We start from the raw sequence: 144,179 nt of genomic DNA, 5'->3' as shown, positions 1-144,179 counted from the left end.
CAAACATGCACTGCTCTGAACAACTGAAATGAAAGTAATCAGTGTCCACATGGCAGGGAAAGGCTACACGTTTTCAGCTTGTGGGTTCTACAGAAATTACAGTTCAGAGGAATTGTAGAAGAAGACCAAGAGTACTCTCAGTGAGTACTGTTCATATGCTGATAAGAAAGGTGTATGAGCAGCTCCATATTAATGCTTCTAGATTTAGAATGGCATGTCATAAAAACTGTCCCAATACTTTTGTCCTACAAAACTACATTTCATGAAATGTACATTACCTGGTGTCACTCAACTAATACATTGCACAGATGTACAATGAAAAATATATATAATGTTTAAATGTTTCGGAAAATATTAAAAGTTCCATTTTAACCATGTTCATGAAAAAAATATTTTTGTATTTTTATGCAGCACACTATGTCAAACAAACACACTTTGGCTGCTCTCTGAGCCCTTGAGAAGAAGATTGTGTATGTGAATCAGTAACTATGCATGGCATGTGTGTGTGTCTACAGACTGCATAGGAGGAAGGCCACCTCACTGCAGTCTCTGTCACACACATACACACATGCACACACACAGCATTTTCAAAGTCCTTGGCCCCTCGCTGTATTGTGTTTCTCCCACCAACAGTTGCCCTGGAAACCAGCCTTAGCTTACCTCAGGCAGGTATTTCCCAGAGGGCCAAGGGGCAGACAGACTGGATGTGAATTAGACTGGTGAGTTTCAGTCGTAGCAACAAGGCTTTAGAGGCTTTAGTGGAGGGTCACACATGCAGAAACATAAGCGTCTCATTCATTCAGGCCTAAATTAGACTGAGAGGAATGAGGCTCTTTTAAGACATTAATCCTCTTCATCAATAGAAATGCTCTTTGGCTGGCACACTTTCTGACATGGTCTGCACATTCCTGACCCTGATTCTCTAGTGCTCCCCCACACTGCTGACGGCCACACCACTGCCGACAAGCTCCTATGCTTCACAAACAGACACTCTCAAAAATACAGAATAAAAACTACGGCACTGACGAATCCTCAAATATTGTGATTTACAACTCCAAAGGGAAGCCGTCTTCATATATTTTCTCATATGACACATATGTCATTCTTTATATCTATATCTATCTATCTATATCTATACACACACAAAGAAAATGTTGTTTATTTGGCTAGTTTCTTTGAACTGATCATTTTCTGATGCAGAATGAGTCACAAGTTGAAATATTTGGGGGAATTTATGAAACACAGGGTCAAAATTATACATGCACCCACTTAGATTATTAACTCAGGGGTGTTTTTAACTTGTCAAAGCCAAGGCCTTTTAACTTCCTGTTAGTGATCAGGATGAACTACAGCTGGTAGCTTCTCTGTGCCAACATGAAAAGGGTTTGTTTGACAGCACTCATTGAATTGACCAACACACAGTACAATGGGAAAGTCCAATATATATATATATATACAAAACTTTGTTTTGTTTTTACCTTCAGACCTAACATGTCCACAGTACACAGATATGTGTCTAACACAATAGAAAACTGTGTAAATTCTCAAATAACTATTTGCCAAACCATCCAGGCGGCCTAAATTGAGAAACTATATTTTTCTTGGCATAGTTGAGTACTGAGTTCAGTACATGAAAGTGACAAACTGTGAACCTCATACTCTACATACTCTGCAAACCTCATACTCTGTACATTGTCTGTTCATTCAAAATAAATCAGCAGAACCAAAACAGAGCTGGAAAACGAGCAAATTCCAAAATTCCAAAACTGTTACATCACAGTTTTGACCCAAAATTGACATAAACCCCAGCCTCAAGATATACTATATTCCAATATAATTATTATTATAAGTATCCATATAATGATCATGAGTAAGTATGTATGTATGTTTGACTGTAATGTACACTGTTTTTACATTGCACTTCATAGATAAGCTAGCTTGGGCACAGAAAGTCACTAGTTCTATTCTCAGGACTGGCATCTATGACCGAGGTGCCCTAAAGCAAACCCCCAATTGCTCCCCAGGTGGCTGTTCACTGCAGCAGATTCATGGGTGTAGAATTTCCACTTAGACAACAGGCTTGCAGTCTGTGTAAAACAAATAGATGGAGTATAGGCTCCTGTTTTTGTAATCTCTGTTAGCCTCAGAGTTGTAAAAACTGAATTAGCAACCTTTAGCCATAAAACACCACAAGGACACCAAACATGTCTTGGCTTCCTTGAATATGAGTGCAACTTTGTGTCCAGCATGACTCAGATGCCAAAACTAGGTGACTCAGACAGGCCTGTGTAAAGAGGGTCCAGAGGTGAGCCAGTAGCTGAGCAGGTGAGCATGCACTGGGGAGTGACGGCACTGCTCAGATGCTCTTGGCCTGCCTTTTTAAAGTCCCCACAGTGGAAGGCTTAACTGGCCTCACACAGGTCCAGCTTTGTGTGTCTCCCACAAAGACCACACTGTTCATCTCCCTTTACGAGGCTGGCAGCCCCAGAATAACACCTTTGTGACATGCTGAGCTGTCCTGCCGTCCTGTAGAAGAGTGGGTGAAGGACAGAGGAAGAGGAGGTCGGACACACAAGAGACACAGAGTTGCATAGAGTTACTTAAACTACAAACTACAGGCCAAATGAAAAGAAGAAAGAAGTGACTATAATTATAATTATTGGTGGCTGTGATGCACTCGAGAGGTTTCTATGGGAGTCTTCACTCTCTTGGTTGGTAACAGTCTCATGCTTAAACATATACAGCAAACAGTCCTGCACAGAAATCTTTGACATCTGAGAAAATGATCTGTAAAGCCACTTACACTGTAAGGACAAAAGTATTGGGACACTTGCTCATTCATTGTGTCTTCTGAAATCAAGGGGATTAAAAAGTTTATTATTATCTCTACTGTCCAGGGAAGGGGGCTTTGATGACCACCACCCCACCTCATCCCCAACTCATTCCAAATGTATTGGACAGGGCACCAACCATCATACACAGAACCCATACTGGGGGGCTTCATACCCCTCTAGCCCACACCTGGGATTAGGCAGGGTGCCAATAGGCTCATGTTTATCTGCTCCAGTCCTATTCTATGGGGAGTACTTCTCTACAGAGACTAGTCAAGCTGTGTGTGTGTGTGCATTTGCACATCTGTGTCAGCAACGGGTGCAACCTCAAGTAGCTGAATGCATACCTTAGAAGGGGTGTCCACAAACATTTGGACATATAGCTAATGTATCTGGGCAGTACGTATTCGTTTGTTCAAAAACAATGCATGTGAGTGCTTAGGTTAACCATTTCCAGAGCTCTCCTTCAGGAAGCTCAGCATTTACCGCTCCCACCCACTTACAGTGAGTGAGTGGCACTCAGGCAAGTGTGTTGATGTACAGTAAGCAGTAATTGCTCTGCAGCTTCCTGTGGTGTGAAGCCATTGTGTGTAATGGTAAATCGCTAGGTACAACAAAACCTCCCCCCGCAGGGATACTGCAGAGGCAACCAGGCAAACATGGACAGGGAGCCATGTGAACGGGCCAATTAAGAGCCAACAAAGAACATGAGAGTGCGTCCTAATGGGAACTGATGTATTCCCTGTGAAAATCAGCTTGGAACAGCAACTTTTGAAAAGCAGCGGGTTAATCATTATGGCAGGAATTAGGATGCTTCACTGCTGGTTTTAATAAAAGAATACAGGGTTTATATTAAATAAGTACAAACATATTCCAAACATCAGATTAACTCCTTGTTATAATCTTTTCTAGCCCGAACCACACAGGTAATAGATCAAGAAAGGTCAAAAAGGTCAAAAAGGTGCATTATTTTGAGGCACTCAGACTTTTTTACTGAAAGAAAGCAATAACTCCATATCTACTGCTACTGCTCATGTAACCTCTTAGCACACAAATCTATAGAGCCCCTGTTCATACTAACTGTAGCCACTTGAACATCGAGGCCAGTGCATTTTAAATTGGTCCCTTGGTGCGAGAGTGCCGAGTTGTGAGGGGAAGCCCACATGGTTTAATGTGGTTCAACACTCTAAGCAAAAAGGGTTCTAGGACTAAATGCTCTAATTCTCTAATTCTTTTAAGTAACCACATACAACAGGCTTTCCATCATTTTACCATCATTTAATGATTATGCATTCACATGGACTGGTCCCAGAATGGAAAACTGTATTTTTTTACTTGCCGTAGTTGAATAATGAGAGTTCGGTACATGGAAGCGACATACCAAGAACCTCAAACACTGTTGTCTCTTCGCTAAAAAAATTATGACAGAACCAAAACTGAGCTGTAATTCCAAAACCCCAAAACTGTTACGTAACCGTCTTTATTATATTTACTCATTATATTTATGTCCCCAAAATTTGGTCAGTTTTCTGAGTCAGTTTTCTGAGACCACCAGATCACCACCAGACTCTAGGAGGTTGCTATGCGAACCAGGCCTGACGACCATGGCTTTTCCTTTGTCTATATGACAATTACTGGAGAAAACATGGAGAGCACAACATCTCTGAAAAATGAAGCAACCACAGGTCTAGCACCTCTGCTGGCTGGTTGCAGTATGATGTGTAGCTCCGCCCATCCCCATTTGTTTCAATGACAAAACAGCCCATTTTCCAGCTCATTTTTCTCTACTCTAAGCTGTAGTTCCATCTCCAACGTCTTGTTCCAACAGTAAGTTTTCCCTGTGCTACTACTGACACATTTTTTATTATTATTTTTTATTTTTTATTCTATATCACAAGATGGCGGGGTTAAACATAGAAATAAAGTGATTACCAGCTTTAGCTGGAAGAGACCCACAGTCTCATCCGTGCAGACAACATGGCGGACAGTTTTGGCTTTATTTCTATAGAACGAAAGGAAATGGAACCACAGCCACAGCGTTTTCTGCAGTCATTGACGTCTGCAGAAGGGGAGCTCACATTTGACAAATAATGTAGAAAAAGCCAAGGAAGACAAATATTAGCTGACCGGCTTTTACCATGTCTTCTCTCCATAATCTGCTCCCTCGAAAAAAACTCACCTCAGACTAGAGCTTACCAAACATCCGAACAGGTCCTCAAAAGTGCCACACGAGAATGCCAAACCCAGAGAAGTGAGTGGGTGCTAGGCGGGTGCCAGGCTAAAAGCTAACAGGTTACAATCTCCTCAGCTAGCTAATTCCCTCTGCACTGATATGACGGTAAGAGGGCAGCAACACTATCTGGCAAAAAATTTCAATGTTCTTGTTACAGTGCTTAAAACAAAACGATGCTATGCTAATCTATGCTATACTACGTGGCTCCTACTACGTGAGCCGTCACACTGCCGTAACCCCAAATAGTAAAAGCAGAGCCCACCATAACATGGAAATTCTGCGTGTTTCAGTCTTAAGCAAAATAACAGGGCTGTTAATATGTAACAATCCTTGAAGAATCAAACCTAAGGGTGTCTGCAATTTACATCTAATAAGTACCACAGAAAATAAGCGTGGGTTATATGATGTCCTCTAGTCATGTTCACACAAGCTGGCTTACGAGAATAACGTCTCAGTTTCGTAGTCAAATGCAGTCGGCTTGATCTGCCTGCTGAAATTCAAATGTCGACCGCAGGGCTTTATTTAATCAGGTCAGAGCGTTTGCTGTATTCCTATAGTAGCTGTGAATTCACCAGCACTGCAAAATACTTCAGTAATGCCCCCTCAGCAAGGTACTTATTTAGAAAGATCAGAATTTTACTCAAGTTGAAGGTTTTGTGCTGGTCAGCATTTAAGAGACTATTCTTTATGTTTAGTCTTATTTCTGCTCTAGAAGAACAAGTCCTTCTAATTTCCATAGGCACCGGACTATGTATTTATACACACTATGTGTATTTAAATTGCACACACACACACACATACACACACACACAGCTTGTCTAGTCCCTGTAGAGAAGTACTCCCCATATAATAGGACTCTCTCGAGCAGATAAACATGAACCTTTTGGCACCATGCTGCCTGTGTGTCAGGTGTGGGCTAGAGGGGTATAATATAAAGCCCCCCAGCATTGAGCTGTGGAGCAGTGGAAGAACTGGGAAAGAGTTGGGGATGAAGTGGGGTGGTGATCATCCAACATCCTGATCTCACTAATGATCTTGTCTGCTGTTTGAATGAGGCAGAATACCAAACTGTAGCTCATTTACATACATCACTCATGCGGGGCAGTGGTGGCTGAGTGGTTAGAGCTCCAGGCTATTGATGACAGAGATGTGGGTTCAATACCCAGGCTCTGCCAAAATACTCCAAACTGAAGGTGAAATTCTGGTTTTAAAAGCATTTTAAATCACTGATAAAATCTGATAAAAACCTGAGTACATAGAGTAGTTTGTAGCGTTCGGCTCAGAAATGCACAAAACCTTGGATGTTCGGCTTATTCTGGCTACTGCGCTTCCACAGATCTCCACATCGAGGGTGGCTTCCCCTACTAGCAGGTCGACCCTCCTCCACAGGAGGTCTTTATGTTGAGGGGTGGTACAGATGCTGTAAACAGACGCCATGTTGATTGTTACGAGAACTCCCATTCATATTTCAACCAGTTAAAATTCATTTGAAATAAAATTAACCCAAACAGAACTGCAACTGGACCTTAATAAATATAAATAACTAAATAAAAAAATTATATTCAATTAAATTCAAGTATATTCAGTTCCATTCAATTCATTTCAATTCGATTTGATTCAATTCCATTCAATTGATTCAATTTAATTCAATTCAATTCAATTCAGTTCAGTTCAGTTCAGTTCAGTTCAGTTTAGTTTAGTTTAGTTCAGTTCAGTTCAGTTCAGTTTAGTTTAGTTTAGTTTAGTTCAATTCAATTCAATTAAATTTAATTTAATTCAAACAAAACAAAACAAAACAAAACAAAACAAAACAAAACAAAAATTAACTATATTAAAATAAAATAAGATAAAATAAAATACAATTTAATAAAATTAAATTCAATGCAAATAATTAAACAAAACAAAAAAATAAAATAAAATATAATAAAATAAAAATAAAATAGGGTATGGGCCTTTCAACCTAATTACTTTCATATACTTTGTAGAAGTAGAATTATGATATGGATTCACTCAATATCCACTTTTTCCCACCTGTAACAACACAGATGCAAAAGGGTGTGTATTTGTGTATGTTTGTGTATGCGTCTGTATTTACATAAAACACACAAGTGCATGTGTTTACATGGTACACAAACCAGCATGGTTCAACAGTGCCCCGTTTGTCCGACACATTGTAAACGCTTGCGGCGCTTGACAGCAGTTCCTGATTTCGGAGGGCAGGTATTAGGCGGACATTTGACGTAAACAGACTTGTTTACCCCGACAACATGAGGTTGCCTTTCAGCCTCCTGCTATTCTGGTTTCTCTGTTGACCCACGCACTAAAACCCTGACATTGGGACGCTAAAAAAGGTGCAGTCGCCACCACAAGGTCATGGGCATGGTGGTCAAACACATGTGTAGCCAACATGTAACAAAGGCTGCTAAGCACATGCTCCTCCTGTCTTAGTGGCCTGGAACAAAACAGGGAGGTCTTTGTGTTGCTGTTGGTTTGTGGGTGACCATCTTAATGGTGTGAATGTGTTTGTCAACAACAGCTGAAGGGTTCAGCTTGAGTTCAGCTCCTGGGACACTTTGATGTAAGACCAAAAAAACAAACACAAGCGTATATTCTGTCGTCACACACCAACTGCTGTCCCGGAGATTTATCACTCAAACGATAGAGGCCCTCAAACATCCACTTCACTCTGGATGCTTAATGCTGCCCCATACATGTGTTCATCGTCAGAAAGACAACCTGCATCCCTTCCTCATAATCACGTCATGCATTATCTGTCCAAAAGTATCCAGACACCACTATTAATTAGTGATCTCAGCTGCATCCATTGCTGACACAGGCTTGAGGGGTACAAAGCCCCCCGAGCATTGGGTTGTGGGAAGGGAAACTATGTTCTCTGGAATGCCAGACCTCCACTCAGATGCTCAAAGCGATGTTCTAACATCTAGCGTAAAGACGTCCTACAAGAGTGGAGGCTGTTAATGCAGCAAATTCTCTATTAATACCTCTGATTTCAGGGTAAACGTTGGACACAACATTGACAAAAGTATTTGGACACCTGCTCATTCATCGTTTCTTCAGAAATCAAGGATATTAAAAATTAAATAAAAAATAGTTTATCCTGCTTTTGTTGGAGTAACTGTCTCTACTGTCCAGGAAAGGCTTTCTACTAGCTTTAGGGGCATTGCTGTGAGGATTTGATCAACCCCAACTCATCCTAACTCATCCCAAAAGTATTAGATGGAGCACCACCACCATTCCAGAGAACACAGTTCCTCAACTGCTCAATGCTGGGGGGCTTTATACCCCTCTAGCCCACGCCGGTATTAGGTAGCATGGTGCCAATTTGTTAATGTTTTTCTCCTTTATGGAGTCCTATTCTGTTGGCAGTCCTTCTCTATAGAGACTAGATAAGCATTTGCACATCTGTGTCAGCAATGGATGCAACTTAAAGTAGCAGAATGCATTCATTAGAAGGGGAGGCCACAAAGATTTTGACATATATAGTATCATGGATGTATACTCTTCTGTCTTTATTCCACAATATGTGAAGGAGAGCTTTTCCCAGTTCAGACAGACTGAGCTCTGCAAATGTTCAGAAATTCACCTTTCCTTCCTGCATCAGTGCTGTCATGGTTTACTAGCTAGTCTTGTTTTGATGCAGTCATATCAGCTTACATGGAAAGTTCTAAAATAACGCCCATAGCTATTTGTATTGGCTCCCAGAGGCTGCAGATATGAAGTATCTTGGCTGTGAGTGTGGAGGGGTTGGAGTTTGCTGAGGGGCCCAGCAGGTAGAGAGCTGCATGAAAAGGAGTGACTGTTTTATGATCAGGTTCTGCTGCCGTGCAGGTAAAGCCTCAGTGCACTGCTTCTGCTGCAGGGGCTGAACTGTGCTGGGCATGTTTCTGGTGGTTGGTTTGAGAAAAAAAACATTTTCCAGTAATGTTTTATTTTTTAATATTTTTTGTTGCTGTTCTTTGCATTCTGTAAATTATTTTAGGTGGAATAGACCAATAAACACTTTGGAAAGCAACATTTTAAGTGCAATTATTTACATTAACAGTTTTCTTACAACAGGAATAATATGATTACTAACATAGTGATTGTTCTGTAATAAGAAGTCCATCTTTGTGCCAGTCCAATTAAAATGATTATTTTATTTGATATTATATTACTATTATTATTATAATTATATATTATAATTATAATTTAAAATATATTACTATATTTTATTTATTTTGAAAATTTATAAAATTATAATACGAGTTATATTTAAGCCTCGCACCGCAACTGGATTACACCCCCTACCCTCTACACTGAGAATGTTTGCACATGTGCAGTGCAAACTGAGCAGGGGATACTGATTGGGTAGCCCGCAGCAATCTGTGATGCCCACAGATGATCACAAAACCATAAAGAGCTAGCGAGGGTGGTCCCATGTAAGATTAGCTTACGTTAGCTAGGCAGCCAGACACCTGCTCCTCTTACTGTTATAGCTATGTATAGTGGGGAAAAAAGTATTTAGTCAGTCACCAATTGTGCAAGTTCTCCCACTTAAGAAGATGAGAGAGGCCTGTAATTGACATCATAGGTAGATCTCAACTATGAGAGACAAAATGAGAAAAAAAAATTCAGAAAATCACATTGTCTGATTTTTAAAGAATTTATTTGCAAATAATGGTGGAAAATAAGCAATATTTCTGGCTGTCACAGACCTGTAACTTCTTCTTTAAGAGGCTTCTCTGTCCTCCACTCATTACCTGTATTAATGGCACCTGTTTGAACTCGTTAACAGTATAAAAGACACCTGCCCACAACCTCAAACAGTCACACTCCAAACTCCACTATGGTGAAGACCAAAGAGCTGTCGAAGGACACCAGAAACAAAATTGTAGACCTGCACCAGGCTGGGAAGACTGAATCTGCAATAGGCAAGCAGCTTGGTGTGAAGAAATCTACTGTGGGAGCAATAATCAGAAAATGGGAGACCTACAAGACCACTGCTAATCTCCCTCGATCAGGGGCTCCATGCAAGATCTCAGCCCGTGGGGTCAAAATGATCACAAGAACGGTGAGCAAAAATCCCAGATCCACACGGGGGGACCTAGTGAATGACCTGCAGAAAGCTAGGACCAACGTTACAAAGGCTACCGTCAGTAACACACTACGCCGCCAGGGACTCAGATCTTGCAGTGCCAGACGTGTTCCCCTGCTTAAGCCAGTACATATCCGGGCACGTCTGAAGTTTGCTAGAGAGCATTTGGATGTTCCAGAAGAGTATTGGGAGAATGTCTTATGGTCAGATGAAACCAAAGTAGAACTGTTTGGTACAAACACAACTTGTGAGGAGAGTGAATGCTGAGTTGCATCCAAAGAACACCATACCAACTGTGAAGCATGGGGGTGGCAACATCATGCTTTGAGGCTGTTTCTCTGCAAAGGGACTAGGACGCCCTTTACTCTCTCTGCTCTCTGGGCACCGCAATAATGGCTGCCCATCGCACTGGGCATGTGATCAGTAGTGTGTATGTGCTCACTGCATGGATGGGTTAAAGGCGGAGGACAAATTCCATCTGTGTCCAACACTAATGGTGAATATATTAAAGTGGGTACAGGTACTATCCAGGTATAAACGCATGTTACTGCCGGTTGTAAACAGACCTCTGCCTGGTTAAAGGGTATATAGGTGGTATATAGAACCCTTTAAGTTCCACTGCTCCACAGTGGGGGGCTTCATACCTAATCTATCGACAATGCCTTTCTATGGATAAGCTATGTATCTGCAACGGGTGCACCTTAAAGTAATGACTAATTACAACAAATGTCTGGATACTTTTGGACGTGTAACTAACTGCATATATATATATATATACAGTGTTATTCGTACTACAGGGCCGTATTCAGATTGCTGGAGGAGCTGAAGTGTTGCATAATGCCTCTGCTAAAGGTGGGAAAGGGTGAAGAGGAACTGTAATATTTCCCTAACACCCTCCCACTGATTTCACCTACTGCACATACCATCCTTGATGACCACACTGAGGGACTGTAGTCTATGAAAGGTCTACTGTGTTAATGATGAAGGATTTACATGTCAGATCTTGCGGATCCACAAGTTTATTGCAGGCCTGCCAGTGAAGAGCTTATTATATTACCTATAGTTTCAGCTTCCTCATTTTACCAGAAGGGCTGAACATTTGATCCGCGGGCAGGACAGACACACAGAGCTGGAGAGCTGGCCTCTGCTGCTGAAGGTTATCACGGGAACAGTCTGGAAACACTGCTGTCTCGTCACGTTGGGCTCCAGGCCAGCTCAGAGTCAGGCTGCTGTCTATTGTGAGCTGCTCACGGCTGTTTAAAGGGGTATTTGTTTAAAGCAATCCTCCTGTTTTTACAGCTAAATTCTCCTCTTCTACTGAGCTGTGAAAAAATGCCATCTGAGCAAAGAGTATTTGGGGTTGTTCTGGATGCATGAATAGAAAGTACACTATACGTCCAAATGTTTGTGGACACCCCTTCTAATGTATGCAAATGCACACACACAGAGCCTGTCCTGTCCCTGTAGAGTAGTACTGCCAGCAGAATAGGATTGCATTGAACTGTGGAGCAGTGGTACTGTGTTCTCGGGAATGATGGATGGTGCTTCATTCAATACTTTTCGGATGAGGTGGGGTGGTGATCATCCAATGCAATGCTCCAATGCAGGCACCTGATCTAGTAGAAAGCCTTTCATGGACAGTACAGAGTTACTCCGCCAAAAGCAGCATAAACCCTTTTTTATACCCTTGATTTCAGAAGAAACAATGAATTAGCAGGTGTCCAAATACTTTTGTCAATATAGTGTATGTGACTTTGTGGGGGGCAAAAAATGCTCAGATGACATTTAACAAGACTATTTGCAACTCTGATATATTGCCTCAGGATGAAACATGCTGATTTTCCTTTCTACAGTGGGTTCATGGAAGAAAAAGATAAGGTCTGCTTTTATTGTCTGGTTTACTGACGATGGCGCTCAGAACTGACAAATTATCATAACATAGTTTTAACACAAGGAAAAATACTGTAATAATTCCTGAATCTTACTGCATAGTACTGCTGCAACGTACTGATAGCAAGCTATTGAGATTGTAGATGGTTAGGTGGATAGCTTTTAGCCTTGCCCCCACTTGCTTTCCCGGGTTTGGCTTTCTCAAGTCTTACTGGTGAAAGCGTTTTCCCCTTCAGATGGTTTAGCTCTAGACTGGTTCAGCTGATGTAGTCTAGTTTGTTGTTGAGGAAGCAGATGATGGAGAAAAGGGATGATACAGCTAGGGTCGGCTAGTGTTGGCTTTCAGCCCAGCATGGCGACCTATTTGCTCCTCCTGGCTTTCGCTTTGAGAGACACTGCCAGAGGAAAAGCTGCAGTCACAAGGCTTGGGCAAGGTAGCAACCCGTATTACCAGGACTAGCCGAGTCTGAAGGTGAGGTGCTGCTCTCCAGTATCAACAACACCATAACCTCCTAAAGTCACTGTTGCATTTTAACGTTTGGCCAGCTTGAGCTTGAGCCAGCAGGCTGGGGATATGTGAATTTTGGGAGTGTGAAAATAACGAGTTACTGTTTAGGAACTGGCCCGTTTTCCAGCCTGGTTTTGGTTCTGCTGGATTTTCTTTGTGACAACAGTATTTGAGGTTCACAAAATGTCACTCCCATGTACCAAACTTTCATCATACAAGTAAGCTAAACAATAGTTTAGAAATTCTAGGGCTTCTTTAACCGTTATCTTCTGAGAACATCCAGAGGTGTGTTCCATTTTAAGAGGCGTGGTCCATTTTAACTAAGCATTTCCACACTGCCCATACTAAAATGGATTATAGAGGATAAGGCGATGACTAACTTGTTTCACACCGGGTAATGACACAAAGTGACTAAAGTATGAAGCTTTTTTCTAGTCATGTGTTTTGTTGCTTATTACTGGATAAGAATACAGATAAGAGTAGATTAAACAGTAGAAAGTACATCCACACACAGCTGGAGAGTTGGCCTCTGCTGCTGAAGGTCATCACAGAACAGTCTGGAAACACAGTAGCTTTGTCAAATCAGGCTCCAGGCCAGCTCACAGTCAGGTTCACACTTAAATCATGGCAGTTTTAACGATTAAAAACTAAAAGATTAAATAATAGATGCAGGTTCCTATTTGTGCAGATCTTTAAATGGTTCTTTGGGTGTTAGTTTAGCTATTTCCAGCGCTATCCTGGAGGAAGCCCAGTATTTCCAGTCTTCACCCAAAACATAGTTTATTTAATTAATTCTTTGTTAAACTGAATCAGGTGCTGAACTGAACAAATCCATACTTTTTTGCTATGCAAAATGGGCATGACTGGGGGCTGGACTACAGAACTGGGCTGTGACCGAAATAGATCCCATCGGTAGAAGGTACTGCACTCTTTAATTCATAAAAAGAGCTGCAGGTTTTGACCTCCAGTGTCCAAACAAACACAAAGCCTTCAGTTTAACCTCAGATAGTTGTGATGTAATGGCTGTTTGTCCTGGAACTTACTGGCTATGATGATGTGAGCAGAGCCCTAAGGTGAGACTTATCTACGCTGGATATGGAAATGTGATGGGCTGCAGCTACGGGCGGGCGGGAATTTTCCACTTGCGATCTTATCCTCGTCACCAGGTCAACGCCTTTACTGTTCACACAACCCCGACTATGAGCTTAACCACAGAAGTAGAACACTAAATGTAATGAAGCTGAATTCTGAGATGATAATAATGAGATATTTATTTTGTAAATAATAAATCAATCAGTCCAGTTCATCAGCTGACTTACAAAGTAGCAGACGCGTACATGAGCATGAGTGGATGTGTTTAGGTGGATGTGAAAGGTGATTGGATATGAAAAATGTGTTGCAACACTGAACACACTTTAACTTTACAATGACGTAGAAAGAAGAGAAATGGAATTACATTAACAGGCACTCTCTATTAAACAGCAGTAGGACAGTGCTTTCTCTACGGAAATGATTGCTGCTGCAAGCCAGCTCAAACGAGCACAATTTCAGGCTTGTGCATGCATACATGCGCTTTTACTATAACCTAAATGTTGCTGTTTAACAACAGCAAGAGGCAACCGGTCTCTTAACAGCACTGGCTGAGGGCATCTGGTAACACACAGATTGATACACAAGCAGTATCAAAGCCAAGGTCCACTTGATTCCATCATTTCTCTGTGGTAAATGTAAATGTACAGGATTGCAGTGGCTCACGCAACCATTAGATACTGCATGAGCATCGTCCATGTCCCGTGTCCAGCTGCAGGTCATGTCTCGTCTTGTCTGATTTGGTGTGCGTGTTGATTTTTCTGTTCAGTGACATTGTGGGCTTTAAGGGAAATCCCGGCACTGTCGCTTTAATAGGCAAAACGGGCACCCAGGCACTCCAAGATTAAGGCTATAAATCTCCCCGGGATGAGAAACCATCCATGGGCAAAGTAGAACCATTAGGAAAGTTTGTTGAGGAAAAGTATCAAAGCAGGAGGAAGTGGCTAGCCCGACCACTGCTGTTTCCAGGGCAGTCCATTACCCTAAACAGAGAATTAGGAGAAAACAGTTATGATGGTCTGAACTGATAAGCATAAAGCAACTGTGCACAATTCTGTTAAAACTAAAATAAAAGGAAAAATTATCAAATTTAATACATATTTTGAAACTGAATTACATTTAATTAAATTAAAATTAAACAAAAATATTAACAGAAACACTTTCATGCCTGGCTGAATCAGAAACGTAAGCCCTTTTGTTAGATTGTTAGTCAGAAGCAGGGCACAAAATCCAAGCCCGAACCAACTCATACCAACAAGTTTCAGACTCGACATGACTACTAATTCTGAATCCCAAACTCGACCCGAACCTGCTACTACCAACGCAGCGAGAGAGGTTGCACGAAAGTGTGACCAACATGTATAGAGAGAGAGCTAGCAACAGAGAGAAAGAGACAGAAAACGTGAGGACGGGAAATGTATGTAGCCACAATCCTTCACGTTAAAACCTACCAAAGCCTTTACATAAAAAAACAAAAAAAAAAAAAACTACCTGAGCCTGACCCCAGAAAAATGCTGTAAGTGCAAAAACGTGGCCTGAAGGTGGCAGATCTTAGTTGTGGGTACTGTTCGGACAGTTTTCTGGACTTCCAGTGCATGCTGTCAATTTTGTCGCAGGTTGTTGCAATGTTTATGACCAAATCACAAGTTACAAGAGCTCTGCGGGATCAAGTTTAATTTGGGCCACAGAGAATATTAGTAATTTTTTTTTTCTCAAAATCACAATTTGAAAAAGTGCAATATGAATTATATGCCACGTTATTCATCGCTGTTTTCAGCTCCAAGTATCACAAAGCTCAAGAATTGGCAGTGTGGCTCAGGTTTGAATGCCTGAAGGCCTAAAGCCATGAATTCAACATTTTGCATTGTTCAGTCTTAAGGGAGGTTAATTCTACTGTTTGTCTGGTGAGTAAAAAATGATAATCTTTTTAGGTGGGGAACATACAGCCCATAAAAACCTGCTGTTGTATGATGGATTTGGACTGGACCAAATCACAGAGATACTCTGTAATAATTACACGATCTTTAACATCTTGTCCAAACAGAACTTCAGTGGTGTGCTACACACACACAGATACACATAAACACAGTGTTGTTCCGGATCCAGCACATCTCACTCAACCTCACAAACAGCTTGTTAATTATGCCTCCAATCAGACATGTTTAAACAGGAGAACATTATGACCGAGGTTCTTTATCATCTCTAGTTTTTCACCACTTGTAGAGCTGGAGCCTGCAGGTCTGACTATTTCGGTGGCTGTGTACTAAAGTTTACTTGTACACCCTTAAAAATAAAAGGTTCCCTCAAGCATGAATCTCAAAGGATGCTTCTTTTAGAAACAGCTTTTGTAAAATGAAATTTGTGAGCAGGAAAAACTCCATGTGCTGTACATAATGTAAGGGTTCTATGCCAATTGATTGTATTTTTCTAGAACCATATGTTCATGCCAAGAACACCTGAGGAACCTTTTCTTTTATAAGTATATTTTAAAGCATGCAGTAAATCAGACCCCACCTGTGTGTGTGATTTTGTCTTGATCCTTGAGGCCAGAAAAACAGCTATTTACAGTACCAGTCAAACATTTGGACACACCTAGTTGAGTGTAAGCTGATCATCATAGTAAAGGCATCAGATCCAAATGCTAGGGTGACCATATAGTCGTTTTCAAAAAAGAGGACACTGGGGGGACACAGGTATCTGCCGTATTTAGGATGTCGTGGTTGGGGAGGGAGGTTCAAGCAGTTGTATGTTGAACAGAAAGGAGGTTATCGGGTCATAAAATGGGTAAATGTGTATGTATTTATGTATATTAACATGCTGTAACTGCATGGTTTGAGAAGCACCCCCTTCTTCCCCCCGATGATCAGCTCAAATTAAACCAGGTGTGTCCAACTATTTCACTGGTACTATATGCACAGGGAAAACTGATCTGAGAAAGTGGAGCATTAAGCCTTATAGAATTGTGAGGTGTGAATGCCCCCCAGATGACAGCACCATCAAATTATGAACCAATTTGGGTTGGGTTTCCTTTCACCCGACTTGTGATCAGTTCTCTCTGTTTAAGTGAAGGTCTTCTGCTTTCTTAAAGCATATAAAACTGGCCCTGGATCAGTCATCAAGGACAATAAATCACACCAAAAAAGCAGACAAGAGGACAGTGAACCAAGTGCATTCCAGGAATAGAACCTGATCCTGCAAGAGTGAGGGACAAGGTGTAGAACGAGTGAAGAAGGAGAGAGGGGGAGAGGGTGAAGATGCCCTTCAGAAAGTAGAGATAGCAAAGACTGAACACAGATCAGACAAACCGCATTCCTCAATAGATGAGAACATATGAGAAGGTGCAAGAGAAAGATCACGATGAAAGGAGAGGTAGATCCTTCAAGTCGAGGGAACTTCTGGAAAACGATGGTTCTGCTTTGCGATCTCCAAAGCATGGGGAAAGTATAAAGAGGCTTGAGTCTCACTTGCACATCTGTCAGTGTATGAATTTATGAGTGAATAGTCTAGTGTACTGGTGATACTCACATGTTTATACATGCGTATTTGCGTATGTGAACATTGGCAGTCAAAAAGAATTTCTCAGATCTAATATTTTTTTTTACTCCCAAACATAATGCCAACAAAAGTATTAGGACACTATTAAACTATTAAACTGCAATCCTAAACAATTAAAATAATTTATCCTGCTTTTGTTGGAGTAACAATCTCTACTCTCCAGGGAAGAAGGCTTTCTACTAGATTTTGGTGGAATATTGCTGTGAGGATTTAAGTGTATTCAGCGACAAGAGGGTTAGTGAGGTCAGGATGTTGAATGATCACCACCCTACCTCATCCACCATGCCTGAACTCCACCATACCATAATTCCAGACAACACATGCTGGGGGGTTTATACCCCTCTAACCCACGCAAACTTAGTAGCTGAATGAATGAATGAATGCATTTATCAGAAGACATGGCCACAAATATTCGGACATATATAAGTGTATACAGCGATTCCAATATTTTCTAGAAAAGAAATACCTGATGAATGGGTCTAGTCACAATTGTGTTTGTGCTCTCCAAAGTAAACACAAAGCTGAATTTCACTTGCAAACTTGTCTGTATGTACGTAAAAGCAATGAGTCTTGTTTTTGATCTTGAGGCAGATAATTTGTCAGATTCCTGTTGTGTACACCACACTGTGTAAATTACTACCGACAGTCATTTGTTATGGTGAACAGACAGCCTGTTTTGAGGTTGCTACTCCTGCCGTAGGTGAGCCTACTCTACTAGTTTCCAGGCTGGTTCTATTTCTAACTAATAAAACTAACAAACTAACTAACCTGACATTTCTTCATCCGAGTACTGATTCTTTTTGACTGCGAGAGAACACTGATCGAACCATACAAACTCGAAGAACCGTGTTTAAGCCAAGATGAACAAAACTGTGACAATGCGGAGTGAGGCCCAAAGAAAAGCGGACTTCAGAGATGATGACAATGAGCAGAGATGACAGATGAAGATGATGAGAGATGAAAGAGAGAAGAAGCGGTCAGGCAGCGTACGTTGGTGGCACGATTCTGTCCGTGGGGCGAGTCTTCAGGCCGCGTTGAGGGACTGCTACTGCTGCTGCCGCTCTGGGTGTTGGGGGAGCTGAGTGTGGCTCGCGGGATCACCGTATCATACGACACGTCCATCTGCTGCTGGGGCCATGAAGCATGAAACGGGGAAATAGGGGTTTGAAAGACGCAGTGCTGAGTCCTCACACCCGGGCACAAATATTTACAAACAAAGAGGTCAGCTGGAGATTTTATGACAAGGCTTTTGCATATAATCACTGGTAGAGAGCAACTAAACTATATAAAAGCCCAACAACATTGAGGAGTGTGCACACATCTCACCATGTTTGTGCGTCTGCATAGGCAAAACATCAACTATAAAAAATAAGAAAAGTATGTACTCACACTTCCTATTCCCTTGGTAATGAGGGCAAGCTCAGTGGGCTGGTACACAGAGCTGCGGATCTGACCGTTGTAGTTGCTGTACGGAGACACTGGCTTATTACCTGCCAAAAATAAAAAGAAGAAAGGAGAAAAACATGAGAATGTGAGAATCTACAAAAACAAACAGCAGAATTAAGAGGTTTAACAGTCTGGACTGGTTTAGAGATGAGGTTTCCAGTCCCCATGATGAGTTTGGTTGACTTTTTTTTTGCTGGGAGTCAAAGACAGCAAACCACATTCGCCATTAGTGTTGGACATGGATGGTTAAGAGTCTTGCTCAAGTGCTTAACAGTGGCAGCTTAGCAAACCCTAGTGTCAATTCCACAACCGCATCGAAGCACCAAGAGTATCAAACTGTTGACTGGTCAAACACAATCGACACAGGGTACTGGAACATTCAGCTCCTCATTTGTTGCTGCTGCCACTGTCCGTGTTTGCAGTATTGGTAAAGGTTAAAAGCAGAAAGTAAAAAAAATATTAAATCAAATCCAATTTTGTAAGAAATCAAATATGAAATACCACAGAATTGCTTGAATCACAACACAAACAAAAGGTTTCATAAAGTTTGATTCCAAACTACACAGCGTTTGGTTTACCATCAAATATTCCTGAACTGTCCTGCATTTTGATCATATTTCTTATGGAGTTTAGAAATCTGGTCTATAAATTATGACTTTTTATTTAAATATTAAAAACATAGTTTTCCAGAAAGTCAAGCAAATGCAGTACAGAATACTCTGCAAATATATAAAATATTAAAGCTACAGTGATCAGAGAAATGCAGAATTGCAGCTGCCCACCCACTGAAGTTTAGGGTTAAAGTATGGGTGGGTAAATATGACAGTATTTTATTGTATTGTGATAGATTTTGTTATTATGATATACAATATACTTTTCTGAGCAGATCATGGATATCCCCAGAGCTTGAAGAACCAGTCTCCAACCGCACATTTCATTACAATTAGAAGCTATTTTTCCGCATGAAAAACAAGGTGTAAACACCCCCATGACACAATGTGATTAGATTACAATCCGATCACTCAAACCACTTTCGGAGGCGATCAGAGACGGATCTCGTCCATATTTAACACAAGTTTAAACTGAATGCGTTTTCTGTGATCGGATTCCCTCAGACAAGCGGAAACACGTCTGTCGAAAAAACGTTAATGAGTCATCTTGACTTCTTTCTCCTTCTTGCTCCATCTCCTTCACACTTTCTTGCTGTGTGTGTTTGTTCGGGTGTGGTTTAAATAGTCTGTCACATTTTCTGATGGAGCCGATACAGAATGGGAGAACCCGCTATTTTTCTACTGTTTTGTAGAACCCTCTCTAGTCCTCCAAGCTGTTCCCAGTCTCCTGGAGCAGGACAATTCTGATGGGAAACTGCTATTTACAGCGAGTAAAACTGAAATGATGTACGTGTTGGTGAAAGTTTTACACAGGAAGGTAAAATCGGATCTCATCTGGTCACTCTGGGGACGCATTTCAAAGATGAGTGTAAACAGAATCCAGTCAAAGTAGATCCAGATACTGTCCAGATACAAAACACATGCTAATGCCAGGTGTAAACAGACCCAGAGTGTAATAGGTCCTGTTTAACTGGATGAAGTGCAGCAGCTTTTCAAAATCTGCCACTACTGATGCATTTTGACTGTGCGTCAAATTATTACATTTACATTGAAGGCATTTAGCAGATGCTCTTCTCCAGAGCGACATAAAAAAGTGCTGCACCATTTACTCCAAAATATCCGTAGCTAGTGTGTATCGGCTAGAATCCAGGAGATCCCTCTTAGCTTAGACGTGACTAAATACAGAAGTCAGTATGGAGACCACAATACTACACTTCGCCCAAGCACTCTTGAAAGAGGTGGGTCTTCAGTCTGTGCTTGAAGTCCGCGAGCAAATCTGCCGTTCGGACACCCAGGGGAAGTTCGTTCCACCACTTTTTTCTGTGCCAGGACAAAAACAAGCCTGGATGCATGAATAGTCTTGTGAAATTGTCGCTACCTATGGTCATATAACTTATTAACTATTTATTTAGTTAATATTTATTAACTATTTGTAATGTATTATAATTGCCCACCCCTAGGTTACAGCGGACAAAACATTATGACATAATTTCTGACAATAGATTTAAGAGATGTGAATCATCTGGGACAATCAGGGACAGGGACAAAAACAAAAAAACCCACATCTTACAGTTATTTAAGTTTTAAGGTGAAAAACATGCCGGTCAAAGTACTATGATTCAGAAAAGTCCAGAAACTGCATTTAAGTAAAAGTCTCCCAGCATGTCGTAGTCATCTGCAGTATCTGCTGCTCCAAACAGCAGCTGGATGTTGAGTAAGCCACATCCCCAAATTTTCTGGATAACTGTGTGACATCTGCCATGCCAGTCTTTCCTCAAAGCAAATCGCTGCTCCCAAGCCAACAGCGCTGTGTGGATCTTCTGACACACCTGCTTCAAATGTATCAAATGGGTTTAGAAGCCGCAGCGGTGGGGAGCCTGAGAGGTGCGAGACAAGCCCTAGAGTAAACATGAGAAAGACTGGTGGGAGCTGCGGGGGGGTTAATGTGGGGAGAGATGTCATCTTCCTCTGTGAAATACCTGACTTTCCTGATACTGTTGCCACACCTCAGTCTCCATGGAGATGTCCTAGTGTAAACAGCGGAGAGTCAGAGTCTCTTCTGAGAAACAGATTGGAGCAGAGTGTGGCTGTATTTACTCATGTTACGATGGGCTGGGTCTGCATACACAATGTCCTTCGCTGACTAATGAGGCACAGTTATTTCACCTTGATCCATTTTATTTCCCCACACCCTGCATTAGCCAACGAGGAGGAGGAGAAAATGGAAAAATCCCATTTCTCAGTCTTCAAAGCGTGGCTTTTCTATTCTCTAAATCACAATGGCTTAGCAAACACTAAAAAAGACTGTTGTTATGGGGAGCTATGGATAGGCCATTCATCTGATGCTCCCAGTTTAACATTTCTAATGAATAAAGAGCAAATATTAGCCTTAGAATATTAGCACAATGTCTCAGTCCATAGCTAAATGGACAAGGAGAGAGAGAGTGAGAGAGAACGAAAGAGAGTAAGAGAGCACAATCGAGCACAACAAAAAAAAAAGGACAGAGGTTTGGTATCACTAGAACAATGTGTTCTACCGATTCCCGCCTTTCTGCAGCACAGATCTGCGACTGCACTCAAACACCAGCATATCAAATTCAGTAGAGTAAGCAGCAGGCGTCTGCGAAATTCTCCACCGTTTTCTGCATGTTCGGCTTCTGCATCCCATGTTCTTTTAAAGGACCCGTACTTCTCATTTTTCTTGTTTTTTCACCTTGAGCAGCATTTAATGAGGTTTGTGTGGGACTGTGCACCAAAAACATGGTAATTCATCAGTCATAATTCATTTTTGCAAGACCTTTTACCAAAGCAGTCTTCATTTAGAATGAACAGGCTGTTTACTGTGCCCTTACTGAAGAATGCAGCAAAAACACAGTCTGGTAGCAGGTTGGGTGTTCTTCTAATAGAGTATGACTTTACACTAAAAAATCTTTTAAAGTTTAATTCATGACGTGGCATCAGTGCGTCAGACAGTAGACCCGGCTTTTAAAACAGTTAACCTGCCATCAATGTGCTCTGTGAACTGTTTTGCATTTGTCTTTAAATGAAAAAAACACAAACTAGGAAAGCTAGAAGCTAGAAAACTAGCCTTGGCACACTACTCCGCACATCAGTGTTTCACGGCATTGCGCGAGTCTGCTGGCCGAAAGAGGGGACACCAAAAGCGGTAAGAGAGGAGGCAGGAGCACGGCAAGCGAGCCGGTGTACGCACTAGGCTAATGGCTAACTCTAGCTATTAGTGTGGTCATTACCAACCCTTTACTGAGTTGAAATGTGCAGAGCTGTAACTGAAGCATCCTTCCGTTAAATGGCATGCCCATGATTACGTCATGTCTTCCAGAACACAGAAGGAGGTGGGACTAAAAGGCCGCAAAACGGAATAAAGCCTTCTTAACTTTCAATGGAAGTCAATGTAAAATGTTTTGTATAATTTCTATTGGTCTGTTCTTCATTAAAATGTGCAAAGAACACAAGAAGTTCAGATTCACATGATGTAAAATGGAGATACAAGGCTTTTACATGACAGCGATTACCTGTACCTTTTCTGACTGACTGCTTTGTATGGTGCCTCATTCAAAAAGTTGAACGCTTCTTACAACCTCAGTGGGAATGAGAGGAGCAAAACTGCTGTTGGATTTACATAAATGCATCACAAACACAGCAATATTAAGAACAGGCTGTTTTGCATTTTTTTAGATGGTTTTTAGATGGGCTGTATGGACTAGGAAATAAATCGTAGACTTTAAAACAATATTTGCTTCCTACATAAATCTCCAATTTAAAAAAAAATATGAGAAAATGCTGATTTTTTCTTAAAATGAGCCCGTTCCAGCCCTGTAATCCAACCACACCAATTCTATCAGTTCTAACTTCTACTCATCAGTTATCAGACAAAGAAATTCAATAGTTTGTACTTTCTGGAAAATGATCAAAATGGAGACATACAAGAGCTGGCAAAGAAGACAATGAAAAAATAAAAATACCTGTGTTGGGTTCATCCATGGAGAAGGCCTTATTCTCCATAAAGATATTCTGAGGGCTCTGCTCTTTCAGGATGTTTTCGTAACCGACTCCACGACTGGGGTACAGGTCCTCTCCAAACCCAGATTCTGCCTCATCCTCCTCCGTCAGAAAGCACACCTCCGGTATTGTGAAGAGCAGCACAAACACCCAAGCGTTGGCCACCAGCGCTATAGCCAAGGTAGGGTCGTCCCATGTTGGGTTTTTGTATTTGGTGTTCCCGTAGGTGTACATGACAATCCAAGCCACCCAGATACCAGCAGACAGCAGCCCTATAAGCATGATGAAGATGGCATCCTTGTGCCAACGCTTGTGCTTGCCTCCTAGTACCGGAACGGACGCCACGATGACGGCCAGCAGCAGGTTCATCACGTAGATCAAAGCCATGACAAAGTCCTGGTTGGCGATGTTGCATGGCACGGCTGTGGCAGTACTGTTAACGGGGATAATAATGGCATTTATGGGGTAGCGCACTATAGTGATTATCAGCCATTCCGTGTTGATTATCACCTCCACCAGCCAGAAAGCCAAAGCTCCTAGACACAGCACCCATCCGCTGGGTCCAGAGTCCCTCCTGGATAGCAGGTTGAGGTTCACCGCCTTCATCAGGAGGCAGGAGAAGCAGCCAGCAAACAGCACCCCAAACAAAAAGCGGCGCGAGGCACACGTGGCGAAGTCTTTCCCCACGATGAAGGCGAAGGTCAGGCCAAAAAGGCCCAGAGTAAAGATCAGAAAGAAGGTGTCCAGCCCCACCGAACTGCGCCTCTTTCTGTCCGACACGAACGGCAGGCTGGCCAGGAGCACCATCAGGAGGATCAGACAGGCCAGCACTCCGGCGGAGGCAAACGCTTCTAAAACGATGCCCCAGACCGCGCTGAGGTCACATAAGTTGAAGTAGAGAGAGCTCACGTTTGAGCCGCAACCCTGTGGGGCTGCGCTGACAGCTGCCGAGCCAAAAAGAGAGAAAACTGGGACCGCCAGGGGAAGGGGAAGGGTGCGGAATCTCTGGATGAGGCGATCCATCTTTGAGCACTCCTGTAACGAGAAATATTAAAAAGATTAGATTGAAAATCAGACTAAGAAGAAGAGGCAGGAGCTGCAACTGGGCTTTATGAAGAACAAACAGGTGAGTGTGCCGCACGTCATCTTTACAGCGGAATCAACTAACACACCCAGGGTGGGAGAGCCGAAGTTAACGAAACCACAGCAATGATATCACTGCCATTAAAACGCTACAAGCTTGTACATGCTCCAAAGAGTTTCCCTCCCAGATGCGTCTGTGATGCTTCTGTGTGTGTGTGTGTTTAGGAACAGCCTGAAGGTCTCACTCCAAGAGCGAAGGCTGGTCACTGAAAAAAAGAAGGAATTTCTAATCTTGGAACTGATCCCACCTCTCCCCACAACTCTGTCAATCATTCATCATCATGTGACTTCTGAACAATATTTACTTATTTCAACACAGGTTTCGATGCATTCAGGACTAATGAGTGGACAGGTGCTGAGTCAAAAGCACAATAAAAGGGTAAAAGCATTGAGAGCGGTTTTAGAAACGTTTTTCAACCTTTTAAAGGGGCTGAACACAGAGACACACCCACCTTTTTACAGAAGGCTATTCATTCTGCAGCTATTTCGGTCACATTAAAGACATTTATGTAAATTGTTCTGACTATAAAATCAACCGAAAAAACTTCTATTGATGTGCCTTTTATGGGCAACATTTCCCAATGAGTCTAACATCCAGTTACGCTTACGGTCCTCAGTTTAGGGGAACAATTGAGGGAGTGGAAACTAGGAGTGGCAAAAATCTAACATCACAATTAGGTTTGCAACGGTATGAGATTTTCACAGCATGATAACCGTCTCAGAAAATATCACAGTATACAGTATTTCACAATGCTTCTTGTTCTTGTTCTTCTTATTATTCTACACCTGACCTTTGAATGAATAAAAACAAAAGCTATAAAGTTAAAAATAAGATAAAAAAGCTGCATATGAGGTGAAGGTCTTTTAGCTATTTTATTTCCAGCTAATGATTATTTTTTATTATGGATTAATCTGCTAATTATTTTCTCCATTAATCAATCAATCATTTGTTTTTGTTTTTTTTAACTCTGAAATCAGCAACAAATTAGTGGGTTTCTTGGTTTGGTCGATTTTATTTGTCCACAACCAGTATTAGGCAAATGTACATAATATAGTGATAGTGATAACCATCAGTTTTCAAACCACGGTACACCTAACAACAGTGCATCACTGCAACCCTAATCCTGCAACCCCTTTTGGTTATCTTTAGTATTTCCCACATTTAAGAAATACAAAAATGTAATTATTAGTATAATGATTCTGGGACATTGCCAATTTGGTAGTAAGCCATAATGGCACGCATCCACATTATATATGCATTATATTCATTTCAATGGGGCTGCCACATGCGTCCAGTGCATGGCAGGTTGCGTCGTGTCGAGAGTAGCCTCGCTGTACAACGACAAAGTTCAGCAGGTTTCAACTTCATGCAAACGAATACAGATGCAGTGCTGTGACTAGCCAATCAGGCAGGAGTAGGTTGGTACGGCATATGAGTGTCAAGCATCTTTAAGACAAGAAGGACAAGCTGATAACGTCAGTATCTGGATTTTTCCAGAATTAATTCAAGACAGTGTTTCCTCTACATACGGGTCGCCGCTGCGCCACAACAGTCCGCACAGCATTTGTACAGTACTACTAAATTATAGCCATATGGAGTCTATAGAAAGTGTCATTGGATGCCATGCAAATAGAAAAGTTAAGTAGAAATAATAAAAGCCTTTAAGTAAAAATATTCAGTTCAGAAAAGCATACTGAGACATAACGAGATGCAATTCATCAATACAGTAAGTGGATGGTGTAGCGTAGTAGCCAACACCACCCTCCTTCCTGTGGCAGACTTTGGTTCGAATCCATGGTCAAGCAAGCAATCATTAAGCATCCTCGGGTAAGACCCTTAACACTAAATTTACCCACCCATGTACCATAATGCAAATGTCAGTGGCACTGGATAAGTGCGTCAGTCAAATGCCATAAATGTAAATGTAATTATATTGCTCACCCTAGTGGAGCCTGATCCTAAACCAACCCCAAGCAGGCAGTGGACTCTGTTCAGAGGCTCAATAGCTATTTAGTTACCCACCCAGTTAATGATAAGTCAATGCATCTTGCATCTTTGGAGCTGTGTGAGAACCTCACATTCTGTCAACAATCAGTTACGAGCAGGCCTGAGAAAAAGCACGACAGTCGAATAACGAGGCCCCAAAACAAAGAGTCAGTCAGCACCTCAGGGTCATTCACCTGCTGCTATACCGAAACCAAACAGTGTGAGAGGTTCACACAGATGCCACAGCACTGTTCGGAATGAACGTCAGGCCGGGCCTAACACCGTGATCGGAATCCACGTAGATGACAATGTACCTCTTCTGCTCTTTACAAACATATGCAAATCAGTTTGCTTCATTACAGCTGTAACGCTCACCTTTGCCTATTTATTCAAAACATTTTCCTCACTGTGCCTCCCATAACTCTGCATACAGCACACAGTCAGAAACACAGCACACCAAACATGGGGTCTGCATTCACAAGAACATTAACAGGCACTTCAGGGAAGTTCAGAAGGTAAAATATGGGAGGTTAACAATACACTTGGGGCATATTCACACCTACAGTTCATTTGCTCTGGTCTGAATCAGTTAACGAGTTTGCAAACTTTGAGCGTTTTCCCCTTGGTTTGGTTCAGTTTCACACGGTGTTCTGGACTCCTGCAGATTTCTGTGCAATTCAACATTAAGCAACAGCAGAAATGGCATCAGTTCATAGCTGTAGTGATTATCTAGGCCCTGGGAGCCGTTCCTGGGAGCAAAGTTGAGGAGTACACCTGTTAGTGGGTTGGACCAAGGTCAGATAATTTTTGCTTGGGACCGGAATAAGACCTCCTTTTCTCATGAGTTGTGGTGTGGCTGTTTTGGTCCGTATCAGAGTGTGAAAATGAAAGGTCTGGTTCTAAAACGTTCTAAAAAAAAGAGACTAGAGCTCTGAGGCAGAAGGAGTGTGGTGTATGGCATGACCCTGTTGGAGTGGGTTAATAGGTACATGTAGCTTGAAAATGTTGCTGTCCCATTCTGCGACTACATTAGATATAATAGTAAGTACATAATGAATACAGCTACGCACATTTACCCTAATAAAGTATAAGAAGATTGTTTGTCTCCAAACCCAATACACTTTGCGGTACACCCCTCCCCATGTTTCTTGGGCTCCTGAATTAGGAGGTTCTTCATAAGTGTCAATAAAAAATATTGCAACACTGTCCACTGAACAGACATCACAAAACTCGCAACCTTAACGAAACACTCCAAACAAACCAAAAAGCTTTGTCAAATGCGGTGGTTAAACTGCTTTGGCTATTTTATGCTATAGTTTGAGTAGCTAGTGGTAAAGAGTCGCGGTAGACTTACTTTTCGACACTGGCTGTGAGACTCAACTGACGCAACTTGCACTAATTTCCCCCTCTTACTTGCCACTTCTCACACATTTTTAACAACCCCTCATTGCCCTCCAAAACAACATCCAGATGAATTTGACTACTGATAAAGTTACCTGCATCTGCCATCCCAAATTTTACTGAACGAACACAAGGGCAACGACTCTCCAAGTACGCAAGGGGAGTGGAATTACGTTCCTCGCGGACCATGGTGCAACACAGCGCTACACAAGACTACAAACAATTAAGAAATATGATTATTACCAAAAACAATAGCCAAACACAATAATTATGAAGGGTAGACAGACAGACGCTACCACTACCCTCACACACCTGTACTTAAGGCTGGGCGATATGGTGACAATACTAGATCATGATATTTAAAGACATTTTCACAATACACAATATTTATCACGATACAAAACCATCAGCAGTGACAGATTCTTTCAAAAAATACTACTCAGATACTCTCCTGTACTGATTACAGTTTTTTAGTCAACATCTGCTGCACTTCATTTAATTAAACTTCATCTAATTATATTAGACGTACACACACAATTACAGGAAACAGAGCCCCTTAAATGTAACACTGTGCAATATTTTTCCATTTCCCATCATGTGCAATTAAGGGTCAGTGTGCAATTATCAGTCAAAAAATAAAATCATTTTTAATAGTTTTTGACTTTTTATTTATTTATATAGTATATATGCGCTGCTAATTTATCTGCTTTTGGTAACTACGTGTCTTGCTATCCCTTTGCTGCTGTGACACTGTGAATTTGCCCACTGTGGGACTAAAAGGACTGTCTTATCTTATTGTTTGTAATGAAACCTGCAGTTCACCACTGTTCTTTAAGCACTAACAATATCCTCAATATGCCAAGAAAAGCTTACTGTGTATCACAATAGCAACATTTATCATGATACAATAATACATCATCATATAGCCCAGCTCTACCAGTACCCCAGCCAACTCGGTAGACATTGGCAGCACCTAATTCCATTATGCAGGGCACTGAAACATTGTGTGCATGACAGGTCATGATAGCGGCAATTTACATAAACGCAGTTCATTGCACCTCTGAGCTGGAGAAACTGTCCCAGTTCCTGATACAGGCATCATACTGAAGGATAACCTCGGAGGTCTGTTGTCTTGTATGACGTCCCCTCAACAAAAGAATGTGTGCACTTCTCAAATAATAGCTTCTTTAAAGATCTCATTGCCTAAGAAGACCTGTCATTAATGATGAAGTGTCATCTCTGAAGTGAAGCAGCTTTTAGTATTAAGGTTTTTTAGGGTTTAGTTGTTATGCTCCATGCGGCAAAAATGGTTGTTCTTAAATCAGGGCATAATTATTACTTACTGAGATGTGGCTTTTATGCATTATTTATTTCTTGATGCAATTTTTATTAGAATTTCTGTTTATTTGAATTTACATAGTGTTGACTGTTCTTGTTGTATTGTACTTTTATTGTTATTGTTATTGTATTAATGTCTGAAGCACTATGAACTGCCCTGGGAGAGAATAGTGCTCTAGAAATATAAATAAACTCGAAACATGAAGCTCTATGAGATCATTCTAGACTGTTCCTCCAAATCAAAGCCCCACAGTACAGCATTTTCAGACCTAAACTCATGTAAAATGTTGCTTTCGGTCATCTAGACCGCTGTTCCACTTTCATTTAAAGGTTTGAGTTAAACAAAACGTACAAAATGTTCATATTTTCACGTTAATCCAACTAATCAGCTCACTAACAAATCCTCTTCAGGAAAGTGCGTGTGTTCGAGCAGGGAAAACACTCAAATGTGCAAGACAGGGAAACACCAAGAACTAGATTATAGATTATAAGGCTATAAACAGATTGTTGCAATTGATATTTTATATTTATTTAATATTTTAAATACTAAGTTTTGGAAATTAGTTTATAAAACACTCTTCACATGGTTTAAAGTCTTAAAATGTATAGTTTTATTTTCTATAAGCGTATCAGAGCACACTTAAACATTTTACTCTTATAAAAACTCAAATAAAGTCAAAATCAAACAGGAAAACTGCTGATTTCTGAAGAATGTTGTCAAATCGTATTTAAAATCATCTTTCAGGTTTATATAATGGTCTATATCTTTTAAAATGCTTAAATACAACAAAAAAAAACAAACCCAAAGATTTGCTATTATTGTACTGAGGCTCTCTGATTGTCTCTGAAGTCTCATGCGTGACAGACGGACCAATAGACCAATCACAGCACAAGTTTAGCGAGCGGAGCCAATAGGATTGGAGCGGAGGCGGGTCCTCTAGAAATCTGAGCACACCCGCACAGGTGAACAGCCAGCACTACTTTATTAAACGTTTATTATTAAAAGCAAAACACCGGTATCTTATTTATTTATTAAAACAACACTGAATTAAGGAGTGCATCGTTAGGGTGATCGTTCAGCACTTCACTAGCGCTAGTGCTGAGCCTCTTCTCCCAAAAGTGAGGAAAATGCGTTAATTAACAAGCAGACTGAAGAGTACACGATCACACTGCTCTGCTGAAATGTCACTGAACTTACTCGTTGCTTGCTTCTGGCTGTGTGGTGAATTAGCAAGCGCGCTATCTCTGTCCCCGTCCGGTCAGCATTTGCCTGTCGGTTTCCAATCAGCGCATGAAAATATGCTCGACATCGCGACGCCAAGTTGTGCTGAAAAGTCTCTGAACTGCGACCTGAACACTGTCTGTGCTCCAAAAGGAGAGTTTAAGGAGCAGGCGGGGTGACAAAGCTGCCAAATCGCTGCGATATTGAGGAGCAGGGCTGAACAGTCGACTTCTGAGTTGCTACTGAGGAGGAGCGAGCTGTGACTGCAGCTCTCTCTCTCTCTCTCTCTCTCTCTCTCTCTCTCTCTCTCTATCTCTCTATCTCTCTCTCTCTCTCTCTCCCTCTCTCTCTATCTCTCTCTCTCTCTCTCACTCTCTCTCTATCTCTCTCCCTCTCTCTCTCTCTCTCTCTCACACTCTCTATCTATCTCTCTCTCTCTCTCTCTCTCTCCCTCTCTCTCTCTCTCTCTCTCTCTCTCTCTCTCTCACACTCTCTATCTCTCTCTCTCTCTCTCTCTCTCACTCTCTCCCTCTCTCTCTCTATCTCTCTCTCTCTCTCCCTCTCTCTCTCTCCTTCTCTCTCTCTATCTCTCTCTCTGTCTCTGTCTCTCTCCCTCTCTCTCTCTATCTCTCTCTCTCTCTCTCTCTCTCTCTATCTCTCTCTCTCACTCTCTCTCTCTCTCTCTCTCTCTCTCTCTCTCTCTCTCTATCTCTCCCTCTCACTCTCTCTCTCTCTCTCTCTCTCTGTCTCTCTCTCTCTCTGTCTCTCTCTCTATCTCTCTCTCTCTCTCTCTCTCTCTCCATCTTTCTCTCTCTCTCTCTGTCTCTCTCTCTCTCTCCCACTCTCTCTCTCTCTCTCTGTCTCTCTCTCTCTCTCTCTCCCACTCTCTCTCTCTCTCTCTCTCTCTCTCTCTCTCTCTCTCGCTGGGATGAGCAGCGTGTTGTGTGTGGTGGTCCAGGGGTCCAGCTAGCTAAATATGATCGATATTACTGAGTTATTTTGCATTAGGGCAACATTAAAATGAGGTTCTGCATCTGAATCGACAGTTTACGATCCACGAGCTTCTTCTTGTCATCTGAGCTCCGAAAAACAACAAGCATTTTTTTTTTTTTACCATTAGTGATGGACATAGAGGGTATTTGGCCTCCAGCCGTGCAGTGAACACACACACATACACACTAGTGATCTGTGATAGCCAACCCATAATTCTGAATGCAGTAAGTAGTTGGATCTAGTGTCTACAGGAGGGTTGCTCTCCAGCAACAAAACCTTCAAGGAGAGCTGCTCATATGCTGGTAAGAAAGGCAAATCAATCAAATCAACCAGCAAGAAAACCTTAGCTGAGAGGGTGGTGCACCCTTCCACTGTGCAGTGATGCTCGCATAAATATGAACTTTACATGAGTCATACGAGGCTTTCTTTACTGTAACCTTTTCACAGAATGTAGTGTTTATGAAACCTTGCCAACTGTGAAGACTTAGGGTAAAATACCAGCAACTCCTGGATGCAGATGTCCAGTTACGACAGATGGCTTCTGCAACAGAATCATGGATCTGGAGAGACACAAACTAAAGCTTGTTTGGAATGGCCCAAAGTTTCATCTCAAATGTTGGCCCTAAACAAACTGTACAGCAAAGCAACCCAAAAATATCTCAGAACTCGAGGCCTTCTGTAAAACAAACTGCAAAACTACTAGAAATGAAATCTCTAGTGTTCTTCAGCCAATCACCAGCTGCCACCTGTGTTAAAAAGTCCTCTAATCACACGTTTTTTCGCTGTTTTCAGAAGTGACGTCACGTCTCTATCTCCTTCCTTCCCACCGCCACCAGCACCATCCCGACGGATGCCCAGGGGTAGGCTCTGCATCCTGCCTCTATTTTCAGGCAGGATCTGTGAAAGACCTGATGGTGCAGGACCTGGGCTGATGACAGGGCCTACGCCAAAGACAATGACAGCTCTAACTTGTTGACAATTGTTCCACCTCATTAATTGTAATGAATTAAAAATAAATTCACGACTTACTGCCTCATGTCTTTAGCGTTTTCTGGTAGAACTGAAAGAACTGAAATAATAAAAGAACTGAAATAAAAGAACTGAAATAATAAAGTGAAATAATAAAGTGTGGCCTATGCTAAACCTTACAGAGTCAGGACATAACTAAAGGATAGTTATGTTCTGACTCTGTAAGGTTTAGCATAGGCCACACTTTATTATTTCACATTATTATTTCACATTATGAAAGATAGAGTGACTGTGCATTTGCTGGATTTTCTGAAAATATATTGATTATGTTTGATTAACTACAGATGCCATGTTCGGTACTTCTTAATTTAAAAATGTGTAATTTCAACTATTAAACTTCTATTAAACAGCTATTCTTTCAGGCATTCCTTTATTTTTCTTGTTTGGTTAAAAGTAAACATCCAGAGGGTATTGGCAGAACGTTTAGAGTCTAAAATCCCCTGTATATATATATATATATATATATATATAGAGAGAGAGAGAGACAATAATGTATCTCCAAAATCACAACTTTACAGGGGAAGAAAAAAACCCCTCTTAACTGTCAATGGAAGTCAATGTAAACATATTTTGGAGCATTTCTATTGGTCAGTTTGTCATACCATGAATCCATCAGGACACAACACACAGTTAACCATTTAACACATAGTGCTTATCACACACTATGGTGCATTACTCAGTAACTACAGGGACGTCTGTACAAACTGGTGGGACTCTTCTTTGGTAATAGAGGTTTGCATTATTAGATGGGTAGTGGTGGCTCAGTGGTTAGAGCGCCGGGCTACCGATAACAGGGTTCGATTCCCGGGCTCGGCAAGCTGCCACTGTTGGACCCTTGAGCAAGGCCCTTTACCCTCTCTGCTCCCCGGGCGCTGGAGTTGGCTGCCCACCACTCTGGTTGTGTGTGTACTCACTGCCTCTAGTTCACCAGTGTGTGTGTGTGTGTGTGTGTGTGTGTGTGTCCACTGTACAGTGACAAATACCTTTATTTCCGCTTCTAGCCAGTCAGCAGACCCTAGGCTGTTTAAGGGGTTAAACAGCTGAAGGTGACAGTGCTGATGCGCTGTTTTCCACTGTGCCTATAGGTGTGCTGACATTCTGCTGATATGAAGGATGATATGAAGATAACAAATCAGGTGTCCTGGTAACCCTCTTGCTGCGGCAGTGATCCTCAATGCACAATAATATTGAATTTTTAAGGAACCAGGCTTTGAATGGAGTTGTTTTGTGATGTAGTGGAGTGTCCCGTTTGCATGCAGTGTGCTGTAATTCTGCTGAAAAGGATGTTATCAAGGAAACTAATCTGCTTCCTCGCCACTGTGGTGTTTCTCCATCATTGTTCACAGTAAAACTCACCACACAGTCCTTTTTTGGGGGGAAATTAGGCCTTGTTCCTGTCCGTGATACATGTAGTTAAGAGCCCTGTTCTTCTGAAATGATTACATAAAGCAAACAGTTAGGTATTGCAGGAATTAAGTACACAGTATGTCCAAAAGTATCCAGACACCCTTTCTAATTCCTGAATTCACTTCAGTCCACAAGGTACACCCACTGCTGACAAAGGCATTCAGCTGCACACTCAGCATTTACAGTATAATCTCTGTAGAAAGGTGCTGTCAATACAGTGAGACTAGTGGGATATAAAGCCCCCCATCTCCCCCAAGCCCCCCTGTGTGTATTCTCCCTGGAGTGCAGGAGCTCCATCCAATACCTTTGGGATGAGGTGAAGTGACAGAACTAATCATCCATCTTCAGCACCTGACCTCACTAAGGCAATCAAATCCTGACAGCACATGTTTTTAGCATCTTATCCAGAGAAAGTAGAGGCTTTAACTGCACCAAAAAGCCTGGATTTCAGATGAATGGCTGAATGAACAGGTGTCTGTTTTTAGGCAGGTTTGACCTGCAATATAAATGAGTTTGAGGCGCTACCTGGTGGTGAATAGAAGCAGCGCAGTTCTTGGAGCCAAATGCTTCACCCACTTTGTTTGTATTGGATAAATATAGACAGTTTATCTCTTAAATATTAGACGTCAGGCAACTTTCGGACTCCTCGACACTTTGCAAAAGCCTTCCCACGCAGTATTTTATTTCATTCGTCATGAATCTTTGAAGCAGTGTGTTTTGAGAATGATAAGTTTGTCATTTTCACAAAATAATGTTTGAAATGTTTGACTCGCATTAAATTTCAGTTTATTTTCTTGGGAATATTTTCCAGGCATATAAATGGGGGAATATAAATCTACGTCAGGCGACTGAAGTTCTACGTCCCAGTTAAATAGCCACAGTTATTCATGGGCAACCTTCCAAACATTCCTAAATATTCCCAAACATTCAGGGTCAGATCTCTATTACTCAGGTTAAAGTAGCACTTGAGGATTAGCAGCCAAGCGTTGCTTTGCTGGACAGAGACTAAGCTTAGTCCTAAGCTACATTTTCTCCTCAATAGGGAGAATTGGTTTAGAACGCTGTATAGTCCAGGAAGGATTAGGCTCGGGAAACCTAGACTCCGGACTGGACACTGGTTTAAAACCAATGTAGGATTTTCACTCTGGACTTAGTCTGTGAGGAGGCTGGTGTGCTCTCCCTGAGGCCTTTCCTGAGCAGGTTTCTTTGGCATACTGTACTTCCAGAAAACTAGTATTTCACAGCAGATGAATTGGCTTTGCTAATTTACCCCTAGGTGTGAATGATTGCTTGTGTGTGGTACCCTGCAAGGGACTGGTGCCCTGTCCAGGGGGTGTTCCTTCCTTGTGCCCTATCATTCCGAGTAGGCTCCGGACCCATCCTGACCTGGAAGAAAAGAAAAAGAAGATGGATGGATGTTAAAGGTGCACGTATTTGTCACCGTACAGTGTGCACTGTACAGCGAAATGGGTCCTCCGCATTTAACCCATCTGTGGTAGTGAACACACACTCACACACACACACACACACACTAGTGAGCTAGGGGCAGTGAGTACACACACACCCAGAGCGGTGGGCAGCCAACTCCAGCGCCCAGGGAGCAGAGAGGGTAAAGGGCCTTGCTCAAGAGCCCAACAGTGGCAGCTTGCCCACAACCCTGTTATCGATAACCCGGCGCTGAGCCACCACTGCCCCTATGTTAAAGTGAGACTTAATAGTTTAGTTTAAATAGTTTAAACCCCTGGTCACATCTCCTGTAGTACTTTCTTATACATCCCCTTGCTTTAAAGGGCAATCCCACAAATGTTTCTAAATTCCAGCTAAGTTAGTGATCCAGAGCGACTTACAAAAGTGCTTCACTGTTTACTCAGAAAATACCCATACCTAGTTTGAATCCAGAAGATACCACTTAGCTTAGAAACTACAGAATTCAAAAGTCAGTATGGAGACCATAGTATTTGACGACACTTCGCCCAAGTACTCCTGGAAGAGGAGTTTGAAAATCATCAGAGAAACCCTGAAGAACATCCAACCAAATCTGGAAAATCTGACTGAAACTGAAAAATTAGGAATTTTCCTCGGCGAAGGCAAAACAGTGACATCATCACATAAACTCCACCCACCCTAATAAAACTACGATAAATAAGAATGTATATAAATATTGCTAGCTATTATTATTTTACAGCTGTAATGAGAATGAATGAAAGCTTATTAAATGTGAATGTTTATTAAAGTTTAAATTAAATTAATAAAAGTTTAATAAAAGTTTATTCAATTATTTACAGTAATACTTCTTTATTAATAGCTGATTATTTTATTTTCATTGTTAATTTTATTCTTGAATATATATTCAGGTGTCATTTTGTGTGCTTTGACAATATTGTTGATGAGATAGTCAGTCCAATAAAGCCAACCTGAATTGAATTGACTCTCAAAGACTGGCAGGTCAAGCTTAGCCGTACTTGAAGCTGGAAGGGCTCTCTGTACTGATCAGCTTTTGACCACTGCCATCAAGTACGGAGTGCTGTGTAGGCATTTGCCTAGGAATGTCCTGCATGTGTATCACCACCAATAATACCAAAAGCTTATCTCATAACTACAGGACAAGAGCTTCTCTTAGAACTACACTATATGTCCAAATGTTTGTAGACACCCATTTAGATACATTTATGGCATTTATCTGATGCTCTTATCCAGAGCGACTTACAAGGTTACTCGTATTACAGAGGTGGGTCAGTGTAGTGTTAGGAGTCTTGCCCAAGGACTCTTATTGGTGTGGCGCAGCATAGTCACCCAGACCGGGAATTGAACCCCAGTCTCCCACATGGTGTAGGAGCTTACTGGCAGGTAGAGGTGTTATCTGTTGCACCACACCAACCACACCCCTTGTAATGAATGAACTCAGCTACTGTAAGGCGCACCTGTTGCTGATACAAATGTGCAAATGCAAACACACTCACGCCGAGCTTGTCTATTTCCTTTAGAGAAAAACTGCCAATAGAATAGGACTCTCTGTAGCAGATAAAGACGAACTTATTGTCACAATGACTAAAGCCAGGTGTGGGCTAGAGGGGTATAAAGCCCTCCAGCATTGAGCTGTGGAACAGTGGAACTGTGTTGTCTGGAATGATGGATGATGCTCTATCCAATACTTTTGGGATGAGATGGAAAGTTGGGGATTAGGCGGGACGTTGATTACACAACATCCTGACTTCACTAACTGTTTTGTCGCTGGATACAGTCAAATCCTCACAGCTGCTTCTCCAAATGCTTCTCCAAAATCTAGTAGAACAGTTGAGACAGTTACTCCACCAAAAGCAGAACAAACTCTTTATTTTAAAACCCTGGATTTGGGAAGAAACAATGAATGAGCAGGTGTCCCAATACTTTTGTCCTTGTAGTGTAGTTCCTGTCCATTTTAGCCCACAGAGGTCGTTAAGGGGTTAACAAGGGGTCATTATGTGTGATGTGTGATGTATGTGTGATAAATGACAAGTGTGGGGTGAGACTAAAGCTAAATGCGTGAAACTCACTGTCAGTGTGTGAAAGTTGCCAGCCTCGAGTTTGGCACCTAAATTAGAGTAATGTGATGTTTCGGTGCTTGGTGCCGGGTGTGAGAAATGTCTGTATGTATTCTCTGCTTGGAATGAAACAAAAGGGTAACAGAAAATAAATCAACAGAGAAAAGTTACATAAAAAATAAACAGTTTTTATATAACTTTTCAAGACAACAAAAATATGAATATGAATAGAGCCTCAAAAATATGAATAAAATTATATTGGCAAATGAAGTCATGCTTAAATCTGATCTAAATATTTATTATTATTCATACTATTATAAGAATCTTTGAAAAAATGTATGCTATTCATAGTCATTTTATTGAGTTGTTTTATCTATTGAGATTATCCTAATTTATTGGCAAAAATTACATTTTTATGTACTTATTGTTTTTATTTAGTTTTTTTTTTTACAAGAAATATGTTTCAAACAAGCAACACTGTCTATCCAGTGAAATAAGCCATTTTCTGTAGAAGAAATTACTGAAAGCTATTAAAAACTATATAAAAATGATCTAATACAATTATCACAACTATCTTAGAATTTAAAATATTACATTCACTATATGGACAGAAGTATTGGGACACCTGCTCATTCACTGTTCCTTCTAAAACCAAGGGCAATAAAAAAGAATGCATCTTGCAATTGTAACTGATTGTACTGTCCAGGGAAGACTTTCTATTGGATTTTGGAGAACTGCTGTGAGGATTTAATTGCATTCAGCAAGAAAAGGCCCTGTTAGAGAGTCATCCCAAGTAGACTGGATGGAGCAACACCATCATTCCAGAGAACACAGTTCTTCCACTGCTCCACAGCTCAATGCTGGGAGCCTTTATACCCCTCTAGCCCACACCTGGCATTAGGCGGCATGGTGCCAATAGGTTCATGTTTATCTGCTATTCTAGTCCTATTCTATTGGCAATACTTCTCTACATTTTTGTTTGAATGATATTTTTAGCATGAAATGAAACATCAGCATGCAGGCCACGCTTTATTCCTCACAGATAAAGCATCATGCAGGAGCCACATGCCCTTTGCAACGGGTCATTTTCCAATGTGGCGGATGTGTGTTTAAACATTATGCTACAGAGAAACGACTGAGTAAAGTGCATAAGACTGGAACTGGCTCATTGCACAAATGCGGAGTGAACACACCATACTGAAGCTGGATGAGTCTTTTTTTTTCATTAAGGTCATTTTTTTCATCTACAAGATAGATTTCCCAAAGTCAAATCCCACTTTAAACAACAGTTCAGGTGGAACATACACCATCAGCCATAACATTAGTACCACCCACCTCATACTGAGTAGGCTGTCCTTGTGCCACCACAACATATCCAACCATTTGCGGCATAGACTCCAGAAGACCTCTGAAGGCATCCTGTGGTATCTGGCACCACAATGTTAGCAGCAGATCCTTTAAGTCCTGTAAGTTGTGAGGTGGTGGGGCCTCCATGGATCTCACCTATGAGCCTTAGGTGCCCAGGACCATGTCACTGGTTCGGCGATTGTTTATCCTTAGAGCGCTTTTGGTAGGGACTGAGTACTGCATACCAGAACAAACCACACATCACCTGCCTGATGTTTTGGGGATGTTCTGACCCAGTCGTCTAGACATCACAGTTCGGTTCTTGTTAAAATGGCTCAGATTCTTATGCTTGTCCATTTCTCCTGCTTTTAACACCATCACCTTCAAGAACTGACTGTTCACTTACTGCCTAATATATTCACCCCTGACAGATGGAGCCACTGTAGATGAAGATTATCTATGTGTTTCACTTTAACTGTGGTCAGTGGTGCTAATCTTATGGCTGATCAGTGTATAATCATTATTAGTAATAATAACAGTAATAACAATACCAATAACACGACCACCAACAGTAATAACAGCAGTCGACCTGAACTTTCTAAGGTCATATTAGTAACTCACAGCAGTTATGGCCTACTGATCTCAACACACTCAGCAGGACCAGTGATCTTCTTACCTTTTGCTATTGTGTGTGACGTTGTGAGTACGTGTGAATTATCACACACACACTGCTCAAACAGAGAACAAGGGTAGAGGACATGTACTTTACTGCTGTATTGAGAGTGATGAATTAGCAAATAATCATATTTACTGAATGTACATACAGTTGATCAACTACGCTCTTAAAAAAGGTTCTCCAAGGGTTCCTTAGTGAAGGCGATTTTCTGTATAGGACCCTGAGTAGCCAAAGACAGATCATTCAAAGAACATTTGGAAGCTTACCTGATGTTCGTCTTTTTGCCTGGTTAAAAAGTTCCTCAGTCTGATGAAAAAACCTTTACCTGGGTTTCATCTTTAGCTTGTAAGGTAGGCTGGTTTTTAAATATACTTAATAAATATATAGAACTAGATTCTGCTAATACTCTTGTCTTTGGGTTAACATAGAAGCTTGGTGCTCATTCATGGATTGAGGTGCTGATTCAGGTGTAGATTCAGGTGTAGTTTCAGGTCAGCTAAAAGTATGAATTGCAGAGGAGGGGCCAACAGCCTCAATTCTTGATAAATCAGGTGTGTGCACGTCTGTAGCGGGGTGTAAGACCTTCTGACTCCTCACTAACTTTAACTTGTACTGTATTTAAAGAAAGATCTTTGCAATTCCTGACCACACTTCTGACAGCAGCTGGAGGTGCAGACACTGAAGCAGACACCGCAATTCCAGTAACCTCATTTCTCCACCCCTTAGTTCTAATACCAAGATGATGGTGACTGGGGGACTCTGGAATTGCCAGTCTGCAGTGCAGAAGGTAAATGTAAAAAAAAAATATATAGTCCAAAAAAGGGTTCCACTATTGTTACAAATAAGAGAACCGTTTTCAGAACTATGTAGAACCCTTTTTATGTACAGTATAAGACATGTCTGGTGTCACAGCTTGCTTCTTTAAGTTTACACTGGAGCTACAATTTAATAAAGCCAACAGAGCCTCCACAATGTTATTGGGAAATGAAGTCACCTCAAGTCTGGTCTAAATATCTATTATTACAAACTCATAAAGAGAGCCGGCTCTGTCCTGGGGTGCTTCTTAGACCCAGTGCAGGTGGTGGGAGACAGGAGGATGACAACCAAGCTGGCATCCATGCTGGAGAACAGCTCCCATCCCATGCATGAGACTCTGGCAGCACTGGGCAGCTCCTTTAGCGACAGGCTGCTTCACCCCAAGTGTGTGAAGGAGCGGTATCGCAGGTCCTTTTTTCCTGCTGCCGTCAGACTGCACAACCAACACTGCTCCCAGCGGACCACATACACACACACTTAACTACACACACATGTTCATGTTCAGGGAATACTATGTGCAGTATCCCCCCCCCCCCATGTGCAATTAAGAGTCTTTTGCTGTAGATAATATTGTTTATTGCTTTTTTAATTCTTATTTATATTGTGTACATAGTGTAAATTATTTATCTAAATTTTTGTAACTGAGTGTCCTGCTATCCCTTTCTGCTGTTACACTGTGAATTTCCCCACTGCGGGACTAATAAAGGACTATCTTATCTTATCTTATCTTATCTTATTTATAATATTACAAGAAGTTTTGGAAACAAAATGTAATTTATTACAATTTTTAAAATGTATTTTAATTTAATCGTCAAAAATGTATTATTTCAATATTTAATCTAAAAATGTAGAAAGTTAAATAATATTTTTAAAATATTACAACAAGCTTAACATTTAAAATATTACATACATTATATGGACAAAAGTATTGAGACACCTGTTCAGTCATGGTTGCTTCCAAAAGCAAAGGTATTAAAAAAGAGTGTATCCTGCATTTGTTGAAGTAACTATCTCTACTGTCCAGGGAAGGGCTTTCTATTGGTTTCAGAGCATTGCTGTAAGGATCTGATTGCATTCAGCAAGAAAAGTTCCCTGTTAGAGAGGTCATCACAAACAGGTTGAATGGAGCACCATCATTCCGAAGAATGCAGCTCTACTGCTCCACAGCTCAATGCTGGGAGGCTCTATACTCCTCTAGCCCATGACTGGCATTAGGCACAGTGCCAATAGGTTCATGGTTATCTGCTCCAGAGAGTCCTATTCTACTGGCAGTGCTTATCTACAGGGACTAGACAAGCAGTGTGTGTGTGCATTTGCACATTTGGGTCAGCAATGGGGGCAGATTAAAGTAGCTGAATACATTTATTAGAGGGGGTGTCCACAAACATTTGGACATATAGTGTATGTTCACTTGTTACCAAGGTTATTTTACTACTGTGAGCTGCTGCTGCTCTATGCTAATGTACTTTTGTCCATGTCTATAGAGAACACTGTCTCATACAGTGTCAGGAGCCACATAAGCCAGTCTATCAGACATTACTGACCAACCTGATGTGATTTGAGTGGAGGGTCTGAGGGTTCAGGCCTGTGGTTTGAACAGTGCTAATTGGAGGTTATCAGTTTCCATCAGCTGTCAGCTTCATTAGCCTCACAGCTCCATCAAACATGTCCGATTGACTACATTTTCGGCAAGGAGAATAAATTCATTAGTAAGGTAGGTGTGATAAGGCTGGCTGAGTGACTGCCAATCAAGCCTTTTAGTGACCTCCTTCCTGCAGCTGTGTGTGCGTGTGAGAGCTTGTGAGGAAAGGCCAGTCTGAGACGGTGTGATGGCTGTATTGTGTAAAATATTTAGACCCTCCCTCGCCCCCTCTCCCCTCACTGCATTCATTAGGAGCTCAGTGATTGATGTGCTCTCTTCCCTGCTGTCTGTGTTTGCTGTACAGCGGGAGGTGTCTTCAAAGAGACAACGTGTGATAACATCAGCCTGACCAGAGAACAAGAGAAAGAGAGAGGAATAGGACCTGCTTGGGTACTGAGAGTTCATAAGGAGAGGTCACTCATGGGGCACAAGCTGTTGCTAAGCAAAGCTCACAGGTGAAGAAGTGGACAGACGCACGTAGCACTGATTTCACTTCAAATCTTCATCAACGTGAAATATGTCGTCACTGTCACACAAAAACTGATTTTAGAACGTGGCCCTGACACTGCAAACCAGCACAGCTGCTCCAAACAAGGCTGAGGTTATTTTCCATTCCACCTTAAATGGTGCAGAACTCACAGGAGGCCGAATATAACTGCAGCGTTTTTTTAAGGTGGAAATTCAGCTTCAAGCTCATAGCATAAAGCTAAAACTCTGCTTTAAAATAGCACATCAGTTACATGGCTAACACACGCCTAACATTAGCAGCTAGCATGAAGCTGAAATTCCACCTTAAAAAGCACCGCAGTGCGAGATACAGAACTTTTTTTGCTGTTTATTTCTTTAAAATTATATTTTAAAAAATCTAAAAACATATTTTACATCAGTCTGATCCAGTGAATACACAAATCAAAGTCATACCATTTCACCATCTTATTAAAATATGCAAAGAACATCTATAATAAAACTATAGCTGGTCTGATCTGGGGTGCAAAGCCCTGGCCTGCTGATTCTCCACACAGTTCTACAGATGGCGTACTGTGGATGGACCGTTACAGAGAGCCAGAACTCACTGGTGAAAGGGTTAATAGCTAATCTAAGCTAAGTTAGCATTTAAGACAATCTTTTATGTCTTTTACAACACCAGCACTGCTAATGACGCAGGGGGTTGTTGTTTGTGTTGCCATGGTGATGACAACGTTCTGTGATCATTCTGTGATCAATTATTACTAAATTATTGGGAACGTACATCATTAAGACTGATAAATAGCTGCTATAAGAATTACTACAATATTCTTGAGTACAGGAGTACATCCTCTCACGCATGCCTTGTCTTAGTCCGGCAGCAGCCGTAAAACCATAGCAGATATGACATACATTACCATGCATGCAGACTCTAAATCAGGCCGAATCAGACTTTTAGAAAGGTTTAGGTTTAACTGAGTTTAAATAAAAAATATTATAAAATAATAATAATCATAATATTAAAAAAGGCTGTCCAGGTTATTATTTAAGCCACTGGTGTTGACTTATACATCTCTAACATACACTACATGTTCAAATGTTTGTGGACACCCATACAGCTACCCTGTGAAGAATTATTGCCAATAAAATAGGACTTACTGGGGCAGATAAACATGAACCTACATGCTGCCTAATGCCAGGCGTGTGCTAGAGGGGTATACAGCCCCCCAGCATTGAGCTGTGGAGCAGTGGTACTGTGTTCTCTGGAATGATGGATGGTGCTCCATCCAGTGCTTCTGGGATAAGTTGGAGAGTTGGGGGCGATGAGGTGGGGTGGTGATCGTCCTGCATCCTGACCTCACTAACGACCTGCCATCCCTCAAAATCCACTTCCCCTGGGTGTCCGAACGGCAGAGTCGCTCACTGTCTTCAAACGCAGACTAAAGACCCACCTCTTCCGAAAATACTTGGACGAATAGCAGAGTGGTCTCCTTATTGACTTGTATTTAGTAGTGTCTTAACTTAGAGGTATCTTTAAACCATTAGCCTATTCAAACTAGCTGAGGTTTTTCTTAAGTAAATATCAAAGCACTTTTGTAAGTCGCTCTGGATAAGAGCATCTGCTAAATGCCTTAAATGTAAATGTAAATGTAAATGTAACGCTCTTGCTGCTCTATAAAATGAAGCACTCAGATCAAAGCTCCAAAATCTAGTAGAAAGCCTTCTTCCCTGGGCAGTAGAGACAGTTACTCCTATAAAAGCAGGATAAAATCTTCTTCGAATGCCTTTGATTTCAGAAGAAACAGTGAATGAGCAGGCGTCCCAATACTTTTGACAATATAGTGTAACATGCAAATGAGAGACGTTTTCACAGGCCGTGTTTATGACTGTGCAATTATGTTATCTTACATCACAGTTCATCTGGTGGTGTGTTTTAGGAATCGGATACACTGTAAGATCCCACTGACATAAATTACACAAGACTAATTTTATATATTAATTAGTAAAACTAAAGAAATGAACTTCAGACACCAAACATTTCTTGACGGACATTATCTGGGAATACACTTCTTCAAGCAGGCTAATTTGTCAGAAAACAAGTAAATCAATTGAATCTAATTAAAGTAGTTTGTCATTGGTGATAAAGTCAAGGTCCTGTCATTGATCATTCCTGTCTTCTTCCACTCCTCTCTCTTCCTCTATCAGTTGTAAGATTGACTTTTGCCTTGATGGTTATCAGTAGAAGTCTTAATGAAATGACGGCGACAGGGACATTTTGCTGCGCTTCTTCAGTTATTGAACAGTTTTCTTTAACGTAAGAGTGGTGCTCGTGTTTACTCTGCGTTCACACCAGTCTGCCGTATGCAGCTTTTATGACATTACAGCATTGACTCTATCCAACGTTAGCATGACCTGTTTTGTCAGTGATCTTAATGGCTTCCATCTGATGGAAAATCTGTGTGTGTGTATGCTGAGGGTCACCATGACTGTTGGTGTGTTCAGAGGCGAATATAGAGTGTTTGCACAGTGGGGCCTTCACTCCTGACGGTCCTGAACACATCCCCCCACTGAAAGCCTCATCGAGTCCTGTTTCACCATGAATAAACAACAGGGCTGGCAGATGCAGTTTGCTTACAGGGGGAAAAACGCCGGATCATCTCTCTGTGCTCCACTAACCATGTTCTCAAAAGGCCTGATGTTGTGTAATTTAACCCTGCAAAATACACCATGACTGGGGATTTACTGGTCCAGGATATATACCATACTATACTATACTATATATGTGTATAATATATACACATATATAGTATAATGTATATAATATACATCAGTCAGCCGTAAGATTAATACCACTTCCATGGTCTACACTCATTGTCCATTATATCAGCTCCACTTACCGTATAGGAGCACTGTGTAGTTCTAGACTGTATCTATATCTATCTGTTTCTCACAGGACTAACCACCACAGAGCAGGTATTATTTGGGAGGTTCTCAGCACTGCAGTGACACTAACTGACATGGTGGTGGGGTGTTAGTAGTGTGTGTTGTGCTGCTGGTGGTACGAGTGGATCAGACACAGCAGTGCTGCTAGAGTTTTTAAACCCTCCACATCACTGCTGCACTGAGAATAGTCCACCAATCAAAAATATCCAGCCAACAGCGTCCTGTGACCAGCATCCTGTGACCAATCATGAAGGTTTGCTACACAAACTGTGCAGCAACAGATGATCTTCTGCCCCTGACTTTACATCTACAAGGTGGACCAACAAGGTAGGAGTGTCTAATAGAGTGGACAGTGAGGCACAGTGTTTATGAACTCCAGCAGCACTGCTGCGTCTGATCCACTCGTACCACCAGCACAACACACACACTAACACACTCTCCACCACCATGTCAGACAGTGTCACTGCACTGCTGAGAAAGGACCCACCACCCAAATAATACCTGTGGTGGTCTGTGGTGGTCAGTCCTGTGGGGTCCTGAGCATTGAAGAACAGGGTAAAAGGAGGCTAATAACAGAGTATGCAGAGAAACAGATGGATACAGTCTGGAATTATGGAACAAAGTGCTCCTATATGGTGGGGTATATAATATGATATATATATTATATTCTTCATAAGATATATTTTTGACTTGTTGCTATGCTTAAACAGGCCAGTAATTCTGGTTTACGACTGAGCAAATGTGTTATCTAACATCATAGTCCATCTGGTCCACTGTGAGATTATAATGCAATTTAAACAATGCTAATGTGTGGGACATACTTCAGACACCAAACATGGCATGGCTAATTGACTGTATTGTGGGATAAGGAGGAAATAGTATTGTTAAATCAGTTACCTCAGGTTTTTAGCTAGAAATACACTTCTTTAGACAGGCTAATTAGTCTAATTCCAGCAGTTGGTTATTGGCGATAAAGTTAATGTGTACATAACATAATAGAATATTTTATATGCTGGTGTTGAATTATGAGTCTTTAACATCATCTGTAACTAAGGGACATTTCATGGAAAAAGGCTGGTAATCATAATTTCTGACTGAGCAAATATGTTATATATCATTATAGTCTATCTCTGTGTTAATGAATCTGGACAATTGTGAGATCATTTATATATAATATAATATAATATAATATAATATAATGTGTTAATCTACAGAATTGTGTATACTGTATTTCTACCTGTTTTATTTATTTATTTATTTTAAAATGGATTTAACTGATATAATCGACACAACAGAAAAAGCTTGGTATCCTGGCCTAGTCATGTCACTGCAAGGAGGTGCTCAGCTACTGGGAACAACAGTTTGGAATGAGATGGGAATTCCTCATGCAATCATTTGCCTAAAGAAGGAGAAAGTCAAAGGAAAGAATGTGAAAAAGCAGCAGTTTCAGAAACTGCTCAAACTCAAAAGACGATGCTGTAAAGATACAGGGAAATGGGAACCCTGACAACCACGCAAGATCTGGTAGACCAGCAAAACTGCATCATTAGATAAACAGCACTTAAACAGAGATGTTATTGATGAGGAGACCGGCCACTGGACCTGGAACGAACCTTCAGTTTCAAGTGTTTTGGTCTCTCCTCATTCACAGAGATAGAAGCCTGGTCTCGTATGACTGGAGATATCTGGCGTGTTTACACTTGTCAGCTTTGGCTAGATTAAAAAGGAGCCCTGGTGCGATTGCTCTGTTAGTGCGGTTCGTTAGAGTAAGTGTGAACGAGTTCGACCTCTGGTGCACACCAAACAACTGAGCCAAGACTGTCTGAGCAGGTGTCAGCCCTGTATCAACCCTGTGTCAACTCGCTCCACACAAACCAACAAATATTAAAACCAGGCTAAGTGAATTCACACATAACAAATTCAAACTCTGGTTCAGTTACAGCCTTTTATGGAAAGTGTTAATAAGACAATTCTCACGATGAACCGAAACATGTCTGTGCTTGTGACAAATAAATACTGTATGCTGAGGTATTAACATCCCCTCTGAGGACAGAGTAATAAACAGCGACGAGACTGTAGACAAACCACAAACTGCTCTGAAGTGAAGTACATGACTAGCAAGAGAGGAAAAAAGGATGATTGGCAGCTGTCCATCAACACAGTGCTCTTTGAGACCAAGAAAAGGTGCTGTTGTTATGACAACAGGTGGGAAGTAGGCTTAGAGTCTGTTTGCGCTCATCATTTGCATTTGTAAGACATGGGAGAGTCGGAAATGGCTGAATCAGATTTTGAAGAGATCAGAGCCTGGTTTCCAATTAGCATTAAAGAGGCGGTCATATTAATGGACAGAGAGAGTGTTTGATGTGACACTTGCTGGGTGATTGTTTTGGCTGTACAGCTCTTCTAGGATACCAGACTCTGATCATCTATAGCAGTGAAATACTACAACTCAAGACCTGCCCACTGTTACAGGTTGTGGGTTAAAGAAATAGTAAAGTGTAAAAAATGTAATTTACAAATCTTTTCCCCTTACCCCAAATATAACTGGCTATCTGGACATATCTGGACATATCTGGACATATCTGGACATTTCTGGATGATTCTTCAGTTTTACACTGCAGCTTTAAGTCTAATGTGGCTAACAATTACTGAGAGTACTGATAAGCACCAAAGACTGTAGAAAACATGGACACTGTGGTTCTGTTCCCTTCTATTCTGTAGAAATTAAGCCAAAACTGTCCGTTGTGTTGTCAAATTGCAACCAGAGGGACCAGAGGTGACGCTAGACTCACCTACTCATTAGGTAGACCCGCCCCCTTCTTCCAGACCAAGCATGTCTCAGACCGCCCTTATTGACCGAGCTAATATGCTCTTGTGGGGCTCACATGGGTGGAAGGCAGGCTAGGTAGTGGGCCCCATCATTACAGCCCACCTAAATCTCACATTAAGGTGCCATCTAAGTCCCATGTGCAGTGTACAACCCAGATGGGGCCCATTTGTAACCCTGGTGGCACCTTGGTGGTTATTCATATGTAGGACAAACATGGAGTCCATGGACAAAACCTTCTGGTTAACAGTTGGGCTAACCATACAGGCCCCACACGGGCATGGCATGTTATCTGTGTAAGCTTAAAACATATGGGGATGGGTGGACCTATATACCATACTGCAACCGGCCAGCCGAGGCACTAGACCTGCGGCTGCTTCACTTTTGAGAGACGTTGCACTGTCCATGTTTTCTACAGTCATGGTTTGCACCAATTTGCATTTTCCAAACTAAATGCCTAAATAATCACATAATTGTCTCAAACCTTGCTGAGTTGTTAAGACATCTCAGACCTAATAGTGGACAAAAGTTTGTTGCATAGCCAAAAGCATTAGTAGTAGCATCCCCTTTGAATCATTTTGTCTGACTTTTGTCTATTTTAGAAAATACAATGATGTCAGCTATAAGATCCACATGCCACGTGCACATGCCAGTTCCTGTGCACAGCTGATATGTAGAGGTGGTAGAAGACCAGTGTGGTCAACTAGGCCCATGGCCCAAAAACACAAAGACACCAAGCACTATGGCCATAGTTTTAGCTCTGGCTTTAGCAATGCAACATATGTTTGTCCATCTTTAACAGATAACCTAGGAGCCTAGGAAGATATATTTGATAAGTCTGCTGCATTCATGTAAACTGAGAACTCTCATCTTAGACTTTGAGACTTTTTACAGCATACAGACTCAACAGTCCACCCAAGAGCTTAAAACATGCTATAGCTTTCTGTTTCCGGGGTGCCGCTGTGCTGACATGATACACTACAAGGTACAATACGGACGAAAAGTATTGGGACACATGTTTGTTCATTATTTCTTACAAAATCAGGGGTATTGAAATTGTTTAAACTATTGTTGCTACTTTTGTTGGAGTAACTACCTCTACTGCCCAGGGAAGACCTTCTACGAGATTGTGGAGCATTGCTGTGAGGATTTGACTGCATTCAGCGATGAGAGTTAGTGAGGTGGATGATCACCACTCCACCTCATCTCCAACTCCCCAACTCACCCCAGAAGTATTGGATGGAGCACCATCATTCTAGAGATCCACATGACCTCAATGCTGGGGGTCTTGTTACCCCTCTAGCATATGCCTGGCATAAGGCATGGTGCCAATATTTTCATGTTTATCTATTCTATTGACAGTACTTCTCTACAGGGATTAGACAAGCTGTGTACATTTGCACATCAGCAATGGGTGCAACTTAAAGAAGAAGGGGTATTCACTCTTGCGAAACCTGACTTTCCGAGTGGGAATTACAAGCTGGAGGGCTGTTCAAATTTATTTTTCATATTTTTCAAGTTGGAAAATTCCCAGTTCCTAGTTGGTCATGAATGCAGCATAAGCTTCCATGCTAACAAGCTTCTTGGAAGCTACAATAGCCTTGTAGATCCAGTGTAATGCTGAATATCTTGGCTGACTGACTACATCTGGGGTAAGGAGATTTTCATTTGTGCTGTTCTTTTGAGGACAGTCCCAATACCTCAGTAAGCAAGATAAGAGGTAGAAGAGCTGTCTGTAGTTCCCATTCCCAAGTCCAGGCCAGGAATTGGAGCTATGCAATGATATCTGCACTAAGAGCTGATAGTGGAGTTGCGTCTCTGTGAAAACGCTTGGCGCCACTTGACAGAGAGGAGTTGGAAGTGTTGGCGGAGGCGTGCCGGTGGTTGAAGGATCTTGGGGGGTGCAGAGGTGCCCCCCTCAGTAGTAGCACATCCTTCACAGCCCCTCTGAAGGGCTTGCTGACAAAACAGTAGAGAAAGAAGTTCACTGCGGTGTTTAGCATGGCCAGCATGTTAGCCAGGTCGTAGGCTAAATGCACCCGCCAGTCCCTGTGAACAGATGACACGTAAAGGTGGTAGAGGACTACAGCTGTCCGTGGGGCCCACAACACTGTGAACACAGAGGTGACCGCCAACAGCATGGCTGTGGTTTTTCCCAGCCTGCCTGTCACTGTCCGCTGCTGCCTGCTCTCCTCCTGGCACCTTTGCTCACGCTGGCGCCTCCGTAGTCGCAGAACGATTAGGGAGTTTAGCACCAGGAAGACGCTGCATGGCAAGAAGTAGATAATGGTCACGTGAGTCCAGATGAGGGCAGAGTCCAGGGCATCAGGGGGCCTGCTGACCCTCCACACATCTGACCACCAGAAGAAGGGCACACCCGATGCAAGCGCCAGTGTCAGGACGACGGTGATAATGCGGCGCGCCCGGGCTGGGTAACTAATCTGCCGATGGAGTAACGGATGGCACAGGGCGACGTAACGGTCGACCGTCAGTGGAACAGTGGCCCAGATAGACGCATGATTGGCGGCAAACTCCAGGGCACTGACAGAGCGTAACAGTACCACAGGAACATCACGGTGGAACACAGCGGTCTCCAACAGGAAGCCCACAAAGATGATGAAGAGTTGGCTGAGGATGTCTGAGCCAGTCAAGGCAAGCAGGTAGACATACAGGGCTTTCTGGGTGCGGGCGGCCAAGCGGGACAGGGCTACCAGTGTCAGGATGTTGACTAGGAGAGAAGAATGAGAAGAATGGCTTAGAATGAATGAACTACTACTACCAGAGTCACCAGCATCAGCATGTTAACTAGAGCTGTGTTTTGGAGTCCTGCTACTCCAGCTTGGTCATACTGGTTGACAAGCTTGGTCATGCTAGCCAGCCAGCTTGGTCAAAGGGTTCGAGCAGCTCGGTCATGACTCAAGCTCTAGCCTGACCAAACTCACCAACCAGCTTGCCATTCTGGACAAGAATTAAGCAGCTTGCTTTCCAGCATAGGATACATTTTTGGCCTGGATGGCCATCTTTTTTTTGAACATCAAGGACCAACCTAAACCATCTAACCACCTAAACCATTTTTCCACTTTATTAGAACCCCTTTGAGAACATTGAGGTTTCTTTACTTGATTACATATTGATTGGCAGGTAGATTGATTAATGTCCTCATCCTCATTGTGCTCCACATTGTGTCTGATTAGTTGATTAGTTGCTGGTTTCAGATTTTTATAGTTACCTGCAATAACAGATCTCCTTTCTAATTCTGCCTATTCATCAGTGATGCTTACCTGGAACTCCCACACACAAGAGCGTACTATAGTAGATGACGGGGATGTAGCCAAGCACACACTCTGATTTTTGGTACTCGTCCGTTCTTTCATCCTCTTCATGGTGGCTGGGCACCGTGCCATTATGCCAGCTGAGCATGGCCCTTGAGATCCTCCTGTGCCAAGACAGACATTTGGTTAGTATACATAGGTGAACTATGACTTTATATTCTTGAATGATCCATCAAACCTTTTTCTCCGCTTAAAACAGCTGTGGAAGTGGTCCTCATACCCCCATACCGAATCCAGGTGTTTCTGAATTAGCTGTATTAAGTGGTGTATTATCAGGGATAAGCCTTAGGGTGAGGTGTAGGTTAGGTTTAGGTTTAGTAAGTTAAGTTTAGGTTAGGTTAGAATTTGGTTTAGGTGTAGTAGGTTAAGTTTAGGTTAGGTTAAGGTTAGAATTTGGTTTAGGTGTAGTAGGTTAAGTTTAGGTTAGGTTAAGGTTAGAATTTGGTTTAGGTGTAGTAGGTTAAGTGTGGGTTAGGTTAAGGTTAAAATTAGGTTTAGGTGTAGTAGGTTAAGTTTAGGTTAGGTTAAGGTTAGAATTTGGTTTAGGTGTAGTAGGTTAAGTGTGGGTTAGGTTAAGGTTAAAATTAGGTTTAGGTGTAGTAGGTTAAGTGTGGGTTAGGTTAAGGTTAAAATTAGGTTTAGGTGTAGTAGGTTAAGTGTGGGTTAGGTTAAGGTTAAAATTAGGTTTAGGTGTAGTAGGTTAAGTGTGGATTAGGTTAAGGTTAAAATTAGGTTTAGGTGTAGTAGGTTAAGTGTGGGTTAGGTTAAGGTTAAAATTAGGTTTAGGTGTAGTAGGTTAAGTGTGGGTTAGGTTAAGGTTAAAATTAGGTTTAGGTGTAGTAGGTTAAGTGTGGGTTAGGTTAAGGTTAAAATTAGGTTTAGGTGTAGTAGGTTAAGTGTGGGTTAGGTTAAGGTTAAAATTAGGTTTAGGTGTAGTAGGTTAAGTGTGGGTTAGGTTAAGGTTAAAATTAGGTTTAGGTGTAGTAGGTTAAGTGTGGGTTAGGTTACGGTTAAAATTAGGTTTAGGTGTAGTAGGTTAAGTTTAGGTTAGGTTAAGGTTAGGTTAAAGTTGGAAAATGGTTTATATGTAATAGGTTATGTTAGGTTTAGGTCTAGGTTTAGGTGTAGTAGGTTAAGTTTAGATTAAGGTTGAAGTGTAGGTTAGGTTCAGTTTAGGTTAAGGTGTTGGTTAGAATTAGGTTTAGGTGTAGTAGGTTAAGTTTAGATTGAGGTTAAGGTGTGGGTTAGGTTAAAGTTAGAATAAGGGTTAGATGTAATAGGTTATGTTAGGTTTAGGTTTAGGTGTAGTAGGTTAAGTTTAGATTGAGGTTGAGGTGTGGGTTAGGTTAAAGTTAGAATAAGGGTTAGATGTAATAGGTTATGTTAGGTTTAGGTGTAGGTGTAGTAGGTTAGGTTTAGTTGTATGTTAAGGTGTAGTTCAGGTTAAATTTAGGTTAGAATTAGGTTTAACTAGGGTTTAACTGGGTTAAGTTTGGGTTTAGTTGGTTACGTTTAGGTTTATTCCCATATGAACAAATTACTCTTCAGACCCAACTATACCACAATAATCTTAAGCCAAAAAAAAGGGAAAAAAACACCACAGGAGTGGCCAAACAACAAGGTGAATATTCTGCAGAGGCAGAACAAGTAAAGTCCAGATCCAATAGAGAATCAGAGTTTTTTTCAGGAGGCACCAGCGTGTTGAGTCTGCGGATTCTAAGCAGTTCTGCGTTTTCCGTCATTACATAACACACAGCAGAATTTCTCACAGTCTGGCTGAGCTTGGATTCTGTCCGAGAGAGTGTGTGATCACAAACCAAGCACTGTTCTGATCTGTACATTTTAAAGCAGAGTAATGAAACAAAACCAGTGATTTATGAAGTGCAGTATTAATTGGAAGCAGTAGATCTACCAGCAGAAGCAGCTGTGTTTTTACATCAGGCCCCAGTGACTACGTGCCACATGAAGAACAGAGTAAAAAGCAGAGTGGAAAAAATCTAATGGCTTTAAAATGGCCATGTCTTTATACAAGGCCATGATGTTAATGTCAGAAGAGAGCTTGACCTGGCAAGGGACCATCGACCACTCAGAGACGAGATTATGGCAGCAGATGAGCTCAGAGGACCTGGAACTGTTCTTTTGTTGTACTTATCTCATCTCTCTCTCGTTCTCTCTGTCTGCCTCAGTCTCTCTCTTGCTGCACACGTAGCCTAGATTTCACCTTAGTTGCCTCCTCCTGCCCTGTAGGGTATAGACGTCATACATTGAAAATGATTGTTTGCTTTCAGCACTTGACCCAGTAAAGAATAACAGCTCTAAATGATACCCTGCCTTCTGTCATCTCATTTAAGCGCTGAAGAAAATCTGGTGCTGCGAATGGCCTCCCCACCGCAAAGCCTTATTGATAAGGTCATATTGCACTTCTCTGAGCCAGGCTAACACCATGCAGTGCTGGGTAAGGGTCAGTGATTACAACGCAGATGAGGAGTCATTAAAACTGAACTGGACCAAATAGAAAGGCAATTCATTCTCCACTACTGACACAAAGACAATATCTCACCAGGATTTATGGCCAGGAACATAAGTGAATGCTAGAGGAGAGCAGCAGGAGAATTGAGCTGTATTTTAGCTTAGGTGGGCAGATTCACATGGAGGAGCAGAAATGGACAGAGCAGCATTGACCCTTCTGCTGTCACCTTATAATTGCTGTTGTAATTGGGCCCTGCAGGCCTGGGTAGGCGAAGGTTACGTGTGATTCCACTGTGGTTAAACTGAATCACCTCCCAGTTCTCAACACCAGGGAAGTGTAAATGACCTGCAAATGAAAACAGGAATTGGACATTGAAGCTTTGAGGGATGGCATTTTCCCATTCTGGCTTCAAGGGAAATGTGATTTACAGACCTCAGACCTTGAATAGTCATGAGAGCGGCCATCAAATCACTGACCAGTGTCCAGAGTGGACCAGTCTGGCTTGTTTAGACGTTCTATAAAGAAGAACAGAAAGTTAACTGTGGTGGTGTTGGTTAATCACAAATATGTAATTATTGTCTCAGGAACATGCATCCCTTTATGAGTGTGTTGGCTACCATACCTATAAATCAAGGCTCTAGAGAACATGACATTTCAGTTGAAGTCTAGCATAAATGCAAAAACCCTTAGCTTCCTGGGGTCCACTGTAAACTGCTTTTATGTCTGTTATGAATCTTAAAATAATAAAATATGGGACTAATAGATGGAAACTCTTAAAATGGTAAGAATGTCACATTCTGCTGTGGTTATGATTAGGGTTGGGGCTATGGTTAGGATTTAGGTTATGTTTAGGTTATGGTTAAGGTAAGGTTAGTGTTAGGTTAAGGGTTAGGTTATGATTCCATTATGGGATACACCTCATATTCATTGAATTCAGGTGTTTCATTCAGTCCCTTTGCCACTGGTGTTTAGGATCCACAGCAATCAAAGCCAAAAGTGTCAGACAAAGTAAAGTTACAGAGCGGAAGTCAGGGCAGAGTGCTCAGCTCAGTGCATAGTGCCGAAAAGTCTCCAACGCTCTTCTGACCCAATACCTGCAGCACTCCTAACCTGCTGCTGTTAGAGCTGCAAATGGGGGACCAATTGTTTATTAATGCTTTTGGATTTAGAACAGGATGTCAAGGGGATAAGGCTCTTGTTGGGTCTAATGTTTGGTGTCCCAATACTTTTGTCCATATAGTGCATCTAGGATATAACAGAAACAACTCAATGGCGTGGCTCAATGTTGTATTTAAATTACGCTAATGGCTTCACTAAGGATATGTATTGCACACACAAGACTATGTAGGATGCATTTGCCTTTAGCATGTCATTGGAGCTCAGAGTGTGGCCCACAGTCTGTGACGGACAAGAAAGATGTTTTCTTAAAGTTCATCAGTTCACATGTGGAGCCCCAGGCCCGAGGGCATCCACGCAGCTATTTAAACAGGAAAGCAGCATCTGAAACATGGGAAAACCAGTTCAAAGAAAGTCTTTCTACTGTAGATGTTCAGCTGTGGCCGATTTTGGATATTCCTTTGGGAGCCACTCAAATTCCACACAATGCTGGAGCATGTATCATTTATGCCGCTCTGTAAAGCCTGCAATGGCATCAAAGCCTCACGCTGCCACCATTGACAATACACTGGAAAAGGATATCAACCGGTATGAATAACATCTTGTCTCAAATTGCTTGACGCGCCGTTTACGCCGTTTCAGGTCGTGAGCAAGCACTGCTATTGTACTGAGCAGAATAGACTTATCTGTCGACCACCGTGTCGGGTGTGATTAGGCCGTTTGGGACGAGGCCAGAAGGAGCCTGAAATGAACTCTATCTTTAGTCCTTCTGCTCTCAATTATTCATGCTGGGACAGAACACCTGAAACAATAGCCATGCTCAAGGGCAATGGCATAACTATACTGTCCCATCAATACATGCAAGGTAAAGGAAAACAGCAAAGTTCACTGATTTCAGTGAGGAGAAAGAGAGCGACAGATAGGGTGAGTGAGTGAGATAGGGTTCTGATTTGGGCTGCTCTGCAAACCCACACAGGTTCTAGACAGTACTTTCCGAAAGTCCAAATATAGATGCAAATTAACATAAATACAGAAAGAAATTACTAGAAGCTATACCCTAAGCACAATGAACTTTCTTTGAACTCTGTTTGGTCCATTTTTTAAAAGATGTTTCACCTAGAACATTCTTCAAAAGGTGATCCACCTGAAGAACCTTTTAGCCATACAAAGTACCATGGATGGTTCTATATAGTACTGAAATAGTGTTCTTTTACTTTCTTTGAATCATGTTTGGTCCATTTCTAAAAGGTTCCTCCCAAAGCAAAGAACAATTTAAGAAGGTAAAGAACCATAGAGCCACAAAAAGCAAAATGGATCTGCAAAAAGGGGTTCTAACTAATACTGTCCAGTCTCCATGGTTTCTGAGGTTCCATGTAGAACCAACTGCAAAAGGTTTCCACCAATGCAAATAACCCTTAAAACCATCAACACACCATAAAACTACACTCTAAGCAAAAGGGGTTCCTTATCGAACTGTCAAGGACTTATCTGACGTTCTTTGAACCACGTCTGGTCCAAATTTAATAGGTACCATATATAACATTTATCGAAAGGTGTTCCACCAGAGGAACCCATCATCCATACAAAGTACCATGGAGCTACACTCTAAGCAAAAATGGTTCTATACAGTGCTGAAAGGGTTCTTTAAAGCATGTTTGGTCTAATGTAGAACCATCTACAAAAGGTTTCCCACCAATGTTAAGACATATAGGGAAACTCTCTTAGGGGTTAAAAAAACTGACAAGTGGTTCTTTGACATTCTTTGAATGCTGCATGGTCCATGGTACAAAGGATCTATATAGAACTATCCACAGAAGGTTTCACACCAACACAAAGAACCTTTCAATCAGAAAAAGAGCCACAGAGCTACACTTTAAGCAGAAGCAGTCTTTATAGAACTGACACGGGCTAATCTGACTTTCTTTGAACCATGTCTGGCCCATTTTTAAAGGTACCATATAGAACATTCATCAAAAGGTTTTCCACCAGAGGAACCCATCATTCATAGAAAGTACCATGGAACTACACTCTAAGCAAAAATGGTTCTATATAGCACTGAACGTCTATTCTTTTACTTTCTATGAACCATGTTTGGTCGAATGTCTAAAGGGTTCCATGTAGGAGCATCTACAAATGGTAGAACCACAGAGTTACACTCTAATCCTGTTTTGTCAATTATATAAGGTTATATATATTGAACCATGTCTAAAGTAAACACCAATTTACCAGTCAAAGAACCAAAATGGTTCTAAAAAAAAGGGGCCATTTGACTTTCTTCAAACTGTGTTTTAAAGAATATTTAAAAGGTTCCATATTGAACCATCTACCTAATGTTTCCCACCAAAGTAAACCATTTAACCAGGTAAAGCACCATAGAGCCACACTCTATGCAAGTAATAATGAAAAGGGGTTCTTTGACTTTTTTAGAACACTGTTTAGTCCATTTTTTTAAAGATTTAATATAAACCCATCTAGAAGAGGTTTTATACCAATGCAAGAAACTCGTTATCCAGGCAAAAAACTTGTACATCCAAAGGCTTATTTGAGTTGACAGTGCTTTTTTTCTGAGAACAATTACATTTCACAAAGACCCTTGAAGAACCTTTTGTTAAAGCAAAGAACAAACATTTAGTTCCAGATTTTATTTTATGTCAAAAAACATTGCATGGATTTGTGAAGCTCTATCAGCAGCAGAACCTGATTTTACCTCAATGAAGCACTGATTAGCCAAACCAGCTGTTGGATGAAAACTACAGATAACACTGGGCTTCCTTAACGGCAGGTTTTAAGAAATTGCTTAGGGAATATAAAATATAAATATATATATAAAATATAAAAAACAATTCATCAACAGCTTTTTTTCTGAAGGCCTCAAAGAGCTCTTTGGATCTGACCATGGTGGCGATCTTCACCACTCACTTCAACTCAATCAGGAGCAAACAAGGCAGCATGTCTGAGGTTTAAATAAGACTCTGGCTCCAGCAGAATCCTCTCTAACCATGTTCTGATCATCTGCAGCTGATGTTCTACACCTGGTTCTAATTTTAGTCATTTTAAGCATTAATGAATGTGGGGGTCTTCTAACTAATGTGGTGGTCATTTCACATTTGACATATTTCTTCAGTTGTATGTGTTTAACTATATTATGTGTCCGACTTTTTACATGTGACTGTATTTGTGTTTTCTGAGCAAATGCATTTAAGGGTCATTTTCATTTGCCTAAAAGTTGTCCAGTCAAGGGGGAAGATTTCCGAGAAGCTCAGCACAAACACCTAAAGATGAAGAAGTGAAATTTCCCAACTTCCCAAAAGGTGACCTATGGATTTCCTGCCGTCCTTTAACAGGCCATTAAGACAACATAACACAGGAGACGGACACTAGGCGTCCAATGGCTGTCTGATTTTCAGCACAAATCACTTCAGTGAAGTCTGTGTGTTTTGAAAGCCTTTTGGTTGGAGGATAAAAATAAAGGGGCAGAGGGGAGCATGTGTATAAATCAACCACCAGAACTAAAAACCCTCATCGTGTTAACCCTCACATTTCATCCGGTTAACCCTTACGCTTGCATTCGTTTCAGATCAAGTTTAAATGTCAGAAAAACAAGCAGTAGTCAAGGAGGAGAAAATAAACACAGATTGATGTTTACATATAAACCAATTGTCCCAATGACCCAAAGAGGCTGTTTCCATCTCTTTCACAACAGTCTTCCACACTCTACACTACACTCAGTTTTTCAAGGGTTCTTTAATAAAGGCAGCTCAGAAAGTCATTTAGATGTTTAAACGGTTCTTTGCCTGGTTGATGTGTTCTTCACATTTATGGTTTTAAGTACCAAACTATTTAAAAGCATTCATATAAGGCTCCATATAGAACCCTCTTGAAGAGGTTCTTCACCAATACCAAGAAAGGATCACCCTTACCCTTTACCGATTTCCCTAGTAAACAAGAAAAGAACCATGGAGCTACCATGGAGGAAAGGGGGTTCTATATAGTACAGAAAAGATGTGACTGGCTTTTTACTTTGTTAGTTTTCCACTAATGCAAAAAACCCACAGAGCTACACTAAAAGCTCTCAAAGTTCTATATATAAAAAAAGGAGTTATTTGACCTTCTTTGTTTGGTCCATTTCAAAAAGGTTCCACATAGAACCATCTACAAAAATGTTTCCCACCAATGCTAAGAACAATTTTAGCAGGCAAAGTAACAGCCAAAATGTTCTATATATCACTGAAAAAGGGTATTTGATTATTGTTCAACATTGTTTTCATTAGGAAAATCTAGAAAAGGTTTGCCACTAATGCAAAGAACCCTAACCATTAAAAAAAAGTCAAATAACAATGGAGGTACACTCAGTTGGAACAGGCAAAGTACCATGGTGCTACATTCTAAGCCAAAAGGGCTCTATATAGTACTGAAATAAAGTGTCTTTGGTGATCAATTTTTGAAAGGTTCCATATAGAACCATATACACAAGGTTTTTTACCAATGCAAAGAACCATTTAATAACGTAGATGACCATAAAGCTACTCTCTACGCAAAGGGGTTTTATATAGTACAGAAAAGGGGTTCCACCAATTTACAAAATGTTTTCCACCAATGCCAAGAACATTTTATCCAGATAAAGGACCATGATGTTACACTCTAAGCCAAAATGGTTCTAAATAGTACTAAAAATGCTATCTTTGAACCCTGTTCGGTCCATTTTCAAAAGGTTCCATAAAGAACCATCTAGAAAAAGGTTTGCAAAGCAATGCAAAGAACCTTTTAACCAGGCAAAGAACTTTGGAGCTAGAGTTTAAGTATATATATATATAATATATGTAGTACTGAAAAGGTTCTTTCACTATCTCTGAACCTTGTTTAGTCCATTTAAAAGGTTCCATATATAACAAGCTACACAAAGTTGCTTTAAACAGACAAGAAACCATGGAGCTACTTTCTAATGAAAAAAAGGGTTCTAAACAGTACAGAAAAACATGGTCTTTGGCTATCTTTGAACCCTGTTTGGTCCATTTTAAAAGGTTCCATATAGAACCACCTACAAAAGGATTTTCATCCAATGTAAAGAACCCTTTAAAGAGGCAAAGAACCTTAGAGCTATACTCTAAGCATTTACAAAGGTTCTCCACTAATGCAAAGAACCTTCTAACCAGACAAACAACCATGGAACTACACTCTAAGCTAAAAGGGTCTTTGGCTATCTTTGAACCCTGTTGGTCCATTTGTAAAAGGTTTTACATAGAACCAACTACAAAAGGTTTCCCACCAATGCAAAGAACTCTAAGGCTAAGTACCATGGTGCTAACCTTTACACCAAAAGGGTTCTACATAGCACCATCTTAAAAGCATCTAAGCATGGACCAATACTAGAGCTCTGCCTCTGCAAATCTGGACTTCTCCTGCTAAAGTCCATGGTTAACATCACTCTCAGCTCCTTTATTAGCACCTGATACTTTACCCTGAGTGCCTCAGAGTCAAATATTTAAGGAGACATCATTGTCCAACTTGTCAAAAGCAGAATAAAATGATGCACAATTAACGAATGTGTCCTTGTAAAATAAATAGTCCTGCCAGCAAGGACAAATATTTGAATAGACAGTCTGTCGACAAGCTAAAAGGACTGATGCACACTCTGAGCAAAAAGGCTTCCTTGACTTGTAACAATAGTGGGACCTTTGCTACATAAAATGTTAAAAACCAGTGACACAGGGGCTTCCATAAATACAACAAACCATTTCACCAAGCAACAAAAACACATTGCTGCACAGTTCTCTATAGAACCCTTGAATAGAGAGAGGCGCTCCTACCCTCAGGGCTGGATGCTGGTCCCCATCTGCGGGCTTGGCCGGGCCAGGCCGTTCCTTTGCTGGGTTCCAGAGCCCTATCGCCCGATTCCCAGCCTAGGAGTCCTGCAGGAGGAAGAGGAGGAAGAAGAGAGGGCCAAAAAGCAGAGGAACTCAAACAGCAGGAACATCACTGCAGCCGGCCAGCCAGAGAGTGAAAGGGGAGAGGAGAGGGCGAGGGAGCTGAGGGGAGAAGAGAGAGAGAGAGAGAGAGAGAGAGAGAGAGAGAGAGAGAGAGAGAGATGTGTTCAGAGAGGTGAGAACAAGTCAAGCTGATTTCCATGGAAAACAGGGGCTAAAGGAAGGACAATCTGGAAGAAAAGCAAGAAAAAGAAACAGACATTAAAAAGACAAGGAATATTAGAGGTGTTGGAGGTTCATACACGCTCACAAAAGATTCTTCAGGGATTCTTTTGAAAAAGCAACGGTTTTATTTGGCTATATAGGATCTCTATAACTATACCTGTATATAAACACACCAATATAACTCAAAGAACCATCTGAATACTTAAACGTCTCTTTGCCTGGTTAAATGTATTTTTTGTAGTTGGTTGGTCTTAAATGAACATTGAAACAGGGTTCTACATAGCATAGTAGAAAGAACCCTTTTAGCTCAGATTATAAACATGATAAACATGACTGTGTGAGTGTGGCTTTTGAGTGTTTAACATATTAACATATAGCACTATATGTAGCAGTGATTCTTCATATACATGGTATACCTATTGTAGATGGTTCTTAATAGAAAATTAGATCATAGAAAAGATTCTATATTGCACCAAAAAGAACCCTTTTGCTTGGAGTATAAACATTGTACACATGACTGTAGTCTGAGTCATGTTTGGTTAAAAATTAATAATAATAATTAAAAAAACATATATATATATATAAAAGGGTAATTTATCTCTCTCTCTCTCTTTATATATATATATATATATATAAGATATATATATATATATATATATATATATATATATATATATAAGAGTTTAATTAATTTAGAGCATTTCTATTGGTCCAGAATCCAGAATCATTTACATAGTGTACAGAGCAGATATAACCAAATATCTGAATGATCTCACAATGAAATGGGTCTATGTGGTTACTGGTGCAGTATGACACACTGATATTGCACTATGCCATTGTATAGATAATCACAGGAGACTTAATGCACAGACATGTCCAGGATTAAGCCTCATTTTTTAATGAGATGTATGTATGTACCCTCCGTCCCACCCACCCACCCACAACAGTGACTATCCGTGATTGATTATTGGTCACATGTATTAACAAAAATCAGCGCTAATGCCAGGCTGCCAGATACAATATTATGGAATATGCTTATATGCTTATATATGGATGGACAAAAGTATTGGGACACCTGCTCATTCATTGTTTCTTCTGAAATCAAGGGAAGTAAAAAGGGTATATCCTGCTTTTGTTGGAGTAACTGTCTCGACTGTCCAGACAAGGTCTCTACGACATTTTGGAACATTGCTTTGAGAATTCGATTGCATACAGCGACAAGAGCATTTGTGAGGGTTTTGTCAGGATGTTGGATTATCACCACCACACAATATGAATAGCTTCATATTTCTGCAATTCTCCTCTACAGGACTAGACAAGATGTGTGTGTGTGTGTGCATTCACACATCTGTGTCAGCAATGGGTGCAACCTAAAGTAGAAGGGGTGTCTACAAACATTTGGACATATAGTATATATATACAATCTTCTGTGCGAACATGTGCACAAGACAGAAAAGGCAGCTGATTGGTTCTGCCAGACCACAAGGGGCACTAGCCCTGCAGCCCACGAGCAGGTTAAAGTGCCATAGATCATACTGTACCATCCTGTGATTAGCCACATAAGCAAGTCTAACATAAAATTGTTAACAACTCAACAGGCAACAACTCACATTTGAGGTGTGTTCAACACTAAAAATGCTCATTTCTGATAGCAAACATGGCTACATTTGGGATAATTGCGCTAATTCGATTTTTCACCCAACCTGTCCTGTCGTTATTTATGGAGCACTTCACAGGGGTTAATTTGGCACTTGGGATTTGAGTGTCTGAACTCCTTCAGGCTGTGAGCTGAATGTAAATTGGACTAAATATAGCCAATGTATGTATGTGTGCTCTCATTACAACAGGACCTACACCAGGGAGAAATTACACAAGCTTACACAAACCAGGGAAGCACAGTTGCAGCAATCAACTGCTGAAAGGAAACAAAGTTTATTTAGTGAGAGCAAATCTGTCCTTCTCTAAAAACATCTCCCGCACGTGAGGAACCAGGAAAAAAAACTCAAATTAGTGTAGTGTAAGCTCTTAAGAGCAGTTCCTTTCACAACTTACCGTTCGTACCATTATATCACCCTATAGATTTGTCACGTCACACTCCAGCAGACTGGAGTATGTAGCCTTGCATGAAGATTTTTTGGGGGGAGGTGGGGTGCACTATTGGGCTCTGTGGCGCGGCCTAAGCTTTTGACCTTTGTTTTTCTTACATCACCTTTACTTTTATACTTTAAGTAGTTTTGAAACCAGTACTTTTACACTTTTACTGGAGTAAAAAGCTTAAGTTGATACTTCAGCTTCTATAAAAGTCTTTTAAACCCTAGTATCTCCACTTCTACCTGAGTAATGAATGGGAATACTTTTGGCACCATTGCAAATACACGCAAATATACCGATTTTAAATATATGATATATAGGAATGGCTCTAATCTGAGTCTCCTAATGGCCAATACCAATCCGGTCCGATCTTTGTGTTTCTATGAACAATACAGCCACACACCTCACGTAAGACACTACCTAATACACCAGAGTAAACACCAGTAAAATCAGCATTTTAGTAACAGTTTCTCTTTTGTTTGGAGCAACTTTTAAAATGACTGTTTTAAACTCTATAGTGTTTAATATTGTACCGTCCAGTCAGAATGACTTACCTGACCATTCAGCTCCCAGTTCCTTTAGAGCCTCTTCCTCTGTTCTGAAAGGAGTATGATTCTCATGCTGGTAAAATAGAGCAATTCCACCAAAGTTTAGTATCTATCAAGGCGTACTGAAATATATATGATATACTGTGTATGACAAATTGGCCTTTGGACTATATATTTCAGCTGTAAATATATTTAAATAAAAACAACAACATATATTTAACAGTGAATAGATAAAGAATTGTCACTGTCACACAAAAATCTCAAATCCTCAATATGGAAACTTTACAGGGGAACTGTTACTGTTCCTTTCACTTTCAAAGTATAAAATACATGAACTATGTACTATAACTGATGTCTTATACATACACATACATTGCTCTGTACCACTCACCAGAGTCATCGTTCCCCTCTGGCACCACTGTTTTGCGGATGGGAGGCACTCCATGTGTGAGAAGTCCATTATCAGTACACCTTCTCTACAGCAGCTCTAGAACATCCCACAAAGTTAGGGGTTTCTGAGAGGGATTTAGCTGTCACTGTCAGAATATTATGACAATCCTTGGTTCGGGACTTCACAGATACCACGTGACAGGATTTGTAGGTATAAATAAGCGAGCACACCAGTCAGTTGTAGCAGACTGCAAAATGATCATCATGGGCAAAAATTTGACCGATATCCAAAAGGGCATGATAATAGGGTGGAAGCATCTCGGAAACCGCTAACAGCATAGCAGTGGTGCCACACAGGCCATTAATTCCAGACAGGAACAACAACAACTGGGGTACAGTGGTACAGAGCAATCAACACGCCACTGTGGACCACTTATCCTCTATAATAAACACATGCCTTAACTTAATAGAGTCCATCCCAACTACTCACTAGTGTAATCCGAGCCAAGGGTGGTTATGTCCACTATTAGATAGGTGGTCATATTATTCTGATATGACTGTGTGTGTGTGTATATGTATCACAAATTGGACACCTATGCTGTTATATATATACAGCGGGGAAAGGAAGGAGGTTTGCACTCAAAATCTCACAATACATGGCCCCATTCATTCTTTCATGTACACGGACCAGTCGTCCTAGTCCCTTTGCAGAGGAACAGCCCCAAAGCATGATGTTGCCACCCCCATGCTTTACAGTTGGTATGGTGTTCTTTGGATGCAACTCAGCATTCACTCTCCTCCAAACACAAACGAGTTGAGGTCTACCTATGATGTCAATTATAAGCCTCTCTCATCTTTTTAAGTGGGAGAACTTGCACAATTGGTGACTGACTAAATACTTTTTTCCCCCACTGTATTTATATATATATATATATATATATATATATATATATATATATATATATATATAATGCAAATGAAAGATGATGAGGTTGATTGTAAACTGCCTTAAATCCTTATCCTCTCATAGTCATCTCCTTCTTTCCTCTGATGGCTGATCTGTAAGTGCTAGTTTGATAAACCGGCTCTGAGCTGGCCTTCCTCCACACCAGATGCTCAGCCAGGCGGCAAAGACTTCCCATCATACAACATAATTCGTACCATTAATCACAGCTCCTGGGTGGAAGGATATCACTGTGTGCTTTCAGATGTATGTGAATGTGTGTGTGTGAAGCAGTGAAACAGACCTCTGGCATATTCATAGCCAGCTCCCATAGCCACAGCTTCAGTCCACAGCTTCCGGCCTTTATTAGCCAATCCCTGAACTGACCACGATTCTTTTGTGAATTCACAGCACCAGGGAAACAGGTGGATGTTGAACATCAAGCTGCTATACTCATTCCTGCACTACACCATGTTTACATATGTGATGCTGTTCACAACACCAGACTACACTCAGCATACACTCCTTCACTTCCTGTACTCTTCCATTTACACACACAACACGTCGCTGGAGTGTATATTTATTTCCTTTATTTATTCGTATAGTAACATATGCCTGGCCCCCACTACAGGATAATCGGCGTGGTTTTGAGGCCGATTTACTTTTCCCCCACCAGTAGCAAAAGGTCTCCTGACTTCAGGGTGATCGTAAATGATGACCCTCCCAGATTATCCCGCAGTGTGTGGTACCTATAATCCGATCTTTAGTCCTCTGATCTTCTCCCAGAGCAGTCGGGTCGCACCAAATGTGAATCGTAAATATATGAAAAGTATGAAAATACGAAAAGTATTTACGACTCAGTATCCTGTAGTACGGACACAGATTCTCTTGTGGAAAACTCATGCCTGACAGACTGTCAACCAATGAGATCCAAGCCGAATTCGTCAGAGTGTGCGAAGAAGGTTAAAAGCATGGCGGCTAAATACATCATTTTATTAGCCTTTTCTGAGCAGAAAGCGCTCAGCACTAGCATAGCGATGGTTGCGCTGTTACCCGCCATGTTTATTTACATACAGTTTAAAGAAAATCCCAGCTGCCCTCACAATGTAACAGTTTGCGAGAAGCTCCCGTGAGGTTTCCAGGCATCGGTAGGGCGTAAATAATTTTAAGTGTGTGGCGTTTCATTGGTGGGCAGATGGTGAAGTGTGGGGACTTTGATGTCTGAGAAATGACGCACTATGTCACTCTTACGTTTTCAACATCGGTTAGGATTTTAAAAACCCTGTAGCGTGAGCCAGGCATTAGCTTGCTCCTTAATCATCCAGACTTCATGCACAGATTTGTATATTTGGTTTATATATATATATATATATATATATATATATACGGCAACGTTTAGGGGAAATGGCCAAACCGGGAATGGAACCAACATCTGCTCAAATTAAAGGCACTTGGATTTGAAAGCGATCCATTCAAAGAACCAATGGTCCATGTGCATCGCTGTGTAGCCAGGAACGTCCAGCAAACAGAGGCTCAAATCCCACTTGTAGAGGATAAACCTCATATCTCACAGCATGAGTAAATGCTCTTAGCAGAGTTTTTGACTGTTCTCTGGCACTGGCCTCAGGTTTGCTTGCTTTCCTTTTTACTTGAACTTAGCATGTCGCTAAATTCCCAACTATGGTGGGCTTATTTTTCCCCACCTGTTTTCAGAGTGTTACATCACCAAACAGTGAGTTCCCACATGTTTCGGTGCCTGGATTCCAATATTGCAGCACTTCATGTGCTTCTCTTTTCTTTGGCTTTCAGCAGTCTGTAAAAGGAGAGTTCAGAAATCCTGCTAAATCTCGGCAAGTCCACTCCCTGTGATGTCACATGCATAGACAAGACATGAGACATGAGAGGGTTATTGTCTATGCACCCTGTCTCGTGTCTTGTCTATTGTCCTTGTACTACTGTCTCAATGTCCTTACCTATTACTCCACCGGAGACTTAGCATAACAGTGTTTAATCGTACTGTCCAACCCTGTATTAGTATAAAGACGATGAGCCCTCACCTTTATCTGGCTTTTCCTCATGTTAGCATTAGTATTTTTCTCATAGTAGCCAGTTGATTCAAGGTCTGTAGACAAACGCACAAATTTCCACATCTTCCTTGAAAGAGCACCCCAACTATGACTCTCAAGCAAAGTCCAAACATTTCATCTCCAAACAAAAGAGACGCCTGACTGTTTCTGGATCACCAAACATTTATTCCATGGTTCTCTTCCTGACCCGGACACATTTTTGCCCACTGCAATCATGCATTCTGTTCACTTTATTTATGGAAGGGAAGTGTCTTTGGCCGTCTTTCCTCATAAGCCAGCCAAACTCTGTCATGCTAAGCTTATAAATCATGCAGGGCTTTTATTCCTCGGTTAGAAGCCGAGCTGCTGCAACTTTTGTGACTGTCAGATTACTAAGAATTTTTAATATGGTCTCAGCCGAGAAGTCTAACGTGTCCTACCCATTTTCTCCCCAATCTGGATCGGCAGTTACCCAGCCCAACCATATTCTCCCCCTATCACATGCAATGCTCCCAATACTATTGAGGGTGAAGACCAACACAAGCCCCCTCCGAAACCCAGAGGTACGCTGACCGGGCCTGCAGACGCCAGTGTTGGAGTGATGTGGGGAGAGAGCGCCATATACCCACCCTGGAGAGTGCAAGACTAATTGTGCTCTATCGGGGCCCCGGCTGCCAATGGCCAGCAGCGTGACCGGGATTTGAACCAGCGATCCTCTGGTCATAGTGACAGCCGCTTATTTCGCACATGAACCACAGATTAATGGCCAAAGTTTAACCATAAAAGTGTGGAATACGGTTTACAATAATAACCCCCTTAGTCTGGACGCAGAGCTGCAGTGGAAACACACAGACTGGGCAAGCAACCAGTCACCTGAACGGAGTGTACGGTCGGTAAACACTGAGCCGCAAGAGCCATAAGACAGCACATCGAGGTGGGAGTGGGAGTCTGATATGGACACGGTTAAGTCAACCTCAGAACCACGAATCGGAACCTCTACACATTGGTGCACCCTGCACGTCTGCCATAGCACTCCACAGAGCTCAGCGGTGATGCTGGGTGTGTTTAGGGAAGGGCAGCAGCCTCAGCCACTGATTACAACACAACCGGAAGCCGCTTAACGCTGCTGTTCACGCTCCTGCATTAATGTGGGATTGACCATTTCAAAATAAAAGTCACCAATACACATGCCCAAACAGACCATGTGACTTATACAAAGTAACAGACCATGTCAAAATAAAAGATATATAAACAAACTGACCATGTTAAAAGAAGTCATTTATACAAACATATAGATGTCAAGAAAAGTTATACATACAAATAAACAAAATAAAAAAGAGAAAAACCAGGAATCTGGAAAAAAAATATCTAAAAGGATAAACCGAAGTGTAGATTATATAAAGTACTGATTAATATCAAGAGTCAAATAAAAATATAATAAATCAATAACATAATAAAACATTATAATTCAATTAATATCTAGAATTGTTTTAAATTGTTACTCTGCATATACAATTACATGATATTGTTTTATTAATCAGTTAATTGGGAAATTACAGGGCGCTGTCTGTCAAATAATAAACAGATGATGTGTTGTTCTTTACCATCAAGCTCTTTCAGACAAAAAAAACACATCTTCTAAATCATATCTGCAAAAGAAAGAGGGCATATCAATGCCATAGTGGGTCCACTACCATATCTGCTTTCTGAAAACGCTGCTCAGTGTGAAAAGTACAGGATAAATAAAAACAGATACCCTTACATTTAAATGTACAAGTGACTCGACAAGGGCAGATTTTCCATTCAAATTATTTCACTTCTAATGGTAAAATGTAAAAAGATAAATTGAATATCCGTGTCCATGCTGACATGGCTGTGTTACACAATTATTGAATATTTTCAGGAGCACATTCTTGCTGCGATTCTTCTGTTTTACCACAAACCCAAAGTGTTCAACTGGATTTAGATCCAGGACTGGAAAGGCACCTGAAGAACAGTGAACTCATGTCATGTTTATTAACCCAGTTGGAGACTTTTGCTTTGTGACATGGTGCATCATCCTGCTGGAACTAGCCGTTACAAAATGGGCAAATTGTGGTCATGAAAGGATTCACATGGTCAGCAACAACACCCAAACAGGCTGTGGCATTTATGTGATGATTGATTGGTGTTAACGAGTCCAAAGTGTGCCAAGGAACATTATCCACACCATTACATCACCTGCACCAGCCTGGACTGTTGACACAAAGCAGGTTGGGTACGTGGATTCATGCTGTTGACACCATATTCTCACCTTATCTCCTGTGTGCCTCAGCAGAAAATTAGATTCATAATTTTTTTTCAGTCTCTTTGTGATGAAAATGCTAGGAGATCAGCGGCTCTGGAAATACTCAAACCAGTCCACCTGGCATTAGCCATTATGGCACGATCAAAATCAAATCATCAAATCTGCTAGAGAGATATCCAGAGATGCTAAATTCCCTCCTGTTGGCTGTGCTGAAGCCCAATGAAGATTACCTGACAAATTACCTGAAACTACAGGCCCTTATCTGCATTGATTAGACAGATAGACAGGCAGATCAATAGACAGACAGACAGATAGATAGCTAGCTAGATAGACAGATAGCTAGATAGACAGATAGCTAGATAGATATATAGATAGATAGATAGATAGATAGACAGACAGACAGACAGACAGACAGACAGGCAGGCAGGCAGGCAGGCAGGCAGGCAGGCAGGCAGGCAGACAGAGACAGACAGACAGACAGACAGACAGACAGATAGATAGATAGATAGACAGACAGACAGACAGACAGACAGGCAGGCAGGCAGGCAGGCAGGCAGACAGACAGACAGACAGACAGACAGATAGATAGATAGATAGATAGATAGATATACAAAAAGTTTTGAGTGGTGGAGACAAACCTATGAGGTTTTTGCAGTTGTTTTCACAGCCATTATCTATCACACACCTCTTGTCAGGCTCTATACAGCCAGTGTGTGTGTGTGTGTGTGTGTGTGTGTGAAACAGTGTGTTAATCAGCCCTCAGTTTGTTTGTCACCAATCATTCTGACCTCCATGACACCTCCACCATCCTCTTCTCCCTCTCGTATCATTTCTATGTGAACGTGTGACTCAGTCGTGCTTTCTTTGGGCTGGATGTAATTTACACACTTCCTTTTCACTGCAACACGTACCTCCCAGCAAACTAACCCTTCTCTTGAGTCCTCTCTCTGTGCCGTGTAATGAAGCTGATTCATTAGAGCTGAGTTCAGGGAGTTCAGCCTGGGTTGAGGGAGCTCGGCTCTGAAGCCAATACAGTTGCAGAGACCCTGATCCATGATGGTGTCTCATGGGACGGAGAGCTCACCGCTTTAGCTGTTATGGGTCAATGAAGGCGAGTGAGCTTCCTTATGTGAGTTTCTCTTTCAATTACAATTGCTGTCCACTTTATTAGACACTCCTACATTGTAGCTCCACCTTGCTAATGTTCAGTTAGAGACTTAGGTAGCTCATTGGTTGATGCACAGTGCATCTTCTAGCCCTTCTTCAGTGATTAGATATGGCCCACAGAACTGGCCTTGGCTGGATGGTTTGGGTAGTGGACCCACTAGTGGACTCTTAAGCTAAGCGTGATACTGATGTGTGAAAACCAATGGCAATGTCATTGCTGTGCATGGCTGGTGGAGAATGGGCCACCAATCAAATAATATCTGGACAACAATTAAGAATGGTTAGAGTGTACAGCAACAGATGAGCTACAGCTTGTACAGTAACCTATACGTTACCTGAAGCTTAGAAGGTGATCAAGGTAGCTGTTTCTGATAAAGCAGAGAGTGGGCATATAAGACTGTGGATGAAACTTTCAGTAAAGCCTAAAAACTACATGTTGGAACATCGCTGTAAGAATTTGATGGCATTAGTGGGGTCGGGTACTTATGCTGGACGATTAGTTCTACCCTAAAGGTATTGGATGGAGCACCATCTCTCCAGAGAGCGAAGTTCCACTGCTCTACAGCCCAATGCTGGGCAATGGATGCACCTTAGTGTAGCTGAAGAGCTTCCTGGATTGCAGCTGAAGCTCAAAGAACAGTGAGTTAGAGCTGAAACTTAGCCCTGTTTTCTTTTTCAGAAGGCGTAGTAGGCCTTCTCCTCAGGCTGACGTTTCCGAATGTATACCTGTTGTACCAAGCTCCTGGGCTGGCAGCACCTGAACTAAGTGCAGAAATAATTGCCAGTGCAAACTCTTACAGAAAGCAGCTCTGAGCAGAGCCTTTCTTCCATGTGAATGCGCTCGTTTCTAAAGAGGCACAATGTGATTAATGTTCATTCGAGTTTGAGGTTATTAATGCAGATTTCATTAGCAAGCATTCATCAGAGGCATAAAAGAGAAAGGAAGAGAAAGACAGAGAGTTAACAGAAGTCAGGTAATTGAGAGAGGAGGTGAAAGGAGATGAACCACAGACAGATGACAGGATAGGAGTACAGAGGGTACAGTGGAGGAAATCATTATGATGAGATTTAATCTTCTGACTTAAGAGAGCACTGCCCTCTTGTGGACTGAAAAAGTATTGTTACATTTGGAGAACGCTACTAATACTACTGCTACTGCCAAGGATGTAACTTTGGACTGAATACTGGGGGCCTGAACAAGGCCTTCAAAGGTGGTCTCGCCCAGGGAGAAAAATTATAGCAGGCCAGCGTTGGACCACCAGTGGCAAGGCTGGACACCAGAGGTGCAGCGTCTTTTTGCTCATAGTTTTGCAGGCGATCCACTAGCATACTTTTCCACGCACCACATAATTTAATTTTTCTTTCCATATTTATTAACCCACCCCTTCATCTTTTATTTACTTTAATTTTAAGTTATTTATCTTAATTAATTGTTCAAAATTGAAGACTGTAATACAAAAGGGTTCAACATAAAAAAACAACAGTAGACCAGCAGTGGCTTATGTCCCATATGTACTATATGCACCAGTTCGCCAAAACATTATAGAATACATTGAGAAAACACGCTGCCAAAACAGCTCCGTCCCCTAAATCATAGACTTTGGGTGCGCTCTGAGGGTGCCCTGTGGTATCTGACACCAAGACCATACAGCAAATCCTTTAATTCCTGTAAGTTGTGAGGTGGAGATCCCAGATCAGCAGATCAGACGTGTTGTTCGGATTGAGATCTGGGGAATGTTTTGAGGTCAGGGCAACACCTTGTTCCTCATACCATTTCTGAATAAGGTATACAAATAGGAAGGGCGCATCACTGGAGAATACCATTGCCATGAAGGGGCGTAACTGGTCCATGATCCAATGAAAAATGATAACTGATTTCTATTAGAATGTATAGGGTATTGTAAATGAAAATGTGTCCTTGAATTGAACTTGAGTGCGCACACATAAATGGGCGTGTGCATACACTGGCACATACTTGAAAACACAGAGGCACATGTATACACATGCAGACACACACACTGTCTCACACACACACACACACACACACACGAAAGCTCTATGTGATTACACAAGAGCACCCTGCACACTCATGAACACATACACATATATCAACACAAACTGTGAACATTTTTTTTCATAATTTAATTTAATAATTATTAGAATATTCTACTCTATATGTATTGACAATGTTCTTTTTTATGCATTTAGACAAATATATCATACTACTGATTAGCTAATGCTATTTTACCCAATTGAAACTATGGGTTTTCTAAAGTAAACAAAATGTAACCTTTGATGCAGGAAGTCCACAACAGTCCACATTTTTCCTCCAAGGAAAAAAAGCACAGACTTCCTATTGATTAAACTTTTATAAAATTATTATTATTGGCTAATCAGACAGTATTTTCTGTACTGTGTATTTTGTAAAATGAAGGTATTTTTATTGGTATCCAAAAGTCACATGATCATGTTTACTGCCATCTGTAGTTCTGGACTGATTATGTACTATTTAAGGGGGAATAAATATGAATAAAACAATGATTAAGTAAAGGTTTAGTAAAGGTTTAAGAAATGCTCCTCTGATAGACTTGATTTAAAATTCAGTTTGGATTATTATATTATATTATTATATTTTGTATTCTGTGATTAATCCTGATACTCTACCCCCAGAGCTTAACAGTAGCATCACTACAGTCTGTAAAGATAGTAATCTACGGAAGGAGGTTTGGCCCAAACTTGGTAAAATGATTCATTTGTGTTAAACAATGTTAACACGTTAAAGTATGCGGGTTAATTGTGTGCGTTAATGCATTAAAGTTGACAGCACTAGTTTGAATTTATGTCCACAGTAGTAAACGCCATGCATGACAGGTGTATGTCTAGCTTTTAATCACCAAGATCTCCTTGTTAACAGTGTGAGTGGGTGAGTGAGTGAGTAGGTGAGTAGGTGAGTGAGTGGGTGGTTGAGTGAGTGAGTGAGTGAGTGAGTGGGTGAGTGGGTGAGTGAGTGGGTGAGTGAGTGGGTGAGTGAGTGAGTGAGTGGGTGAGTGAGTGGGTGAGTGAGTGGGTGAGTGAGTGGGTGAGTGAGTGAGTGAGTGAGTGAGTGAGTGGGTGAGTGAGTGGGTGAGTGAGTGAGTGAGTGAGTGAGTGAGTGGGTGAGTAAGTGGGTGAGTGAGTGAGTGAGTGAGTGAGTGAGTGAGTGAGTGGGTGAGTAAGTGGGTGAGTGAGTGGGTGAGTGAGTGAGTGAGTGGGTGAGTGAGTGGGTGAGTGAGTGGGTGAGTGAGTGAGTGAGTGAGTGAGTGAGTGAGTGAGTGGGTGAGTGGGTGGTTGAGTGAGTGAGTGAGTGAGTGAGTGAGTGGGTGAGTGAGTGAGTGAGTGAGTGAGTGAGTGAGTGAGTGAGTGGGTGAGTAAGTGAGTGAGTGAGTGAGTGGGTGAGTAAGTGGGTGAGTGAGTGAGTGAGTGAGTGAGTGAGTGGGTGAGTAAGTGGGTGAGTGAGTGGGTGAGTGAGTGAGTGAGTGAGTGGGTGAGTGGGTGGTTGAGTGAGTGAGTGAGTGAGTGGGTGAGTGAGTGAGTGAGTGAGTGAGTGGGTGAGTGAGTGGGTGAGTGAGTGGGTGAGTGAGTGAGTGAGTGAGTGGGTGAGTAAGTGGGTGAGTGAGTGAGTGAGTGAGTGAGTGAGTGAGTGAGTGAGTGAGTGGGTGAGTGAGTGAGTGAGTGAGTGAGTGGGTGAGTGAGTGGGTGAGTGAGTGGGTGAGTGAGTGAGTGAGTGAGTGGGTGAGTAAGTGGGTGAGTGAGTGGGTGAGTGGGTGAGTGAGTGAGTGACTAAATTACTCGAGACATTCTGGGTTACCGTTTCACATGCTCAAAGACATCAGTCAATACCATCACATGCAGATCAGGGTTGTCCACTCAATACTGACCGAGGCAGTTGATCTACTCCTAAATATAATCATGCTGATCAATCAATCCTGATTTCACACTTAGTGCACTATATAAAACCCTCCTCAGAACGAGGCAATAAAACACGGTCGGTCAAAAGACAATTCTTTTGCGATGATGTAAACAAAAACATCATCTCCAAAACCACATACTGAAATATCCCAGTCCCGTGCTGGTGTGGATATGTAGGACATGTCCGTGCGTGGCCATGATTGATGCCCTATTTTGTTTAGTGTAATTAAAATGCCCTCTTGCCTGGAGCTCTCTTACTGCTTCACCAGCTCTGGTCACTGAAATCTCCAAAGTTACTATGACAACACACATGACCCAGTCACACTGACTTATACTTTAGCCACTGTCCACCATGGCAAAGCCGTCGGTACTGAATGAACATGATATAGTAAGTTATATTGTTTTTGGTTAATGTTTGAACTTACACAATGCAATTATGTAATAATAACAATAATACAATTGTCATTATTAAAATTATTAAGGTAAATATAATTTTTCAGTGTGTAAGAACATGGGAACTGAAAAGCTGGAGTATTGCCACCGGCCTTAACAAAACATACAAAGAAATCTACATTTACATTTACATTTACGGCATTTAGCTGACGCTCTCATCCAGAGCGACTTACAAGGAAAACGTATATTATTTTCTCAATTAACTTCTTAAAACACTTCTCAAATATTCACCTAAGAAAGTCTTATTTTTTTTATTTTCTTAAGACATTCTTCATTGTTTTCCTATGTAGATGTTCATAAATGACCCAAAACCCATACATTTTTTTTTTATTATTCAGTAAATCTGTGCAAAATAGAGGAAAACAGAAGAAGAATGTAGAATTCCTGTAAACAGGAGCCAGGAGTGATAATGGAGGAAACCATAAACCATAAGGAATCGAATCCTCACTGGATAATTTGAACTGTAAAACTGTAAGAACTGTAGCTGTACATCAGACAGTCAGTATTGTCCTAATGTACACAACTAACAGTACCGTAAGCACAATTTCCACTTTTGATCTTGTTAAATTACACATTGGGTGATTCTTCTCAGACAAATACCTTAACTAGGGATATCCAATCTAGGCATTTTTAATGGATCAGGTATTGGCTATTTAAATCCCAATCAAGTTCCAATTTTTGGTTTTAACTACAGTGTTCAGAGCGCCAACTGGTGTCCTCAAACCATTAACTGACATTACTGACCAGAAGGTAAATAAAAGAGTTGAGAGTCTGCAGTGTGGAGCTATTTTACAGTGGAACATGAAAATAGACCATAATATCGGACCCTTTATAAAACTCACTGAAAAGCTCTGTTTTACCAGCGGGAGAACCGGCGCTCGCATTTCTCTGTTTATTAACCAGCACTAAAGAGCCCATTCAGAACCGAGTGTAATAGAAACCCAAATCACACACAGCACATTCACCCACTATAAACCAGTTATTATGAACCAGTTACTTCACACCAGTAGACCAACAGTCCAGAGCGTTTACCACAACACACACACAGGAAGTGACCTGAAACTGATACTAAAAATAAAGGGATTTCACTGAACGGATTAATCAGCAGCTGATCTGATCTAAACTAAGTGGTTGTATTATTTATACAAACACAAAGATCAGATCAGACCAGATCAGCATTGGCCAATGCTTAGAATTAAGAGACTCAGATTTGATGGGGGGATCAAAATAATTTGATCCAGACATTCCTAATCTTAACATATAATTTTCTCAGATGTCTTTTAAGCTTTTTGCACAGCACTGTATTCACAGTTTTGTCAAGTGACCAGCTTTGAAATTTGATCTGCACTTTTGAAGCATGAGGCATTCTGGATGTTCATTATATTATAATGTCATTCTTGATGTTCTACAGCTTTCTCAGTCAGTTTATAATCAATTACAAATATGGCAGGTATGATGTGAGCGTATGGCATATGAATAAAACAATATCAAAGCCTGGACCTTTGTGTGGAACTGGGTTTGGTGGCCACGTCAGCTGCGAGGGACTTCGCCTGCCAATTAAAACCAAATCAATGCTCATATATTCACACCATTGACAAGTTCTAGTGCAGCGCACAGGCTGTCGACTAATCCACTCAAATCAGTCTGTTCAGATTAGGATCAGCAGTGTGTCTGAAAGAGGCCATGAGGATCCTCCTCAAGTAAATGATTTACCTTACAGGGAGCATTTTCTCCCTCTCTCTAACACACACACACACACACAGTATATTTGTGCTGTTGCCTCGTGACACAGCCAAGGTCCTGCCTGTCTCCGACTCAGCACATTTCTCTGATCCTTTGGTTGGCAGTAAACAAGTGACATAACCGCTGTGTCTAGAGAGAGTGTGTCTAAAGAAAGGAATTAAAGAGATACTTCATCAGGTCAGCAGCCAAGACATGTTTACTGTATGAGGTTTTTCTTTTGACTTCTCTGTTTTTGCTCTGGAGTTAACACGTAATGCAAGCTTAAAACCTGCAATTAACATGATGCAAACTGCACACCTAAATCTGTACATGCTTGCCTCAAACCATGTTAAATTGTTGTTAAGTGATCTCTTAAAGCCTTGCTTATGTGGTTTCTGACACTGAATGAGGCCCTGTAATCTAATAAAGGGTAACAAACACTCACCTGACAGGCACTGTTGGGATGTATGTTCACATCATACTGGTTCTCTAGCATGATGCATGGAAATATTATAATATTGTAATAGCATCATAACACAGTTTGACATGTGTAGTAATGGATGTCTGATATATAGGAAGCATCACTGCATCAAAATGCCAATTTTATTAATGTCCCACACACTTTTTTTTCAGATAATAGAAAAAATATTTTCTAAGACCATTTTGTGTTTACTTGAATGAACACCCCTATATTAAATTTTGTCTCAATATACTTTAAAGCAGAAGATTTTACTTATCTATTTTTTTTTGTTATATAAGAAACCCAATCTATGTTTAGAGATTTGCATTTGAATTCAGAATATAAATACATTTCCATATTTAAAAATATGGAAAGGCTGATCTGATCTCATGCTATTACCATAACATGTCATTGCAGCAACATGCCATTATCATGTTAGCCATTGCCACATCATGTTATTACCACATAATGTTCATACCACATGTCATTACCACTGATGTCATAACTGCAACACTCTGCTGCAGTCAAAACTGCCTGCAGCTGCAGAAACGCCCACAAATCTAAAGATGAATGAAAACAATTCAGGCTTCAACACGGTTGCAGCCACTGGTTTTGTGTATGTCTGTACTTTAAGCTGTTTTTTGAGGTAAGCGTGTTGTTTTATTCATGCAGTGTACACAATGCTAATTGCTGGGGTATACGCATCCACTGCTTGTTACTTACATTAGCCTTGCAGCTCCAGTGCAAACACAATGCAGCAAACACCAAACATGTCCTAAGCAGTCGACTTTATTCACAATAAGGGAAAACTGTGTAACTTTGGCAATATGCCACACTATCGCCTTACACACAGCAAGCTTCGGGAAGAAGATATCAGTTGTGTTTGGTCATTCTGTGTGGACAGCACTGGCTAATAAGTGTAATAAGACTCCAGCTTTCCACTTGAGCCAGTGAATGTACGGTATGAAAATAGCATATTGAGGGACAGCATGTGTAGTGTGAGTTCACCTGTCTTCTCTGACTGGCTGAAAGCATAGCCAGACAAGACACTTGCATGCAGCGTTCTTTAGTGGACAGGATTAAAAAGGAGAAATGAGGGGGTATCGGCCTGGCATTAGTCGAGCGTTCACTCCTGTTTGGAAGCACGTCTCTAAATTATAATTACTGCTACTTCTAAAATAATGTATACATAGTTTGGATTCAAATATTATAAAGTTGACAACTTGCCTTGCTTTCTCTGAGTGGATTAGATGGCCCTCCCTCTCCCCCTTGACTCCCATGCTAGTCCTTGTGGGCTTCTGTTGGCTGATGTAATAGAAGTGGCGGTTAGTGTTCTCCTCCAAGCCTGACTACTACCCATAGGAGGGCAGGAGGGAACAGGAGAGAGGATTTTCCTTTAGGAACACACTCACCCTCAGTGTGATGATGAGCTAGTCATGCTGACTTCATTTGCCAAGTGACTGCAAACATCTGAATGGTAGTGTGGATACTGCAGTTATCTATTTGCCACATTTGTGACACAATAAAAAAAATTATTATAACTTAATTTTGCCATTGAACAGCCATGTCAGTCATCTATAGCTCTGTTCATCATTTGTTTGAAACCTGTGAAGTTGTAGAACCATAATACAGTGTTTCTGCCACTGCAAAATTCCTGCTGCCCACCATTGCTTCAAAATTTTATGAAATTCCATAAAATCGCGATTACACAACTCCTTAATTTGAAATGACAGATACAGGAAGGCAACCCACGCTTCCTATTTCTACACACCCAACAAGAGGGAGGGAGACATAAAGAAGACAGGGAGAGGAGAAAGAAATTAAACTAGCTAGAGAAGAAAATTAATTTGCAATGTAACGCAAAGCCCATCACACACCAAACACGCTGTGCTGCGCTGCATTGAACAATGTATAGCCATTATTTGCAACTGAGGCACACACACTGGCGCCGGTGTTGTTGAGTTGTGCTACCCCGTCGAAGCATGCTACCATAATGTATATATATATGGGTAAAGCTGCCTAAGTAAACCAGTAGGTAGGATTTTCAGAAAATAAAGCATCATAATAGAGAACACTCCCGTCTGAAGTATTGGAAAGATATTTGGATAGCATTAATAACTATATCAGGGTAAATATGAGGTAAATGAGGTGATAAAAAATCTTTTTTTTTCATTTTAATCGCAGTTAACACTCAAGTAAATATTAATAGTGAGCTCAGATTGTTGGATTGCAATTATGATGCACCCGAGAAAAACAGAATTATCATGGAAAAAAACACGAAAACATTCAGAATGGTGGATCCCCGCATGTGCAGAGCTGCTAAGTGGGACATATCAATGGGTAACACAAATGGACAGAAAATCCTAGAGGAAACATTGTATTAGAATTATTTTATACGGTCCTGTGCGAAGGTGTTACATGTATTTTTTAAGTGTGAATAAGTTCACATACTCTACAGAGACACAATTCTTTTTTGATTTATTAACTTCTTTTTGTCAATAAATAGGAATTGTGTCTAAAATGAGCAGGGAGACCTTTTTTGTCCTTTTACTTAATGGATTTATTTTCACATTCAACAGAATGTGTCATTTCACCAAACTTTTGCATAAGACTGTACCATACATGAATATGATTGAAAACGCTAATTCCATAGATTTTGAATGGTAGTGTAAGTACCAATCAATACTCTATAGCAAAGTGACATGCTTTCATGCATGCAAACTTACCCCCCCCCCCCCCCCGCCCAACAAACACACACATACAGAGCAGCAGCTGAGGCCTCTCCAAATCAATGTCACGCGACATTGAAGGTGGAAAAGTCAAAATCAAAGCTGTCACCATGGTAACACCCCCCCACCCCCCCACCTCGCATCCGCTAATCAATGGGACTTCAGTGCGGATGGGACCAACCAACCAACCCAGAAGAACCACTAACCTACATAGCAGGCAGAACACACTGTACCCCAGGGAGCAAAGAGAGAGAGAGGGAGAGCTGGACGAAGACGACGAGAAGAGGAGGAGGACGACCAGAGCAAACATTAAACGAGCAAGTAGGAGCGAGAGACTGGGGAAAGAGAGAAGGAGCTGAAAAGTAGGAGAGAGAGAGAGAGAGAGAGAGAGAGAGAGAGAGAAAGAGAGAGAGAGAGAGAGAGAGAGAGGAAGTGAACTCTGCAGATCTGCTGCAGAACAGCAACATCAGGATGACCTGTGTGTTGTACCTGCTGCTGACCATCTGGCTCCACATCAGGCCCCTAAGTGGAGGTAAGGTGACCTCGTCTGGGCACGGTGACAGGAGTGGCTGGGCTTCAGCGGCTGGAAGTGTTCAGGCTTGGCAGGGAGTAAGGAAGAAATGAGTTTCCAGAAATGTTAAGCTTGACCGGGGGTCAACGGGGGCAGCACAGAGCAGAGAAAGAAGCTTTTATATCTATGTGAGGGAACAGTCCAGAAAAGCTCAAAAAATGTTCTGTAGAGTACTGAACAAGGGTTCTTTGGACCTCTTCTTTGTCAAGTCTCTGTAGAGAAGCACTGCCAATAGAATAGGACTCTCTGAAGCAGATAAGACTGAACCTATTGGCACCATGCCCAATTGGGGGGGTGGGGGGTTTGTTAGAAATCCCCCCAGCATTGAGCTGTGGAGTAGTGGTACTGTGTTCTCTGAAATGATGGGTGCCATTATCATGTTTTCACTGAATACCTTTGGGATGAGTTGGGGATGAGGTGAGGTGGTGGTCATTCAACATCCTGACTTCACTAAAACTCTTGTTGCTAGATGCAATCAAATCCTCACAGCAATGCTCAAAATCCTTCCCTGGGTAGTAGAGACAGTTACTCCAACAAATGAAAGGAAAAGCTCTATTTTTAATACGCTTGATTTCAGAAGAAACACTGAATAAGCAGGTGTCCCAATACTTTTGTCCATATAGTGCATCTACAAGCATGCAAAAGTCAGAGTTCATTGAGCAACTTCACATCAATACACTGTCTTGTGATTCATGTTATTTCCTGGCTGCTGATGCTTCATTTATGTTTCACGTAACTGGTTCATGATCATGTGGCTGTTAGTAACTAGGAAATCGCAACTAGGCCAAAAGATATGGTTTATTCACATGGGTGTGTGTGACCAAACACACACACACACACACACTTACATATACTACCTAAATGTCTACCAATCCTAATAATAAAAAAAAGTCTAGCAGCTTCTCTCAGTGGGGTTTTGACATGTTCATTGCAATGCCAGGACTTTGAAATCTGATACACGGCGGAGGGAGGATGTCCATCGAGCTGCTCAGATTGTGCGGGGATGTTTACTCAAGCTTGTTTTCAGAGAGAAGGGGAAGTGCTGGGGTAACCACACTTCAATTTTAACAATGAAAAAGAGGAACAGCGTATCGTGTCCACATTACAGCCCACACACACACCTGCTCATCCAGCGATTCTTCTAAAAATCCAAGGGTATTCATTGGGAGTTTGCGCTCCCTTTGTGCTACAGGGACAGGCTCTGTTCTCCTGGGAAGCTCTTACAATACATGTTGGAACATTGCTGTGCAGATCTGACTGCATTAGTGAGGTTAGGTACTGAGGCTGGATGATTGCTAGCAGTTCTGGATCACAAATGCCACTCCATTCCAAAGGTATTGGGTGAAGCTGCAACAATCCAGAGAACACAGTTCCACTGCTCCACAGCCCAATGTCTGGCATTGGGCATGGTGACCTTGGGCTCCTGTGCTCGTCTCCAGAGCCTCCCATTCTTATAGGCAATGCTTTTCTACAGAGATTACACATGCTGTGTGTGAACAACTGAACATTAAATGGTTCTTTTCCTGGTTAAATGGTTCCTCAGGGCCTTTAATGGTGGTTTTATGTAGCATCAAAAGGGTTGCAATACTGTAGTCCAAGAACCCTTTTAAAAAAATAAAGGTTCTGCAAAGGATGAGTGATGCCATAGAAGAACCATTTATGTAACTATAAAAATATTTTTGCATAAGAGATTTGTGTGTAAATGATGTACATATTTGAATTGAGGAAGTTCGGTTAGCATGTGAACATATACTAAATGTGACAAAAGTATTGGGACACCTGCTCATTGATTGTTTCTTCCGAAATCAAGGATGAAGAGTTTATCCTGCTATTGTTAGAGTAACTGTCTCTACTGTCCAGGGAAGAAGGCTTTCTACTAGATTTTGGAGTGAGCACTGCTGCAAGGATTTGATTGCATTCAACGACAAGAACGTCAGTGAGGTCAGGAAGTTGGATGATCTCCCCAACTCATCCCAAAAATATCAAACGGAGCACTACCATCATTCCAGAGAACACAGTTCCACTGCTCCACAGCTCAATGCTGGGGGCTTTATACCCCTCTAGGCCATGCCTGGCATTAGGAATGGGGCCAGTAAGTTCATGTGTATCTGCTCCAGACAGTCCTATTCTATTGGCAGTACTTCTCTACAAGGACTAGACAAGCTGTGCATTTACACATCTGTGTCAGTAATGTGCGCAGTCTAAAGTAGCTAAATGTGTTCATTAAAAGGGGTGTCCACAAACATTTGGACGTATGGTGTATGCCAACATACTTGCAGATGTTGACTCTCAGTGCCTCTCTGCTCACCCTCTTTATAGGCCTGGTGAAGCTGGAGGGAGAGCTGGAGAACAGCGCTGTGATCAGCCACTCGCAGGGTTTGATGGGCCGCCTGGAGACCCTCCTGCTGCAGGGGAACAGCAGTGACGTCTCTCTGCGCGTGGAGACAGCGGATGGGGATGAGGTAAAGCTGTTCCAGGCCCACTCTCTGGTTCTGTCCCTGCAGAGCCCCACGCTAAGCCAGATGCTGCAGAACCGCAACAGCAGCACACTGGTCCTGCAGGAGAGCGCAGACTGTGTGGCCGTCTTCGAGAAGTTCATCAGGTAGGGAGGACTTTCCAGATGAGTCTAGGAGAGCAGAGGACGGACGACATATTTTAAGTGTTACAGTTAAGATCTGGGGCAGTGCTTTCCAGTCCTGTCCATTTTCAGAACTGGTTTTACAGCCCAAGATAGGTATCACAAGAAATCAGGTTTTACTGTAGCTCAGATTGGGAAATGAAAAATCCATTAAATTAAACTAAATAAATATATATTATATTATATTAAATATTTTAAAAAATATATATTTTATTTTATAATCAATTCAGTTACTGGATTTTTAAATGTTGGTTTGTTGAATTTTAACCATTTTACCCTCTCAGTTTGGTTCTGTCAATTAACCCACCTGTTTGTAGCTCGGCCTAAAACACTAAAAGGGTAAAGACCTAACACACGTCTCCTCTGATACGTGCAAAGCCAGCCACCACCTCTTTTCAAACTGCCGTCAATGCAGCGCCGCCAGGCAGCCGCCACGCTCAGAGAAAAGCGTCCACCCAGCTCCACCACACCAACCAACAGATGCCTGTACAGACCAACACCGCTTTGAGAGCGACGAGGGGAGAGAGCACCATCTACTCACTCAAAGAGAGCACAGCTGCTAATAGCACAGCGCCATGGCTCCAGATTCAAAGTCGCGACCACCCCAGGCCATAGTGGCAGCGCATTAGACCACTGAGCCACTCAGATTTTTGTATATTTGTATTTTGTATAATGTATTTTAATATTTTCAGTGCTCATCATTGGTCAGTTTCTGACCACAAAGGCACTGTTGGCTACTTTGGGCTAGCAGACTATTTTGAAATATATAAAATATATGGATATATCAAGCACATAAAAGTATATGAATTTAGTAATCAGTGATCCTAAATCAGCGGTCCTAAATTTAGCATCTTTATGAGCAGTTTCACTTCACACTAATATGACTATGATTGGTTGTTTTAATAAAATGACCAAATAACTGAATTCAACCTGGTCTTTGAGATTTGTAACCTGTGCTTTGAGGTTCTGAATGAAAATGTAAAGATCAGAAAGTGTGTTTTTCTTTAGAAAATGTACATTTTTAATTCTATGAAAAATTATTAAAATCCTTTGGTGGGACAGGACCAGTACAGAGTAACTACTGAGTATTAATTACTTCTGCATGCAAAATCTTACAGAGGGAAACACACAATATGTCCCCCTAGCGGTCAGTGGCAGAACAGCAGCCCCTCTAGCAAGAGGCACTATAGGACATGAGATCAATCAAACTGCTGTTTGTCAGATCTATTGACTTTTGCTTCCCATATGCAAAATGAGCAGTGTAGATCAACATATATATATATATATACTGTTCTAATGTATTGCTCCAGTGTGCTTAGGTGCCTAAAAGCTCTGAACAGCACTGAATTTGTATAGATAAATTGTTTTGTCCAAATGTTTGTGGACACCCCTTCTAATGACACACATGTGCAAATGGACACACACACAGCTTGCCTTGTGTGCTTGAGAAGCATTGCCAATAGAATAGGACTCTCTGAAGCAGATAAACATGAACCTTATTTGCATGGTTATAAAGGCCCCAGATTTGAGCTGTGGAGCAGTGGATCTGTGTTCTCTGGAATGATGGTCATCTAATACTTCTGAATGCAATCAAATCGTTGCACTGAACTCCAAAATCTATTAGAAAGTCATCTTCCCTGGAAAGTAGAACCAGTTGCTCCAACAAAAGCAGGATGAACTTTTTTAATACCCTTGATTTTGGAAGGTGTCCCAACACTTTTGTCGATATAGTGTATATTTGCATTAAATACATACAGGCCCGGTTCCTATCACCGACAGTGAGTCACTAGGTTTCTCAGCAGTGCACCATTTCACATCAAACCACTCTGAAAGACTTTGTTTAGATCTAAATAACCGAGTCAAGCAGAAGCCCTGAGTGCTCACATTCACTTATTATACGACCCATACCGGCAATTAGTGTGAACACACCTGTGTCCTTAAAGGACCTCCAAGCACAGATTTACAAAATCAATAATGTCATGTGGTTGGTCCACATGCGTCATGGACAACAATAAAACCATCATATTTACAAGACAATCCATCATTGCAGTTCCGCCAAAACTGGATGAAGATAACAGTGAAGTCCAGAAACACACATATTCCAGATGTGTATGTGATCTGGGACCCTAGGCCTGCTCTAGATTATAGTTTTAAGGCCACCATCCAAGTAAATCTGACCCCAATCATTTTAGCATCTAAGTCTGATACACTATATGTCCAAATGTTTGTGGACACTCTTTGTAATGAAGACATTCTGCTTAATACTCTTGTTCTGGCGAGCAATCTGGCTTCTTACAGCCTATTTGGAATTACCTGGTGACATCCTGGATACACCCTGGGTCATCAACAATCTAGCATGGGATTACCGCAGCACCCGCTTGCAGACCATTAAAAAACATTCATTCTCTCTTGAGCAATGATGAAGTAGTCCAAGGCAACTGCCTGCTTTGATTATAGCTGGTGTTGGACCTGCAAGGACTGCGTACATAAAAGTGTCTCTACCAGGAGCTACCAAGAGTCCGCCCGGGACCTCCTCTACGTTTCCTTCTAGTTCCACTTGGCTTCTCCGCTGCAGCTGTCCGAACTCTTTGACATCAACTGCAGCCTGATCATGCCGCAGAATTACGTAGCGGCATCCTGGGGCACACCATGGGTCCTCAAGAAAACGTCACGGGACGACTGCGGCACCGGCTTCCAGACCATTAATTAAGAACATTAATACTCATTTACTCAACAGTGAGCAATGACAAAGAGGTCCTGCGCAAGTCCCTGCCCTGCTTATAGCTAGTGTTGGCCCGGCAAGGACTACATATAAGATTTTGCATTCACACAGCTTTTGGGAAATCAGATCTGTGTAACACTCAGTCAGTGAGAGTAGACAGATTTTGTCCACTTTAGAGATGTAATGTGTCTGTAGCCAAGGAGATATGTGGTCCAAGACCAAAATGTGGCCTTGAGAATGTAATGAAACCCGAGAGATTGGCATGAGCTCATCCCTGTGGTCATCGTTTAATGTGGACGGGTGCATATGAGACATAGGTGTGAATGGGGTATTTGTGGATGCGACCATAACGTTAGCAGCATGCCTGTAGCCATTGCCGATGAAGAACATGTGAGCCGGAGATTTACTGCCAAAGTTGAATCATAATAGTGTGGAATACAGCTTTCATACTGTTTATTAAAGTGACACACGGACATTCGTAGCTTGTAATCCAATGCAATCCAAATCCAATCCAATCCAAAGATAAACAGAAATTTTGTTTGCCTCGCAATGCATGTGTGTTGCGAGTTTCCTATAGAAATGTCATCAGTCTGTCAGTTTTTATTCTTTTACCTTATATGACTCAAACACAGGAAAAGCCTGAGGAAGCAGAGTATAGACTTTTAACACATCACTCAGCCCAGTCAGAAACATTATGAATAAGGAAACCGGCCACTGGTTGAAAGATGAATGGGAGCCCTTGTAACACTCACTTTCAACAAATTGATGTAGGATGCAACAAGCCGATTGTTGTCAGTGATTTAACACATGTTTGTGAAACAGTGATCTGATCTTCAGTTTCAAGTATTGTGTTCTCTTACCATTCACATAGATCGAAGCCTGGTCTCTTAGGACTGGAAGTAACTGCCCAGTGGCGTTGCAAAGATGGCCGCCGAGTGAACAGACTTGTCTATATGAAATACAATAAAACATTAGCTTGTTTTGGCTTCTGCATGTGAGCAGATCTCCACATCAAGGGGGCTTTTCACACTAGCACAGACCTTCTCTGTAGACAGACATGTTTAACACTATGAGTACTCCTATTCATATTTCAACCAGTGGCCTCCTCATGTATACCGTTTTTGTTGAAACAAACGTTCACTTGTTAACCAAACAACCAAACCAACCAAACCAAACATTGCCTTTATAGCTAATACATTCCAAGCGTACTTTCCAAAATTGCAGCAAAAGCTGCCTCCAACGCGTCCACAAAAGACAACTGATGTTATCTGGTCTCTCTCTTTAGGTACCTGTACTGTGGTGAACTCTCCTTGCGCTTGGACCAGGCCACCGCTATGCACAAGCTGGCCACCAAATACGGTGTCTCTGACCTCCAGCAAGGACTGACCGAGTACATGAGCCAGAACCTGGCCAGTGCCTCTGCAAGTGGTCATGTTGTGGGCTGGTACGAGTACGCTGCAGCTGCAGGGGACATGGGTCTGAAGGCCACCTGCCTTCAGTTCCTGTCCTGGAACCTGTCGTCGGTGCTGCAGAGCGCACAGTGGCCGTCAGTCAGTGCTGAGCTGCTCATGGCGCTGCTGCGACGCTCTGACCTGGTGTTGCAGAGTGAGCTGGAGCTGTTTGAAGGCCTAGAAGCCTGGCTGATCCAGAACGATCCAGACAGCTTGACTGTGGAAAACGCTCTCCGGGCTGTGCGCTATGCCATGATACCACCACGGGAGCTTTTCCGCCTGCAGCGCAACTCACCCATCCTGGGACGCTACCAAGAGTCAGTGCGGGACCTTCTCTACCTCTCCTTCCAATTCCACTCAGCGTCTCCTCTGCAGCTGGCCAAGTTCTTCGATGTCAACTGCAGCCTGTTTGTGCCGCGGAATTACCTTACGGCATCCTGGGGTACACCCTGGGTCATCAACAACCCAGCACGAGATGACCGCAGCATCAGCTTCCAGACCCAGCTGGGTCCCAGTGGCCACGATGAAGGCAAACGGGTAACCTGGAACACCCTGTTTTCACCGCGCTGGCTCCCACTCAGCCTCAGGCCCATGTATAACGAGCAGGGTACCATGCACCAGTCCCAGGCTGTGCAGCCGGCACTGGGGGCAGCCCGTCCTCGCATCATCATCACCCCCACCACTTCCAGTGCAGAATTTGCAGGCATCAGCTTCCAGAAGACGGTGGTCGTGTCCACCAGGCAGCAGGGCCAACTGGTGGTGCGCCACGTCTACAACTTCCACCAAAGCACGGAAGAGGCTGGAGACTTTCTGGCCAATGTTGACCTGCAACAGCGCACCTCTGATTACTTGGTGGACGGGTCGCTACACCTGCACGTCATCATCAAGCCCCTCTATCAGACACTCATCGCTATTAAAAAGTAAAAGCAGACGTTTCGACGGTCACCAGAGATGCAAAAGCATGTGAAGTCACTGATGTTCTTCGAATAACAGATGGATTCAAAGATTTGCTTCTGATGTTAAGACAACATAATCCCCAATATCACCTCAAAAAGTATAAGTGGAAGCATCAATCCCAACTGCAGAGACTAAACAGTGTGAGGAATTAGAGATGAAATGTTGCAGATGGTTTTATGGGAATATAAATAGAGGGCATGCATTGATGTCACGATTGCGCTGAAACTCGCCCCCTATAGTCAGGGACTATAGTATAGGGAAAATCCAAAGTTAAAGGTACTTGGACTCAACAGCAGTCCATCCAAATTACTAAAGAACCAATGATCCATGGATATTGATGTATAGCCAGGAACGTCCAGATCAAATCACACCCATTTAAAGGATAAAACCTAATAATACCTGAGAACACAAAGTTAAGTGAAAGGTCTTAGGAGTGTTTCCGACTGCTTTCAGGCACACTGAGTGAAGGTTTGCTCGCTTTCCCTTTTACTTAACTTAGAATGTCGCTAAATTTACAACTACAGTGTTTTTTCCCCACCTGTTTTCAGGTTCTGACTTCATCAAACACTGAGCACCCACACGTTTCGCTGCCTGGATTCTAGCTACTTTCTCATTTCCTCTGTAAAATGAGAGCTCTGTATTCTTGCTGATTCTGTTTGTACAGTAAGTCATCTGTCGTTTTTGTGTTTTCGCAGCATTCACACTGAACGCTAATGCTGCCACTCAGTCAGTCTTTTTGGGCTCAGTGGGCGTGGCTGCAGTGACTCTCGCCACATGCGACGTCTCGTGCATACCCTCTATTAAAAGGATTATCCAGTAATGGCCTGCAATGTCATCAAGCCTCTACAAGACACTTATTAAGTCTATAGCTTGCCAGACACACAACAGCATTCACAATCACTGATATTCCACAAATGACAGACGACTGTTCGCATTAAATGAGAGCAATGAAGGTTTTGGGGGACATTTAAGATTCGAAGGATCTAACATTACTTGCCAGAACAAGCTGACCTGATCTTGCTAGTGCACATACGGCTGTGAAGATTTAATGAATTTATGAAGGCCAGAAAAACACAGGATTTCTGAACAGCTTGCTTAAAAAAACAACACCACGAAGTACGGCGGCAACCATCTGTCAGAGACTGAATGAAGCCGAACTTTCTAGGAAAATCCGGACTAGTGACTTTCCACTTGGTAGCCTGATTTGGGTGGATGCTGTCTTAATGCATTGAAATGCACTTGACATCTATAGCCTGGGACAGATTACACCCATATCACAGCCTTAAAGAAGGTACACGGCCTCATGCGCTGTTAGTTATTCATATGGCAACCAGACAATACGTCTCCCACTTCAGGGCTATCATTTACTCCACGCTGTACGGCTCCCAGTCTTTTCAAGAATGATGCAGGAACAATGGACATTGTTTTTAGCGTAATGTGAATAGGTTTCTAGGTGCTACTGTAAATATAACTATATCAGACCACTTTCAAGGCTCTAATCACATTTAAGCATTACAGTAACTGTGCTTCATAAACGTCATCCATACTTTGATTGTTTTTTTCTTTATAGGTGTTTTTTCACAGAAGGTTGCTGCATTGTGCTGAATGGCTCCAGAATTCCTTGTATTATTTCTTCTGTTTGCAACCTATTAACTTCTGTCCAACTGTGACCAATCATAGTCATTTGTTTGTCATTTATAACTTTGTAATGTATAGCTTAAGTATCTTTAATAACCTGAAAATAAACATTATGACTTTACATTACAATATATACAGTATCTCACAATGTATTAGAATAGAGGTATTCCAATATTCACAATCTCACAACTAATCAGCTCATATAAATAGATAATTACAGTATGCTATTTTTCATTTAATAACTGCTTGTAGTCCCCCCCTCTAAAACAAACATGGTAATGAAACACTGAATAAAACATCCTAAAATACATTCTGGTGTGTACTTTTATGTAGTTTTTCAAGTTATATAATTAAGTAATTACTAATATTGTCGCACGAAAACCCTGTATTTTTGAATCCACCAGTTGTTCTTTACATTGAGTCAGAATTTCAGGATGAACGGATCAACAGAAATACAGTTTTTTTTTCTCCTTCTACTGTAAAATGTCATTTTGGACATATGAGGTTTTTGTATAAAGGCAATAATCTATATACACAATCATGGACACTCAGTTCAAATCACACATTTTGTTGATTTTTAAAATAAAAATATGTTAAAACTTAACTTAAACACTTAAACGAAACAATTACACCATAATGTCCTGAACATTTTACAGGGCAGGTTGTATTTATTTGCGTAATTTAACATAGAATAAAACATATCCTATTAAAGATTATGTAATATTTGTACTCGCTACAAATATTTTATTATTTTGTCAATACGTTAAAATTCAGGATTCATAAACAACTGAGCTTTAAAATGTGCTAAGGTGTTTTCTTTCACGTAAATTATGTATTTTGCATCATATAATATAAAAACAAAATATGAATTAAAATATTTTAATATTAAATAATACAACATTTATTGGTTTGGTCCCATATTGTTGTACTAATTTTACACTGTCTGCAGGAGCCTTAAGCTACGGCCTTACCTTATAGAGAGCAAGGTGACTAATGAATAGTCCAGGGAACTAAAATATTTTACATTGACTTCTATTGAAAGTTAAGGAGGATTTTTCCTCCTCCTGTAAAGTTGCCATATTGGAGATTTTGCCTTGTCATTTTATTATTTTTCACCTTATGTGTTAAATTCATATATATATATATATATATATATATATATATATATATATATATATTTTTTTTTTTTTTTTTTTTTTTTTTTTAATTAATTAATTTTTTTTTACTTTTTTTTACTCAACAAAACAGCCCATTTGATCGTGGGTGCCAACACTTTTGCATACAGCTGTATGCAATGACATTCACACGCGTATTCTCTCAGGTATAACGTCCAGGGTTGGGCAGATGAGCATTCGTTGCGGGCGTGCACAGAAAAAGCACCCTGATCAGAAGTGACCCAGTAGGCGTAGCCTTCCCCCTGCTTCCCTTCCAGCTTACAGCATCGCACTACAACTCCCATCAACCTTTGCGCTCGCCTTTTTGCAGGAAGAGCGTGTTCTCCCTCTCTCTCCGTCTGTCTTTCTCTTTCTCTGTCTTTGCCTGTCCATCATGCCGAGCGTCGCTGACTTTTCTCTGCGCGAAACTTAACGCACCCCTCTCCCTGTCCGCTCACAGCTCGGGGGGGCTTCTCGTGCAAAAACAACAACAAAACAAAACCAAGAGAGACTGATACAGAGCGTCGCGCGCTGCGTGCACGGCGGTGGTGGCGGCGGCGGCGGCGGCGCGCACCTTCACCCCCTCCTACTCCTCATCCACCTCCTCCCCATACACAGGCACCAATACACACCAGAACCAGCACCACCGACAACCACCAACACCGAGAGTGCATGCAGATCGCGGCTCGTGCACCTCTGTTGCAAGGGCGAGCGCTTTCGCGGCGAGGGGGGAGGAATGGAGGGAGGGAGCGAGAACGAAGGCAAAGTCTTTCGCGCCTCCCCTCCCCCGCACCAGAGCAAAGGGGAAATGTCCGTGTCCAGAGGAGGTGAGTACAACTCGCCGTGCGTGCATTGCACGGAGCTCGCGCTGCGCAGACCACCTCTGCCTTTATTTTGTGCACGCTTTCTCGCAGCCGTGCACGGCTGCAGCTTCTTATTTGTAGCTTCGCGTGCTAATGCAACTCGAAAACTTGGATGGCTAGGGAAGAAAAAAAGGTGGAGGAGGAGGTGGGGGGGTTGCATTGCATTTCCTGTTTTAAAGATCTACCGTGTTCCTGCGACGTTTTCTCCACAATTCCTCGTGCAATCGACGTTTATTTGCAGCCTTGCACGAGCAGAGTCTTTTTTGGTGCCTTTGCATGCGCGCCTAAGCGAACTAAGCAAGCTAGCTTAGCAGTGAAGTGCAATGCAATGCAAGGGAAAGGGGATTGTGCAACGGCAACGTCGCCCCGCGCCCGACTTAATGCATAATATCTCAACACTGCTCCACTGTTACGACATCAAATTGTGCATGCAATCCTATCCTGCAGAAAGCAATGCATTTCTGATACTTTGGACCTCGTTGCATGGAAGGTGCATGCAAAACGCAATAAGCAACTAGCTTTGTTCGTGCCCACTGTGTGTGTGTATGTGTAAGTGTACAGTGTGTGTGTGCGTGCGTGCTTGTGTGCTGGGAGGAAGAGTCCTAAACGAGCCTGGTCGGTTGGTTGGGCTGCATGGCATGTCGGAGGTGGAAAAAATCGCGCTGAACTTTTTCTTAGTGGACCGTTTCGCTTTGCCACCGTCCATGCACGTAATGGAAAAATGATTGGGGCGCCCCGTCCTGAGCTTTGTCCCAGCAAGCAGCAGGCCCATGCATATAGGTAGCCACGCGCTACAAGAAAGAACACTGCTAAATATAGTTTTGTTGCGAACGTGCATTGCTCCCAGCATTTCGAGGAACCAAGCAAATGTTCTCGAGCTTTGGGACCTCCCAAAAATCCTGACCCAGAGCTGCCACCCAGCTGCAGATTGTTCTCCTGCTTCTTGTGCAAGCTCTCTGCAACTTGATTGTCACCTACAGCCCAAGCGAGCCTCTGAACGAGGCCTTTTGTTGCACTTTTGCAGAGCTGGAGCTGGGTTGCATGGGAGTTTTCCACCCTCATTTTCTTCCCACAAGTGCTTAGTGCAGTTTAGGCCTCATGGATCTCCACCAGCCTGGCTCCTTTGCAACTAAAGCATGGAGTATGACCAAACAGCTGGGGTGTCAGGTCCTGCGGCGTGGTCTAGAGCCGTTCCAGGCCCCAAATGCTGCAACTTGGTCGACAGAAAGCGAGTGCAGTGTAGGCGAGCGGAGATGCCAAGGCCTGAGGTGGTGATCAAGAGACTTTTGCAGGAATTTTGTGCCGCTTGGTAGTTGTTCCTTGTCGGAAGGGGAGTGGTTGCTGTTGCGTAACATGGGACACACCTGGCTCCATGTTCTAAGGTTTGTTTTAAGGGCACCCCCCCCAGCATGCACGTAGGCATACTTCTCTACCTGCTGCAGGGACAGTTTGGGAGTGTCCAGGAAACAGGTGATTATGGAAACGGGGAAAGACTGCACTGTTCTTGAGCTCAGGTTTTCCCCAGTCGCTGACAAGTTCAGACTTAATGAATAATACATTTAAAGTGTGCTTGAAGTCTTCAGGACATGCAGGCCACTGCAGTATTGACTCATGTATTTGCTGGTAATGAGGTAACCGAATGGAATCACAGTACAATGCACACTCCTCATGTGAAATGTCACACCTCAGTAACGTGGGTATCATCCCTCGCTTTTTTTCCATTGCTGATTAGTAGCTTGAGTGAAATTCCCCACTTGGAAAATCCTGTTTGGGATCATTCTGACATCATACAGCGGGTGCATGCTTCACTGCACTGTTTATCTGGAAATAGGTACAGCCTAGAGGAAAGTGGAATTGGCTAAATCTTGTGATTGGTTGCGGAGGCCTTGAGGCCATGGATAGATTATGTATTTTTATTATTTATTTGTTAATGTATTTTATTTGATTGGCAATTTTTTAAATTTATTTATTTATTTTCCTGTAATTTTACCACTGTCTTTGTTCCTGTGTACATTTTGTAAGCTTTAAGTTTCTCTCTCAAATTGAGCTGCATTGCCTTGTGTGTTTCAGTGCAATCAACACAACATTGACATGTTTGTCAACAAATGTTTTTTCGGCTCATCTTGACTATACTGGTGAAATCCTTGTAGATTTTCTGGTAGCGATGCTGGGAAAACAGATGCAGAAAAACTTAATATACAAAAAAATGTGTTTCCTTTAAAAGCTGCTAAGCTTTTTAATTGAAGCTGGGCTTAATTGAGGGCTCGCTTTCTTTGCGTTTTCTGGGGTCAAATTATGACATTTATGTGGGGTTATAGTTTGGTTCTACCTTACATTTCTCCAACCTGTCTTTCTCTTAGAAGTAAACTGATATAATTTTGGTTATATGAATTATGTTTTAGTGACTGAAAACCTCTATCTTCATTTTTAATGCTGTAATTGTTTCACATATTTTGAGTCTGGCAGTTGTCATTTGCTTTGTGTCAGAATTTCATGACTAGTGGACCAATAGAAATGCCCCAACATTACTTGGAATGAACTTGTTGACAGGTTCTTTATTTTCGTATGTTGTAAAGTTGCCGTTTTTAAAAGACTTTTTTGCTTTTTTGTTTTTGTGCTCTAGCAACGATATTCGGATATTTGGTTGCCCGGATGGAAATTCATTACTCCTTATAACTTCAGTCTAATTTCTTTTTCTTTCAAATAAATAATGACTGTCTTTGCAGTTTAGTTTCCATATATGAACTGAAGAGTGAACAGTGTAAATTTTATTTAAATTAAACATTGTTTACTAATGAGACACCTATATTTCACGACAGCCTCCCCCTCAGGGCAATATTAAGATGTCAGCTTAAAAGTATGCTGTGTTGTTTGAGCTGTTCCAGCACTTATTATTAATTAGTTATTTTACAAAAGGAAAGAACTTTGCATAACTAACATGTAACTAACATGAACTTATTGAAAAGGCTAGGTTTGTTACAGTATTGGATGTAATAGTTTTTTGAGAACTGACTTCTCATGTTGCTCCGACTCTATCCAGTGCACAGTAGTAGTTTTTAGGTATCACTGTGCATCTAGATTGCTCAGTCATTCTTTATGTGCGTGACTCCAATAGCAGGTTTAAACGCATGTCTTTCACTCCCCCCCCCCCCCCCCCCCCCCCTCGTCCACTCTGAAAGGTGTCCACCGTGACGTTGGATCTGCGTGATGTTTGTGGTGTTTGCGGTCAGGCTCACTGTGGATCAAGTGGCAGGAAGTGACACAAATTAAACAGAGCTGTCTTCCAATGGATTCTTATGTTGCAAGAGATTCACACGAGGGAACACAACGCTTAGAGTAAAGAGTGATCCAAACCCACCAACTGAGTTCAGTCTGCTGATGGTGTGGTGGTGTTGATGATGGTTACCTATAAAATGCAGGCTAAGGTAGCTATGTGCTGGTTTCATTCTTGTGATGGCTTTACGCAGAAGTACAGTTTTCTGATTGCCCTATTTACTCACTAAATGCGGTTGCTCCTCTCAGTTGCACTTGATGCCAGTTTTAGCAAGATGGCATGAAAAGATTCATCCAAATAAATTAAAAAAGGACTTGATTTCTTGGCCCAAAGTGTTGTACATGGCTCTGCATTCTGAAACGTGTCCATATGCACATGGCTAGAGAGTAGAGGCAGCTTGGCGATGGTAGTTTTTATGTGCTAAACATGGTCCTAATTCACTTTTACGTTACCATTTGATAACACCTCTCTCTGTCTGAGTGACAGAACAGCCTTTGGGACTTAAATATGTGTAAGTGATCTCTGTTCTGATGGTGCCTCATTGGAAAAGCACTCATTAGAGCTTAAGCTGTACTGCTGTAGCCTGAACAGCAGGATATACCTGTATATAAATGTGTTGGGTTTTTGTGACCTCACCAAAACAATGAAAATGGTTTTAGCAGCTTAGTTTCCATGTGTGGACTGGGGAATGAAAGATACTAGGAAGTGTGATGTTGGTGTTTTACATTAAACTCTGAACATGTGGTTGTCCTTAATATGGGATCTTTAAATACATGCAAATGAACAGTGGGGGAAGTTAGAAGAGACTTTGAGACCAGCCGTGACTATGGTGAGACTTCTTTGGAGTTTGCAAACACTAGCCCACATTTTTTAACTTCTTATAGTACACATGCAGATGGTCTTTTAAATGGCACTGGAAATGACTCCAGGCACTATTGAAAACTGATCTTAGGTCGTTGTTCTCGCTCTAAAACCTATTATAATAAATATTAATATAATATAATAAATATTTAAAATATACCACTGTGTTTTTGTGACTAGATTGCTGTAAGAAATGTGAAAATCCGGTCTGGGTTTCCAAAGAATAGCTCAGAACATTTCGATTGAGTTCCTAGAAGATCGGAAACTTGGCTTGCGCATATTTGCCGTAGTTCAGAACATCCCGGTTGAGTTCCTAGAAGATCAGGAACTTGGCTAGCGTATATGACACATTAGTTAGTGTTATTCCTCTGGAGGGTCTCTTTTATGAGCAGTCCCAACATCGTGCATCAGTGGGATTGACTTGTGCCTGTTGGGCACTGCATTCACAAACTGTTGCAGCGTTGCATGCTCTGTGTCCTCTGGTGGCTATTGTTTGCCGTGACGTGGCCCCAGTGCACAGTTGCACAGTGGCTCAGTGTCCTGGTCATGTCTCGCCCCTGCAGCCGAGGCCTAAAGCTACACGGGGAGGCTTCCACGCCGCACAATTCCCATTTTGTCATGCAAATGGCCCCTGCGAGTTTCAGCGACAGAGATACTAAATCCGCTGTTTCGACAGGCTGATTGTTGGTGGTCGTCCAGCCACGCTGCTTTTTCTTTTTTCTCTCCTGCACAGAGGGGAACAATCCCGTTGTTTGCTGCATTGTGCAGGCGACCCATTGGGGCCGTTTACCTTTTGCCTACAGCCCAGGGCAAGGCTTGTTCTTTGCATGCTGCATATAAATAAATAAATAAAAACTGAAATCCGTGTCAGGAATCAAGCACCCTTCGGTTGCATGCAAATCCCTGATTGCGCGAGTGTGTGCACGTGCACCTGACTGCTTTTAAAGGCAGGCTGTGGCAGAATTGCTCAGCGTTCCATGGCTTGCATGGGTTTTGATGATCTGCTTGCGTTGCCTGTTGAAAGAGGGTGGCATGCTGAAAATAAGACAAGCATAAATAGTGTCTCCCTGGTGTTGAATAGCTTGGAAGTAATCAGCCTGTTCGCTCTGCAGGCTCTCAGACAGAGAGGCCCTGCCTGGAGGGGGCAGAACGCTCTCTAACACTCTCTCTCACTTTCTCTCTTACTTTCTTTCTCTTTCATTCTCTCTCTCTCTCTCTCTCTCTCTCTCTCTCTCTCTCTGCTCTGAAGGATGTGAGCTATGTTCGGTTGCGTAAGATGCACATTCTGACATTGATCCGTCTTATTACAGACTTCTGAATAATTGACTGCCCCCCCCCCACCCTGGAGCTCCACTGTGGTGTCTCTTTACGATTGCACATACAAGACCTGCCTATAGGCTAATCAGTCGGGTTATTGCACAGCCACAAGGGGCCTGCTTTTACCATGTGCTCCTGATGCTATCAGAAAAAACAGGCCATGCAATGTTTGAGGCACGGGTGGAGGAATCCATTGTGCAGCGCGGCCATCGCCTCAGCTTTGCTGGAGGTAATAAATAGCCTCACGTCACCATCCAGCAACTCCGAAATGTGTTTGATATTAAAGTGGTGCACTTACTTGGCCCAGATGTACAGTTTGCTAAAGCTCTTGCACATGCAGGAAATAATCTCCTGCATGCATACAAGAGTGCCAATTCGGATTGGTTTTAGGGAGTAGCGTTTTCCTTCTGCTCAGCATTTCTCTGTTTTAATTAAGGTACTGCATAATAAAAGATGCTATTTGACATCAAGAAAACTTGAGTGAGCTACTCGAGGTACTTAGTGGCTAATTGAGCTTGCAAAATGATTTTTTCAGCCTTTCTTGCTTTTCGCTGACCTCTCTACAGGATGAAACATTTAGCACGCTTCATGGGAAATGACTGGAGCAAGGGTGAATATCTAATGAGGATTAAGTGAAACGCTTCTGCACACCTTTGTGTTTGCCGTTAAAACACCTGTCTGTTTTAACAGTGGTTCATCGCACACATTTATACTGGTTTCCAAATCAAAAATTGCCTGTCACACAGACCGCTTAGCACGGCAGCAGCCGCCCGAAGGAGTGTGGACGGAGATTGAATGTCAGCAGATCAGCATCTGATCTGAACGACTTTTCTTTTTTTTCATAACACCCTTTTATAGCTTTGCTGGGTCTTCTGCCAAATAGAACCAATTGGGAATCTCAGGCACATCCTGCAGTGACTGAACTTGCCCCCAAGCTAAGCCTGGTTTATTTTTTAAATATTATATTAGAATATACAGTGGTCAGGCATAGCATTGAATCACTGATGTAAAATAAAATAACCTATGCACCTATCTAAAATAACCCATCTGGTTATAATGGGACCTCCGTAGCTTGGGTTAGAGGGGTTTAAAGCCGCCCAGCGTTAAGCTGTGGAGCAGGAGAACGGTGTGAGTTGGGGCTCAGGTGGTTGATTTGACTTGACTTCTGAGCTTGAGCTTTACTTCTCAAACACCAACAAAAGCCAGATACATTTTTTTAATTGAATAAGTATCCCTGATTCTGTAAGAACAATGGACAGGCAGGTGTCCCAATACTTTTGTCTGTGTAGTATATTAGGCAGCATGGTAATCAGACAGTTCTTGAAGTGTTGGAAGTAGCAGTAATATGATATGCAGTGGTCAGTACCTACCAAAAGTGGTGCGAGGAAGGACAATCGATGAACTGGCAGCATGGGTGCCCAGGCATGAGGTGTGAGGGGAGAAAAGGCTGCCCAGTCAAGTTCAGTCCCACAGAAGAGCTACAGCAATGCTGGCTATGTTCTGTGGATGCCATTCCTCTGTGGCACAAAGAGGACCTACACAAACAATACGTGGTTTTAGTATTATGGCCGATTGGTGTAAATTTATGTGTTAAATATAGGCCAGGATAGGCCAGGATGTTAAATATAGGCCAGGAAATTTACTCTTAACATTTTAGCCCCTTAAACTAACAAGTTTTATCCACATTCTTTTCTTACATTATTTTTTTGCTTACATTTCTTACATATCTTCTATATTAAACTAGGAAGTTTAAAACAAATACTGTTTTAAAGTGAAACTTTTCTAAGCACTAAAGCCTGCTGTTTTTTAGGCAAGAACCATGTCTGCAGCTTAAAATGTACATATTCGCTCTCTTTTAACCCCCCTAAACTAACACGTTTTCCCAATATTATACTTGCATATGTTTTTCATACTTCTTGCATATCTTCCATATTAAACTAAGACTTCATTTTAGCTCCCAAACCAACATTGTTTAAAAAGCCTGGTGTTCTTTTACATCTACAAATGTCTGTATTCACTAGTTTACGTATTAGCTCTGATTTTAACATTGTAGCCTCTAAGCTTTTCATTTTCCCAACAATTTATCCCCCTAACAAAGTTTTATCTTACTTTATTACTTAATTACTGTACCAGCATACATTTTCTTCTTTATCAATCTATCAGCTTTACATATTAGCTCCCAATCTAATGCTGTTTTTGTTAGTTTTGTTGTTTCTCTTAGCACAAAGTTTACATTTTATCTTCCAGACTAACACTGGTTTTCTCACATGGCCTAAAAGCCTAAAATATAACAATACTTAAATAACGCTCTTGACTATTATATAACGTTCTTGACTCAAGCTAAACCTGATTTTAACAGCTGTCCAGCTAACGCTACCTATGCATTTGAGAATTTCACATATTAGGTCCCAAACTAACATTGTTTAAAAAGCCTGGTGTTTTTTAGGCAAGAACCTTGTTTACAGCTACAAATGTACATATGTGCTCCAAAACTAACCTTCTTTACGTAGTTGCCCCAAATCTAACACTAGTTTTACGTATTCGCTCTTAAGCTCAAACTGATTTTAAAATTATAGTCTCTAAGCTATTCATTTTCCCAACAATTTATCCCCCTTACAAAGTTTTATCTTACTTTATTACTTAATTACTGTACCAGCATACATTTTCTTCAATCTATCAGCTTTACATATTAGCTCCCAATCTAATGCTGTTTTTGTTAGTATTGTTGTTTCGCTTAACACTCATCTGTCTGTTCACAGTTAAAGTTTACAGTTTATCTTCCAAACTAACACTGGTTTTCGCAAAGAAACCTCCTTACATAGCCCTAAAAAAAGCCTAAAATATAACAATACTTGTATAACAAGCTAACAACTTTACATATTAGCTTCCAAGTTGACGGCTAACCTTGTTTTTGTTTTCCTCTTTGAACTTAAGCTGGTTGTTTACAAGAAGGTTTACAATTTAGCTCCCAAACGAACACTGGTTTTAGCGAAGACCCTTCTTTTTGTGTTCCCCCAAATCGAACATTAGTTTTACATATTAGCGTTTAAGCTCAAACTGATTTTTACCATTTTAGCCTTTAAGCTAAGCATTTATAGGTGCCATTTTCCCCAACATTTTAGCCCCTAACCAAAAACTTTTATCCCAATACCTGCATACATTTTCTCAAGCTAACAATGTTACATATTAGCTTCCAAGCTAACGGTGTTTGTTTTCTCTTAACGCTCAAGCTGGCTGTTTACAAGAAGGTTTACAATTTAGCTGCTAAACGTACACCTGTTTTTTGCTATGCTAGCAACTTTACATATTAGCTCCCAAGTGTTTAGCTTGTCAAGCTGGTTGTTTTGACTTAAGAAAGTTGAAAATTTGCTCCCAAATGAACAGTGTTTTTATCGAATACCATCTTTATTGTATTTGTCCCAAATCTAACACTAGTTTTACGTATTAGCGCTTAAGCTAATAGCCTCGAAACTAAGATTAAGATACCATTTAAGATGCCAACTTTGGAGTTTAGATGCCATTTACCCCAACATTTTAGCCGCTAAACGAACAAGTTTTTCCAATACTATATTTCTCATATTTCTTGAATATCTTTATCAAGCTAACGGCTAACCTTGTTTTTGTTTTCCTCTTAAAACTCACTTAAGAAAGATTACAATTTAGCTCCCAAACGAACACTGGTTTTAGAACGGCTAACCTTGTTTAGCTTGTCAAGCCTGGCTGTTTACAAGAAGGTTTACAATTTAGCTGCTAAACTCACACCTGTTTTTTGCTATGCTAGCAACTTTACATATTAGCTCCCAAGTGTTTAGCTTGTCAAGCTGGTTGTTTTGACTTAAGAAAGTTGAAAATTTGCTCCCAAATGAACAGTGTTTTTATTGAATACCATCTTTATTGTATTTGTCCCAAATCTAACACTAGTTTTACGTATTAGCGCTTAAGCTAATCGTCTCCAAACTAAGATTAAGATGCCAACTCTGGAGTTTAGATGCCATTTCCCCCAACATTTTAGCCGCTAAACGAACAAGTTTTTCCAATACTGTACTTGCATACATTTCTCACATTTCTTGCATATCTTTCTTATCAAGCTAACGGCTAACCTTGTTTTTGTTTTCCTCTTAAAACTTCACTTAAGAAAGATTACAATTTAGCTCCCAAACGAACACTGGTTTTAGCAAAGACCCTTCTTTATGTATTAGCCCCAAATCTAACACTAGTTTTACGTATTAGCTCTGAAGCCAGATTTGACTTTAACATCGTAACTTCCAAGCTAAGAGTTTAAAGATGCAATTTCCCCAACGTTTTAGCCCCTGAATTAAACGTTTTTCCAATGTTGTACTTGCATACATTTCTTGCATATCTTTATCAAGCTAACAACTTTATATATTAGCTCCCAAGCTTTCAGTTAATTAATACTTGTTAACAGGCTGTTTACACCTAAGAAGGTTTACAAATTAGCTTCCTTACATATAAGCCTGGAATATAGAAATACTCGTATGTAAAGTTCTTGACTATTGGCACTCAAGCTAACCCTGCTTTTAACTCCAACACGACCTATGTATTACATAACTTCATAAATCAGCTCCCGGGCTTTCTCTCGCTTGCATATTAGCTTCTCTTATTATTTTCAAAGGAGTTAATGCTGGTGTACAGCTCCGAACATTCGTAACCCAGTGCCAGAATCCCAGAACAAGTACTTATTCATGGGAAGAGCTTTGTTACTGGCAGGCCGTGTGTGCTGGTTTACGGTCTGTAGGCTAATGCTAGAGGCGTTTGGTGTGGAGACCAGAGTCCTGCACAAGGTCTGTCATTTTAGCTTGTGCGCTGCAGAGGAAGCAGACAGAGAAAGAGCCAGTGATGACATGCTTCCCAAAGTGGTGGGCCCAGCAGCTCCGAGCTTACAGGGTCTGCCATCTTTGGAAGTGTAGAGTGTCTTACAAACTGCCAGAGCGGTCAGGGGGGCCAAACAGCCGGCAGCTCAAGAGAGGTTATTTTCATCTCTCTCTCTCTCTCTCTCTCTCTCGGTGTCTCTCTTGCACTTTTTTTTTTTCCCTTTTACTTTGTCTCTCGGCCTGGCGTTCACCTTCAGAGCCGTTTTATTTGCTTGTCCGGTCTCCATTCTCCCCTTTTTTGGGTGGGATGGGGGTCCCTCCATGCTTGCATGCCTTTTTTGGTCTTTTTTCCCATTTTTTTTTTTTTGTCTCGTTCTCTGTTGCATGCCCGTTCGCTCTCTCTTCCCCTCGCTCTGTGATTCATCCTTCCTCCTCCGGGTCCCTGAAATTCCACAGAAGAACTCTTGGGATTATTGGAATTCCGGGCAGTGTGTGTTAGAGGGATTTTGAAGGTTGACAGTGAGCTGCCCAGTGAGTTCTTGTGCAGGAACTCCAGGCATGCTGAGGCCGAGCGAGTCACTAGCCAAGCGCTCCCAAACCACACACACGCATTAACTGGCGACTACCCATGCAGACACATGCAAAGTGTTCTCCACTTTGCGTTAGGATTCCTTGTGCTTTCATTAAGTGCTTGCTTTGCTCCATTTCTCCTGCGCCGGCAGCGGAATTAGATTAAACGCTATGCAGAACTGATTCTTGGCTTTCACAAGACTGTCCAACCTACTGTATCTTGGCACCATCTGCTTTACATTGTGTGCTGCTTATTGCAACATGAACGTTTGCTGAGCTCAGCAGAAATGCAGGTTCCATGTGATTTGACACATACTGCTGAGAACTCGTGGAAAAAATAAGTACCTGAGCCTCCTAGGAAAAAGAAAAGGAGGGGAAAAAAATAAACTGAACACCCAGATCTAGCTGACAAAAATATCTTTCTCTGGCGTCTCGGAGGAAGTGCCAATCTTGTTCTCTTCCCGTGCTGGTCAGACAATACATGCTGGCCTTTGTTTCCTGCCAATACTGTGCAGTTATATAATCCATTGATCATGTTATGTCCTTTCTAGTTCTCTCTGGTGCAGTAAGCGGAGCGCAGGCTGAGCCTTGTTTTGCAAGTCTGCCTCCATGGGAACACTGTTTTTGTGTTTATCAAGGAGAACTTCCCCCAACAATGTGAAGATATGTCAAGAGACAGGGCTCAGATCAGCTGGTGCTACTTGTATTAATGTGAGTCTGGAGTGAATTGATCTCTTGCCGGCTCCTGGATGCTGCTGACTGCGGATGTACTCGTGGAGTTTCTGGGCCGACACCATAACAAATAATCAACACCTAATTGTGGCTGATATTGATAGAAAAATCTGATAACTTCAATACATTGTTTTAATGCAGTGGATTATTTTTTTGTAGGGATACAAAATAAAAGCAAAACAGCAGATTTTTTTTTTTCTTTATGTGCATCACTAATTATTTTCATATTTCATGTCTTTACCTAATGTAGGTATTTTTCTTTTATTTAGCAGAGGAGTCTGTGTGGTTAAGGTGGACTAATTCCCAACATTGGTGATTACGCATGTTTTAGTGCATTAGCTGTAAAGAGACACAATTATTGGTTATGATTATCAATTGCATTTTCAATATTAGCCCAATAATGACATTTTTCAGTTTCAGTTTCTGTATCATGCATCGTAGTTGTCAAAGGAACAATACATTGCAGTTTTGTCCTAAAATAACTTGATGATCGTACTGACCATATTACTGACCGTAATAGAGAGAATAGCTGATCTTGCTGGAACGCTTCTATTGCCCTATGAAACTTTGGAGAAGCTGCATAAGACCACTCTCCATAACTGTGGTGTAAAATCCTGTAATATTACTCTACCACCTCCGCCCACATGCTTCTCTACCTTCAGATGTTGTCTTTACAATTCCATATCTCTCATATCTGGTCAACAAATGCATGTTTAAAACTGACCTTGCTGTAAAAGTGAATTACACTCCGCAACTGTAGAGGGAGCCCAGGAGGCAAAAAATACAGATTCTCACATGATTTGCATACTGGGTGCATTTTATTAAGAGGATTTAAACAATTACTTTTTTTCATGATTGTACTGGGTCTGTATCTCATGTCCTCACTACATATTTTCTGAGCTAACAAGCATGTGGATCCACATGGTCACCAGGTCAGGAAGTTTCGCCAAGCTACTAGGATGGAGCTCAGTTGCCCAATGATCATTTTCTTATTTGAAGAAATTCTGCTCAATTTAGATGATCGATAAATGTGGATGCTGTGATCCCATTCTCTTACTGTTTTATAGGAATTTGGACAATTAATGTGCCGATATTAGCACAGGGAGAACTCCCCATTGGAAATAGACACTAGAGATATTAAATAAATGACTGGAAATGGAAAATGGGCCATTTTGTCGTTAAAAGGTATGGGAATGGGCGGCAGCAGTGATGCTAGACCTGTGGTTGCTTTACTTTTGTTGGCTTGTTGGGTTCACGCAGATAAAATTAATTCATTCCTTTTATTTAGATGACCGTTGCTTTTCCAATCCATCAATACAGAAGCTTCTTTAAATACGGAAATACGAATACTTAGGATTGCTAAGTATTGTTAGAATATTGGTTTGTTTGCCTGATTGCAGCACTGCAAAAATATTTGACACTGGGCGATATGGTAAAAAATATCCTCACGATATTTACTGCGATATTTTGACGTGCATGCAAAATGTATCTGTAGCAACAGATTCTTAAAAAGTGCTGTTTGGATACTCTCCCATACTGAGTACAATGATTCATATTCAAAATCTGCTGCACTTCATTTGATTAAACAGGAGTAATTACACTCTCTGTAATGAAATGTGCAGTTGGTGAGTGTTCTTAAAGCACAATACGCTCGCTTGTATCATGCTTTTAAAATAAATAAATCAAATAAATCAAAATCCAGATTTTGCATTTGATCAGTATCACAAATAAGTCATATTGCCCATCCCTATTTTACATGTGTGTACAGTTGAGTAGCATTGGAGGTGGAATGCAAGGCCCTGACACTGTGCTGCGACAAAGAGAGTTGCTTCTTGCTGACATACTGTAAAGGCTATGAGATCCCTGCAACATGTGGAAACTAATTTTTCCATAATGCTCTTGAAAGGAGTGCAAAGAAGAGCTGGGATATTATTCGGCTATGAAAAGAACCATCATCTTTCCATTAGGTTTCAAGCAAACAGTTCAAAGAGGTGTGGTGGTTTTTATTTATTTATTTTTTTTGGTGAGTTGAGTGGGTGTTGAGTTGAATGGATAATGGCAATATTGCAATGCCCTCCTTTTACATGGTGAAATCAGTTAATTGTGCAGCTCCTCTGTAAAAGCCTGCTCAGCCTGGCTTGCTGTAATTGGTCGCTTTTTTAAAAGAATGTCTTGGATATGGGAGCAGTTGCGTAAATAAAGTTGATGTGGGAGGGCCTCCAGTCTGCAGAATGTGCATGCTTATCAGTCTGTCTGAGAGCCACTCTGATTTGTGAGAGGAAGGTAGTTTGCATGGCTGGCTCAGTGCAGATGAAAGCTGTCTTCTACTCTGTAAAGCGTGCCACTGCCTGTCCAATATCTTCTGCCTGTTCTGTCTGTCTCCCTCCCTCCCTCCTGGTCTATCTCTCTAGGCCTGACTCTGAATAGAGAATGGAAAAATGACCGCTTAGCCAGAACACTCGGTTACCTCCATGACAGCTGAGAAGCGTTTGACATGGCATGGCACTGGTTGTTATATTTGGAGGCTTTGGGCTGGCCTTTCTGATGCTTACGTAATGGTTTCTCAGCCCTCTGCCCCCCCCCCCCCCCCAAACACACACACACACACACACACACACACACAGTTTCTGAACTGATGACCGTTTGCAGAAGCTTATAATTGACAGGTTGTACTTGTTGGGATTAGAAACGTTCAAACTGATTAGTGTACTGTATAGACAAAAGTATTGGGACACCTGCTCATTTACTGTGTCAAGGCACCTGCTTTTGCTGGAGTAACTGTCTCTACTGTCCAAGGAAGGCTTTCTACAATTTTTATGGAGCATTGCTGTGAGGATTTGATTGCGTTCAGCACCAAGAGCGTAATTGAGGTCTGAATATTGGGTGGCGCGCCATCGTTCCAGAAAACACAGTTCCAGTGCTCAATGCTGGGGGCCTTTATACCCCTCTAGCCTACGCCTGGCATTAGACAGCATGGTGTCAATGGGTTCATGTTTATCTGCTCCAGAGAGTCCTATTCTATTGGCAGTACTTCTTTACAAGGACTAGACAAGCTGTGTGTCCATTTGCACATGCGTCAGCAGTATGTAAAGTAGCTGAAACCATTCATTATGGCCGTTTAGTGTAGTTCTGAGTAGATTACTAGGCTTTATCAGCCCCTGCACAGGAGGGTCATGTGTTTACCTCCAGTGTGAAACTGTAACCGAAACTGCTTTTGAACGATGAAGTGCGCCCTCCAGCTTCCTCCCTATCTCTTCACTCAGTCAGTCATTCATAAGAGAGCGGTGTGTGTGGGTGGGTTTGTAGGGGAGGGGGGGATTGATGGTCGAGTGTCAGTTTTCTGTCACTATTGTTGTGTGTAAATGCTGGTGGGAGGAGATCCTCCTGACTTTCGGACAACAACGCTGTTTTGGGAAAGAGGCCGACGGGTTTGAGTGAAGAGGGTTGGGGGGGCATGATTGGACAGGATTACTGCTGTCTGCTTCCTGCGGGCGAGCGCTCCGAAAGGACAAAAACGCATCACATGTTCTCCTGCACCTACGCTTCCTGCATGCCATGACCAAACCAGAGTCATAAAGCAGTTCCGGTCTTGCCCATCTTTCCTTGAAGTGAAGACAACTGTATTTATTTATTTATTTATTTTTATTAATTTATTTACACGAGCAGTATGAACACCATAATGACAGTTTTCCCAAAATTTGCTTGCTTACAGTATCGCAATATATCATGCTTCAGTTCGCCAGCCCTAGTTATTTATTGTGAACAGAATGCTCCCACGTCAGTCATTACTGTCTGAATATGAAATGCGTTCATTCCTGAGGACCTGCACAACCCGAGTAAGTATACTGCAGCTGATAAATAAATAAATTGGTAGAAATAATTGTGAATAATAAGGATGCATAATTGCTTTAAATAACACTACTGGCTGGGCAGATGTTAAAAATATTTGACACATTTCTGTAATGCTGAATAAGGTGGAACTGCTTTTTAGAAATGTGTCTTGTGTATTGGCATTATCAGATTGATGATTATTGGCGTTGATACCCTATTAACAAATAACCTTAATTTCACAGTGATGCCTGATAATGTACCATACTGTACACATTTAGGCATTTTTGTTAATCAACTTTTAGAAATACTGTCATGGGATAAAACCTGCATATAATCTGAGTAAACAAAAAATGTACTTTTTATGTAATCAGTACAGTGGGATCTGAAGACGGAGTACAACATTGCTATCTAGTGGTCAGGATTTAAACACAACACTACATGAACCACTGCCTGCCGCTAGTCTTTGTATCTTTGCATGTAAACTTGTTAATTAAAAATTAATTAATTGATGCAGCCTTGCAAGATATAATATCGCAATGCTTTTTTTTACGTACAACCTCAATTATTAGCCCATAGCCCAGTTCTGATAGTCCTAATTTTTATTCGATTTAAGACGATGAAATGAAATCACACAAAGAAAGCATGTTGTGCCCGGTGGTGTTGCTGAGGTGGCATGAACATCAGCATGACGCAATAAGAGAAACAGCGTCTGTCGAAAGCGATACTCTGCCACTGGTTGAGGGTATAGTGAGCTTCGTTGTCTGTAATGGGAACTTATTGGTTTTGTTGTTGTCGTGAGATTGCGCTGGTTGCTGTTAGGACGCGGTGTTCTTCATATGAAACGTTGGTTCTTCTTCAGCAGTCATGACCAATTTGCCTTGTTACGAGGTTACGGGTGTCTAAGGTGAATTGATAATTGCAGAAATGTGTTTGGAGTGTCAGCCAATCACGTTGCAGTTTTGAAACCAACTACGGCTTAACTGCATAAAATGATTTATTTATTTTCTTCTTCTTTTTACATTGTATGTCACTTTTTTAATGTAAGCCTAAGCATTGTGATGCATGGATGCTGTTTATACCTGACATTAACATTTTTGTGATCACATTCGGGTTTCGCTTGACGATAACAGCAAGGGCGGGACGTATTTGGATCGGAATTACGATCAGTACACTAAAAACATGTAAACCTCAATTCTTCCAGGTTTGATTGTTTATTCTACACTGGTTATTGCAGGTGAGGAACCAGGTTTACAGCTGGCAAACGAAAATAAAATAGAAATGAGGTACATGCTTGTGCTTTTTTACTGTGGGAAGTAAAATTGAACGATACTGGTCTCAGGGTGGACGCTTTTTTTAACAAAAACGTGTAAATGAAATCTAGCCAAAGTGTTTTTAGATGCTAATGCAGGCTGTAAACAGCCTCCTAGTAGTCAAAAACCCAACTCAGGAGATCCATGGTGTGCTTATATAAATGTATTTAATGCCTAATTATATTTGTGTCTAGTTCACGTTCTGTAAGAGTTGCCAACATCTAGCTAGCAGCTACAGCAGTTAGAGTTCTAGGTCTTTAAGAACAATTTATTTTAATAATAATAAAAAAATGTAAACAATTGTTTATCTTAAAAGTAAGGTTATCTTAATTAAATATGATCTGGAGATAACTGTAAAAAGGCCTAATGACCGATAATGACCTAATGTCACTCAAAATATGAACGGTCCAAAGGCAGAAGGCCTATTATTAGGCTTTTAACATTAACATTAGAATGTAGTGGCACCTGAATCCACTGCATCATAAAACTGGTGCTGGCGTTCCCTATCTGCAGCTGTTCTATTAGTCGACATGTCTCAAAAATGATCAAATCTTCTCCAGCATCCTTTTTGCATGAATCAGCTAATGCTCCCTGGGCGGTTCTTATGGCAGTAACTCCACTGCTTAAAGGAGAATAAGTGAAATACAAGTAGACGATGATTTAAGTATCATCAGCTAAACTGCTATTTGTTATTACAGATCCTGTTCCACTCCACTTTATTGGGTCTTTTCTTCGGTACCCGGGGCATTGTCAGTAACCAGTGCCACCAGTGGAAAGTGAAGAGTAGGCTAATTCTTCCTAAAGAACCTTTGATTAGTCTCAATTCTTAAAGTTCAGTGGCTGATTTAAAGGTGTTGTATACGATTCTCTCTTCAGTGCTCTTTCAGAAGCTCCACCCCTTTTGTGGACCAAATGAATTATGGTGGATGCTAGGTTGGGGGGGGGTTGACTGGACAAATGGGACAAAATGATGCTGACCTTTTTCTGAAAAAACAGCAAAAATAAGTCAGTTACCCACAGATACATTTTTTAAATTATTATTATTAAAATAAATCGTTCTTAACTTAACTGCTGTAGCTGTTAGTAACTCTAACTGACGTTAGCCAGATGTTTATTGCTCTAGTGTATGATGGACTAGTTGTTTTTGGCTGGGTTTAGAAACATTAAAAAAAATATTTAGATGACGAACTAACATGTTCGGCATGTCGTCCTCTCAGGGGAAAAAATGTGTGTAAAGAAATGACTCAATTTTCCAGGATTTTGTCTGTTGTCTGTATGCTCGTTTAAGGATGCGGTCTTTATAATGCGTCCACCATGTATGCGTCCAACAGTAGGCGCTTTTAAACAGCTCATGTATATCGTATGTGCTAAAAGACCACTGACCAACTTCATGTGCAGAATTGGTCCTGTTTAATTGGGGCAGTGGTGGCTCAGCGGTTACAGCTCCGGGACATCGATAACAGGGTTGTGGGTTCGATTCCCGGGCTCGGCAAGCTGCCACTGTTGGGCCCTTGAGCAAGGCCCTTTACCCTCTCTGCTCCCCGGGCGCTGGAGTTGGCTGCCCACCGCTCTGGGTGTGTGTGCTCACTGCCCCTAGTTCACTAGTGTGTGTGTGAGTGTGTGTTAAATGAGGAGAACACATTTCGCTGTACACTGTACAGTGACAAATACGTGCACCTTTTTTGGATGTAGTTGGATGTAGTGCATCCAGTATTAAGCAGTGGGTTTATGATGGCATAATACACTTGATTTCGAAAGAAACAATAAAATGAGACAATGTCCAAATACTTTTGTCCATGCAGAGCAGGTATGATTGCCAGCATAACATCTGCATTTAATTATGAAATATTGCTATAATTATGTAGCCCAGGACTAATAGCTCATAGCAGGGCAAACCTGTTGGCTAGTTGGCTAATTGGCTACATTTGGAGAGATAAGGGAACATTAAAGTTCCGGATAAAGTTTTAGCAATATTTATTGAAGTATGGATTTTGGCTTACAGCTGACCTGCTAATGTATTCATAATCTCAGCTCGAAATCTGCAGGACCACTCACATTTACACCCTTCTGGCACAAGCTGTACCTGCACTGGCTGCTATTGTTCCTGTTCGGCAGAGTGGAAGGGCCGAATAAAGGGTTGGGCGTGTGTGTGTCGTGTACCTACCCTTAGGTATTTGGATTGGCCCATCCTGCTGTCAATCACCTTGAGCCCTGCCCGCTGCTGTGCCGCTCAACAGCACCAGCTCAGGAGGCTCCATATGAGAGAATGCGACTGTGGCTGTTTCCTCGTCTCGCCGTGTCACTGCTGTTTGCTCGCTCGCCCGTGCTCTCTTGCTCCTCTCGCTCACCCTCTGCTCTCGCTCTCTCGCTCGCTGGCTTTCACTCAGCCAGGATCTGGAGCCGCGTGCGCTGTCCGACCGTAAGTGTCCTCATGAGCTTACGCAGTTCTGGTTCTGAAACTAGGAATTCGGCGGAGGAAAGGGCAGGGTGTCTCCTGAGGCTGCTCTGGAATGATGCGTTTGATTCTGTTGCCCTTTGATCTTTTTTGATTGTCTTTGTTGGTCTGTGTGCGTGTGTGTGTGTGTGTGTGTGTGTGTGGGGAGGGTGTGTTGATGCCAAAGTGATGTCTTAAACTCTCTATCCTGTCTTTTTTTCACATGGTTTACCTTCTCTTTTGCAATTTTTAAACTAATTCATAGCAAATCATGGCTGTCATGCAAAAACATTGTATCTCCAAAATGGCAACTATAGGAGAAGGAAAAACGCCTTCTGAACCTTACAATGTGTAAAGATTTTGGGGCATTTCTATTGGTCCATTCAGCGTACAGTTTTGACACGCTGTGTAGAACGGCTGCCAGATTTGCACTGTCAAAGAGTTAAAAGAACGGGAACAATGGAGATGCAAGGTTTTGGCATGACAAGCTCGGTCTTAAGTATGCATTTTATTTATTTATTTATTTTTTTTATTTTTTTGAGTCACTCCTCTTTTTCCCCCCCATTTCTCACCATTCTCTCTCCTCGTGTGTGCAGGTAAGAAGAAGCCGTTGCTCAAGCTCTCCAAGGAGGCGTTTGAGCAGCCCACTCCTGCTGCTACGTAAGCACTCATTGTTTTCTTCTCTCCGATTTCTCTCTTAATTACAATTTCTCAATTGAAAGTAGTCAGAATCCTCATCTTTTCCAGTGGGTTACAGTGTCAGTTGCATCAGGCGTGTAATTAAGGATGACTTCTGTGTCCTCTGTCGTTAATTGACGGTGCGAGAGCTCTGCAGAGGCTAAAAATGATTTCTTCATTATTGTACAGACCCCCGAGAGACCTGGACTCCAAAGCCTGCGTTACCATTGGAGAGAAGGTAGGATGTCTGTCTATGCCTTCCCAATTAACTCAATAGACAAATGTCCTTTTTTCAGATGCGCACTGCTGTCTGTTCAGGGTTTTTTGTTAAATATTTAACTGTTTAAGGCTCATTCTCTATGGGTGTGTCAATTTTAGGATATATTGTAAAATTGAACTGTTCAAGCTGTATCTGCAGTACGCCCGTAAGTTTCTTGGGAGGGTGTCTAAATTCCGTCGCTTAAATGACTGGATTTGACATTTTTGGGGTTTATTTTGTTAAAGGGCGGCTCAACAGGTACTAAAAACAGTTCTGTTGGGGAATTTTTTCTGAGCCAAACCATCCATTTAAGAGTGCACACAAACATTCATTTTTTATGTAATATTTTTGTGTAGTTAGAAATGTAGTAAAATGAATCAAATGTAGGTGTTTAAATGCAGTAGGCTAGCCTCTGCTATACATTCAGCTCTACTCGGGTTCAGTAAATACATCACCAAATATTGTTTTGAAATATTGGTCAAATCTAATTATCTACAGATGTACATTTTTTTCTAAACCAGTATCAGTCAGTACTCGGTAAATATTGTTGTACATTTCTGTTTATGAAAACGTGCTGTTTAATCACGGTCAGTTTCATATTTGCCCTTCATGTACTTTGACACAGTGTAATTATTAAAATATATATATTATACTTAAATGGTTTGTGGCTGAACATGCAGTACCAGGCAGAGGTTTTGGGCACCTAAGCACATTATTCTAAACCCTGTCTCTCAGCAGTAAGAGTTTTTACTGTAGAAACTTCAGTTCTCATTAGAACAGATGCAGGTAAACCTAAATCCTGTAAAAATGAACAAGAGCTTCTCATTCTGAAGAAAAAACGTGAGATCTTGTGAGCTAGCCTGAAGAACAGAGCTCAGTTCCATCCAGGTTTCTCCTGAAAGCCCCCCCCCCCCCCCCCCCCCCCCCCGTCCAGCCAGCACAGCGTGGATGTGTTTAACTCCAGCAGCAGCAGCAGCTCACCTGATTTACCATCATTAAGCCCTGATTTACCACCAAACCAGGTGTTGATCTGAAAAGAACGCTAAATAATACTGGACTCCATGAGGAGAACTTTGGAGATGTTCTAATGATGAACACAGTGATGGAGAACCACGGACCAGAACTTTTTGTAGGAATGTTTAGTGTTAATTCTAATGTCATTGTTTTACTGAGGAACACTTACCGCCCTCCTAACCTTTAATTTTCACAGGGCACTAAACCATTTGCAGAGTACTGAACCGTATGTCATGTCGTGATGTTGAAAGTCAGGAGCAGCATTTGTATTGCATGTGTTAATGAACATTTGTTAGGCCTCTTTGGATGAAGCCGAGATCATGTTTATTGTTCTTCTCCCTGTGCTTCATAATTTGTATTATTGTGTGTGTGGTGATGTAAGCTTCGTTTTGACTGGATATAAAAGCTTGGCTCAATTAATCGCCCCAGAGCCCTAAAGAACGCCCCAGTGCACTTTATAGCTCAATTGGATCCTTCTGATTGCAGGCAGGCTGGAATGTGCTTTACTGCCTCCTGGGCTGTAAAAATATTTATTTTAAACTCATCAAATAAGTGGAATTTTCCATTGGCAAAGATGGTGGCTTTTTGTCTTGACAGTGAAACCCAAAGTTGAAGTTGCTTTAATGGTCGCCGTGAGATGAAAGCAGGTTGAGTTTTATGGGGGGTGGCTTTCCAGAGAACGAAAAGATCTTAGATTACGGAAAGGCCCATGTTTTGTGGCTTTTAAAGCTTTTCTGGCGTTAACCAGTTGTAGCAAGTAGCAGCAGGCAGGGGAAGAGCATGTGCTTTTTCATTACCCAACATGGAGTCATGGTTGAAATAATGACATTATGAATAGATCATTTGATTAATCCTGCATGCTGTTGTCTGTTTGACAAGAATTTCGAGGTCAAAGCAGATGATCTGGAGCAGATTGGGGAGCTGGGAAGAGGGGCGTATGGAGTGGTGGACAAGATGAGGCACGTGCCCAGTGGCGTGATCATGGCCGTCAAGGTAGGTGCCCGCACTTCCGTATCGGGGCTCTAAGTTCTTGGAGTCGTGGTTTTAGACCTACATTTTTCTCAGGATTTTATTTTTTTCCCCTCTAAGGTTTACCAGAAAGCTCTTCTTTCACTTTCACATACACTGTCTGTCCAAATGTTTGTGGACACCCCTTCTAATGTATGCTTTCAGGTACTTTAAGTTGCACCCATTGTTGACACCAGATGTGCACATGCACGCATATATACACGCATACACACTTGGCTTGTCTAGTCCCTGTAGAGAAGTGCTGCCAATAGAATAGGACTCTCTGGAGCAGATAAACATTAGCCTATTGCCACCATGCTGCCTAATGCCCGGTGTGGGCTGCATGGGTATAAAGCCCTCCAGCATTGAGCTGTGGAGCAGTGGATCAGTGTTCTCTGGAATGACTGTGCTCCATTCAGTACTTTTGGGATGATAAGTTGGGGTGGTGAACATCCAACATCCTGACGTCACAAACACTCTTGTTGCGCAGTGCTCCAGAATCCAGTAGAAAGCTTTCCCTGGGTAGTAGAGACAGTTACTCCAACAAAAGCAGGTTTACACTACTTTATTTAAATACCCTTGATTTTAGAAGAAACAATGAATGAACAGGTGTCCTGATACTTTTGTCCATATATTGTATGTATATGTGTCTTGCCACTTAGTGCTTCTGGTGTTTACAAGGGGCTGAAAAGTGGAGCTGGTGTTGGACTACAGCTGTCGGTTGAACTGGTACATCAGTGGTTTGGACTGTTCATTTAAACCTTCTCTGGGTCAGCTGGCGTCTGGGTCTTCTGAAAGTTTACAATAGGAAATAGGTTATTTAAATATCTGGTTAATCTATAGACTTTTGTTCTGTTAATCAAATTAATTGAATCATTATCATATGCAATTCCCTGTCATTTGCTTGCATCATCCAGTCTCTTCTTTTCACCTTCCTCACCCTTTATCAGCCTTTTAAAGAAACAACTCTTTTTTTGAAATCAGCTCTTTTGAGTGTAAAGGTAGGTCTGAGTGAAATCTGATTGGTTCCGTTCTGCTGCTCGGATCCCCAGGTTACCTTTTCCCACCTCAGATTATCTCCTCTAGCCACCGGAGATATTAGCAACAATGTGAGAGTCTTATAGAGTTATGCTTGTAATGGAGCAATGCTCCAAAGGGGGATATCTGATGCTAGCTCTGGGAAATACCATCACCTGGAAATCCAGGCTAAGTTTGGATTATCTCATTGGCTGCGCTGGGATACAGTGACCCTCAAGCAGCCAACACACACACACACACACACACACACACACTGTGCTGTGTGTGTACACTGGAGGTCCTTATTCATTATTCTAAAATATCTGTTGATATTTCTGGAATGTTCTACCTATTTATGCCTTTTGAAGAACATTCAATCCCGTTTACCCTCTTCTGAAATATCATACCCTGTCTATACTGTTCTTAAATGCTCCACCCCAAACACCCTGGTTCTTTATGCTATTCTAGGATGTTGTACCCCGCTCACCCTGTGTGAGAACGCTGTTCTACCTTATTCACTCACTTATTGTGATTTTTATTATTATTATTTTTTTTAATTTCCTTATTGTTTGTTCTGTTTACAGAGAATCCGGGCGACAGTGAACACTCAGGAGCAGAAGCGGCTGCTGATGGATCTGGATATTTCAATGAGAACAGTGGACTGCTTCTACACTGTGACTTTCTATGGGGCGCTCTTCAGAGAGGTACTTGCCAGTATACTGAACCTCAAGTACTGGAAGTTGAAGCGCCTAGAGCCCAGATTTCAGTGGCTTCAGAGCATGAAATGATGTAGTTTTGTAAACTTCATAATAAACGGCTGCACCTGCAAATGAGAAACGCCTTTAACCACATGTTAAAACAAGGGGAAACCCCAAACAGTGGTTCCCAGGTTCATGTTTGGTTTGGGTTCATAGTTGGTGTAATGAGAAATGTCTGTACAACCTGCAGAGATGGTGAGCTGAGCTGTTTTAGTTTCCTGATTTCTTAAGATGAGAGTTCCCCTGCCTTTCCACTAGTGACACACCTTTCAATCACCGTCTGCTTGTTAAGATGTGCTGTTGTGTGTTGTCAGGGTGACGTGTGGATCTGTATGGAGCTGATGGATACGTCATTGGATAAGTTTTATAAGCAAGTTCATGAGAAGGGCATGACTATCCCAGAGGACATCCTGGGCAAGATGGCGGTCTCTGTGAGTACTGTGGGCACTTTTAATTCTTCAAATATTTTTATATATATATATATATATATATATATATATATATATATATATATATACACACACACATACATACACACACATACATACACACACATCTCAGACCAGAGCCCCTACTATTTCACCCATCAATGTATACATGTTATAATTTGATTAAACATTAATGTACACATCACTTTGTCCAGTTACTTTTGAGCCTGTGAAATTGGAGGGACTATGTAAAAATGGCTGTAATTCCTAAACAGTAAATGCTGTATTTTTTTAGACCCCTTGCATAACCTCTTAATTGCTTCATTTCACATCCACTGAGGTGGTGTAAAGAGACAAATTGTCACACATTGTCACTGTTGCTGTGACGGAGTATGCAGGGCATTTATTCAAAACAGTATTTTACATAAACATAACATTTATTTATATTAATAACATGCAAATTAACTTTAATTTGTAGTATGTCATGGAATTATATGCACAGACGAGCCATGGATTAGCATATTTTATTAACACTGTTTTCTTGAAAACTCACATTTTCATTATAATGTCATAGCCCTGTTTTCCTGAGGCGAGAAGATTTTTTTTATTTAGATAACATTATTAATAAAATTGAGTAAAAATGATTTGATTGGAAACTGGGACAGTGTTCAGTGTGTGTAAGCTCTATATCATAATATCAGTAAAAGACAGCCATGTTCACCATTTGTGTTGGGCACAGCTACTATTTTGCCTCCGCCTTTAACCTGTCCATGCAGTGAACACACACATACCTAAACAGTAGTAATCGAACGCACTCAGTGACCGTGAGCACAAATGCCCGGAGCGGTGGGCAGCCATCGCTGCCGCGCCTGGGGAGCAGGGAGGGTGAAGGGCCTTGCACAAGGGCCCACAGTGGCATCTTGCCGAGTCTGGGTATCTAACTCACAACCCTGTGAGCAGCTTTTACTTTATATGCTTTTGCTCAGAAAACTTGCTTTTCCTATTTTCTAAACGCAACAACGATCATCATGATAAAAAAAATATTCTGATTTTATTTCCCAAGATTAATATATTAAAACAATTATCTTGGGCCAAAAGTGTAGATTATTGTGTGATAAATTAATATATTTATAGTTAAAATAGTGGTAAATTAATATATACCTTGTTAACGTAGAAGAACAGAGTGAATAAAATTTGCAAATTGACAAGCCTTTAGGGCTTCTGTAGATATGAACGTGTGTGTGTATGTACAACAAAAAAGAAAAAACAAGCTGGACAAAGTAAGATTCACATGGACTTTTTGTGCTCATGTGTATGGTCAGGCTCAGTTTACTCTCGTGGTCCTTGACAGCTGAAGCTGTTTTCTATCAATAGCTAGGAATTCTCGGCTCACAAAGGACATTGGGAAAGTGTGCAGTTAGCCGTGCATTATGTTGAGTAAACAGAAAGTAGAACTTGTGTGGCTCAGATAGTAAATTGGTATATTTAACACACAAAATATCTCCTGAGCACTCAAATGGCATAATTGAGACTGCTTTGTTGGGTAACAAGAGATGACTGTAGCAGTTGGCTGCATCCCAATTCTCCTCAGTTGCTCCCTTGCCGTGTCTGCTTCCCACCCTTCTATACATTTCTAAATGTTGTGCTTTTCCAGCTGGCAATGAAAACTGGAGTGGAGTTTGCCTCTTTAACAGTGTTTTTTTTTATATATCCTGGACCAGCCCAGACATGAGGGGAACTAGATATGGGAAGGGAGTTACAGGAGTATTATCCAAGGAACCTCTCGTCGTGCGAGTCCTTTAACTGTGCGTGCATACAGCACTTTATTTTTATCTCCTGGGGTGTATCTGTTGCACTGACTGCTGTTTCCTGTTGCAGATTGTGAAAGCTTTGGAGCACCTGCACAGCAGATTGTCTGTGATCCACCGAGGTGAGTGACGGGGAAGCTCTTCAATTACTCTTTCAGGGCAGCTAGTTTAGTGGGTGGGCTTGGAACAATGTGGTGGCCTCTGGTGGGGTCTCGGTCTTGACTCAGACTTGGCTCTTGCGGGTTTGACTACAACACTAGCGGTCACAAAACTGACTTGATGTGAATCTGGCTATTGTTGCAGTAAATGGACCAATAGAAATGCTCTGAAATGAGTTGGGATAAAAATCCTTTTACATTTACTTTCATTGAAACTCTGATAAAGTTTCAAATTTGGGGGATTTCGCTTAATGTTGTGATTGAGGAATGATGAGAGGGTCCCTGAGATTGTTCACAGGTGGTGCACATCCGCTCTGATGGTGTGGTGTGATGTGGTGTGGTGGTGTTACACCTGCATTTAAAAACAATGGTTTTGTCAGACCAGACGTATCCGGCATGTTGTGCAAGAACCTTATGAGTTCTAGGTGGCGCTTGGCTGAAAGTGCACTGTTGATAAACGCTTGGTCACTGAGATTAAAAAAAATACTTACTTTTATGTTTCCTTTTCTAAATTTTTATTCTTCTTGGTCAGACTATGTTGTGATGAGTGAGGCTTCATACCTGCATTTTCTGCAGCAGCAGCTGCTGCCCCCAGTAAGGTAGCATTATATGATAGATGAGATCATTTGAACATAGATGTGCATCAGTGCTGCAACCAAGAGTCCCAAGAGTCAGCAAGGATGTACACAAAGAGGTTCTAGCAATACTGAAAGAACAGTTTAGTCATCGCTGTTCTTGACAGTCAGTCTCCACCCATCCTAGGTTCTTTGAATGAGCTGTACTTCCCTTTCCCACTTACTGATAAAGGTCTTCTTTCCAGATAACTGTTAATGTGACTGGTATGCTTTACAAGCCCACAGGGTTGGGTTTCTGTTAAATTGGAACATTGGTAGTAAATTTATTTTTTTAAGTCCAGTCTCAATGTCCAATCGTCACTGTAGCCTCCTGGAATCGTTGTAGGGAAGATCTAAATAAAGCTTCGGCTATCAGTATTACTGTCTAACAGACTGTATTTTACAGCGAAACAGAAATCGCATTGATTTCAAAAATCCCCAAATTAATCCTTTCTCCCCAGACGACTCTGTGAAATGACACCTGACGCCACATTTGCCTTCTAGTGCGGGCCTGAAAAAGGCCAATGTGCCCTTTTTTCTGGTCGAATAAGGCAGTGTCAAATGAGGGAGGCCTGTGAATGTACTGTGCAGTGTCTTTATATAATTTTGTCTGCGGGGGGAAATGTTTTGCTGTTCTGAAAAGAGGTCTTCTTTAATAAGTGTTTCAGAAGCGGATTTAATGCACTGCTTTGCCACATTCACACAAAAAGCACCATTTTCACACTTCCTCTCTGTCCTCATGTTTTCTGTTTCTAGATGTGAAACCCTCCAATGTCCTGATCAACATGCAGGGTCAGGTGAAGATGTGCGACTTTGGTATCAGTGGATACCTGGTGGACTCTGTGGCTAAAACGATGGACGCTGGCTGCAAGCCTTACATGGCCGTAAGTAGGGAAAATTGTTAACATAGCCTGAGGAACACATGAATGTCGGTGGATGAGCCAAAACATTGACCACCCAGTGTGGTGTTGGGGCCCTATGGTATCTGGCACATTAGCAGTAGATCTTAGTTAGTCCGTTCAAACGTTTCTGTCCATGTGGTGCATAAGAAACCTTAGTTACCATCTAACACCACGTTCTCTGTGAGTGGTCATAATGTACTGTGTATATGCATCATGATTGTTTCTGCATCCAAACATTTTTATTTTTTATTAGTCAAGTCTTTAAAAGACAAAAGTTTGCTTTGGTTTGGGGTATCTGAAAGTAATTGGTGTTTAAATTCTCTTTTATTATAAAGAATTTAATTGGGCTGCTGAGTCTGAAGCTGCTCCTAATTTTAATTCACACCTGTTTTAAGGGCAGACTTACCCATTGCATGTAATTAAGGGTGTGGTGGGGGGGCAGGTCAGGCAATGCAGGAGTTCAAAATGTTTAACTATCAGTCAAACAAGAAATTTTAAAAAAGCATTTTAAATAAATGGAAGTGATAGTTTTAATAATTTAATATTGAAATTAAAAAATGAAGTTCTAAATAAGGGCCCCTTTTAGACACAGGCCCTTATCATGCCTTTTTATTTTTTTTTTATACTTGAATGAACATGTTGGAAATGTTTTTTCCAAATACTAAAAGGGATATGTGTGTGAATTTTTCCCAAAAAAGCACACTTTAGAAAGTGTGGATATCTTTATATAAAAACAGGAAAAATGCTCATTCCTAGTGGTGAGCAGTGGTCCGCCTTTGGGGAATGTAAGCGTTTAACTAGCTGAAAAGAACACTAACATGACTGTCAGTGAATAAAAGCTTCATACAGCAAAGTGGAATTATGCCATCAAATGGACACTGTGAGAAGGGTGGGTGTGTGTATGTGTGTGTGTGTGTGTGTGCGCATGAGAGAGAAAGAGGGGGAAAGATGGTGGGTGGTTTGACTGCTTTGTGAATGGAAAGGGAAGCTCTTGTGACCGTGAGGAAAAGCTTTGTTCATGACGGAGTGACGTGTTGAACTTCCTCCTCATCCTCCTCTATCTCTCGTTCTTTTCTCTCCATCATTTCCATCTGCTTTTTTCACCTCCCTCTCTCCCTCTCCCCCCCTCTCTCTCTCTCTCTCTCTCTTGTTGTGTCTCACAGCCGGAGCGGATAAACCCAGAGACCAATCAGAAAGGCTACAACGTCAAGTCCGATATCTGGAGTTTAGGAATCACCATGGTTGGTCTGAACTTTAAGCTCTTGTGTTTTTTGTTTTTTTTTGATAGATGACCGTATATGACCTCAGTGAGTCACCATGTGTTAAAAGCTTGGTTTACATCTGTAGTGTGATTCATCAAGCTCAGTGTTCATTCTCCTGCTCAAACCGTATCTGTTCTGCTCTGATGTGAGCTAGTACTCTACTGCTCTTTGGAGTCAGTGGGGTCGTAATTGTGGGAACATTGCCAAAATATGGACCTAGTAGTAGTAGTAGTACTGTTATATGGCACATACACAGTATCACAACATAATTAGCATCAATACATCACAAAAAACATAGTTTGACCAAATAGTACAGATTAGAACACTTATCTCCAGTTTGTTGGACAGGGAAGCCAAAGTTGTGGGCTGTAACAAAACAAAAAACCCTGCTTAGTTTTGTTGTGCAGGTTTCTTGGATATGGATTAAGCAGAATTGTGTATAATTTACTGTATCATCACTGTTGAGCAAAGAACCTTGTATCTTTACAGGAGGAGGAAAACCCTTCTTAACTTCTTTCCTTCAGTGGAAGTGAATGAAGATTTTATTCCAAGTCATTGTGGAGCATTTCTATTGGTCCATTCATAATGAAAGTTAGGCTATGTTCAGACTGCTAGCCCAAATCCGATTTTTGCCATATCTACATTGTGACTGGTTTGAAATGCGATTACAATCAGATTTGTTCAGATGCGTCTCAGATCTGGGCGCTCTGGGCAGACTTAAGAGCGTCTTGCGTCACTCGTGGTCAATCAATCACCACGTCGATTCCAGAGTTAATTACTGACTACTATGTCATTACCACAGCAGTCCATGCAGATAGGTGTGTGATGTCTAGACATGCAAATCTGGTCTGATTGCTTTTAAGTAACTGTGCGGACGGTCATTCCGCCACATCTGATTTAATAAACAAGTCCAGTTTGCCGGCAGTCTGAACACCTTAGCCTTAGAGTCAACGTAAAGAACAACTGCCAGAGTTGCACTGTCAAAGTTCCATAGACCCTCTGGGCAGTTATTGTCACCGTGCTCCAAAATAATTACCCAGCGCTTAGGGTTTTGCACCACACCCAGTTAATAATAAGAACCTGTTAGATGTTTCAGTGTTATTTAGCAACGAGAACAAGAACCTAGAACATTCGAGTTTGTGCTTCACACCTAACTGGTTAATATCTAGAACATGAGGGGGAATTTAAAATAATAATTGCTAGTACATACTGATGGAAATTGGGACTTAATCTGGGTCTGGGAAACGGGCCCTGAAATGTCTAATAGAACAGTTCTTAGCATTCACACTTCAGAATAGTGTGTTTGAGATTGGCAGATCTGTCTGTAATCCAGTGTAATCTGGAGTTGGGATTGCTTACATACACACTCACACATACAGTATAATAAAGCTCATTCCGTTCTTTCAGTGGCTGCAGCATGTTCCAATTCTAAGCCCTAAGTTATATATCTCAATGTAGAACAGTGAACTGTCTCTGGGCCCATGTTCAGTGGCAGCAGGACGGGTGTATTGCTGTGGACTGATCCGGTCTTCTTGTTGTCAGATCGAGCTGGCGATCCTGCGCTTCCCGTACGACTCATGGGGGACGCCGTTCCAGCAGCTGAAGCAGGTAGTGGAGGAGCCGTCACCACAGCTACCTGCTGACCGCTTCTCGCCCGAGTTTGTGGACTTCACGTCACAATGGTGGGTTTTATGTATAAAGACGACCATTACTGCATGAGTGCGTTTTAGCCTTCTGTTGAAGTCGTATGCACCCGACACACACATACACGTTACTAATACGTAGCAGTAGAAAGCAGCCCAGTTTCTGCATTCTCGTCATCAGAGTTATCAACACATTAGTGGAGGGTTCTAATGTGCTGAGATGGTGGTGGACCTGCTGGTACTGAGGGTGAATGTACTCAACACCTTCACAACATGCTCTAGTCTGTTTACAGTCTGTATGGGCCCTTTTTCCTCACTACTGGAATCCTTTCATGTTTATGAACTCATTCATATTTGCTATACTGTAGTCTAGACATCATTGTTTACCCGGGTAAAGCGCCAGCTTCTAGAATTGCACGGGGTCTTGTGCAGGTAAAATGCTGTATCAACTTGGATTCCCTGGATTTTGAATCTGGCTTATGTTTAACTCTGTTACCCATTTGGTTTAAACTGAGGATAAGGGTGGGACACGAGTGTCCGTTGTGGTTAGGATGTTAAGGGCTGGGGTGCTTCAAGTAGGCCTAATTTTGTTTAACCATGACTGTGGGTTACCGTCAGTCACGTGCTTTGTATACTCTCACTCTGGGAAGCTGTTTGAATGTATAATTGAATGTACATACAGGTAGGCCTGTCACGATTATATAATATAGTATATGGACTTAACCTCATTCATTGCTTTTTAAAAGGGTGCAATTCCTTTATTAAGCTATTATCATTGTCATCATCAAAAATAACTATCGCTTATCAGTAGAATACATAATAAATAAATAAATAAAAATGGGATTTTCATGACTGGCCTAGCTGCAGGTACGTATAGACAAGTCGTGGCGGGTGAGAAGGCAGGGCTTACACGTTTGAAGCTAGGTTAATCTGTATACAGAATGTTTGGTGACTGTAGAAAGTGAAAGTCTAGAATTCATGTATTTTCAAAAATCCAGACTGGATCATGTCTGGTATGAAAAAGGGCGTATACTCACCCTATTTATTTGCCTCGCTGTCATGAAACTTCACACCTTGAATGTTGTTTCCAGTCCTGGTGCTTCTAATCAGTGGTAAGCTGAAGCTGTCTGCTGTAGACTGCTGCTGCAGATTCTGACATTTGGGTGGTATTTATATTACATGACTTTTTAGGAATTTTCTTTTATATTTATTTATCCTTTATTCTCCTTTTTATTTTTTGCTCTTAGCTTAAAGAAGAATTCCAAAGAGCGGCCAAACTACACAGAACTCATGGTGAGTCTTCTAATCTGCCATTTCTCATTTGCCTGCACTTTGTTGCTCTGACCACTAGATGTCAGCCTCTCACTTCTGATGTCCTCATTTCTTTAATGGAGGCTGAGCCAGCACCTGCTGCCAGGCCATGATGTCTGGAAGCACAGTGAAGTGAAGGCTATGACGGTGCAACTTAAGTGCTTATAATGGTGCTAATAATGTTCAGTCCTTGAGTTTCTTGACCAATCTTATGTTTTTTTTTTGCTTTTAACTTTCTCTGCATGCAGCTACACCCCTTTTTCACCTGCCACGACTCCAAAGAGACAGACGTTGCTAGCTTTGTGAAGATCATCCTCGGCGTCTGAACGCGCCTCCTCACGGTGACACTGACCCGCCGGCGTGCGGGGAAAAGCGGGACTATTCCACAAAACAAATAAAAAATAAAAAAAAAGCACCAATCGCAAGACTGACACCTGTAAGACACACCCACCTCAGGCAACAGTGCAGAGGGAGACTCGGGAGAAAGGCCGGGGGAGTGGGGGGGGTTGGAGACTGAAACTTAAAGGGGGGGGCTAGGGCGATTCCTAGCAACACACAGGAGTTGGGCAGGGGACAGGGTGTGTGCGCGCCTATGTCTGTATACGTGTACGTGAGCGTGAGCCTGATGTATGTATGTGCGTGCGAGTTAAAGGAGGGTGTAACGGTCCCAAGACGATTTTTTTTTTCTTTTCCTACATCCTAAAATCTTGCAACCATTATTTAACACGCCAGTCTTCAGTCCAAAGCCAGTTTCGACATCAACCGATTGATTTTTAATAAAGACGTCTGTTGAAGTATCTTACGTCACATCAGTCATTTACATTCACACACACAACACAATACAAGAACCAGGCAAAAAATAAGACAGAGCGATATAGATATATTTATATATTATATAAATGTGTGTATATACTCAATGAATATTTCCAGTATGTGTTATTAGAGTGCATGATGAGCTATATTGTGGGTTTAATGGGTCAGGGGTAAAAGAAAAATCGCCGTTATTTGGGGACAGATGCAAAAAAAATTTTTTTCTTTCCTTTGTTTTTTCTCTCGAGTCACATAGTAGCAAATACAGGAGTGATGTAGTCTGCTGTGCTTTGGTACGGTGCACCCTTAATGGCTGACCAGAGCCATTTTTTTTTGTGCTAAGGGTTGAGGAGGTCAATAATCTAGGCCCGTGTAGCTGTCCGGAGTCAGTGAAGACTGGGGTGGGTGCTTTACAAAATGGACTATTTTTCCAATGGATTTCAATCAAACAAAGATTCTGCAGTGAAATGTCCTTCATGCTCTTCTACTGTCGCACGTACTATTTGATATCTGGCACGCGTTATCCAGCTACCTGAGAAAAGCCTGCTTTGTCAGATGTCCCTGAACAGAAACCGGAGCATTGAGTGCAGGTCAGCACTTCACATACCCTCCATGAAGTGTGTATGCGTGTGTATTTGCTTGTGTGTGTGTCTTGTGTTAAGGTTAACTGGGGAATTGGTATCTTTTTGGTCTGTTGCTTCATCTAGTCCTCTGTTCTGAGCCAATCAAGAGTCCTCGCTCTGTGTTCAACTGCAATTCAACTGGAAATTACTATTGCTATTATTATTGTTAAGATGATTTATTATTATTATTATTATCATTATTTTATCAACATAAGTACATATGTATTAACCGTCTTGAGGTGTTTTGCAGTTTCTGTATTTATTGTAACTGCTGTTTTTTTCTCATTGAAAACTTGACACTTTTCTTTTTAATTTTAAGGTGTGTGTGTGCGCGCGAATGTTAAGATGTTTGAATGCATTAGCTCGCGCAAATGAGTGTGTGTGTGTGTGTGTGTGTGTGTGTGTGTGTGTGTGTGTGTGTGTGTGTGTGTGTGTGTGTGTGTGTGTGTGTGTGTGTGTGTGTGTGTGTGTGTGTTACATTACAGTTTGGACACACGTAGCTGACACTTCTCTGAAAGTCTCACCGTGACATGGAAGCCTAATTTGTGCCTCTTTATAGAAATAAAACAAGACCTATGAATCATTAAACAAAACAAAAAACTACAAACCCCACAATGCTTTGTGTCGCATATACGTGCTTTGCTACCCTCAGGTTTTGGTTAAAGGGGAGTGGAGGGGTTAGTGTTGCTTTGGGCTACTGCTTCTGTTTGTGTGGCCGGGGGGGAGCTCTGTGTAGTGAAGACAGTGAGATGATTTTTGGATTATTTTTTATTTTATTTTTGGGGGGGTTATTATTATCCCTCCCCCTGGGTGTGTGTGAGTGTGTGAAAGAGACCAGTGTATAAAGAATGAATAACAAACTGATTCCCCTGTAATTGTTATACTGTATGATTTAAACAATATGATAAAGGTTCCCCTCTATTTTTGCTGCATCTTTTTACTCTGCCTTGAATGTAGACCGGGAGAAAGAAAAGTCGCCGGTGGGAAAGGGCTGGTGTGTCCGAATTCCTTCAACATCTGTCATGTTTATGCTTTATAACACATGGTTGTTTAGTGGCGTGTTCCTGTCCTGGAGGGCTGCAGTTGATCGCCCTCTGGCGACTTCCCTGGTGAAACACACCTGGTTCCGCTCATCTGTTAATTGCCAGGTTTTGACAAACCGGTAGTGAATATTAGTTGGGGAATTTCGGATCACGACTGAGATCAGGGATTTTTCATGTCGATATTTGCTGATAAGGATACATTATATCCAAACCTGGAAGGTTATAAACCAGGTTAAGTCATGGGAAACCTGGATAATAAGAGAAAACTCACATTACTTGGAAATATGAAGTATCCAAAATACCAATTTGGGAATTATGGATTGATGCTGATATCTGATCATTTTCATATAGACGTCTGCTGATGAGGCTTTTCTCTACAAATGAGTTTGACACATGGGAACACCTGGAAAATAAGTTTCTCGTTTTCTAAAAGTTTCCAGTGTGAGAATTTTGGATCAGTTTCAGTATACACATTTGTTATGTACAAATCAGCTGATAAGGAACATTAATAGACTCTACCGGATACCCACATGTGTAAACCTGAAAGTAGGGATAACCTGGAAAATTAAGTTTCTCAGGTATCCTGAATACCATTTTAGGAATTTTGGATCAATTCTGATGTCTGGTATTTTGAAGAACATATCTGCTAATGCAGATGCATGGACACTGGGTCCTCGCTTGGCCAAACCTGAGATTATTTTAAAGTCATGTGAACACCTGGGCAATAAAGTTTCTCACATTTTCTGGAAATGTTTGATATCCCAAATACTAATTTGGGATTTTTTGATCAATGCTGATATCTTGTTTTATGTATTCATCTTCTGATGCAGTATAAATATTTAATAATAGGTTCCCAGATGTCCTAACATGGAGGTTTAGAGACGAGTTTTAAAGTCATGGAAAAGAGATTTCCTCTAAATTATCCTGGGGGCTGGTTTGCTGGTATTCTGGAAAACTATTAAAGTGGAGTCAGTAAGTTAGTTGTCTTAGCTCTTTATAACCAGTCAGTAGAAGTTTGTAACACTGGAGTGTAAAATGTGGACAGATGAATGCTGAATGGAGCGTAATCTTGCATTATTAATGGAGATCGGCTTTGGTGAATGAGGGTTACTATGTAGATCTCGTCACCCAGCTGAATTTGGCTACATCAAATGACTCATTTTACTTTGTGAAACTAAGACCTACAGCTAACCGTGTTCCTGTCAGTAGTTCCTGTTCAGAGGTTAAGGGCTATATTACTGAATGTAATGTTGGCGATAAGCCATTCGCCTTCCCCGGAGGTCATAAAATATGTCCTGAAAGAAGTGGATTCCTGATGTAGAACTGGGACTGAACACACCTCAATTAGCAATAAATATGCTTATTTCTGTGGGGTTACAAATGAAGAGAGGTGGAGTTGAAACCCACAGGAAGGTCGATCTCCAGGAAGAGGGTTAGTGGCCCACTGTTCTAAAATGCGCTGGGGACTGGCTGTCCACGACCGGAGTCAATAACCACTTGTCCTACATACATACAGTTTTAATGCAGTGTACCTGAGGGCTACATGGTTCCTTTCCAGTGTATGGCTAAAAATAATATATTTAAGGCTTTTGTTCAGGTATAGAAAATACAAACATTGTAGTAAACAATGATGAAATTGTTTTAAGGTCTATATATTTAACCGCTGTGTGTCATCCTTCTAGAAATTATTTTTCAAACACTGTAAATTCAGAATCCATGCAAAACTAATCCAACCAAATTAGGACATTTTATGTGTTCACTGGCTTGTTCTGTGAAAAATCATAGTCTAGTGAAACATGGCTGTTAATACTACCTTAAGTGTTGCAAAAGAGTTATTAATTAGTCATTGATTACTGACATTATTGATATATTAGCTAACTGATTCTCCAACCAGTTCTCATGGCTCTCCCGTTGGCCCATTTTTGCTACAACACATCATAAAACACATAATGGTGGAGGAAGGATGTAGACTGTCTAGGGGGCCTCAGGACCAGTCTGAGAACCAAAGGTATTGGTTAACCATGAAGAAGTGCAAGCTAGTAAGTAATAGAAGTAAGTAATTAGTAATTGAAAATACTTTATACTGCTGATATGTTAGATATGGTTCATAATAATATATATACTTTTATATTGTGACTGTGTGTAAACATATATATATGTATATGGGTACACACTTTACTGCAGTTATTCTTTACACTGTATTTTAATCTGATGAATGGACCAAGTTTTTTTCCCTGTTCTTCTGTAGGGTTGCCATTTTGGAGATACAAGGTTTTTGCCTGATGGTGCCAATACAAAGATCGATCCCTAGATATCATTTCCATCTGGGACTTGATGATACCAAAAGGTTTACTGGCACACTGAGGCATGACAATGTCTGACGTCAAATGCAAACAAAACCCATGTACGACCTTAATATGACAGCAGTAATAAACCTTTAAGGAAAGCAATCTGCATATGGACACGCATGCATGTCCAACAGGCACAGCCTGGCACTGCTATATGAAATATCATTTCATAACAAAAAAAAAAACAACTACTAGGTGGACATTCCAGTATGGGACCCTATGTTTGTTTGGGGAGCCATTGGGTGAAAAAAATAGGCAGAGAGTTTCCATTCCGAAACTATTCCTGTTGCTGTAGATGGATGGGTAGATAGACATGTTGAAGGACAAACCAATGGTACCTGTCCTACAAATGGTCCTTTGAGTCATGCCAAAGAAGAGCCACTATTGGTTTTGTGAAGAACCATGTTTGTAACAGAAATAAAACAACCTTTATATTGGTAAAGGACCTTTAAATGAGGCTCTGTTACAAAAATGGTTCTTCATGAAGCCAAAAAGAGAGCCATATGTAGCACCTTCCTTTTTAAGGGTGTAGAAAGCTGTCGGGACACCGTATGCTACCAGAACGTCTTTACTGAATCTTTTTAGCACTAAATCTCTATATAGTGGCAGTTGGTTTGATTTGCACCGCATTGCAGGATGTGTTCCAGTGGACCAGATGTTTGAATGGGACACCCATTAAAAATATCTTGAACCTACACTAAATGGACAAAAGTTTTGGGACACCTGCTCATTCATGGTATCTTCCCAAATTCTGAATCTAAATCTCAGACTGATGAGCATCAAAAGTAGGATTTAGGCCGAGTCTGACCAGATAGACATAATAATAAAAAAAAAAAAAACAGTGCTAGCACGGTGGATTCCAAGTGGCTAATAAAGGGTGTGATGTGGACAAAATGGACAAAAGTATTGGGACACCTGCTCCTTCTAAAATCAAGAGTTTAAAAAAATAACTTATCCTGCTTTTGTTTGAGTAATTGTCTCTACTGTTCAGGGAAGAAGGATTTCCAGTAGATTTCGGAGCATTAGTGAGGATGCTGGATGATCACCACCCCACCTCATCCCAAGAGTATTAGATTAAGTGCCATAAAGCGCCAAACACTAGCCGAATGAAACAGGAGAGTGCTTTTATGGGGCATTTTAGATTTAGTCTGAATACACTATATTTGACAAAAGTATTGAGACACCTCATTGAGACACTGCTTATCCATTGTTTCTTCTGAAATCAATGGTATTTAAAAAAAGAGTGTATCTGCTTTTATTGGAGTGACTGTCTCTACTGTCCAGGGAAGAAGACTATCTGCTAGGTTTTGGAGAAGCATTGCTGTGAGGATTGGATTCATCCAGCAACAAGAGCATTAGTTTGGTCAACTCCCCAACTCATCCCAAAAGTATTGGATGACGCATCAACCATCATTCCAGAGAACACAGTTCCACTGCTTCTCAGCTCAGTGCTGTGGGGCCTTATACCCCTCTAGCCCAAACCTGGTGTTAGGCATAGTGCCAATAGGTTTATCTGCTCCAGAGAGTCTTATTCTTTTGACAATACTTCTCTACAACTCTACAAGCTGTGTGTGTGTGTGTATGCATTTGCACCTCTGTGGCAGCAATGGGTATAACAAAGTAGCTGAATGCATTCATTAGTAGGGGTGTCCACAAACATCTGGCCATATAGTGTACACTGTTAACATCTAGAACAAGAGGTTGTTCTGAAACACGTCCTCAGCTTTTCTGTCTACAGCTTCTTGATTTCTCATTCTTTGTGAATCACTCACTCCAACAAGCTTTCCTGTTTCCTCTTCCTGTGCTTTATTCTTTCTCTCTCCCTCTCTCCCTCTCCGTCTCCCTCTCTCAATGTTCACACACACAGCACAATTTCTAATAAGACGAAATTTTAATGAAGCCTTATGACTGCTGGTCTCTGCCAGGTTGTCCACTGTACTCGTCGTTTAGCGGTTATCGCTCTTGTTAATTTAGCAGACAAGACAAGGACAAATGGAGCTTCAACATGTAGCCAAGTAGCATGTGACTGACTCTCTCTCTCTCTCTCTCTGTCTTAATTTCTACATACATTCACATGCACTTTATTAGAAACACTCTTTCATGCAATTATCTAATCATCCAATCATATAGCAGCCCTGCAAACCATACAGTCATGTAGATACTGGCCAGCAGCTTCAGGTAATGTTCACATCAACCATCAGAACTGCTGATGAGATTTTCAGCACTACGGTCTCTAGCGGTTGCTCAGAATGGTGTAAAAATGAAGGAACATCTAGTGAGCCGTAGTTCTGCAGATGGAAGTGATTTATTGATGTGAGAGCGCAGCAGAGAACACCTAGACTGGTCAGAGCTGATGAAATTCAGTGCTATACTAACTAGTTGTCTCGAACAAACTAGGCTACAAACTAGGCTTTACCAATAGCGTGATTTATCAGGGAGAGCTACAGCCTGCAGTAAGTAGCAAGCAGACAGTGTGTGGCATTATCACAGGTAGTCTGCTCACTTTACCTCACTGTAAGCTTCATGGTCAGTTCTGAACCTTAGAAACAGGCAGCTGCCAACTGTACAAACTGCATTTCCAATAAGCCCTAAGGATAGGGTAGGGATGTAAACATGACATGAAATAAATCTGATGAATTAAACATTAAAAAAAGAAATATTTTGCACACATTTAACAACCAAAAACGAACACGAACACTGTTAAAAAGTCGGGGCGTATTGACAGCAAATTATCGGGTGACAATTTCTCTCTATCCAAACATTTAAGGTTGCATGTCTCTTCTGCCCTTGATTAAACCACCACCTATGCTGTAAGGATTTGATTGCATTTAGCCCTGAGAGAAGTAGTGAGGGCAGGTACTGATGTCAGATGATTATTTCTGGATCACAAACTCCACTACAGCTGATCTCATTTCAAAAGGTACTCGGTGGAGCCCAATCACTCCAGAGAACACATGTCCACTGATCCACAGCCCAGGCTACTGTATTTACTGTAGACAAGCACCTATATATATCCATTATCCACCCATCCATTGATCCATCCACCAATCCATCAAACATACATTCATATATTTAATTTTTTATCCATACATACATCCAATAATTCATCCTTCCATTGATCTACTCATCTATTTTATTTTAGCCATACATCCATACATCCCTTGATCATGTATTGAGCCATCCATTGATCCATCCATCCATTGATCCATCCATCCATTGATCCATCCATCCCTGGATCCATTCATTGATCCATCATACATACATTTATCTATCCATTTATTCATCCAGCCATCCATTAATCCATCCATTCATTGATCTATCCATCCATCAATCAATTTGTTTATCCATACCTCCATCCATCCATCCATTGGACCATCCATTCATCTTTCCATCCATTTATTTATTCATTAATCCGTCCATCTATCCATTGATTAATCCATCTATCCATCCATACATTGATCCATCCATCCATGTATTTAATCGTAAATCCATTGATCTATCAATCCATTCATCTATGTATTCATCCATTGATCCATCCGTTGATTCACCATCCATCCATTCATGTTGTTTTTGAATAGGAACATCATCCCTTATAGAAATCAGGGGCTGAACAGCTCTCTGTTTCTGGTTACTGGATTTGTTTTCTTCCATCTTTGCTGCACAACCTGCACGTTTCACTACTTAATCAGCCTAAGGAAGATGAAAGAGGCGGAGAAGAGAGCCTTTCATTCATTAGACGCTCATAGGTGTGTTTACTTCAATTACAGCTCACCCGGGGCTCATCACAAGCTACAATGCAGTCTTTGTGCTGTACATACAGGCCTTCTCTGACTACAGTAATAAACCACCTTTAGGAATATGCCTCAGCCACGTGTCCAAATAAGAGAGCACCTCCGGCTGATAGCACTGTTATAAGGTTTAATGAAACAGGTTATGCGCCTGCTTGTGTGTGTGTGTGTGTGTGTGTGCACACCTTTATACATGACTCTATTTACAGACACCGATACCTACCTGATGATAAAACTGTGTGTGGGTGTGAGTGTGTGTGCATATTGGTGTGTGTGTGTGTGTGAGAGAGAGAGAGAGCTGCGTCACAGTGGAAAAAGTACCTCGTTGGCATTCACGTGACATCAAAATCCCCAATGTCTCTTCTCTGCTGTCTATTTAAGAAGCTCTGCAGGAACTGCGTGTTCTCACGGGCAGTGTGTCACTGAGTTATCATTGTATTTCTGGAACCACACTTTAAGTCTTTAATTAATCAGAAGACTTGTTGTCGTACTGACGTCACCATCCTGTTTAAAGTTAGTAGATCTGAAGAACTAAAGGAAATGTGAGAAACTGTCTTCCTTCTTCTTGAAAGTGTAAACTGAGTGATATTCTTGCTGAAAACTCCATCTCTTTGTTTTCTTCTATATTTGCTTCATTACATGAACCAGCAGACGCACCAGAACCCTTAAGAATGATTAAGACCTCCACCATGATTCACAGCAACAGGCAGATTTACACTGTATGTCAAAATGTTTGTGGACACTCCTTCTAATAAATGCATTTGGCTATGTTACAGTGCCCCCATTGCTGACACAGAGCTTGTCTAGTCCCTGTAGAGAAGTACTGCCAATCCAATAGGACTCTCTGCAGCAGATAACCATGAACCGATTGCCACCATGCTTAAAGCCAGCCTGACCTCACTAATGCTCTTGTCGCTGAATGCAATCAAATGCTCACAGCAATGCTCCTCCAAAACCTAGTAGAAAGCCTTCTTCCCAGGACAGTAGACCAAAAGTAGGATCAACTCTTTCAATTTAAATACTTTTGATTTTCAGAAGAAAAAAATAATGTGCAAGCGTCCCAATACTTTTGTCTTTAAAGTGTATGTTTTTAATGTGGCTAATTTTTGTGAACTGAGACTGAAGTACACAAGCAGAAATAAAAAACAGTTGAGTATTTGTAAGAATGCTGATCTGGGATCTGCTAAGGTTCACTGAATGCAATTAGACAAGTGTTGACAGGTGATTCTAGATCAGTATATTTACTCCGAGCTGCTCGATCAATGAGGCCCATTGACTTGCATTGAAACTGAATATTTGTAAGTTGGCTCAGTTACAAGCCAGCCACCGGCTCTTTTCAGACTGCCACCAATGTGCCATTGCTGTGAAGCCTTTATGCTCGGCCCCCAGCTCCACCGCACCAGCTAACAGACACCTGTGCCGTTCAACATCCCATGAGAGTAATGAGAGGAGAAAGTGCGGCAAATTGTGCTCTTTAAGAATCCGGCTGCTGATGGCAAAGCGACATGGCTTGGGATCTGAACTTACGACCCCCTGGCCATTATGGTAGCGCATTAGTCTTGGTTCCTCTTAAGGTTTCTTCTGAGGAGAGCTTGTTCAAGGGAGGTTTGGACTGGGTTTTTCAACAGGTTGGAAAATCTATAAAAAATAAATTTGACTTGACTTGATTTAGATATCATTCTTCTTTCTGGCCAATCAAACAAGTTTGTGTGCATTTGTGCTCATAAACATACTTGTATAATTTCTCTCGCTTCTTTTTCCACTTCTGCGCATATGTACGCAAAGCCTTTCTGACTTTGGGATGGGGGCTCATTCTTAAAATGTTTTTTGTTTGAATGTAGCTGGTCCAAGCTCTAAACCTGCCGAATTAAAATTGCGTATCCACTTTTGATTTTTCTTTATTCGTGCTTACTCAGCAAAGCCAGAGGCTGATCCTATATAAAAGGGAGGAATGTGGGCTTCTTTCTTCGCAGCTGCTTGATAATTCCAGAGGAATTCGGGCAAATATCTCCAGCCTCTCGGCGCGCAGCTGTAATGACAGCGGCTGGACGAAGGGGTTTTTTTCAGATCGGCGCGGACCCCATGCCCCTCATTCCGCAGCTTCAGACGGAGGGCCGCAGCGAGAGACGGGATTTAATGGGTCCGTTCGACTTGTGGGCTCGGGGCCAATGTTTAGTCAAAAGCCAGTCTTTGACTAATTTGGTGAGAAGGGGGTTTTTGAGTGCAGTCACGTAGCATCGTCCTGTCGCTTATATGGGGGGGGTGTGGAGGGGGGGCAGGGAATGAACCTGCTGAACTGGTGAGGATATTACGCATATTGAAGAGAAAGAAGGAAGCTCTGGACTCCTCCATGGTCACACCACAAACAGAGCAGAGGGGGATGAAGAATCGTGCGAAAATGAAAGCATGTCTGGGAAAACAAGGAAGCGCCTGAAAACGATTTGGCCCCTTGAACTCAAGGCTCCTCCAGGGACACCTGGGGTCCCTGGGGGCCTCGTGACTCGGAGAGCCCATCTCATGACCACCTGTCCTTGACGGGCCGATTGTTTGGATGCACATCCCTCTTCTCTGAACTTGACCTCAGGACAGGCCTGTTTGAATATTGGGTTATTTATAGTGGCTTCACTGACCTTCTTACTTCCAGGCTTCAGAGAATAACTGGGATACACACTCCCACAGTGACACACTCACACACAAACAGACCCCATTTTAAGATTTCTATCATCTGCGATGACCTCACACACACTCACAAGCTCACGTCTGCACGCTCTCACAGCTTGGCTGCACAGGATGTGTCCAGTGAGAGTGGCGGTAGACCTCCATCTCCTCTCTGAACCGGATAGACGGACAGGGCCACGTTTTGAGTGTAAAAATAACCCTTTTTGATCTGCATGTGTGTGTTTGTGATGGGAAGTTGACTGGGTGAGTGCACAAGGAAGATGGAAAGAGTGTGTGTGTGTGTGTGTGTGTGTGTGTGAAAATTCTCTGTGTTATGTGTGTCCTGTGAGACAGAAACCCCCTTCACACAAATACACTGCTATCTGGTAATTTACCAGTAATTAAACAGGAAGGGGTCAATCTCTTTCCACAGGAACCTGAGTAATAGCTGGACACCTTACTAATGTATTTACTAATAAATGTGATACTAAAAAGTGCAATAAACACATAATACATGTGTAACTAATATATAATAAACATGTCATAACATGTAAGATGTTAAAAAGGTTGGAGTAACTTTCCACTGTCCAGAGAAGACTTTCTACTAGAACTCATCCCCAGCTCACCAGCACATCCCAAAAGTACTGGATGGAGCACCATCCATCAGTCCAGAAAACACAGTTCCATTGCTCCACAGCTGCTCCAATGCTGGGTGGGCTTAATACCCCTCCAGAGACCACGCCTGGCTTTAAGCATGGTGGCAATAGGTTCATGGTTATCTGCAGCAGAAAGTCCTATTGGATTGGCAGTACTTCTCTACAGGGACTAGATGAGCTGTGTATGTATGCATTTGCACATCTGTGTCAGCAATGGGGGCAACCTAAAGTATCTGAATACATTCATTAAATGGGTTGCCCACAAATATTTGGACATCTAGTGTGGTTCCTTGTGTCTGGTTTTCCACCTCGGCGGATGAAGTTTGATTAGCCATAGTGTGTTTATGTCTCAAAGGGTTGTCAGCATTTCCTATGGGCGCCTGCTCTTCCATCAGCTCTCTCAAGCCACAGCCTCTTAATACTGGCAAAGGATTTTCTTTCCTGTCTCAGCATCCTTACCCCAGAGTGATTAACCTGCTCGGAAGACTCGTCTATGAGCCAGCCCTAGGTTTTCGCCTGTGCCAGCAACTTGTTTACTCAGCGAACTCTAAGACGTCATGTTGCTTCCTCTCTCTCCCGTCAGAAAGCGACCTGAACAACCTTTGGCTCGGCTAGTAGCGAAAGGTTACCCTAACATGATGTAGCCTCCATGAGCTTTCACTTTTGCTCACTGTTTTTTTTCTTCTTTCTTTTATTTCCAGTCTTTTGTATTGGAAAACTTGATCTCTTGAGCTTTTATGGGCATCAGAATAAGCGAGATGAAGGCAGCAGATTACAACGTGATGAGTTAATGGATGCCATTTTGGTGGCTCACGTTTTTTGTATTTTATTTTTTTAAATTACGGTTGTATTAAATTTGTCTGGCAGCATGGGAGCCTGAATGCACATGTGGACGTTGCTGTTTGATGCTGATTTGAGACAGGTTTAGCTGGTTTTCCTATAAATGTTGAGGGATTTAGACAGAGAAAGCTGGTCATACATCTGAGCAACAGGCTGGACAAGTCCACTCCAGTCCATACACACACACACACACACACACACACAAGCCCTCACAGCATGCTAATATAGATCAGTATTCATGTGTGTCTGCGTGTGTGCGTCGGGGTATTGCAGCGAGTCCTCTCGTTGCTCGAGCAGCTGGATGCCTTTTCCGTGCCCTGGTTTGAGTTTTGCAATATAAGCGACTGGCTTCCCATACTGACAGCTGATGATGTCATGGAAACTGTTATGAGCATGCTTTATAAAATTGGCGAATGATTTGTAATGAAATGCAGCTCTCCCCCCGCTCCCTGTTACCTCTGTCCTCTGGAGGTGGTCTACAATAAGCCTCCGCAGGTCATTAAGCCCATCTACCTGAGCTGAACCCTCCACTTTTTGGGATGTTTCTGGTTTTACGTAACCCAGAGCGGCCGCCTCAGGGCATGTGGACACGCGAAATGTGGATTATTGTATTTTCTTCTGAACCGGGGCCTCTGGTCACTTAGGAGGCCTTCAATGCGCACTTTTACATTTCCTTGCCGCTTTTCAGCATGTGCACAGTCAAGCCACGGCACAGCGGCCAAACATAAAGCCGGCGGTCTGGGAGCCAGGGGCTGGTGGGAAATGGATCTTTCTAACATTGGCACAAAACAAAATGACACTGCATGAGGACATTATATAAGGTGACGCTTCATTAATACCTCAGAAAGAAACTACTGCTATTCACCATACATACATGTCCTACACCCATACGCACTGAGGGTGCTTCTTAAAGCGATGGCTCTGTTATTAATCAAATGTACAGAAACATATGTGGGTTCTGACCCCCTGCATGATATATTGTTCAAAATTGGGCAAAGATTTAGACAGATTTCAGGCTTTTAGATGTCTGTGCAATGCATTTTTGCCATTTTTAGATATAACGGTATGTCATAAAAGCAGGGAACATTCAAGGCCTTCCAGGCCTTCAGAGAAGGTCTAATGATTCTGGGAAGTAAAAAAAGAAATAATGTGATATCAATTTATTGAATAAAATCATCAGGATTGTTCTATTTAAACTCTGCACATATTGTAGTAATACCAAACCCAGTTTATGAGGAGTTTGGCCTCTTCAAATCCCATCCATTATACCCATACAATGCTAAAACACTAGAGGGCGTGCCCGAGCAAACCCTTACTTAAGGGGGGGGGGGGGGGGGGGGGTGAATTGGACTGAACGACTTAAACTGTTAATAAAATGCTATTCTAATAATTTATCCCGGACTTCTCTTTAATTTCAAAAAATATAAGAATGACATATTTTAAAAATTAATTTCAGGTCTAGGGTAGAAAGATCCCTGCTGAAATATCCAGCTCAAGATAAGCTTCTGCTAGCAGGTTTAGCATGGCCCTAAGCTTGGTGCTTGGAAAGCTGGTCATCAAGTGAAATGATGACCCTATGCTGTTTAGCAGGCTGGTTATCAAGCTGTTGACCAGCATAGTGTGTGTTGCAATTGATTCTGGTGGTCATGCTGGCGGTCTAACTTGATCATGCTTGTAGACCAGCTAAACCAACAAAGTCAAACATCAGTCAACCATACCCTATGTTGGTCAAGTGCTAAGCCAGCTTGACCAGCTTTGAGCTGGCCTTGATGTGTTTTTTTTTTTTTTTAGTGATACTAGCATTCTGTATCATAGTGGAACTGTGGTGATGCTCCATCCAATACTTTTGGGATAAGTTGGAGATTTGGCGACGAGGTAGGGTGGTGATCATCCAACATCCTGACCTCACTAACGCTAGTCACTGAATACAATCAAATCCCTGCAGCAATGCTTCAGAATATACTAGATAACCTTCCCTGGACAGTAGAGACAGTTGCTTTAACAAAAGCAGGATAAACGGTTTTTAAGACCCATGATCTCAGAAGGAACAATAAATGACCAGGTGTCCCAATACTTTTGTCCATTGTGTTCATATAACTCCTACACACCATGGTAGCACTGTTTATTATTTTTCTTCGTAATTATCTGGTCAGCCTTGGCCTAATTCCTATTTGTGCTGCTCATCAGTCTGATTCTGCACTCTTGGAGAACAGAGTCTTGATTTACGGTCTCTAACAGGCCTGTTCTACAACTCCGACTAACAGTGCGAGGCATTGTGTGAGTGGCCCTGTGTGTGTGTCTGAATAAGTGTATGTGTGTATATACATATATGTGTGTGTGTGATGGAGAGACACACAGCTTGCACAAAAGAAAAGGGATGAGTAGGGCTGATGGAAAAAGCAGAGGGGAGGGGGAGATGTGTGTGTGTGTGTGTGTGTGCACCTGCAGCAGAGCTGCTCGTTGGGAAAACGGAAGAAAACAGGATCTGGAGCTCAAACAACATCCTGTTGCGCCTAAGCGCAGCACCCCCCCCCCCCTTTCCCGGGCCTCCTGTGAGCTGTTTGTATGCAAGAGTGTGTGTATGTGCATGTTTATGTGTGTGTGTGTGTGTGTGTGTGTGTGTGTGTATATTCCTGCCTCCTGGGTAGAAAGTGGGAAAGAGATGAATCAAGGTCCGGTGGAGGGGCGAGTTTGAGTTGTGTGTTTTAGCCTGATGCACTGTATTCACGTATCTCCCACTCTCTCTCCCTCTCCCTCTCCCTCTCCCTCTCTCCCTCTCTCACTCCCTCTCTCTCTCTCTCTCTCTCTCTCTCTCTCACACTCCCTCTCCCTCTCTCTCTCTCCCTCTCTCTCTCTCTCTCTCTCTCTCTACTCCTCATCTCGCTCATTCATTCACTTTGCTCTGGGGGTAAAAACAAAGGCGAAGGATAAAGGCTCATGCTGGGCTCATAAAGACTCATACTGGGCTTTTATGCAGGTCTTTGTGTTTGTAATAGAGAAGAAGAGAAGCAGAGGCACGCAGGGGAAGTCACGCAGGGTGGTACAGTAAAGCAGTGTTGTGCTGGTGTTTATTTGATGTGTACTGTAATTCCCCCCATTTCCCCATTAATGACACAGTGTGAGGAAGCACTCAGCTTTACCCGAATCGGTGCACTTCCTCCCGACCAAAATCAGCCGTGATTAAACCCCGCCGTGTCGGAAAACCAGACGAGTCATGCCTTCACTTCCTCTCAGAGCTTCTGAGCTGTCACACGTTTCTGTGGCTTCCCTGCTGGTCCTGGGTCACCTGATGAGGTGTGAATCATAGCATGATCTGTCTGACTCTCTTTTGGGCACTTTTCTGTTAGCTGGAAGCACTTTATTAGGAACACTACACTAAAACTGGGGTCAAAACAGCCTCAATTCCTAATGGCATGGATTCCATGTGACGTTGGGACCATTCTATTGAGATTCTGCTCCATGATGACATGATTGCATCACGCAATTCCTGCAGATCTTTCAGGAGCACTTGTGATTCTCCTGTTTAACCACATCCCAAAGGCGTTCTACTGGATTCCGATCTGGTGACTGGGACGAAACCATTCAACCAGTTTGAGAGACTTTTGCTTTGTGACCTTGTGGATCATCATGCTGGAAGCAACCATTGGAAGATGAGTAGACTGTGGTCATGTGGGGATGTACAAGTTCAGCAGCAATACTCAAACAAGCTGGGGCATTTAAGTGATTCTTTATTGGTATTAACAGATCCAGAGTAAGTCAAGAAAGCATTTCCTACCCCCTTACACACCGCCACCTCCACCAGTCTGGACTGTTGACCCAAGGTAGGTTAGGGTCCATGGATTCATGCTGTTGTTCCTAAATTCTGACCCTACCATATGTATGCCTCCAGGAATTGAGACTCATCAGAGCAGGCTACATTTCTCCAGTCTTCCACTGTCCAGTTTTTATGAGCCTGTGTCACACTGCAGCCTCAATTTTCTGTTCTTGGTGGTCAGAAATGGAACCAGGCATGGTCTTCTGCTCTTGTATCCCACTCACCACCCACCCACACACCAACCCACCCACCCACCAACCTCAAGGCTGAATGTGTTGTATACCCAGAGATACTTTTCTGCTCAACACAGTTGTACAGGATGGTTATCTGTAGCCTTTCTGTCAGCTCCAACCAGTCTGGCCATTCTCCGTTGACAGCGTTTCCATTCTCAGACCCTCACTGTCACTCACTGGATGTTTTGTAATTCTTCATTACACTATTCTGAGAAAACTCTTGAGACTGCTGCGCTGAAAATCCCAGGAGATCAGCAGTTCTAGAAATACTCATACCAGCCCATCTAGCACCAAAAAAAAACATGCCACGCTCAGAATCACTTTGCCCCCCTTTCTGATGGTTGATGGGAACATTATCTGAAGCTGCTGGTCTGTATCTGCATGATTGTATGCATGGCCTTACTACCTGACAGATTGGCTGATTTGATAATTACATGATCAGGTATTTGTCTCTTAAAGAAGTGCTCAGTGAGTGTGTTTTGCAAATGTGGAAATGGCAGAATGAAATTAAGTGCAGATAAACTGTGCTTATGTGAAAGTAGGAGTGCTTTTTCACACTGGGGCCCATCCTGGTTGCATCCTGGTCGGGGCATTTTCATATGTAGTATGGGCATGTACTGTACATTCAGCATGATAAATGAGTGAAAGTGAGTCTCACAAGGCCAGTTTTAGGCCTTTGATCCATGTTTTCTTTCTCTTGAAATGTAACTAAGTATCATTATAGTCAAGTAAAGTACAACGTCTTCAAAGTAATACTTAATTACACTTGCAGAGTGTAATTACTAAAGTATTCCCACCTCTGGGATGGAAGACACATTTTAATAAAGTAAGTGGCATATTCCATAAGCAGTGCATTTTAGATTGATTGCATTTGCATTACCTTTTAGGCTAAATTAAACACACCATTGTATTTCTCGGGGGCGGGGGGGGGGGGGGGGTGTAAGCTTAATAACCTTAATAAATAAGCCTTTCACGATACTTGTATTTCTAAAGTTAATCATTTGCATTCAAACTTCCACACAATGATCATGACCACACCACAACAATTTTATTGGCTACTACATTTTGGGGCTTGATAGCTATTTCCAGGCTTGGTTATGAATTCACATACCTTATGTTTGGACAGTGCAACCTTTATTGGTAAAACTTACACATTTCCCACTGGCTCCTGGCGTCATCTATTTGCAGACTGCAAATGTCTATCCTTCCTCACTCACCATAAATATGTAGTCATTCCCCCCAGGCTACTTCCTCTTAGGTTTGCAGTTGTATTTTATATAATGGTTGGCGGCCTGGCCTCAGTGTTGAAGGCTGTAAGAGCAGGTTACCACCTTTTCTGCTGCTGAGTGTGACTCTTTGGCTGAATGCAACAGTCACTACTCATGCAGTTATGCCATCAGCATTTGTGAAAATGGTTGTTGTTAATATGTCAGTTATTAATGGTCTATATTATTAACTGGATACGCTTTTTTAAGTTCAGTTAAATTGGATAAACACAAGTTAATATAATTTTATGAAAATATCTTTGCTGTCCAAAGAAAACCATGTATTTCTAAAATGTTCTCAACTCTGAATGGAAGTCAATGTAAAATAAGAGTTTATTGTAATTTAATGGAATTTAATTGGTGGAGGAGAACATTTCTACTTTGAGTTTCTTTGATCTCCTTCTCAATTACTTTACTAAAATGCTTCTGTGCTCCACCCAATCCCAACACCAACCCTAAATTATTATTTAAAAGAACTGAGCCGACCTGTGTTGTGACATACCCTGAATATGTTTTGCACACTTGGTGAAGTGTGCAAGAGGCTTGAGTGTGAATTGGCTTGCTTTATAATCAGAAAATTCAGAGATCAGTGAAGACAGCAGAGATGAGAAAGAGAGAAAAGAAGGAGTGGGAGATTAGAGAAGGTGATATTACGAGCAGGGTAAGTCTTTACACCTGACTGTGTGCATTTATAATGGACGTGTTGACAAGCTAGCAGATCAGCCTTGGCCTGGGCTTAATATAGCACAGCAGAACAAGCCTAGACATGTATTCTACTTGTGTGTATGCATGTGTGTGTGTGTGTGTGTGTGTGTGTGTGTGTGTGTCAGGACTTACAGTATATGTAACAGTATGTGCCATATGTGTAAAGCACCAATCAACCCCTGAGGCTTGGACTTCACAAGGTGCACTGTGATATCTGGAACCAAGACATTAGCAGCAGATCATTTCCTGTAAGCTACAAAGTGGTGGAGTAATGTAGTGGATAATGTCATTGCCTTTCCCTGTGGCAAGCTGGGGTTCGATTGCCTGGGTGGACAAACAGTTCTTGGGCAAGTCTCCTGACACCACATTGTCCTACCTGTGGATTGTTGATCTGGATTGGAGCATCAGCTAAATGCTATACATGTAAATATATATGTGTGTGCGTGTGTGTGTGTGTGTGTGTGTGTGTGTGTGTGTGTGTTTGCATTTATCTCTTAATAGGGACCAGATGATGATAAAAACATGATCCTTTTGTGGGAACAACACAATGTGAGGACATTAACAAAAACTTTATTAGATTTATAAACTTTATAAACTTTATTTATTTATTAAAATACTTTATTAGAAAAAGTAAAAGAGACTGAAGTTGATGTGGTAATGGTTGAGGTTGAGCTAAAAATCAGGAAAGTTCTGCAGGGGACTAGAAGGCTATGTTCACACAGCAGGTGGACCTTTTCCATCATGTGTGACACATTTTCAGTTCCCGATTTACTATCATATGTGGTATGTGATACATATCTGATACACAGCAATGCGACTCTGTCTGAACAGCCAGATTGGAATTCATGCGACTTTTACATCAATCCAGATATTCAGATACTCAAGTGAAGTAGCTGCCCATCATTAAAATCTTTGCCCTGCCCCCTTGAAATATCACAAGAATTTGCTTCCAAATTGGCAACCTGCCTCCACTGCACATTAACATGGTTATGGACGGGAAAGGAAGTAAAGCATTGCTCTTTCGTGCCACGGTCGTCAGTTAAGGAGCAGTTTAGGCTGTAAACAGACATTGCTGCGGCATCCAGGGAGCAGAGAGGGCCTTGCTCAAGGGCCAAACAGCGGCAGCTTGCCGAGGCCAAACAACTTGATATCAATAGCCCAGTGCTCTAACTGTTGAGCCACCGCTGCCCAAGTGCAACTGAAGTAACATGCTCGGAGATGGAGGGTAAGGCCTTAAGGCCTGGTCAGTAAAACACCAATAGTAGAATCAACACTAATAACATTCCTGGTTCTACATCACTGTGTTCTTCTCCAAACATCTCCAAAGTTCTCCTCATAGAGTCTAGTATTATTTAGAGTTCTCCTCAGATCAACACCTGGTTTGGTGGTAAATCAGGGCTTAATGATGGTAAATCAGGTGAGCTGCTGCTGCTGCTGCTGCTGCTGATGGAGTTGAACACAACCACGCTGTGCTG

At 41.6% G+C, this 144,179-nt stretch overlaps 4 protein-coding genes across 5 annotated transcripts; 2 read left to right on the top strand and 2 right to left on the bottom strand.

Annotated features, from left to right (window-relative positions):
* Nucleotides 1-13,810: 13,810 nt before the first annotated feature.
* On the bottom strand, nt 13,811-30,618 carry gprc5c (G protein-coupled receptor, class C, group 5, member C). 2 transcript variants are annotated; one of them, XM_072667879.1, is made up of 5 exons: nt 30,346-30,618; nt 23,242-24,313; nt 18,591-18,691; nt 18,192-18,326; nt 13,811-14,629 (listed from the first exon to the last, which is right to left on the bottom strand). In XM_072667879.1, the coding sequence occupies exons 2-5, from the start codon at nt 24,299-24,301 to the stop codon at nt 14,591-14,593; spliced, it is 1,335 nt and encodes a 444-aa protein (XP_072523980.1). In that variant the 5' UTR covers nt 24,302-24,313; nt 30,346-30,618; the 3' UTR covers nt 13,811-14,590. The 2 variants fall into 2 exon arrangements, with proteins under 2 accessions (XP_072523980.1, XP_072523981.1); XM_072667880.1 differs by lacking the exon at nt 30,346-30,618 and adding an exon at nt 24,451-24,564.
* A 16,535-nt stretch (nt 30,619-47,153) lies between these two features.
* gpr142 (G protein-coupled receptor 142) lies at nt 47,154-82,800 on the bottom strand. The gene is made up of 5 exons (XM_072666628.1): nt 82,751-82,800; nt 80,396-80,504; nt 60,761-60,979; nt 51,317-51,471; nt 47,154-50,763 (listed from the first exon to the last, which is right to left on the bottom strand). The coding sequence occupies exons 4-5, from the start codon at nt 51,453-51,455 to the stop codon at nt 49,808-49,810; spliced, it is 1,095 nt and encodes a 364-aa protein (XP_072522729.1). The 5' UTR covers nt 51,456-51,471; nt 60,761-60,979; nt 80,396-80,504; nt 82,751-82,800; the 3' UTR covers nt 47,154-49,807.
* btbd17a (BTB (POZ) domain containing 17a) lies at nt 80,378-88,849 on the top strand. The gene is made up of 3 exons (XM_072666626.1): nt 80,378-80,438; nt 82,797-83,079; nt 87,123-88,849. The coding sequence occupies exons 1-3, from the start codon at nt 80,378-80,380 to the stop codon at nt 88,210-88,212; spliced, it is 1,434 nt and encodes a 477-aa protein (XP_072522727.1). The 3' UTR covers nt 88,213-88,849.
* A 2,510-nt stretch (nt 88,850-91,359) lies between these two features.
* Nucleotides 91,360-124,412, top strand: map2k6 (mitogen-activated protein kinase kinase 6). The gene is given in 13 exon segments (XM_072666627.1): nt 91,360-91,763; nt 91,765-91,864; nt 111,658-111,721; nt 111,929-111,977; nt 113,892-114,005; nt 115,622-115,741; nt 116,110-116,226; nt 118,102-118,153; nt 119,560-119,687; nt 120,869-120,946; nt 122,510-122,649; nt 123,858-123,903; nt 124,170-124,412. Coding segments are annotated over 13 exon segments (1,140 nt in total). The 5' UTR covers nt 91,360-91,709; the 3' UTR covers nt 124,248-124,412.
* Nucleotides 124,413-144,179: the final 19,767 nt, after the last annotated feature.

This window comes from Salminus brasiliensis, chromosome 22 (assembly GCF_030463535.1).
Source record: "Salminus brasiliensis chromosome 22, fSalBra1.hap2, whole genome shotgun sequence".
NCBI lineage: Eukaryota > Metazoa > Chordata > Actinopteri > Characiformes > Bryconidae > Salminus > Salminus brasiliensis.
Note: the sequence above shows the minus strand (reverse complement) of the source record. Positions and strands in the feature narration are given on the sequence as shown.

What these genes read in the sequence shown, in the direction of transcription:
- gprc5c (XM_072667879.1), bottom strand. Translation starts at nt 24,301, where the DNA reads ATGGATCGCCTCATCCAGAGATTCCGCACCCTTCCCCTTCCCCTGGCG. An exon ending in CATGGATGAACCCAACACAG is followed by an intron (nt 18,692 to 23,241) that starts GTATTTTTATTT and finishes TATTTTTGGCAG; the next exon opens with GTAATAAGCCAGTGTCTCCG. An exon ending in GACAGAATCGTGCCACCAAC is followed by an intron (nt 14,630 to 18,191) that starts GTACGCTGCCTG and finishes TTCTCTGTTTAG; the next exon opens with GGTAATGGACTGCCCTGGAA.
- gpr142 (XM_072666628.1), bottom strand. Translation starts at nt 51,455, where the DNA reads ATGCTCAGCTGGCATAATGGCACGGTGCCCAGCCACCATGAAGAGGAT. An exon ending in CTTGTGTGTGGGAGTTCCAG is followed by an intron (nt 50,764 to 51,316) that starts GTAAGCATCACT and finishes CTTCTCTCCTAG; the next exon opens with TCAACATCCTGACACTGGTA.
- btbd17a (XM_072666626.1), top strand. Translation starts at nt 80,378, where the DNA reads ATGACCTGTGTGTTGTACCTGCTGCTGACCATCTGGCTCCACATCAGG. An exon ending in CATCAGGCCCCTAAGTGGAG is followed by an intron (nt 80,439 to 82,796) that starts GTAAGGTGACCT and finishes CCCTCTTTATAG; the next exon opens with GCCTGGTGAAGCTGGAGGGA. An exon ending in GTCTTCGAGAAGTTCATCAG is followed by an intron (nt 83,080 to 87,122) that starts GTAGGGAGGACT and finishes CTCTCTCTTTAG; the next exon opens with GTACCTGTACTGTGGTGAAC.